Below are 121896 nucleotides of genomic sequence, written 5' to 3'. Positions count from 1 at the left end.
ATGCAGACATCACTTATTTTTATTTAATCACAATGCAATAAAAGCTATATTTGAAAAAAGAAGAAAAAAAACCTACAAGAAACGATCCAAATCGGGGCATCTAAATGGAGCCCGTCGTTTCTCAGATTCCAGGAAACATATGTGGTTTCTTCTATTCTCTGAGTTTCACTTTCGTTTCTCTGGGCTATAAAGCCGCTCTGTGTGTTTACCCAGCCTCACTGGCGGAGGATCGCAGCTGCAGCAGGCTGGTCGGACATGCAGACATCCCGGCTCACGGCTTCTGCTCCAGGATTATAACTTTGCGGGATTCCGTTTTGCGCGCATTGCGACAGTCTGGGATTATAAACAGAGCCGGATCCTGGAGTCAGAACAAAACGGTGAGCATTTTCACTCCAGGACTAGAACGTACGGACTGTGTTATGGAATTATGTTCGGGGTTTAATTTTTAAATTTCATCTACTGTTTATGGAAACGTGTGTGTTCTGCAGACCATGTTTCTCTGGGTGATATTTTTATTTACCTGGCCTGTCAGGCAGTCCAACTGTGAAGCTGATCACCTTTCACTAGACTAACCAATCTAATTTAATCTAATCTGACTAACCAGAAGACAATCACTGGACACTTTACTAATCTGATGTGTTTTATTATCACCAGTCAGTTTGTCCAAGTTTAATAATGTTGACCACCCGAGAGGTTATTTCCCTCATTCAGTAGTTATACAAACCACAAACCAATAAATAAACATCATTTTATTGTCTTTATGACAAAACAGGGATTATAGCAAAGCTGTTTTCATATATTGTTTTTAAGTTGAAAAGTTAAAAATCACCTTTTGGCTGAAACATATGTGACTGACATTAAAGAATGAAAAATAAAATCCCCAGACTGCGTCAGTTTCATCAGCTGTTAATCATTTTCTATTCCTGGAATTCACTGAAACTTTCAGCTCAGTGTTAGATCAGTCACCGTGAACGAAAAGGGAAGAGCAATCATATCCAGGAAAGACAGTCATTTAAAAGAAGCTCATCAGTCGCAAAATATTCTTCTTCTTGTTTTTAATCAGCAGATCTTCTTTCCTCTAGAAAGATAAACTTTGTTTTGTCATGTTGGTTAAGGTTAAATAGGAGTCAGTGTGAATCGACAGGAAGTGATCACTGAAAATGCATGATGTGTGTGTGTGTGTGTGTGACAGTGAGCATAAGTGTCAGAGTAATCTGACTGCTGGTAGCTGACACCGGCACTGACAGTATACAAGTCCAACAATCAAACAATATACACACACACACACACACACACACACACACACACACACACACACACACACACACACACACACACACAGTTTGTCTGAGGTGCTTCATGCTGTTAATCCAGCTTCGTGGTAATAATCTGTTTCTCTCTGTCTGCTTCCAGGATGTCAGTGTGGTGGTCAGAGATGGGAGAGGGCTTGGGGCCTCTCTCCACTGTAGGATGGTAGCCGACAGCACAGTGGACGGCCATGACAAGACCTTGTCAAGCTCATCTTCTTTATCATCCTCATCATCATCGTCGTCATCCTCATCCTCATCATCCTCATCTTCATTCTCCTCGTCCTTGTCCTCCGCCTCGTCCTCCTCTTCCTCCGCGTCGTCCCTGTCTCTCCACTCGGACTCTGGACTGCATCAGGCCAGCACCGATCAGAACCTGAGATCCGTCCCGTCCGTCTACCTGACTCACTTCCCGACCTTCTCCAGCAAGGAGGACTGCAAGATCATCACCGACACCGCCGCCAAGCTCGAGCGCAGCGGCTTCTACTGGGGCCCTCTGGGAGTGGAGGACGCGCACCGCATGCTGCGGGAGGCGCCGCTGGGAAGCTTCCTCATCCGCGACAGCCGGCAGAAGGACGTCTTCTTCACGCTGTCCTACCACGCCAAGAGCGGGCCGGTCAGCGTGCGCATCGACTACAAGCAGCAGAAGTTCTCGCTGGCGGGCAACAAGCGCTCCTTTCCGACGCTCTTCACCCTCTTGGAGTACTATGTCAACTCTCCCAGGAAGAGCCTGAGCGTCCCGTGCAGGAAATGGAAGCCGACGCTGCAGGAGCTGTGCAGGAAGCGCATTCTGGAGCAGTGCGGCGGAGAGAGCCGGATCCCGGACCTACCGCTCACACATGTGGTCCAAGACTTTCTGTTGGAATTCCCCTTCAGACTTTGAGCTGCTTGGCATGCGAACTCTTGTCTTTGTTCATTTTAATTTCAAGAATGCAGTTTTTACCAAGTAACCCTGAAACCGAGGGTCTTTCCGAGCCTGCTCGCCACGCAGCGGAGACAAAGACGGAATCACAGCGAGCGTCCAGTGAGACGGAGGTCCCACTTCACATGACAGCGTCCTTTACCTCGAGAGCTCCGGCTTCCACTCGCACAGGGATGGAGCATTCGGTCCAAAGGAAGAAAAAGACATTGAAATATGCTGCATTAAGAGAGAACTATGGACTCAGTAGATTTAAAACAGGACAGAAAGAGATAGCTGTTATTATTACACAGAAATGGAAAAGTCAAAGATCGTCAAGAGAACAGACTTCTAGATTTATATCTGTGTGGCGGAAGGTCAGATTAAAATACCCACAAGCAGTGGCACCAGATGTAAGATGGGAGTTTGTAGAAGATGTTTAATACTCTAATGTTGTTTAGTGTTTACACTGCACTAGAATTAGACAGATCTGAAGGATCAAACATCAGCTGATGCTCCGTGGTTATCTCCACACTTTTCAGATCCATGAATGTACGACAAACTAAGTACAAAAGGTCAAACGGGTTCTAGAACTGCGGATCTGATGTACTGTATCTGCTGGTGTTTACCCTTTCTCGACTGTATCGATCATTTGTCATATTTAAATCAGTTTGTCCTGTTCTGGAAAACAGTTATCTATGTTTTTTATCTATTTTTTTTTTTATTTTATTTTTGGTAATAATATATTTGCAATAAAACGTATTTAAATGTACTCATTTTGTGTGCGATGGCTTTTGAGTGTTTGAATGATGGGTGTGGAGGTAAAGTGACGGGCGGCTCCACACGCCCACTTTTACATCCACACACAGTCTGCTTTGTCACTGCGCAGAGAGCAGACAGTACATGTGGGGGAAAGTGTACAGTAGTGTCACCAAAGCGATTCATCTCTGTAACGCAGAGTGACGAGTGGGCGGAGCTGCTTTGGTAGTAAATGGACTTTCACGCTTAGACACACACTTACCAGAAACAGGAGCAGAGGTGACATGTAGTCTGTGTGTGTGTGGTGGATTGAGTGCAAATGAAAATTTCCTCAAGAGGAAGTGGGAAATTTAGGGGGTTAGTGGTTTGACAATGTTAGATGATAGTCATAATTAAAGGTGTAGTTCACACTCATTATTAGTTATCAGCAATAAATAGAATACTTATAGAAAATCGGAAGGAAAAAAAAAACCCATACAGAAACCAGTCAATAAAAGATCAAGTAATGACTTGTGAATTCCATGAGCCATGAGTAAATCCCATCAAATATAGTATTTTAATGAAATGGGCGTTACCGCAGACTCGTAGGAGTGTGTGTTTAACAAAGGTATTCACTGTGTTTGCTTTAGTGATCCTGTGTGTCTGATCGGAGCTCTTCTGGGGTTAAATCAGTCAAACCTAAAGGAGTATTACTGAGGACACCAACACGCCTACACCAAGCATTCATCAACATATGCACCTACACGTTTGTTTTTGCAAGCATAGCCTTACTAACCGTGAGAGGCTTGATGTGCAGCGAGAACCATAAAAAGTGGGCGGAGCCTCCACCTCTTCTTTGGTGGTGTTCAGAAAGGCATCAGAAGCAGGAGACGGGTTTTTTCTTTTTTTTCTTTCAAACCAACCAAAGCTTGCTGGCAGTCATTCTGCACTTTGAAAACATATTCAACTTAGAAAACATTGATTAGAAATGGGAAATTCAAGTTGAACGACTGCGTCCAAAAACAATGTAAACACGCTTGGGCAAATGAAACAAATCAGTCATGATTTAATGATTTGTTTTCCTGCTTAAAGGAAGAGTGTAAAGGAACAGAAACTTAGGTAATTAACTGGTGTGAAATCCCCGATGCCTGCAGTTTTTCATTAGTGATGGGGTGTGCAACAACAACAACTCCCATGATGCCTCCCATCATCAAATCATTGTCACACTCTGAAAGTGTCAGGAAAAAATGGGGAAAAAAATGCTTGTTTAATAACATGAACTATGGCAATACTGTTTCCTGATCGAGGCCGGTAAATCTTAACCATTTGGTCCAGCAAATTAAAAGATAACCAAACTGAATTACCGCCCACATTAGCATTATCACAAATAAAACAAAGACTGGCGTCACTATTACCACACAGAATGTTGCACAATTTCATTTTAATCTATTTACAGCCAAGAAGATTAGCGGTGTGACTCTCATTGGCTCATCCGGCATCAAACCACAATCAAACCTTTCAGTTTCATGACATTTGCGAGGGTAACTCTTACACTGTGTCATGTAGATTAAGCTCTACATTGATGTCACATCCTTTTATCACCGCCCATCACTTCCTTTTACCAAAGCAAACGCAAGGCTGGCTCATCTGTTAGGGAGTTTTTTTTTTTTTTTTTTTTTGGTTTCTGGAGTCTAGACAAACACACACACACACACACACAAATGCAGAAGGTTAAGTCATACTGAATATCATAGTTTGACAGCCCAAAGAAATAAATATACTGTATTTCAAAGTGAAGATAAGGATGAGCAGAGGTCAAAGGGGAACATGAGTCAGCACTATGACGGCGATATCTCAACTCATCAGTTCACACTTTGTCAAGACTTATCTCGAGCATGATGTGTGTGTCTGGCTGTGTGTTTTCATGGGGGCTTGATAATCGGTGAATCATACGTAGAAGTTTCATTCACAGTTTTGGGGCCTTCAGGACATTCCCAACTATTTTAAGAAGTGAAAGATGAAGTGAGGTAATTTGAGCTGATTTCACTGGAATCCTCCTCTCTGGAGTTTTTTGTCCTTTAGACGAAAGTCAACTGAAAACTTCCAGCGAAGGTGGCCACAGTGATCCTGAAAGTGAGTTTTAGTGTTGGTGAAAGAGATCCCGGCAACATGTTAATGCTTGACTTCTCCATTTATGTGCGGGTGTTAGGTCTTAAACGATTGGACAGTTTTTTTTTTTTTTTATCATTATTATTATTATCAATAAACAAGCCTTTCCTGTTATCGCAAACCAGTTCTCGCTGAGGAGTTAAGAAGAAAGGCAATTCCCCGAAGTCCCATTAGTCATCCATTTCCTCCATTTCCTTCAACTCCACTTGCTGTCACATCTTAGATTGGACAGCAATGCAACACGCTTCCCGGACATTTCAGGGAAAGATCAGTCATCCGCCACAAACCATGATCTTTGACACTCTTTGGCCAAAAAGTGCAGAAAGTTACAAGTTCAATGACTTTCTGGTGGTTCAACAGAAGAAACTGACCTGAAACAGTGAAAGCATTTGACTGTTGCAGCAGAAAGCACCTCGTTCATCTTCGTCTCTGTGAATTGCACAACCTGGAGATGCAGCTGTTTTTCAACAGCCCAAAGCACAATATAAAAAATCATCAGGTGCCCGCAATGCAACAGCATTTTTAGCGCCAAAGGCTTGCTTTGGATGAAGTTGACGTTTTGGGATAAAGAACAGTTTTTTCTTCATCTCTGTGATGTTTATGTGCTGTGGTTTGGTCCAATGTCTTTCTTTCTTTCTGTCTATGTTCCATCTCCTGTGTTTGAGATTCTGATTCTGCGTCTCGTTTTCGGTTACTGGACTTCCCCTGATGCCTTTCACCTGTGCCTGAGTGTGTGATTTTCTTCACCTGCTGTCTTTGCTATAGTAATACTCAGTGCCGTCCATGTTTCCTGTGGATAATGCTCCCTTGGCCCTCTATGTTTTTTTTTTTTTTTTTCTGGGGACTTTCCAGTGGAACTTTGTTTTTTTTCACCTGTGATCTTTGTGGACTTTGGTTTTCATCTGGATTTTTTTTTTTTTTTGGGAAATAAAGACGAGTTTTTGTTCTGCCAACGGCTGTGTCTGGAATACTGAGTCAAACCTAACAAGCTGTTACCTTTGATGTAGCAGCATTTTCAGATGTTGCAGCCCACTGTCCTCTTGAGGCCAGATCAGTCTTTTCTTTTACTTCAGGTACACACTAGGATGCACTGGATCCGCATCTTCAATGCAAAAAAAAAAGATTTGGAAAGAATAAGTGTGAAGAAGCACTAGTTACATCTATATGGAGTCCAATTTTAGATTTTTTGAAAAGCTTCACTGCATCCTTAAACATGTATTTGAAGCTGTAAATGACATTAATTCACTGTATGTTAAAAGGAACACATTATTTCTCTCATTATAAACAAATCATTAAGATCGATTACACATGAAATAGTTAAATTTTGAAACTCCTAAGAAAATTAATCTCTGAATTTGTGTATTCATGTTGTTTGCCTGAAGTGAGTAAATGGTAAATGACATCAGTATCTTTCTCTTTGCTGTAAATACACGTATTTCCTTGAGCGTGTGTTTGGAATTCCCAGAGAAACTTAAAAAATCCTTTTCATTTACTCAAACATGCCTTTTATTTTCAATATATCCAAAGTGCCTCCTTTTGCCCCGATAGAAAACTCAGTTCTATAGCATGTTCAGTCGACTGTGGAGACTTTTCTCCAGATTGGACATGAAATATAGAAAGGTAAAAAAAAAAAAAGATAATGAGGAAGAAAGTAAACATGGGATTCAGTTAAACGTATGTGAAGTGAGAGAAACAAACATTCACAACTTTTTAAGTGTCTGCAAAACTACTCACTGAGTTTTTTTATGCCTTTATGGCTCCAGTGCTCCATTCAGTTGAATGTTATCAGTGTTTGATGGCACCAGTGTAGCTCAATAATTAACACACATCATGATGCTTTTATCTTTCACTACAAAAGAAGCAAAAGTGAAACGTCTCCGCTGTGGTTTTAAGAAGTCAGGTGCTTTTAACAGCGTGATAGAACTTCCTGGAACTTGCCTGGTTAATGATAAGAGTGTGTTTAATGAGTTCAGTTAAGTATTCCACGCGGGTTAAACAGATTAATGGCTATAAGCGGTTCCCGTAATATGTCATATCAGCGATGGATAATCTAATATGTAAAATGTTATTTAGCGCTGTAAAATGACTTTATATAAATGCAAGGCAGACAGGTGGACTTTGCCAGCATAGAAAAGAAAAAAATCTTCAAAGGTGTCAAACCATCAGTGTTGCGACTGTGGTCGAGTGCAAAGAAAGCATGCGCGCGTACACACACAGACACACACTTATCACTGCAGTACCTGGAACTGAGCGTCTCACGTTTACGCACACACAACCAGACTTCCCTGAAGAGAGGAACCGTGCACAGACCACGAAGTGCCTGAGGCCTCCTGCAGGCAGCCGCAGAGGCATGACTGAAAGGTGGAAAGTGCAAACGCCACACCGTGAGCCCAGCCCTCCGACAGCGTCTCACACACTATTTACTACAAGAGGCGCTGCAAACAAAGCACGGACATGTTTTTTTTTAAAGATCATCTTGCAGATGGGATGTTGGTACTTCTTAGTTGTGGAATTTTGCCGTAAAGCTGAGCGACCCTTTTAAGAACACTGCTTTAGGTTTTGGCTTGAATCTCTTTAAATCACTGAGCGTCTCTCTTTGGTTTCGCTCTCCACGCATGTCTTGTTGCATGTGAACTGTGGTCTCTCTTCTTTCTCCAGTCACCTGTAGACCTTGTGGTTTTTCTCGCTCGCGAGCTGAGAGGCCCGTCATCTGCTCCAATCGTAACACTCCGATCTCTTCAGCAAAACACATCGAGTACGCGCTGCCGCAGCTGTATAGTAGAATAATTTATTGCAGTTCTTTATTTTCTCCTCTGTTTCAGGTCATTAATAATAATTACAGGTTTCAAAAGCATTTACATAGCAATACAAACACACTACAATCAAAGACTTAATAGTGGAGGCTTCTTCAAGCCTCTTCAGCATGTCAGTGATCATCACTATCATTCTGCTGCTATTTACAAAAGCACGACGGAAATATTAAAGAGACAGACTCAAAACTAACGGTATTGCTCTGAATTTCTCACTTATAAACTCTTTCAAGCCTGTACAGTGTTTTTAAAAAATAAGAGTGATTGAGCGTTAAGACTTGAGCTGTGTGAAGATGGCACGGCGGGGAGAAACTACGTGAAGGAGGGGTTTCAAAAGAGACGAGGGGAGAGCGGGAAAATCTGCTCCAGAGAAACCAGCAGTGCTTTGTTGAACCTGTTAAAACTGAATGGGATCAAAGGCTGCCGAGAGGGGAGTTTCCTGTTTACATTCGTCCCTCGCCCTCATTGGTTAGCTCTTAGGATTATTGCAGTATAAAGCTTCGTTATCTGATAAATTTATCTGAGGAGAGGCGTGGCTCTTGGCAGCGACCTCGGAGCAGCATATTGTCACTGAAAAAAAAAAAAAAATTCTGAGGACTTTTCACGTCACCTTTCTTGTGTGTTTTAACCACAACAGCTGGTCTACACGCCGGTGACGTCTGAACACTTTCACTGTTCTCTGGAAGGCTTTTTTTTGTTTTTTTTTTTAATTCCCTAACCTTTTCTATCCTGGGGAGTTCGGAATGTATGGTTCACAAGCAGTTTAATGGAAAAAAAAAATCAAAAAGAAACCTCACTTCAGAGCATTTATCTACCTAAACTTAAAAAAACCTCACACACAGAGAATAAAAGGGACGTCGGTGTGTCAGGTGCCACCAGCAGATACATTCAGCCCAGGTGTTGGTTGTGGTGAAGTGCAGGTGTTGGAATTTCGTACCGCGAAATGGTCAAATCTTTCTGAATGCACAGCCTGTAACATATACGGCATATAACTCTAATAACCCGTCGGACTTCATTCGCAAAAAAATATCTTCTTATCTTTCTAATGTTATCAAAAATACTTAGCCTTTCAGTAGCATGTGTGGTTACAGGCTGGGCTGGCTTCTAAGATGCACCAATTCTCATTGCATAAAGTGACTATGCCTTTTAAAACCGTCCTGTTATTTATTTTATTATTTATTCATTCTGCTGACTGCAGCTTTACTTCTAATAACGAGCCTTTTGTCCTCCTGTGGGGTTTTCGACTGATCAATTTGAATGGGATGGTTGGTTGGGACGTTGGTTTCTCGAAAATGCAACACCTAAACAGTTTTTGAAGATGCGCTGTCATGTTGCATCCTGGGATGAACTGATCCAAATGTTTGATTAAAGCGCCCAGCATGGGGAATAAAATTTAAAAAAATATTTTTTTTTAAAGCCAAACGCTGCACCCTGCTTTTTGATGCTTTCACGTGTTTCTCAGACGCATGTAAGTAAAAAAGAAAAAAAAAAAACCAACTAGGTGGAGACTTTATAGAGGAGAGAGCAAGAATGGAAAGAGGATTTAGGGGCACTCACACTTTGCTCATGGCAGTTTAAAAGAGGCAGTAACTGCTGACGCACCCGACATGCAGCGGTGAAAAAGGCAAGTGAATCTTGACAGTGTGTGCGCGGTATGTTAACCACGTGTGATTAGCATAGCAGCGACCACCACCGCGAAACGTCAGTGGAAACCTGTTCAGTGAGCGTAAGACACAAAAACTAGATCTTCGGAAAACGGATGAGCAGCTCACAGCAGTAGTATGAGTCGCGTGTATCTTTGTATTTGAGCTGACACACAATCAATCAGGATGAGTAAAAAACTTTGCTGGTTGCGCGTCTTGACGCATGCGTGCCAAAAAGCACGCCGCCCCCCCCCGAGCACAGAGAGAGCCAAATGTGCTTTGAGCCTCCCTCGAGTCCGGCCAGCGTCTGCTCCAGGACGTTTCCCTCCCTCCACCAGTAGAAAGAGTCTTTTGTCGTGTGCAAACAGGAACGCTGAGACGCCTCCAGAAGCCTCTTCCACTGTTCACGCCGCACATTCCTGAAAGGCCGGAACGTGGGGATGTTCTGCCACACTGTGTACGTGTGAGATCAGTGCATGAAGGTGAACGTGTTCGTGCTTCCTAATCCAGCTCTGGTGAGTCTGGGGATTCAGTGTGTCTCTCGACGTCGGCGGCGGCCGTGTCGCCTCCGTCAGGCGTCTCCTGGCCTGCCTGCTCACCCTCCGCCGCGTCGCCGTCCGGCTCGTCCGCAGCCTCGTCGGTGGGCGTGACCAGCTCCGTCGTCTCGGTGGTTTCCTCTTTGACCGTCGGATCCGTCTCCGTCTCCGTCTCATCCAGCGGCGAGTCGGCTTCTTCCTCTTCTCTCTGAGCCTCCTCCTCCTCCTCCTCCTCCTCCTCGATGATGGAGGCGTCCGGCCTCTGGAGAGAGGGGGCTACGCCGACGTGGCCGGTGCAGGGGTGGAGGTGCGGCGAGTCGGCGGGCGGCAGCAGCGTGAGCGACTCCACGCTCAGGGCGTCTGCGCTGCTGTCTGTCAGCAGGGAGATGGTGGGCTGGGAGGCCGGCGTGAGGCTGGGGGCCAGCGCCGGGGCCGACACTGGGGTTGAAGGAGTAGAGGAGACGACGGTTACTCCCGCACCTCCTCCTTCGCTCTCCCCGCCCGAAGACGAAGGCGGAGTGTGCTCCAAGAAGGTGCCGTCATCTATGGAGGGCAGGAGAGAGAATGAGAAAGGCCCAGCTCAAAATACACGCTTCCTGTTTCCTTCTGAAAACACTAAAACCCCCAAAATATTACACTTTGATAAGTAACTGCATGCATAAATGGATAAATAAATCAAAATAAATTGAATCAATAAAAATTGAGTGGCTTCATGTAAATTTGCATTTCTTCTTATTTAGGAAACATGTGCATCTTTTAATTTATGAATGACATTAGATTGTAGGAGCAAACTGTGTGTGGTTAGCTGCAGTGACAAATCCATTAAATTGAGTCAGAAATTGTGAAATATGTGTCATTCTGATTCATTTTATACTTTAACTCTAAGACTAGACAAAATTCTGTTAGAGGTGAAAAGTCCAAAAGTCTGCTGTCGGGCGGAAAGTCCTATTTAAGGGAAATTCTGTGCAACTTCAGTGTTTATATGATTCATTTCACACAAATCTTCAACTCCTTGTAGCTCACAGAGCAATGAATGAACCCAGACACCCGACAAACACACCCTTTAGGTAAAGACTAAAGACTTTCAACCCTTTGACCACAATAATATCAAACACTGCTGATCATCAATATTACAGTAATCTAAAAATACAAAACATAGTTTTACTGATTCTGAATGGAGAGGTTGAGCTGGGAACGGGTTAGAGCTGCAGAGAGGAGCTACAGGATGGAAAGACAGCGCTACAGAGACGATAATGCTACTGACAGTCATACTAAAGCCTGGTTTCACTGTGAAACTCAGTACAGTATTATAAAGTACATCGGTACTATAATGTAAACTACTATGTGTGCATACTTACATTGGATGAGAAACAAATTTCAGGAAAGAATAAAAAGATATGATGAAAGTGTGTCAACTCAGACTGAGAGGGAAACTCACCAAAGCTGGGCAAAAATCAAGTTTTTTTGCAATGAATCGCCTGAAGCAACTTAACTAATTCAAAATCATCCTTCTTCATTGCTTATAAACTCTGAACGACTCAACATTCAGATCTTCGTCTAATCTCAGTGTAATTCACGAACGCTGCTTGGAATGACACTTTTTAAAACCCTTCTCCAGAGTTCACACATCAAAGATCATCAACAGCACCAAGGGACAGCGTGTGCTGGGTACAACATGTTTACACCACACATATAGCCCTATATGGCACTGTAGCACACCACACTCCGCTGCAGTGGTTTCTGTGGGTTTAGGATATCTGCACCTATATCACAGCTGCACTGCTCTTCAGCATGTAAACAAAGTGCAGAGTTTCTTCACATTTCAGCTCTGTGAAAATGTGTACATATATTATGATAAAATGTGATGTGATTGTAATAGAAACAAACTATAAAAATAAGAGCGATGGCAAAGTGAGTGGAATTACAGCGCATTTGTTTTTCTTCCCTGTGGATCCAAACAGCTGTTAACACGACAACCTCATTGTGAGTTTCTGCTGAAATTCTACAGTAATGATGAGTGAGCTGTGGGAGGTTACACGGTCGGTGTCAGCATATTTCTGCGTGTGTGTGTGTGTGTGTGTGTGTGTGTGTGTGTGTGTGTGTGTGTGTGTGTTACCCGTAGGGCTCTGAGCGGATATGGTGCTCGCAGTAACAGAGTCGCATCGTCCCGTGCTCCCGCTCCCGCTGGACGGCGGCGAGGGCGAGGAGAGGGGGGAGGGGCTGTGCTGCGACACACAGTGAGCCACCGCGAAACCTGGAGATGGAGAAACAGGGCGACACACACACACACACACACACACACACACACACACACACACACACACGTAGGACGTGTTAACACAGCCAGTTGGACTTCGCTCCAGCTGACAGCTTCGGTTTCCCTGAAGTTTCTTTCATGTAACTGAAACTGGAAGTTGGGGGATGAGGGGGATGAGCACGGCTTTCTTCTCGTGAGTCTTCTAGGTACGGCCTGCTGGGGGTTTTCTTTCAATTTCACCCCAGCAGGTGTGCATTTCTGTCTCGTCACCCTTAAATGCCACTCAAAACAAAACACTCTATTTTTACACGCCGTCACAAAGTTTCTAGGGAAACTGAATTTTACTGTAGCCGCTTCCTGTTTTAAAGACTCTCGGCCACTCTTCCAAGAAATGTTCACAACAGGGTTGAAGTCATGAGCAGGTAGAACTGATGAGTTTCTGCACGTCACCTGGTACTTTGTCCACCGAGGCGAAGACCGATCTGTTGGCCGTGGGGTCGTTGGGCGCCCGCCTCGACTGCTCGTAAAAGCGGAACGGCAGGCCGCTGGGCGAAGCGTTGGCCGTCTGGCCGAAACCCAACACCTCCGTCGCGCTGGGCTGCACAGGCAGGTCCAGCAAAGCTGCACAGGGAGTGTGTGGAGCAGGGAGACGGAGCTCGCGTTACAGTGGACGATCATTCGGCTGGACAGCCGTCCAACATCACAGCCAGAATGTACCCAGTAAGCATCTCTATTTGTGAAGTTTTTTCTGTCTCACAGTCCTAAAATAGTGTTTGAGGTTAAATGCAGTCTCTAAATCGCCATAAGGAGAGGATGTGAGTGTGTGTGGTTGTCCGTTTCTGTTTGACTTCATTAGATAAAGCCGTACATAAAAGTGTGACGATGTGACTAACAAAAGAAAGTCAGATAGTTTCGTGTTTACATTGGGTTAATATTTATATAAATTGTGTAAAGTGTAAAAAAAGAAAGCGGTCATCAGAAGGGGGAATCACGAGTGAGTGGAGGGTAAGTCCAGCCTGAAAGAACATCTTAAGATCTTAAGTTAAAAAAGGAGAAAAAAAAAGAGCTTTTCATGATCATGAAACCTAAGTCAAGTGTAAAAAAAAAACAAAACAAAACAAAACAAAAAAAACAACAACAAAAGCCCCAAATCTGAAATGAAACTGACCAAAGTTAGTATTTAGTTCAAGGGAAAGACCAAAACTTCCAGATTCAGTATTTCCTGATCGTTCGGTCAGGGCCTGTTCACACACCGGCAATCCTCTGCATTTTCATGCGGCGTGCCTGGATGCGACCTTTGGCCAGCCTCTGCTTGGCGATGATGCAGCGGATGTGGTCGGCAAAGATGAAGTTGGCCTGCAGGATGGGCAGGGGCTTGGCGTGCGGGTTGGAGCTGGGCTTGTGGATCACGATGTTCAGCGCTCGGCTGTCGTCCTCAACGCCAGACACCTGCATGTCCTGAAAGGTGGAGACGGGGGGGGGGGGGGGGGGGGGGGGGGGGGGGGCGTGTTAGGAGATGATCATGACATTTCCAAAGTAGCTTAGGGAGGGAAGTCTCTTATAGGCTATGACTTTACGTGCCGAGTCTTGTTTCATACCACAGAGACACAGTAAAGCAAGATCAGTAGAATTCTCCTCAAGCTGCCGCAGAAATTTTGAAAAACAGGAAGAAGAAACGGCGGTGGGAGATGACCGTTCACATGCTAACTGAGAAAAAAAGACTCTCAGCCCGAAGGCGCTCGAGCAGCACTTCTCTCTTACTTGCAGGAGGCCGGCGAACTTGACGACGCCCCATCCGAGACGCTTCGTTTCCGGTTCAACCAGGCTCATCTGGTACACGTCGACGGCCAGAAAGCGCTGGGCTTGGCCGCCGTCCTTGCTGACCACCATGCAGGCGATTAGGTCGCTGTTATCTGAGCAAAAACCGCAGAGTCAGATTGCATTGGTTCACCGACTGGTCAAGCATTCAACACTTCAACAATTAAAATGAAAACAATGTTTCAGAATAAAATGATACAGCAGTCGGTTTGCTTCTTTTCTTTTTTTTTGCCGGACATTTCCACAGTATCTGATGAGGTCTTCAATTCAACAATGAAACTCAGAGGGCTTGGTTGACACAACAGGCCACAGTGCACGCACAGAAACCAGCGATTACGGTACACTACAACATACATGATGACTAATACAAAACCCAACGAGACGAGGACGCGGCAGCTTCTACAATTTACTTCTGTTTTACTTTGCATGTGAAATTCAGACCGTGCAATGTGTCACCTTCCTCTGAAAACTCTGGGATGAGTTAAAGGAACTGTCAATAGGAAGAGAATAATGGAGAAGTACCCCAGCTTTCAACACCAATTACAATAAATTTCCCTTTTATTTTTTTTTACTGTTTAGTTTCATTCAACTAGGATGAGAGCAAGTTCCAGAGCAGACGTCTACGTCACGCAGCAGTCCGTTGAAACGCACAGACTGAGATGCATTTAGAAGGAAAGTGGAGGTGTCGGGTTCCCACGTGTCTGGTAGGATTCAAAGAAAAAAGATAAGCATCTCCACTTCAGCGCGCCACACATTTACTGCAGAGCAAACACAGCGTGGAACTGATAATGACCTGACTTGACAGCACTTTTATTTACTAAAAACCCACCCCGGACTAAATATAACAAAGGAACTGCTAACTTCAGGCTGACGTACAAACCCAGGCCGCTTGTCAAATGCCATCTTCATGACATCTACGTCATGTGGTTTCTGCTCTGGAGAGAGACGACCGACTCATTTTCCACATGTTATCAAATTAGCAACTAATTCAATCTACAAATATTAGAGCACATTTTGGTTTTTCTGATTATATTTATATACATTTGTTCTAAATAAAGATCAATAGGTGTTGCCAGGAACTTAGCTGTGCCTACTCAAACAGTCAGCAGTAAAAAGCACCGACACCTGAGAGGCAGCCCCCCTCTCTTCTATCTAGAAATAAGATAAATGAATCAGCCCAGACCATAATCGACTGGGGGTTTGGAAATGACAGCCATCATTGCTTTGTCAAAGCTGAAACCAATTCTGGTTCTTTGAAGTTTCAGCCTTTGTAGAAACTTTCAGTCGAGACAGATTTCCTTTCTTGGGTTTTGGGTTCATGTGGAAATATCCATTTCTGAGTTCTATCAGTTTGTAGATTACATCCTTCACCCAGAGCTACGTCTTAAAAAAAAAAAAAAAAACACTGCTGTTTTTGCCTTGAATGGTAAGACTACTCGGGTAACACACATTCTGTTCTCCAAAGTAACAAAACAAGGTAAAACTTGAGCTGTTCGATGAAGAAAGAAAAGGAAAAAACAAGAACACCCAGCAAAGGGATCCAGCTATCAGGTGTTACAAATTGACCTAGTTTAAGGAAAAGTACAAAATGCACTGAGGCAGACAACAGAAGAATGGCTTCCAGAACGCAAGGAGGCAAATAAATAAAAGCAGAAACATGCACCTCTCGTATATGAAGCAAGACAGTGCTAATTCCTACCTTCAAATGGAGACTTGGATAATGTTTGGCATTATCTTTTCATTTGGCACAAACCACTCCAAGTCATTTCAAAGATGATTAGAATCGCTCTTAAAGGTCGATATTTTTATATTTATCAGCCAACATTTGAAACCGCTCAACAGTTTCATATCATGATTGCGACTTGAAAGAGAAGCTGCAGGGAAAACGTTGGATTTTCAATGGTCCTATTCATTTGTCACATGTTTGTCTTAAGAAAACACTTAAAAAGAGAAACTGGGTCATTAATTGGTAGCTCCCGACTGTTTCACGCAAATAAAGTCAATATGACGACTCTAGTTGAGCAACAAATGCCACCACCATCATGACACGTCTCCTGAAAGCACTGGGAAACACAGCAGGGTCAGCAGGTCGGTACAAAAGTTTGCATCATTAATCAATTGAGTCATTTTGTTTCCGAAAAGAACAGCTGACTCCACACAAATAAGATAACTTCTCACAGCAATACAAAGAACTGTCAAAAATGAATGAACTACCCCAGAGGGTCAAATTCCTCTTGTTGTATATTCAGTTTTAGAAAAGAATTTATCCTGATCACTATATAAAATGATCAAATACAGTAAAAACTATGCATGTAGGCATGATGATTAACTTTTATGCATTTTAGATAAAGCAAATACAAGCTATGATCGAAAACAGAAGCAGCAGGTGTGCACTGTTGGATTGGACTGCAGAGCAGTCTGTGGAAGCCGTACTGCCATTCTTCCAACAACATTCTTTCCAGTACAAGTTGGCCGGGGTTTTTCCCTTTAGATACACACAATCGCTCAACTTCTGCCTTTAGAAACTGGTGCAAAACTTCTCAGTTTTCAGTGAGTCCCTGAAAAATAAAAAAAATAAACAAAAGCTGCCACAGAGCAATGGGATCCTGTATACAGCCATGCAGCCCCCTAACAGGCCCTCGCCATCTGGAACTCATCTCATGTGGTTTAACCAATAGTAAAACATCAATCAAGCTTCTTTGTAAGTTGCTCTGCAAACTTTATTCTGAGAGATTTTATTTTATTTATTTTTTTTTTGGAGGTAGATGGTTTTCTACCTAGACACAGGCCAACAATGACTTTCTGGAATAACATCCACACTGAGTAGGACTGAATCATTTTCTCAAGACTATATAAGGAAAATAAGTATCTAGCAAGTGACCAATTATTTCACTTGACCGTTTTTTCCCATATTTCCCCCACGCTCTTCCTTTTTTTTTTTTTTTTAATCATCTTCACGAAGCAACGCGATCCAGTTTCATATTCAGGGAAGTCCGAACTGAAAATGCTGCAACGTTTTTTATGCAAATAACTTGAATAGCTGAGTACCAGTTTCTTTACTTTCGTTTCGTTGCTATTCGGTGCACCTGGTTCCACTTTGAAAGGAAGACATATCTTTTCCTTCTGTCACAGCTGTTTTCTGGTGTCTTTTAATGGAACAGATGTGGTCAAATCCTTTGTGGTCAGCATAAATACACTCGACTTTTAGTAAACTATAAAGTGGAGTGTGGTGAAAATGAGACAGCACAGCCTTTTCGTCAAGCCACCAAAACTCTCATGCAAGATGTCACCGTTTGTGCGCAGAGCATGCACGGTGTGTGATGTGTCATCCCGCATGGTCACAACTGCTCAGCTGTATTTCTGATTCATAGAAAATCTCACCACACGTGACTTTCCACAACAGCGTGTACGGAGCTGGGCACAGTGGGAAGACTGTTAGAAGTGTGTGAGAAGTTGTCCGCGTACGTTTTCTTCGGCGTCCGCTACGATCATCTCACTGTGCATGTCTGCAACGTGCTTGCATGTTCGGCGCCGTGTTATGAGTCATATCACTGTGACTGAGAGAAGCTCTTTTTTGCAGAACTTTAGGTGTGTTTCCTTTGGTTTTGTCCCGTGTCTTGTAAGTAGTGAATTATCTGCTGTCCCGTCAGTGGCTTTCTATGGTTTTTGCTGTAACTCCAATAATTAAGCTTGTAAGTGGTTCAAGTGGTTGGAGTGTTTACCCCCTAATAGGGAATATGAGCTGCATTCAGGCCGTCGTGAGACAGGTTGGTTTCACCCCACTGCTGGTGCGTTGTTGCAACAGATCTGTGCGTCTTACTGAGGTCCAGAACGTCGTCTGTCTTAATGAGGTCTTCGGGTCTGGTCAGAGGGAGCTGAGTCTCTGGTTCTCCCTGAAGCTGGAGCGATAAGGACCGCAGCATGAAGAACACTCGAATAGCCTGAGGGAAGAACAGCAGGTCAGACACAAACAGCGAACAACGTCAAAGCATGACGTCCGACCGCACGACGGGGCTAAAGCAAGAAAGAATAACCCTGTAGCAAAGCCACAGGCAAGCGTTTAGCTTCAAGCTAGAATCAGGCGGACAACTCTTGTTTGCAAACTTGCGATTCATGGCAAAGAATGCAACCAAAAGCATGGAGATCGGTGCAGCTGTGAAGGGTGTTGCAGCGTGATCGTACTGGGAAGGGCGGATGTTCTTCTGAGAATAAGATTTTTTTTTCTTAAAAAAAAAAAAGATAGAAAAAAAAAAAGCAACGGTCCACTGATAAAAGCTCTGAAACATGGCGTATGAAAGACGTGCATCAACACATTGAGAAATACAATTTCACAATGATTTGTTTAAATTTAATCACACTGCATGATTAATTAATGCAAACTTGCTAAACAGTCTCACACAACATCAGCAACGGAGCACACGACAAGGCAACTTCTGCATGCACCGCATTTCACACATTAAATCATTACCATGAGTCACACGGTTTATTTATATTCATCCGATACTGTCTGATGTTTTATCGCCATATCATGTGAAATCTACATTTGATCGGAAGACTGGGATGTCTTCTTACAATCCAGTAGGACTCAGTTAACACTAACAGTTGCCTGGGGAGGATGTGAATCATGCGCCTGTATCTCTCTGTGTCATTTCACTGGAAACTCGCAGCATGTGGTACGGTAAAGCTGTGTGTGGACTGAGAACGGGCGAGTGGACGCACCCTGCGCGTCTTCTCCACGTCTCCACACGGCAGCCTCTTGACAAAGTCGATGCCGGTCAGAGGGGGTCCCGGTGGGTGGCAGCAGTATGGAGGCGTCCATCATTAGATATTCCACATTCAGGGGTTTATTCTGCGCAACAGAAATACATGGATGAGTGCTGAAAAGCCACAAAGCTGAGGAACTCCTGTAAACATGAGCAGCAACAGCAAAATGGCTTTGATTAAACAAAAAAAAAAAAAAAAAAAGAAAGAAAGTTATTTAGTTACCAACCGTCATACTCCTGTATTCGTCTTCAAACATGTCCAGAAAGATTTCCTCCCCCTGTGGTTGAAGTAACATCATGTCAAATCAACATGATCAACTGATTCCAACAAATGTGAGGGTCTGATATCTTTCTGTTTGATTCACTTTAAGCTGCATATTTATGGTGAGACAGCTAGGTGAGACATATCATCCAGAAATATGTGAAGCATGTGAGACACGCTGGCTAAAAAATGAGTCACGCAGAGAATTTTGCACATGAAACACGTGAAAAAGGAGTTTTTATAATAATCCGCTAAACACTCGTCTCAAGAAAGTACAGAGTCTATTGGTGTTGTTGGTCAGTGGATACTGATGCTGCATGTACGACACAGGGCGCTGCCACATAACCACTGAGGCCTGTTTCAGATGCAACATCCCATTTAAAAGGAAGGTTTTAGTGTTTGAACTGGATTTCTTACAAAAATGACATTTAGGCATTAACACTTTATGTACCATTTTAGATTTTGTGAAATATTATCTTCTTGACCACTTTATCCTGCCTGGGGGCTCTGCAGCTGATCCCACTTTTAAAACCATGGCGTGGGATACAAAATAATATAAAATTAACACCTATCTCAATCAGCACATCCGTGTTTCTGTATTTTAACATTTCCTTCCTGTTCTCATCACTGTCAGTGGAGCACAAATCAGATAAGATGGTCTCGCTCCTCATCCCAGAAAGGGTTAAAGTCCACATTCGCAGATTCAAACATCAACAGTCAATCATCCAAAGACTGGATGACAAAACAGCTCCTAAAAATTCAGGTGCTACACTCCAAATAATTCATAGGATGTAGAGTAAATGCTTAACATCAGAGTGATTAAACAATTGTGTAACTTGAATTAGAGTCATGTGTTTTTTCTTTCGTTGCTAGACCGAGTTTAGATGTAAAGACGGTGAATTTATCTTATCTTCAGTGGTAAAGATAGCAGAGTAAATGCACAAGCGAAAGGAAAACACACCTGTGCCTGATCCCTCAAATGACAATGGAGTACAACTCAAAATGAAACCAAAAGCTTTGACTTGTGCTAATTCTGGAGAGTTCCCAGAGTCAGTTAGAATCCAGAAATCCACTTTCTGTTTTGCCGATGGCACCTTCACAGAAAAGGCCTCAGTTATTGTCAAGCCTTGCTGCATGACTGAAGTTCACCAAAAGGCTTGACCCAACTGCACCTTTTTCTTCTTCAGGTTTTTAAATGATCCCTAAAGAACTCCAGTTCACCCCTCCCATGTGTTCATTGTCTGCATGCTAGTAAGTTTTCAGTCACTGCTGCAGCAAATCTTTCTCTCTTTTTTGACCTTGTGTGCTTAAATGCTTGTATTTATGCGTCGTTGCGGGTCTGCAGTGTGTGCATTTAAAAACACTGTAGGGTGAATTTTTGTATTACTCGAATTGTCGTACACTTACTTTGTAGAATCTCCGTAGTAAATGCAGACTTTCCTCTCTGGCACCCTGCAATCACAACCGGGACACCGAGACTCAGCTGACACGCACCAAAAGAAAATCCTTTAACTTTTAATTTTAAGACGAAAAACTGGAAGTGCATTTACTGAATTCAATTTCTGAAAAGCAACAGGATGAGTCAACCTTGTAGTTAATTTAAAACTTCAATAAAGTCTGAAGTGACTATTTTATGGTCACGCACCTTTATGTATTGTGTTTATAAGATAACCGTTAGTGAGGGATCATTCATCGCAAACACTGACTGTGAAATGAAAGCAACCTTACGGATTGTTTGAGGTTGCAATTGCAAGACGTGAAGTGCTGTTGTGACACACACACGCACGCCAAAGAAAAAGAGTCTAAGTTTCAATACATGTCAGAATTCCAAAGGATGACAACATTTGCACAAATGCTTTCTGACGCATGGTGAGGATTCATAGGAAGAGCAGGTGTCGAGGTGAAACACCACGAGGAAAAATAGCAAAATAACTTCCCAAAACTTCAACAAAAAAAAAAAAAAAAACTTAAGTGCAAAGAGACAGAGAGAAGAGCCAGTAGAGGACAGAAGGAAAGAGCGCAGAGGGTGTGGACTGTGGAGATCTGTCAAAACATATTGGATCATCACTATAATTAGTTCCAAGGTAATCTGGACCAGTGGATTCCCAGTAAGAGATTAAGTTACAGGGAAACGTACCTCCAGGCATGCGAGATGAACATCTTTGATAATGCAGTGGCTCCCTGACAGCACCGACTGCTTCAGCAAGAGGCAGCTCAGCTCAAGGGTGGCAAGACGCACTTTCCCATCTACACACAAGCAGCAACAACACGTGACTTTATCATAAAGGATGATAAATTCAGGTAGAGACAGAATGTCAGGGAACATGAAACAATGCTTCATCTGTTATCTGAATGTCCTTTCAAGCATTTCCAATATGTGGAAAGCTAATAATGTATTTATTATGATGTGGTCCAATACATGGTGCTTTTTATTGTCACATTAAAACAAAGAAATCATCCAAGCAAAGTACGGATATATATAATTGTGTGTTGTGTTACCTGGTTGCGCGGCCTGGTTCATAACCCGGATTAGTCTTTCTACGAGCACCAGGCTGTAGGAGCTCCTCTCTTGGTCTGGAACTGGCAGCTGCAGGCGCTCCAGAAGATCACAGTTTATGCCTGCAAATAAATGCGCCGATTCAAAAAAAACAATGTGAAATACTGAACAGAAATTCAAATAAATATATTCCGTTCACGCAGCATGATGCAAACGATATTTATTGAGGAGACATAAACGTGATGACCACGCTCAGAGATATTTGATCAGACGCTGGATGAAGAAATTTATGAATTAAAAAGCTGTTATTGGAATGAAAACCATTAGTACTGTAAAGTCATCTACACCAAATGTCAAAGTCTGCTGACTGTTGCGGCTCCAGACGTGTTTATTCTTTTGGGTTCTTACCAGATTTAGTCCACATATTGCTATGATAAGATATTAAGAAGAGATTGCTTTTCATAGACAGGAAGCTGCATGCAGAGGCGGGGTGTGATGGGTGGTACAGACGCCAAGGCCTTTCCTGGCTCCTCTGGCCTTGCTGTGTCTATGCGGCGTCTCAGAGGAGATATAAGGTCATCAGACTGGAGACACTCGATTCCCCGTGTTGCTGGATGTGTGCTTTGCCTTTTCATTGTGTTGACAGAACCAAGGCCTTCCCTTCACCACACACGGTGTGCTTTGACATTTTTCTCCTTCGTAATCGTCAGATTTCAATGTTTCCTAAACAACTGCGATGTTGTTATTACCAAAATTTTGTGACGCTCCCTGGCAAACCTCCTGTCCTATCACGTAAAGGAAGCTGAAAAGTACTACTTTACTTTTGTGCAGGTGAACCATCCATTATTGGCTAATTCTGACCATTTCTCCACTGGGAGGCGAGAATGAATGAGTTTGACTTGTTTCTGATTTTGTGTGAGAAACTTATTTTGTAAACAGTAAATAAAGACCAAGGCCCACCTTTACTGTGTGAGACGGCATAGAGCAGACAGAGGACGAACAGGGCGTGGTAGTCGTCGTCGGCGCAGTCCAGGGCGCTGTACACCATGTCTAAAAAGGGTCTGCGGCAGGAAAACAGCACATATCACCACTCCAGTCAACTTCCAGTACACTTAAATGCTCCTTTGTGCTCGGCGAGCTTCTACCTGCTCCTCTGTGTGTGTGTGCGAGTGGCTGCAGCGGTCTTCTCCTCGTCCGTGATGTTCTGCTCGGTCAACTCAGACACTTTGCACTTCTCCATCACCACCATCTCTATTTCTGTGCAAAAGAAAACAGCGAGAGGAAGACACACTTTGTATTGGCATAGACGTCAGGAAGTGTGAACACCTAAGCCCAAGAAAAACCACACCGTTATTCACATCCCACCATAAACACACATCACAGCGATTACCAGAAATCCTTCTGGTAACTACGAGTTCCTTCCTATTATTCATTCAAAGTGATAGAAAGGAGTCTGGAAGACAATATCAGTTGTTCTTTTAAAATACCGAGGGCACAGGAGGTAAATGTGCTGAGAGCAAAGTATCAAACTTTGTGAAACACTGTACCAACTACACTGTGCCGCCTAACCGATACTTTATTAAAGTATTCAAACGCCAAATTATGTTGCGATGTGTGCAACCCTCCACCAAAAAGTCTACAAACAGCCTCAAAGTTTAGAAAAGGATCGTTTCATATGAAATGGTTTACATTGTAAAACGTGTATTACTACCAAAACACACATGCACACACAGAGCAGGAGTGAGAGACAGGCGGAGAGGTGAGGAGCACAGGATGGATGGTGCGTCACTGTGGAAATGGACAGTCGGCTGCAAATGGGATTGTGTTGTAGGTGCGATAGGTGGTAGCCATGGTAACCGTGGGGAAATCAAAAAAAGGTGCCAAACATGGAGAACAGCGGAAAGAGGGAGGCCTCATTGAGAAAACCAGAAAAAAGGTTTTTGGATTTTAGAAATTGGGGTGAACAGTACGACGTCATTCTCCTCTGAAACTAAAGTGAAGTCAAGTACTTAACCTCCATTTTTATCTGCAAAACGTTGTTCTGCAATGCTAAGATCAGTCTGAACTTCACGTAATGTTCTTCTCCCTTTCTATTTTTTTTTTTTTTTTTGTAGCTGGCACAGCGAGCAGAGTGTGTTACACTGTGACTGTTATGAAATTCCTCACGCTGGCAAAAAAAATTATTTCAGGCTTTTTGTGGTTGCACAACTGTGAAAACACACTTCTATGAAGCTCACTCATTTTCCAACATAGAATTTGGAGAAAAAAAAAAAAAAAGATCAAAGATGTCAATGACGTTTGCTTATTTTTGCACATAACACTACTGCAATAATGTGCAGATTTAACTTAATAAAAACATCATGAGTTCTCTCTCTTTTCTGTTCAGACATGAGGGCCGCGGCTGTGATGGCTACAGGAGAACCAAATCTTAGTGATGAGAGTGAAAAAAAACACAAACACAGTCCTGTTGTGTCCAATGAGACACACACTCACCTTCCGCCGTCTCCCCACTCGCTCTGCTTCCCTTAGAACTCCCACCTCCTCCTCCTCCACCTATTCCCTCTGTACCTTTTCCCTTCTCCCTCTCTCGACATCCCTCCCTCTCTCCTCTGCTGCCGTCCTCATCCCAGCCCTCCTCAAGTCCTCCTCCTCCGCCGCCGCCGCCGCCGCCGCTCGCCGTCCCGGCTCTTTCCTCGTCCTCCTCCTCGCCCAGGTTCTTGTAGTTCGGCCTCTTCTGCGTCCTCTTGCGGCCGCGGTGGCGGGACAGCTCCAGGGAGCGCTCCAGAGACTCGGGGGGCTTGACGAAGCGACGCACGCCTCCTGCACTGGCCTGGTCACAAAACGACAGAGTGAGATCTGTGTGAGCGCGGACAAAAGCCATAAGAGTTTTTTTTAAATCCTTTCTTGTGACAATACAATCGTGAATATATTAGTTATTGTTTGCATTAACTAAATGTCAAAATTAAGCAGTCAAGTATTGCAGGAAGTATGAAAAGTGCTGTAAATAAAGATTGATTTGATAAAAAAAACATTATGTGCACCCGCACCCCCTCAAAGAGAAGAAAACTGGACACACATGAAGTCAAACATACAGGTGTGTTTTATCTTCTCATACAGAACCAAGTCTTACAGTAAATGCTTCATGACTTATCTTGTTGTCACATCTCGTAAAAAAAAAAAAAAAGAAAAAGCAGCACACACCACTTCCTCCTTGATAAACTTTATCAGTGCAGGAAAAGAAATGACACGCACACACACATGCCACTTCCGTGTGGCTATACTGGAAGTAGCAGAAAGCCTTCAAGCTTACACTGCAAAGAACACACACATAACCTCACAGTGAACAGCTGTTCAATATGGTTTGGTTAAACTGAGTAATCCTGACAGTCCTGCTAATCCTGGGAGTTCTATTAAACGGCTTATTCATTGCTACTCATGAAGTAGTATCAACATGACTGTGATATTAATGCAATCCAGACCTGTGAATGTGTCTGGATGAGCTGTATACGGTCTGGAAAATACCAGAAACAAATGTGTACAAAGCATAGAGTCAGTAAACAGAGTTAAGAAATCTGAGTTGTAGTAAATAAAGAGATGCATAAACACTCGAGTTGGCCCGTCAGTGAGAGAAGTGAACTGGATTCCAGGACAAGCTGGCACGAGTGGCTTCATTTCTTCTCAAGGTTCACCTTTATTATAAAAGACAACCTGGCACTGCCATTTGAAACCAGGCTACCCAGTTTCACGTAACTCATTTTACTGACACAACCAACCCGACCAAACGCACGTGAAGTCGACACACACATACACCTGATGCGGCCCATCGACCGCATTCAAATCTGCAGTCGGAGCAGAGCAGCCCCATTTGTAGTTTCTCAGCATCTGCGCCTTCCTGGAAGGAAGTGTATGAATCACAAAGGTTATATGCATTAGCTCGGTGTTGTGTTTTCGGTTTTTTTTTTTGTTTACAGGTGAACTTAGAGTAAGTATGTATATCATGTATGTAAGCATTCACACGGTTTGTTATAGAGGACTGTGTGTCTGACAGTGTGTGTATGTAGCCAGGGCTAAAAACCACAAACTGGTGTGTGTGCGTATGTGCGTGTGTGTGTGTGTGTGTGTGTGTGTGTGTGTGTGTGTGCGTCTCACTTGCGAGCTGACTATGTTCTGGTAAACCGCTCGCAGCCTCAGCCAGTGCTGAGAAATAGATGGAGGTCAGGGGGAGCATGCACGGCAGCGCACATGAAGCAATTATAGCTGGGGACCGTCAACTGTCATAATGCTTCCCTCAGCCTCGTTCAGGAATTCGAACCGATACCGAAACCTGGTTGAAACCTTCACACTACAAATACCGTGGGTCCTTTCATCACTTCCAATAAGATATGCCAGACTCCATTAATATAATTTGACGTCAGGTTGTGGACCCCGCAAAGGCAGTAAAACAAGGACATCCGCACGTAAATATGCTTATCAGATGTAGATACACTCATAGAAGACACACCGCAGCTTTTCAAAGAAGGGCACCATCTGCAGAGAAGAGATATATATTTAGAGGATTTTAACGAACACTGAAACAGCTGCATAAACGTGTCAACAGATAAAAACTGACAACACGTATCTAACTGGTGCACTTGCAAGTAAAGCCGTCGACAGAGGCGAGGAGGAGAGAAAAACATTTCTTCCAGGAAAGAGATCTGTGTTAGGTGAACCAGCTCTGTCACCGTTCCATCATGTGACCTAATTTCCTGCCACATCACAGACAAACAGGAAGTACCCTCTGACCACCTGCGCAGAGACCGAGCCCACACCTCATCGGTCTGCTTTTTCATCTGCCATCAATCGAGCGGTAACGGGACCGATCTGACGTGGTGGCCGTTCAGATCTCTTCCTGTCCGTCGGACGGCTCAAAAACTGTGTTCGGCAAGCATACGAACTCATGCAGCAGGTAGTTATCAAGTACACAACGGACCACATGTGACTGCAAATTAAATTCAATGATTAAATGTTGAGTAATCGGTATTTTATTGGCATCATCACTTTTTTTGACAAGCAAATTTACGGTATATATTTTCAGCTTGAATGCTGCTGCACTTTCAAGAAAAAAAAGAGCTATTTTGAGCAAAACACCCGACAAACAGGCTTAAGAGATTTAAAAAAATTAGAAAATTGAACCATTTAAATTCAAAATACAATAAAAACACGCCGTTCTTAATGAATGAAAGCGCAAACAGCTGCAGGGCTCATGTCTGGATCTGGCTCTTGCGGTAGACCGAGACTATAGAGACATCACACCTCATGTCACATTCAGTGAAAAAGTAGGCCGTTTCTTACAACATGCGCAAGTCTGGCGAACGCGCGCACGCGCACACACACACAGCATAGAGAATAACCACATGAGTTCTCAGAAACGCTCACTACCGCAGCACACCCACCTGGCTTTACAAACAGATGGTCGAAAAATACAGAAGCCGGGGCGGGGCCACGGGGGAAGAGAAAGTGATGAAGGTAAAAGATAAAGAAGAAAGGAAAGAGGGCTTAGGAAATGAGAGGTTAGGGGAATCAGATGGGGGAAACATGGGGGGGCGAGGAAGGGAGAGACAGAAAGTGGTGAAAGAGGAGTGGGAAACGACGTGAAAATACAGGGAAATGAAAAAGGGACGCTTACAATAAAACTAAAACGCAAGAGAGGAGGAGAGAGGGAGAAACAGGAATAAGGAAGATAATGTTTTAAAAAAAAATGGAGCAAAAAAAAAAAAACTATGTTGAGTAATTTGAATACTGGTACCTTGATGTGGGTGAATCATGGAGAAAACCATGACCCTGTGATCTCACTACCACCTACACGCACTTCTGGAACTGTGTGTGTGTGTGTGTGTGTGTGTGTGTGTGCGGTTTTCTGCGTGGGAGTGCATCATTTCTTGTTTATGTGCCATGTGTGTTTCTGAGTATGTGTCTAGATTTTTTTTTTTTCTCATTGCGTTTTATCACAGCAAGAAGTACCAAAAATTTCAGCAACCCTAGAATTTCATGTAAATTTGTGCCGCCTGTGCATTAATTACCGTGTTCTTGAGGGTGTTGTGCACGTCTGTCGGTGGGGTGAAGACAGACAGGTCTCCATTGAAGATAACATCAGCCAGGGCGTTGACCAGGGGCTGATAGTGGATGATCAGAAACACCTGAAAAAGCAACATTTGGCCATTAAGTGAAAATCAATGACTCTAAGTTGTCTTTGAGATTATAATAAGAGAAAATAGATAATAAGAGATTAACTAAATATTTTCAGTCTCAAGCCAGAATAACAGTACATTTGTCAGATTAAAATGTTGACCTGAATGGCAAATAAAACATTTTTGAGGCTCAAAGTCTAAAATAACTACCACACTGATGGTGGTCCATGAAAAGCTGCGCGCTGTAGGGAGCTGCTCTCTTTCTTTCATTGTCTGGCTGCCGGCTCGTAAACCACATCATTTGATTAATTTGGTCGTTACCAGCCTTCCGTGGAAATTTGTGATGCCCTGTTTATTTGAATAAGGTGTGCAGAAGCTGGGAAATATCCAGGACATGTGGGGCAATCACTCTCCAGGACAATGTCCTGGACTAGTTCCATCGAAAAAAATGACGGCGCTTTACTGACGGGTACGGCGCTTACTTGAGACAGCAGGTAGAGAGAGACCTGAGGGTTGATCTTGCGCTCTTCAGACTATAATAAAACAGTAAAAGAGAAAATATAACACCAATAAAAGGCATTATTACATTACACCGAAAAGAAAAGGCACAAAACAAGAACACAAAGAGCTAAATAATTTCATCAACACTTTCAATGAAGAGGATCTTAAGGCCATTTATTGACTATCTTTTTGTTTAAGGGAAGAAAACATGTCAGATGTAGGTTTTTAATGTTTTTTAGTTTCAGGATATAACAGATACACAGACAGAAAGGCATGGTCCTAAATATGAGGTTTTGTGTGCAGCACTGCAAAGGCTTCAAAATGAAGAATTAACTAATAAATGAGTTTTGAAATTTAAAAAAAAATTCCCAGATTGAGTAACTTAGAAAGGACGGGTTTCATTATGAAGCATCAGTGGTGAACAGGAAGTATCAAGTAACCACAAGTCATTAACTGAGACCACTAGGCCTGTGGAAGGTAAAAAAAAAAATGATGAGAAGAATGCTGAAACTTGCTATAACTGTCATCTGTTTTGCATTGATTGGCAGTGCTGGGTGTCATCTCAGCAGCAGTCTGTCTTTCACAGTTGTGTCACTTCATGGTGGGAAGTTGCAGTTGTCCGGATTGTAAATGGTGTGCATGTTCCCATCATGCTCGCTGCCTTGCTCACCACACAGCAAGCCCTTCAGTTTTCAGTGCCATTGCTTCTTAAAGAACGCCACCTTGTGGGGCAAACTTGTAAGATGAAATCCTTTAGATTTCATCTGAAGTGTTAGAAGCATACCACAAAACTGTATTCAAGATGACATTAGAATTGTTGTTCTGTCTCATTCTGATTATTTCAAGTTCTACCAATTTTAGAAGATTACATATTGCAACTCTTCTCTGTGGGGCATTCAGTTAAAGCGCGGAGAAATAAAGTAAGCATGCTTTCAAAAGATGTATGACTAATTTTAATTTATTAATCTCATTGATTGCTACTTCATCTTTTCAGGAAATAAAATGCACATGCAGTACTCCTTGTTTATTCTGATAAATTAATTTTTTTTATATATCGTATTCAATTTGCACAGCCAACTGCAAGATGCCCATCCTCTTGCTGTTGAAAAATTAGTAAATAATCATCTAATCTAAAATAGCTGTAGACAACATACCGTTTCGGGACTAACCAAAGAGTAGACATAGAGGGGCAGGAAGAGGCGGTTGAGGAGGTGGTCGGTTAAAACGTCATTGAGGAATTCACAGTTGATGATGAGGATGTCGTTGAGATAGTGGAGATGGTCGAGGTGCTCTGCCACCAGGTCGCTCAACTTTCCTCTGTTCTTATGCCTGCGAGGAAGAAGAAAGGCGATCTCTTATTCTGACTGCTCACGAAATAATACAGTAACACACCAAATCACCACAGACATGAAGGAATAAAGGTGTTATAATGCACTGTACACAAAGTAACAGGATAACTGTTAGAAATCATAGACGAGACCGCCCCCTAGAGGCTGCAGTGAGACGCTCAATGAAGACAGAGAGACACTCACTCCTCATCCGTCTGCACACATTTGTCCAATTCAATGACGTGGCTGCCGATGAACCACACCAGGTTGCTGAAGTACGGCACGGCCGTCTTATCCCGGATGTAGTGCAGCATGTGCTGGTTGTCCACTGGGGAGAGGAGAGTCGAGAAGGAGGGGGCATTACCAAGGCAAGCCAGAGGTGACAGATGTGCAGGCACGCACACACACACACACACACACACACACACACACACACACACACTCACTTTTACCCATATGGACACACACTTTGTGAACCCAGTGAGTTACCAGAATGTGACAGGTATATATGGCTGCAGAAACATTCAAATCAAGTAGAAAATAAATAAAAAAACAGCAAACCCAGTCTCTTTTTAACTCAGATTTGCTGAGGTATAATTGCTTTTCTGGATATATTCCAAAGGCACCACGACTTTGTTAAAGTAGTAATGAACGCTTGTTATCATTAACGAGTGAATACAAATCAAGTGAAAAGGTCGAATGAGTCAGAAATGTTTGGCGCCACCAGTCCTGTGCAGCCTGCTTTTATTTCCAGCCAGAGGAAAGCAGCTCCAGTCAGGCTGCTACTCCCAAAACACCCAAATCTCTGAGTGAGCAGTGTGTTGATGAAGATACATCAATAAGTGCATGTGCTTAAAAGAAAAAAAAAAAAAAAAAACAGGATCTCTGATGTTGTTTCATTCATTTAAGCCAATCCATTTAGATTCAATATTATGGAATCAATAAACTATTATGGAAAGCTTTAAAGTCTAAAAATAGCTTGTCAAGCTGGTTGCACAGTGATATAAAAACCGATTTAACCACTGGATTTTATATTCTTTAAAACAAACACTTCAACAGCTAAAGACACTGCAGTGCAGAAAAAATTCAACATCTACTTCACAGTTTGTCTTAATTTACCATTTCCAGGAAAATCAGCATATAGTAAATAAAGAAAACTATCGAAGAATTCATTTAAAAAAAACGCTATTGTATTGAAATTGCACTGTCATCGCAAAATGTCCTTGTGTCGTAGTCCGCATGCAAACAAACCGCAGACCACAATTTAATGCTGCCAAATGACACAGGTCAAAACTCAGATGGGTAAATCGCGAGCAGCCAGATCAAATCACTAAATTGCACAATGGGAGACGGAGAGCGTGACGAACTATCAAACCCATCAGAAACATGACAACCAACATGTGGGGCTCAGCTGGAATTAAGTCTGCAAATAAATTACCCCGAGAAATCAAATCAGAACAAGCATGCAGGGTTTTTTTCTCTGCATGTGGTCGAGTGGATGATCCAGAATGATTTACAGGTATGTAAATTACAAAGACGCTCATCTACATACATTGATAACAAATACACCATCGGGAACAAGGAGGGCTGGGCAACAACATGTGAATGACTTTTGGAATTTTCATTTCAAATTTCAGGGTTCAAAAGTCAAAAGAATGCGATTTCACTCTGATAAATCCGTCTTATTAATCGCAGCATCTTGTCATGAGTCTGCTAAATGAACGACTGGCAATGACAAAACAACACCATGTTGCTAGAAGACCCAGCCCCGAGAAAAAAGACTGAATGAATGGAACCAACTTACATGAGACTGGAGTTAGGCAGATGGGGCGCGTAGAGGGGGGGCGGAGGGAGAGGGGGAGAGAGACAAGGAGAGGAAGAGGAGGAGCAGTGGTTGTTGAAGAGGAGGGAGAGGGAGGAGGGGGGGGAAACAGACACAGGGTTAATGTGAGTAAAGGGGGCGGCTGTGGAGGGGTGGAGGCTGAGAAGGACCCCGCAGGTATCGCCGTAAACAAACTGCAAACAATGGCACACTTGGAAAAAGGAGTTTCCACGTTAGGAAGACATGTCAAGCTTCAAACGGGATTTTCTAGCATAAACAACATGTAACTTGATGCAGTGATGGAATATCATTAGATTTTGTGCAAAAAGAAATCCTTTTCCAGGTTGTCACTCGTTGCAGTGAGAGCTGAAAGGAATCAGCAGGAAGCATCAAACAGGGGATGGAAGAAAGCTTTAGAAGGATCCTCATATGACTGAAATTAACAAATTTATTACAATTAACAAAAGCCGCATTAAGAGTCTAAACACCAACTTTGTACATGAAGTAGGAGTGCATAACAAATAGTTTGTACATGGTGCCATATTAATTCTTAAATTCAATCAACAGCATTAAATTGATGCTTCCCCTTGTACTGATTCCTTACTATCGCATACTCCCTTTTTGCAGATCAGTAATGACACATTTTCCCACAGCGCAGGGTTATTTCATTTGTGATTTCACTTGTAAAATCAGCTGTCGGTTAACTCTCAGGAGTTAAAGAGTCGGTATGTCATGAGCGACGCAGGAAAGCCAAGATGGACGGTACAGAGCGTTCCATGCAGGATGAGGCCGACACATACGAGGCCAGGGAAGAAGCCTGAGGTGGCGCGTCGCAGCCACTTCCTGTCTAAGTGTTGTTACAACATTCAATGAGATGCTTCCCCTGGAATGACGAACCATGAGGGAGAACGGAGAGACGGCAGAAGGAGGAAGCAGAATAAAGCATGATGTACAGAGGAAACGGCTGAAGATGTGTTGTTGTTTTGCATTTTCAAAATCAGGGCAGACCTGCAGCTCCGCACGGGAAAGGTGCTGTGAAAAAGATCCTGGATCCTTCTGGTGAAGTTCAACAATCTCTTTCCATGCTAGGCTGCCTTAAGAATTGTTTCTTAACTGAACATCTGAGCAAAGGAGGCGATGCTAAAGCTCAAAGTAAACTTACCTGAAATGATATTCACACACAACGTTAAAACTGACGGTACTTCATCTAATAGTCTTCCTCTGATTTCTATTATTCTATTTCAACATTTCCCAGCATACACCATGCTACTTTGTTTTGTCATTTGGAATCTAAATCTACAGTGACTTTGAAAAAATCTCATACAAAAGTGTGGAGAGACAATAAGTCAATAAAATATTTATATCTAAATAGCTTTATAAAGCTAGTCTCATGAAAGTGCTACTGAAGTCTGAAAAAAAAAGAGAGGACATTATAGGATAAGACATTCTGAAAGATTCTTCAGATTATTAATAAAACAGCTGTGTGTTTTGTCTAATAAGCTCCGATGTTCTTACATCTGCTTTCAGATTTTCCTCATTTTCCTCAGCTGTCAGGTAATCCGTAAACAGATTTTATCGTTTTGCTGCATCAATCTATAAATAATACCTCAAAGGTGATACTGGCACAACATACATTAAGAAAAGCTTATTGAATGATGATAGGCTACTGATAGAAGTATTAAAAGTCAGAAATTCAGCGGATTAAAACACGGATTGTTTCAGTGTTACCTGTTAGTCATGCCCATGCACCAGAAGCAGCAGCGAGAAGAGAAGAAGAGCACAAAGAGAGGAGGTCGGCAGTCCCAGCACCCGCAAGCTCTCGTGTGTGTGTGTGTGTGTGTGTTAGCACCCGTGTGCGCGTGTGACGTTAGCGTGGACCGGTGCATGTTCCCGGCACTCACCTTTGTAGACGTTGAGTGTGATGGTGCGGACTGCGATGCGGACCATGCTTTCAGGGTGGTTGAAAAACTTAATGGCCTCGGTGTACAGGGCAAAGTCATTAGTGTGCTGTGTGTGGGAGACAGAGAGGGGGCGCCGGTGAGCAAAGGCAATGCTTCGCACCGCCACGCTCAAGACCACAGAGAGAGAAATCAAGCAGCTTGTACAGACAGGAGGCTGAGCGGCTTTGTGTGTTCATAAGAAAATACATATTAAAACTGATTTTAATGTTGGTCTTCTGGTCATCTCTCTCTGTACCAGTGCCTGCACCTCCATTCCAATCATTTCTCAATCACTGTGACTTCTAGGGAATAACTAGGTTGGAGGAATGAAGTAATTACCCAGAAGTCACACCAAATGATAAATCCGACCCTGACAACAAATCCAAACCAAGAGCTTGAGCTCTGTTTTCAAAACGAGCATTGTGTCGACCTGAAAAAGACATGAAATGAATAACTGAACTAATGAAGAAGCTCATTCTCAACACAATAAATAAAACACTGTGCAAAAAGATGAAGAGACTGCTGCATTTCACATCTGAATGATCCTAAGGATGTAGACAATAAACCCTAGTTTCACCAACTAAATATGTAAATACTTAAATATGATATAGGCTTTCAGATCAACACAATGGGTCTGGTTTTGGCTTCAGGGTAAATGCTACCATCGACAGTACACCAATAACTTTCCCCAGTGCACACAGGCCAATGAAAAGTCTACAGATCTACAGCTGAAACGTCAGGTTAACAACGGCACAAGCTATTGAGGGAGTTGGGCTTCTTAGGCATTGACATATATACTCATATACACACACGGATCACAAACATAAATTTAAAAAAAAAAATACACTCATGTACAAATGAAAGTCCTGTGGTGTCAGTGATACTCAGATTAAAGAGAGCTATTGGCCCTTATTTGAAATATATTGCACAAAAAAAGTGAACATCAGAAGAATCGACTCGTCGACAAAGGGAGCTGACAATTTGCCGCAGGAAACAAAACAAGAAATGTGAAAAATGACAATTTTACACTCCCTAGTTCCCAGTAGCTGGCTGTAGAAATATTTGTTATTGATGCCAACACAGGATTAGTTGAGAGAAACTGCAAATTACATTGCAATTGTGTCTTTTTGTGATCTATACCCTCGCTCCATTCATTCTCAGTTTCTCTCTCACTATCATCCACTCCCACACAGAAGTGCTGCCGCTGAATAAAGAATCCTCCTCCTCCTCCTCCTCTTCCACCCGTCATCCCTCTGTAGCCTCACCTCATTGTAGAAGAAGTGCACGGTGTGGTTGTTGAGTTTCAGCGACAGCGTCTTGAGGAAGGAGATGTAGTAAGCCATGATCTCCTCGTCCGAGAAATCAAACTTATGGACAATGATGGAGTTGACGTGGTTGTTTGACAGGAGATAATCTGCGATTAAAGAAGATGAACTTAATCGACAATGAGGGACATGAGCAGCTTTGTTATCTGCAGACAATCTTGTAATTAATTAGAAAAGTGTTTATAGACAGAAACACACAAATTCACTGCACTGTCATGCTTAATAAACAGTGAAGATGGTCTTTCACAGCCATGGCTGCATTCAGTACATACAGGAACAATGAATTGATCAGCCTGTGATAAAAGTGGTTGTTTTCTTTAATTTCAACAAACCTGAACCTAAACAATACGCTACCATTTCTAAGATTTCAGCTCACTGAGCAATGGAAGCACATTTTATAAGAAGGCTTCAGTCTCCTAGCAACAACACAAAATTAACTGCAGCAGCCTGCTGTATATTTGAAATTTTCATCACGAATGGGAGTGTGAAATACAATTCAATAGCTAAACAAGGCTTCATTTTGGTGATATTCAGCACAACAAGTCTGTCATAAATGCTCTACTTCCATACCATTTACCATTTATACATCAATGAAAAAAACAAACAAAAACAAACAATCCCATTTTACATTAAAATATGACATATTTCCACACCATGCAATCAAATAAATCAAAACCCAGAAAAAAAAAAGAATGAAATAGTGATTACAAGTTCAAAGTAAAAGTTCTACTTTTCCCAGAGAGACTCTCACTGAAAATACTCACACAGGGACGTCTCGTGGCTGATGTTTTCAAACAGTATGTTGAGGGTCTGGAGGAGCTGGACACACACATATCGCCCAGACTTTTGACGCAAGATGTTCAAGAAGAAGGCAAACATGTTCTTCTCCAGGAAGAAGCTGATCACGCAGAAAAAGACAAAAAAAAAAAAAAAAAGAAAAATCAAATTATGACCATAAGTTACTACAGAAAGAAGACTGATTTTAATGGCTTGCAAACAAGACGCATGTAAACAGTACGAACATGTCATTGATTTAAGTTCGACTGTGAACCAAGTTGAGACGTTGTTCCCTATGGAACGAGCAGGACTGCTTATTATGGTTTTAAAATAATTTTCCAGAGTCTGAATTACACAGTCACTCACATTCACACAATTATTCACACATTACCGCCGATAGTGACAGCTTCCATGTAAGGTGCTCGCAACTTAAACACATCGATAGGGAAAGAAGGAGGATCGACCTTGAGAGCCTCTCTGCGCTGGTGCGGACCTGTTAAAATGCAATTAATTGAGACTTACTCAAACACAGAGCTGTCATTCTGGTCTCCCCAGATGAGGATCTCTGTAATGGATCGGATGGTCTCCACCAGGAGGTTTCTGTTGTGGTCCGTCACGGTGGTGTTTTTGGTCAGAACATGGTACATATATCTAACAGACAGACAAGCACGGAAAATTAATGGATGGCAGAGGTAAAATGAAGTTATTAAAGCATCATAGCAGTGGTTTTCAAACTTCAAACTTCCACCAAGAAAACATCCCCCCCCAGCAATGCGCTCCTTCAATACTGTGCTCCCTTTGGTCCTTCGCCCCAGTTTGAAAGCGTTCTCCATGGAAAGCTTTGAGTGAAAATGAGCTGATTAAAATACTTTGGGTGACATTTTTTAAAGCTTTGGCTAAAGAACTTGCACAAAATCTCTAACTTGTCAGGTGATGATGCCACTGTCAAGACTGTCAAGTGACACGACTGAGGAGCTGTTGCTCCATTTTTAACTGAGCTGCTGCAGCAAGCTGCTTGAGAATGGCTGCCATTACTGCATGGAGACAGTTGAATTCACCAAAACAAGGCTGCAGCGTGATTCCTCCAATCCTGCAGCTTATTTGGCTTGAGGTATTAGGTATCAGTGTATGTAGGGATGCATTCTTTTGCACATTTCACAGGCTCTTGGTGAGTGCTCAGCTTGTAATACACCACCACAGTAATCTCAGGAGTACACTGAGTTTAACACACATCACAGTTCTGACAGGAAATCCTGTTGCTGAACCTTGCATGCCAGCTATTTATAAATTTTGGACAAGACTTGCGATGTGAAAAACATGATAAAGTGAACTAGTACATAGATCATGTTGGCATTCAGTCTAAATCACAAAAGTTCGCTATGTTAATTCACACTTCACAAAGAAAAGCACAGCCCATCTGTTTCAACTGTGATCATCAGGTGGACTATGCAGATTCTTAAAAGCAACAAAATCAAGATTCAGTTTAAATTCCTTTTTCTATTCACTGTGCAATAACTTGCTGTTGAACAACTGTTTTCCAAATTATATAGACACATTCTCTCCTTCCCCTTATCCTCCCCCATCCTTCACTGGACAGTGTAACATAATCTTTCCATGAGACTGTGCCTTTCTCTTTTAGTTTGACTATGTATAATTTCTCTTTCTGTATTTATTCTTTTTTTTTTTAATGCTGTCACTTTGGCAATTTATTGCTTGCAAAAGAGATTATTAAACCATCAGCATGTTTGACAGGTCAGTTCACAATAAATACAAGCTTGCAATTCAGGATGTCTTCATGTTTGATTTTAGAATGCATTTATTCATTTGATTGTTCTTTCGTACCCAGTTCAGTTGCTTTTTATGTTGCATTTTGTTGTAAGCCTGCTTTCAGCTACAAACTATTAATGAAGTATTAATGATTTTATACTTAGTATCGTTTCTTTGACAAACTTGGAAAAATTATATCATTGAGTTAAGAGGGTGATACAACTAATCAACTAAATCGATTGAGTTATGTTGGTAAGATCATTGAGGATTTGCTAAAATGTTTCCACTGCAAGTCTACGAGGTAACCTGCAGGTCGCATGCCCACTTTAATAACAATCACATTGAGTTTTCTCTAATTTTAACTGGCTGGAGTCCTTCTCATGCAGTTGTAGATTCGGACCTTGTGTTTGGAATACCTTTCACTGAGCTTAGTAAGGTTCAAAGTGCTTCACACAAAACCTACAAGCCAACAATGTGACAGAACAAGCTCACAGGTTGATCTTGATTTGATATCAGTTCCCACTCAAAACCTCCTGTGCAGACCCCTAAACTGTTTGATGCTCAGGTTGTTAGATGCTGAAAATGTTTACATAATGTTCTTTTTTCTGAAACCATGACATATCAAGCCTTTTCTGGGATGCCATTATAAGCTAAACCCCAGCTCAACTAGTAAAGTTAAAGCGATAGTCATGCATCCTAAAACTTCACAAACAGTCTGCACACCTAGATCACTGCACTAAGCTAACTTAAGGTCCTTATAAACTGGACTAATGGTAACGCTGTCAGTCGTTTCCATTCCCGGTGGTAAATGTGGCTAACATTAGCCTATCTAGAGCTAACTACTCACTTCAAATGGTCCAGCGAATGGATGTTTTTCGATTTTCCTTGTCCTCCAACCCAGCTCCGTGACCGGCCGAACATGGTTGCGATTTTAAAGTGGGCCGCTGATTCGCCAGGTGTGCTATTCTTCTCAGGTTAGCGACCGCATCTCTCCTCAACACCCACTTTCCCGTAGCAGCTTAGCAAACAGAGGGTGATATGCGGCGATCGCAGCACTGGAGGGGTCATTGCGTAACCATTTTAGAACATTCCAAGTGCCTGGGAGTTGTAGTTTCTTCTTCGGAGCAGTACCGTTACGTCGTGAAAAAGAACTAGCGTAGAAGTACTACAGCACGTTAGCAGTGACGTAGAAAAGCAGCGACTCGGTCTCCCCCAGGCAGGCCGCTGGATGATTGACAGCCCGATAAGCCAATCACAGTGGAGCCTGTCAATCACTGGGCCAATCAGGGGTCGAGGCTTCTTGACGTGTGATCTGGACTGTTTTGATGCAGTGGCAGAAATGTTAGAAGATACGTTTAGCCATAAAAACCAACGCAGGTGACGTTTTTTTTATATGTTGGTGTTTTTTGCTGGGACGGATCTGTGTGCCGGGGAATCGACATCGCTTTGTTTGTGGAGGAGTTTGTTCACGAGGCCCCCGCATGCTACTGTTTTAGCCACCACCATCTGGCATGGCGTGAATTCCGCAAACCCGAGGAGCCAATGTCAAGAATCCGTCGAGCGAGCTGACATGATATTTTAATACTGTCTCCCGGTTATTATTAGCTATGAACGCAACGCTGCCGAGTTTAGTGGCTTTGGTGTGTTTTTTCTCCGGTCCGTTCAGATAAACTTCCAGGGAGTCCACTGCTGCAGGTCGGGACGAGTGGAAATGGACGCTCCTGTCCCATCACCCCAGACAGAGTGGTCGCAGTAACCCCCATCCACAGCCAGACCCCCCAAACCGTGGCGTTCTTTGTCTTCTATGACACACCCAATTTATGCCCAACTAGATTCGGTGGAATCGCTCCTGGACGAACTTCCATATATGTTTTATCTGGGCCTGTTCTTTGTGAACGTCCTGATCCTCTACTATGCGTTTCTGATGGAGTACATAGTCCTGAATGTGGGGATAGTGTTTCTGCCTGAGGACATGGACCAGGCGCTGGTGGATCTCGGGGTGCTGTCCGACCCGGCCTCGGTTCCTTATGACACAGACACGGAGCTGGACGTGTTTGAGGGATATCTGGAGTGAAAGAATCACTTTGAAGACTCCTCTGTCAACGATGGAGCAAAGAATTCACTCTAAATGGATATTAGCGCAGCCCCTCTCTCACAGAGACTTGACAATCAAAAGGTAAGCAGTAAACACGTGAAAGTACGTTTTGAAGACTTTCTTTTTTTGTTGGGAAGTGTTGATAATGTGCTGTGCAACTTGTGTGTCTTTGCCCCTAGGCTGTCTCGACTCAAAGAGAGGTAGCTGGAGGATAATCTTCAGCACCACTGGCCATTCAAACAATGGCTCCTCCATGGGAAGAGAATTTGCACTATTTAAGCTGTGACTCTGCTGGCAGTTTCCTGTGATGGACAATGGAAGATAAAAACTAAGCACAATGTGCTGCAGGTGCAGAGAGACAGCTGCTCTCTTCAAATGAAAAATGAATGTCATCAGAGCTGTGGACCATGCTTCACCCCCCCCCCCCCCCCCCCCCCCCCCCCCCCTTGTGTTTCAGTGTTTGTCTTGAGATAGAAACAAGCCAGGATTTGAAATCGAACCGTTACAGATGTTGCATGATTTGGATACTTTCATGAGGAAATGACTTGATATTTGCCACTTCAGTTTAAGTTATGACATCCTTGGAGTGAGACTTCTCAAAGGACTGGGATGCAGAAAAAAAAAAGTCTACTGTAGGCATGTTGCATAGCTAATTCAACTATTTTAACATTTCGTTTTAATTTGTGAAAAGAGGATTCATCGCTGCTTTGGCGTGATTCAAAGAAGAGTGTCTTCCGGGGTAATCCATACTGTAAAAATGTTCAGGGATGCATTACTCTCTCAGGAGCTCGGTTAGAAACTGGGTGCACTTGCAAAATGTAACATTGAGACTGGACACAGGCTGTGATGCTGTCAGATGTAGAAGAACCCTGAGTTTTTCACTTCATAGATCAGGAACACACCAGAGAATGGTTTTCACATTCTTCATTGTCACAGCAAAAAAAAAAAAAGTATTGAGTCATCTAGTAAACTTTGGTTCTTTGATCCTGATTGTTCATCTAGCCTGTCAGTAATTTCGGTTTATGTACATTTTTATCGTGTAAAACAAAACAACATGTTAGTTACAGCCAAATGTCTCAAGGTTCAGAAGTAGTGCCCTGTATTTTAACGTTTTCAACATCATCCTCTATTTGTTGCACGCTTTTTATGATTGCAAGAGACTCAATGCATGACAATAGTTGTTTTTTAAAAGGGTTTTTAGTTATAAAAAGTCAGTTTTATTGTATTTTGTTTTGTTTTCCATTGATATTAATTTAGAATTCCTCTCATGAAGTTCTGAACAGCAATAACTAACTGGATAATAAAAGCTGTGAGGTTATTTAGGTTTTACAAATCGGATCATTCACATGTTAAGAAACCTTCCTTTTATCATTATTTTTTTTAATTCATGATTTTGGAGCCTGGAAAGAAAAAAAAAGTATTTTTCAATGATATGTGTGCATTTGTCAAACTGAGCAAACTGTGCATTAATGCAAACACAGATATTGTGACTGTCAACCAAAAATAACTGAAGCAACAAAAAGTTAGCATTTTATACTCCAACTCAGTTTTATTGCCTGACTGATGGAGCGTTACATTCTACAGGAGCCTTTCACCCACATGTTTCTGCTGTACGGAACTGACTATTTACACTGCATCTAGTTAGCTTTAATGATACACTGAATATTATTATGCTGTAATATTATACTCAGTGACATTATATAGTCAACTCAAAAGAAAAGTCTTGATGAAATCTAAGAAAAAGAATGTAAGTAAATAAATCCCACCTTGTAGCAAATCCCCCTTTTTCAAGAGATTTTATTTGAGTTCAATTAGGAGTGATGGTTGGTAGCTGATGCCAAATTAATTCTTATGTCTTTTTTCTATGAAGGTTGTCACTGAGCAATATTACATAACTTGAATTTGTAAAAACCAGTACTTCATTTAATATATGTAGGAAAACCATTGAAGTGACAGGTTCTTAAAGCTCAGGCTCTTACTTTTCATCAGATCTGTCAAAAGATACTGTTTGTCATACAAAAGACGGTCTTCCTCCAGATGAAATGTAAAAACATATTTGATACACTACTGTGACCGAGCCTGATCCTCACAATGGAAATGAGCAGTGTTCTCAAAATACCCAGCGCTTGTCATTCCTCCTCACCTGCCTCTCTGCGGACACACACATATTCTAATAAGCTACGGAGCGCAATAAAGTTTATTTTCCAATGTGTATGTAATAAACTTCAAGTGAACACCATGTTTAAGCCTCAAACCTGAGCATTTCTTTTCTACACATGATATTGATGTTGTTGATTTCTGACTATTGAGCATACTTATTATTAATCCTCGATGGGGAAATCCCTTTACTGAATTGGCCCAATCGCTGTAATGTGTCAATATAACCACAAGAGTGAGACAGCACACCACAGAGTAGCAGCACCGTGGTGGAAGGCTTCTGATCGCACCACTGCATAATAACTGAGGTGAGTCTTTACTTCTGCTAAAAGCTGGAGGAAGTTGCCACCAGATGGACACAATTGTCTTTTTTTTTTTTTCAATCAAAGTCTGCAAAGCGTGTCTCCACACTGTGACTGACAGTAAACATTCCAAGAACTGAGGCAGTGGACCCACTAACATCTCTCCCTTGAGTGATGAGCACCTGTACCTTTTGGAACAAAACGAAACACTCGAGAGAGAAAAAACACACTAGTATATTATTTTACCCCTCAGCCAGACAATGTGACTCGTGCACCGCCGTCGCCATTTTCACTTTCGCTCACATTCTTTCTCTCGGCTGTGTGTGATACTGTTCCTTCAGCCTCTGTGGTTGTTTCTATTTTGCTATCCTTGGCTCCACAACAGTGTGATAAGGAGGCAGCTCCTGCATGAGCTTTGTAAAATATGACCGCATTGCAAAAGCAGGATTTCTTTCTCTCTTTAGTCCTTAACATTCACCCAAAGTTTTTACAAACCTGCCAATAAACTCAAGCAATGTCTCACTCTCTCCTTGCACAGTTCACAAACTTGGAGAACTCACACTTTTCAAACATACTGGTGAAGTTCACGTGAAGGCACACGCCTCACGTGAACTTCAACATTTTCTAGCCAACAGTTCACTGGTGTATCCTCAGGCCACAGCCACAGCCATTTATTCGGACTAATTTCCCACTCAGTGCCATTTGTATACGCTCAGGTTAAGCTGTAGGAGAAAGAGCCTTTTCCATTTCTTCCCTAACTTCACCTGGAGTTTGATTATCTCTTATTCGTTTACCAGGCCTCTATTTTGGACGGATTCTTTCCCATGTTGACCGAGTAGATTAGCAAAAACATCAATAAAACAGTGATTTAAAAAAAAAGTGTCTCAGAGTTTCTGGCTCCTCTTAACAGAAGTCCAAGCAGTGTGACCTTCTGGCAGGTTCTCACTTACTCTGAAGTCAAATTATTCATATCATAGAGCTAGTAATAAATATATGTGATATCTGTAAGGATACATGAAGTGATTACTACTTCTACTACTCTATATTCTTCACTCGTCCCTGAATGGGACATAAGGAAGTTTCTCCATTGTGTTCTGTTCTTAGCAGCATGCAGTTTTGTCTGTTCCACCTCTCGTGTCACAGTCCTGCTCAGTGAGGTGATATTTTTCTGATTGTGGCCCTTTTGGAGAAAAATGTTTGGACACAATTACACCAAAAATCAGTATTTGATGAGACAAGACTAAAAATATTACATGTGTTCGCTCAATAACTCCCCCGCTTTTTATGGGATGGACAACTGAAGGAAATGTTGCTCTCTCCAGTCAGAACATACAGCAGCTGAGACATATCCAGGTCGCAAAGGAGATTTTTCATATTTCAAATATGAAATAGTTTTATGTATTCTACATGTTCATGCTTTGTATTATTTGTTAAAATGACATATTTTCCAATGAATTCCATTAAAAAAAATTCCTTCCTCCATGTGCCCGTAGAGGGTACCAACATTCAAACAATTCAGAATTAAAATATTAATGCTTTTATTTCTGACATCTCTCTCTCTCTCTCTCTGCTTGCTGTAAGGCTGACATGATATGCATGATAATATTAATCCACAGATACACAGAGGCAGAAGAAAGGTCAGCGTGCATAAAAATTAAGAACAGAAACCTGTGAGGAGGGAAGTGAAAAGATATCTGCTGTACGTAACCGCATGATTCGCAAAAACAAAGCAGAAAACAACATGTAGGCTCAGGTCACATGAGACATTTTATTTATATCAAAGTGCAAAAGTGATAGAAAATTTATAGTCAAACAATACAAAAACAGCTTGTTCCAGCAGATATTTCAGACATTGATGTCACAAAGAAATATTTATTCAATTGTCAGAGACCCAAAACAAAAACATCAAACATAAAAAAGTGAATAGTGCAAATGTAGGTTTTGAATTATGAACACAAACACACACAGGTTGTCTGGTGCAGCATTGCTTCTTCCTTCGTTGCAGTCTCATATTTTTGACAAACTGATCAATACAGCAGAGGATACATTGCCATAGTACATTATTTCTGTCATTCTTGTTACTGTTACTACTTTGAGGAAAAAAAAAAAAAAAACTAAACTAAATGTAATGCATGATGTTGACAAGTGCATCATTGAATGAAGAAAAAACAAAGATCCACACTTTTAATGTCAGGGCTGTTATCTGTAAAGTACAAGTCAAGAGGGTTCAGAGACACATGAACAAAAGAAAACACTTCCTCCTGCAGACATATTCAAACGATCTTGATTCTTATTCTAATGACAGAGGATGCGGCTGTCCTGCTGCTGAAGTCTGTCAAAAACTCCATATGGAATACACTGATTCCACATCCTGTCAGAACAGACACAGCACAGTTCAATAATAATAATAATAATAATAAAGAGATCAAGATGAAGACATGCTGGGGTAGCATAATAACTCACCTCAAAGTCTTGATTTTAGTGCAGTTCCTCAGACTAGCTGCCAAGCTCTGCGCTCCAACGTCTGTTACCTTGTTGTATTTCACACTGTGAAACAGAAATGAGACGGAGCAAAACTTAAAATTTGTGCATGTCACTGTCAAACTTCATATTCAGAGTAAACAGAGAGCATCAAATCAACAAATCAATCAGCATCGACTATCTTAACTCCATTCATTCCTCTGCTCTGTTTTCTGTGTCGCTGTGAGAAAATTGGCTCCTGTACAATGGTTCAATCAAAAATATGAAACATATTCTTTTTAATTGGATTTTTCACAAATCAGTGTTTGACTTGTTATGATATGGCACATGTTATTTCCTGTTTTTTATGGTGCCATCGTGTTGTTGTGTGATTTGCACACTTGGTGGCAGTAGTCGGGCAGAGGTTGGAGGAGATGAGGGCACAGGTAGACGGAGAGCAGACAGCTCTCACCAGACCAACAAACCAAACAGGAACAAACCAGCATAAAAAAACTAGTACAAATTTACAACTTTCTATTAAAAACTTGCCTTGTTCATCACTAGATTTTCATCAAATGAAACACACTCTCTATGTAGGTCACATAGCTCTTCTTTGCTGTTTACTCTTATGGCGGGGTTCAGATGATTGAAGTCCAAAGAAACCAAGCATGTAGACAATATAAATTTAGGATTTACGCACTAGATTGGAGTGAGGGACAAGAATAACTGAGGCATTCTCAGTGCACATCCAGCTCCTGTTCACCCTGGCATTTCTTACAAGTTCAAGTTCAAATCACTTGGTTTTTTTTTAATCTAATTTCTGCTGCCGATCTCTCCTCTGACCCAACAGATTTAAGTCAAGTGGTTATCTTATCCCATGCAGCAATTTTCCTTTTGTTGATTTCCCAACAATCAATGTACCAAACCATATTTCTGGTTTGGTTCAATCTCGCTGACAAGTTCCTCGATTTCAGTTTCGGATAAGTTCCTCATTTTTTTTTTGCCCTCTCTGACTTGATGATGTAAAGTGAGATTTTTTTTTTCTAAGAAGCGAGCTGTTGCCATATATGGTTAATTGGAGGCATTTCTCCAGACCAATGTTTCTGACAGTACAAGAACAAGTGGGATTTATCAATACCGATGACTTAGTGGCGTACACATGAACCAAGTTCAAAAGTTTGATAAATACAGATTTTTTTTTTGTATTTACGCACATTCTGAATTTTGTTCGTAAGACAGAATGTAGAACATCATCTATGCACTGATGAAAAATGAGAATCACACTGCTTCCACCAAAACTTTTGTCGAATTGGCAGACTTCTTTGCATCTATTCTATACTTTGACCCTATGATTCAGGTGTTTTAGGCAGAGTCTCCACTAAGTGCTGGACGCTGGTGGCGATAGAAGCCCATTGACAACAGTGAATAAAAGCTGTTAGCAGTATTGCCAAAGATTTGGCAAATTCTTCATAGGGACATACTCAGCTCTGCTCCTCATCCCATGAAACGATCCTGCCAAATGCAGCACGATCGCACACACACACGCATGCAAAGACATAAACATTTTGAAGAAGTGAATTAGAACGTGCAGAAAAGTAGCCTTACTCAAGGTCAGTCAGGGACTTCATGTGTGGGAGGGCAGCTGCTAAACTCTCGGCCCCTTCGTCAGAAATCACATTGCTGTACAAACTGGAAAAAAACAAAACAAAAAAAAAAAACAAAAAGAGAAGTGAAATTAAGTGGGTTTAACTGGAAGTACCATTTATAGGCATGTAGGCACATTCATGCATGTATCCAGATTACAAACCTTAAACACTGGAGTTTGGGCAGATCGATCAGTGCAGTCACGAGGTTTTTAACTCCCTGGTCTCCGACGCAATTCTGTGACAAACTGTAGGTGAGGAAGACAAAATTCAGTTACTGTGTCAAACTGCTCTCCTGGAGATTCATGGCCAGGTCCAGCAGAAAGCCAGATAACGAGCCACATTATAATCAGCTGTGTTGACGCGGGGAGAAAACATGCAGAGCTGCGGCCCTACACGAATGCAGTTTGACACCTGTGCCTCAGACCCACAAATGCTATGAGCCGAGAAGTTTATTCCTTCCTGGAATCCTCAAAACTCAACCGGCAGGCACTTTTGACATACTCACTTGAGTATCTGAAGGGAGCGGAGTGAGACCAATGCATGTTTCAACCCTTCTGTTCCTTTGTCCCCTATCTTGCAGTTCTCTAAACTGAAAAAAGAGAGAAAGAGAATATGTCAAGGAGCATAACTGGTTATTTTTATAATGAAGTTTACATTCAAAGGAAGATATAAATACAAGTATATACACTTACTCCAAGTGTTGCAGATTCTGAAGACCAGGCAGGAGTTCCCATAGCGTCAGAAGAGCCATGGGGCATTTCTCAGGACCGAGCCTGGTAGGAAGGAAAATGCTCTTGTCACATTTTATACTATTGCTACTGATAAATTGACTGGAACATCATGTGTCAGACCAACTCACGCAAGCTCCAGCTTTTGCAGCTGTTTGACAGCTGGTACTCCTTCTGCCAGGATTGACAGTGACTGGTTGGAACTGCAGGTAAGTGAGACACAGTTGAAGAACCAGACAGAGAGAGAGGTTTGGTGAAGGAGCGCTTCATCTACCTCTTAATGCTGACTGACTTACCTGTCTGATAGTCTCTTCTTTTGATGTATATCCACGAGGCTTGCCAGATTTTCAATGTGGCACACCTGCGTGGCCTTCAGTGGGTGGATCTCAAACTTGGACACGGCCCCCTGTAGGAGCTCCATTTCACCATTTTGCTCCAGCAGCCTCCAGAGAGTGATAACGTCAGCAATGCATGCCCTGGAGGAAGCAACATTTACAAGACAGTGTCTCATATGATTGCATTTCAACGAGTAACCATATATTAAAGATGTTTTTCCTCTTATTCCTTGTGCAAAATTAAAAATGAAAAAAACATATAGAAATGAGTAACTTATTGCTATTTAACTTTCTTCAAAGTCCAGAGAGTGCTAAGACGCTGATACCCCTTTCCCACTGGCCGCTAATAATCAAGGTCAAGGTCAAGGTCAAGATTTATTTCTATAGCACATTTAAAATACAGTAAACACTGCCCAAAGTGCTGCACATGTTAATAACACCATAAAAAACAGTAGAAAAATACAAAAATTTAAAAACAAAAAAACCCCAAAAATTATCGGCTCCTCATGGCAGTGGCAAAGGGTTTAATCGGCATTTCGACCCGGGTCGACTGACCCTGCAACCGACCCGGGTTTTAATCGGCTCGCCTCTGATCAGCTTCAGTGGGAAAAGGCAGACCCAGGTCGACGCGGTAATTTACGTGATGACGTCGACACAGCGTGCCTACGTTAGCACGCTTCTTGTCACTTGCCGTTTGTTAGAGGGTTGACCAGTGTTTAAAAACCATGGGTTGACTCACTAGTTTCAATGGGAAAGGGGTATGAGAGTAACTCATGCTGATATGGATACATCCAGTTGAATGTTTTCATTCAAGCTTTATGATTGTACTATTGATATTTAAAAAGAAATATCCCAACTCTACTCTTTAAATACTCCGAAACCAACTGAAGGTTAATTCGAGAGGTATATTTTACATGTAATAGGATGCAACAATTTGTAAATGTTACATTTTCTTTCCAACAACATATCACATGTTGGAAAAAAAAAGGCTTCTCAAAACGACACATAATTGAGGAAATAACTGTGCAAACAAAAACTTTGTCTTGTAAGTTCCTTCGAATCAGAATAGCATGTCAGCCTGCCACTATGAAACCCGTAGACTGGTACAACTTGTTCCTCATTTTGATACTTGCAATAGACTGCAGAACTGACATATTCACCATCATTTGAGGGAATCTGCTGACTTTTGGGCTCTACATTAAAAAAATGACAACTCAAAAAACAAACATGAGTGTTCACCGATCACACAAGAAAATAACATTTTTTTTCATACAAACATCCAGATATAATTCTGACTGGACATAAAAGCAATACATGATGTAAAGAGTATACTCCTTTCTTAACAATCCTGAAGTTTATGTGAATTGTGTTTATTTTTTAACATGTTAAACAATGAGACAATGAGCAACTCAAGAAACCTTTGGAGATATGCGTGATGTCTCTTACTTGTATGTCTTGATGTTGCACAGGCTCACTAGAGTTCGGAGTCCACGGATCTGAATCCACGAGGCCTCGAGATCCAAAGAGAAGCTTCTGTTTTCACTTGCAGCCCGTTCAAGAGCTTTCTGCAGGGTAAACACATCTGGCGGTCCAAGCAAAACTCCATGAAATGTCAGGAATTCTGGAAGATTTGCTGCCAGGTGAGTTAGTAACCGTGCACCTTCAGTGTCCCTGCTACTCTCCTCATGGATAAAACTCGCCTCATAAATACAGTGGCAAGCCTCAAGGACCTGTGCAGGACTTAGGCTACTATAAGAAAGACCTTCCAGATGTTTAGTCACTAAGGCCTGCTTGCTGGCCACTCGAGTCCCAATGGACGTCTCTGAAAGTGAATGGAGCCTCTGACGTTGAGCCGTGCTTTGGAAGACTAGCCCCACTGCAAATCGCTGAGTCAGCTCAAACTCTTCACTCTGCAGTCGTCTGCGGCCCCTTGCAGCTGACTGGAATGGGAGGGTCTGGGAAAAGCTGCGGTCGGATACGGTCCTAAAGAAGTAAAAAGTGTCAAAGGTTAAGAAAGTTACAGTGAACGTGAAGGACAAACACAAGTTGGAGTTGGAAAGGAATGTACTCCTTCATTATGAACTTTTTTTTTAAGTGCATTAATTCTTTATGCTAGTCAACAGTGGAATTTTACCTTGATAAACAAAGATGGACTGCTGCCATGTAACTCTGGAGAAAAGGGTTAGTCCAAAACAGAATGTGGCCATCATGGTCATTCATGCTTTCATCCCCTTCTTGTTTCACTTCATCTTTTCCTCCTTGTATATCATCTCTTGATATGCACGACCTTGCCCTGTTTTGCTGAGAGAGAAGGAGTTTTGTCCTGAGGCCAAAAGACTTTACTTTATCAGATATGGACAGTCCTGTGGGAAGCAGGGAGGTGTTGGCTTTGATCCCCTCCCAAGCCAAAAGGCTGAGCTGGAATAGCAGCTCTTTTTCCTCATCTTCATTTTCTTTCACTTTAGCATTCTCCATGCTTTCGTCCACTGCGTCTGCATGTTTCATACGTTTTTTTGCCCTGTTTGCTCTACGGGAGCAAGACAAAGGAGCCGTGTGTGTTCTGGACGAGGTAACATTATTTCCATCAAGCCTTGTCTCCTCAGAATGAGTTGAAACTTTTGTCTGCATTTCATTTGCACATTTGACAGAACTTTGAGTGCTTCTACGGTCTGTCTCGAGTTTCAGACAAAGCACTTGATGACACAGCCCAGTTAAAGTTCTTGGTAGAACCTCCAAAGATTTTGACTCCTCCAAGACCAAGCACACCATTTGACACAGTCCCGGGTTCCAGCAGAGGAGATGCAGGTAGGTGCTGCTTCTTAAGGAGTGTAGCGCAGAAGTTCTCAGTGCAGGATCGGTGAAGTATTTTGAAAAATACGTTTCTACATTTGTCGAGGTGAAGCCACACACCTCCACAAGGCTGTCTGCACGCCGGAGCAGCTGGCTGGCAGTGCCTCTTGGCCGGCTGGAGAGTAGAAGAGTGCAACCTGGAAGTAAGATTCTCTGAAGGATAGCAGAGTAAAGCTGCCGAACAGTGAAGGCCTGCGCCTTACTGTCTTTCTGCAATGATGCGATCAAGTCTTTTTCCTGAGGCTGGAGTAGGCTTTCATAGTCCCGCAGCTCATCGAATCCATCAAAAATGATGAGCACTCGTTGAGGGGCTGCAAGAATCTGAGTGTATATTGCCTCGGGGTCTAGGCAGGAAGGAGCAAAGGTGGAGAGGCTGAGCAGGAGGGTCTGAAGGCTGCAGATTGGCTCTGTGGCATTGAGTGCTTTGCCATCTAATAAGAAGACAAAGTCAAACTGGGGAATGCAGTCCCTGGACCAATCAAGACACAGCTTCTTTATCAGGGTGGTTTTACCCATTCCGGTATTGCCAACCAGTAAAATGTAGTGTTTGAATTTGCCTTCATGTGAGCCTCCAAAGACCTGAGCAGAAAAAGAAATCTATATTAGAACCACTGGATTGTAGCAAACAATAAAGTGGATGTTCATAGAGTAGATCATTACTAAACGTACTGTGAGGTTAAAGTAGCTTTCTTACCTGACTCAGTTCAAGCGAGTTCTTTTGCTTATCTGTATCAGCTGCGATGACCAGTTCCTTTATTGGGCATTTATTTGAGTTTTTCCCCGACTGAGGAAACTGTTTCTGGCTCACTTGCATGTCCACATAATGGTTGAGGTCCATCTCCACCTTCTCACCAACATGAGCTTTCGCTTCATGAATGTAGTCCTTTACAACCTCTGACAAAGCAAAGAAATTCAATTCTAGAATGCTTCTCTGCTAAGTAGAAATTATACAGTTTTTAGCCTATATGACGGCTCCTAAGGCACGGGGTAACTCACGTGGGATTTCGAAGACTGTGGAAGACTGAGAGGGAGGTGTTTCCTTTGAAGGGGAAGTCACTAAAAAGGGACAAAAATATGACATTTGAAACTGGTAACAGCTCTGTGAGATAAATTATCCTCAGTTAAAAATTATTAACATGAATAGTGATGCTTACTGCGACTGGGGTGAACAGGTGAGACACTGGGGTGGGACATAGCTTTGCTAGTAGAGTCTGACAGAGATCCTGGTGGGGATGAACTCATCTGGACAGGTGCTGTGGCACCACCCACTGCCAGGACAAGACAAGAAACATTAACACATATTCCCATGCAGACCCCTTGATCAAAGAACAGTTATTTCAATGAAACTCAAAAGAAACTTAAATTGTATCAATGTAAAAAGCAAAGGGCTACAGTGGTGTCATGTTTATATACTCTGAAAGATATGGGCAAATAGGTGTGGTACATATTTGGCAATATTGGCACTGTTTATAGGAGGGTGTGCCGGATGTGGTCCACTGAGTTTGTTTTATGTTCATGTAACATGAAGATAGCCTGGTTAAACTTCTCTAATCAAAGCTATCTCAGGTACGCCTGTGAGTTCTAATGTGAACGATAAACATATGTCAAGTATTTTCTTTAAAACACTTTCCTACTGACAATTCAAACATTACTGCCATAATAATATTTCTCTTTAGTCTCAGAGTTTAAAGCAATGCATTTCAATCAATATACACACCCACGTCACAGGTTACAACAAATCAGATTTGAATTTGGTATTAATTACAAGAAAGGGCTCTTGCTTATTGTAGAGAAACTGTGTTTCTCCCAGTCAACCAACCAAACAACCAGTCAACCAACCAGCCAGCTATGTCCTTTGTTCTCTCTGGCTCTCATTCAACATGTGGCCCTGTGCTCTAGCTGGCAGAGTAGCATTCACCAAATTAACATTATTGAGACATTTTAGAGAAATTGTACTTGTGATAATAAACTGAATGCGGCAAACCTTTAAGTTTTGATTGAGTACAACACTTTAGAAAAGCAACTCCAATGGGCCTAATGTGAGGCATTTCCTTTTTTTGTGACTGGGATATATTAAAATGATCCCATTACTAATAAAGATTCACAAAAAAAAAAAAAAAAAAAGTGGTCAAGTTGAATAACTTAAAAAATGTGAAACTCTAGATATTTTAAGACACTGTCCACCATTTAGACTGTGGTTCCTGGGTTGAGCCCATACTCAGCAGTCAGTGTTATTACAAGAGTAGAGAAGAGTAGAGTAGAGCGTAGTTTCAGATTGTTAAGAAAAAGATTATCTGACAAGAATGTGTTGTTGAAAAAACAATGTTTAGAAAAGACATATATAATATTTAAAATTTCACAAAGTCACATTGATTCTTTGTGTCAGAATATTCACACCACGATTAAATGAAGTTACAGAGCAAACACTCTCTGCTTTAGCAAGGCTGAATGCAAATGCTCTGTATTCACTTTGAATGTTTATCATGGGTTGAATATGGCACATGACGTGATGATATGGCTTGATTATGCAAACATCTGGTGCCATCACAACGCCACTTGCGCTGAGGAGACCAGCACTGGGCTGAACTCAGTATTATTTGGAAAGTGGATTTTTGCTCACCTGGAGAAAGAGGTGACACATATTGTTTCGGAGGTGTTGAGGGAGCAGGGACTGCAATGAAAGAAACATTATGCAAAGTGGATGAATAACATGAACACAGGGACAAATTAGAATAACAATGAGCTTAAACTGCTGAGTCCAGCACAGAACTGTTAACATGTTAACAATCTGTATGTTGTGACTCACCAAATATAAAGGCAGGAGCTGCAGTAGTGTTGGGGAGTGATAGCCTAATAAACTTGGGTGGAGAGGTTTGGAAAATTCCATATTCTGGACTTTTTGGGAGGGGAATAAGCTGAATGGGGATGGGAGCAGCCGATGGGGATGTATAGACATGAAGGGGTTTGGGCGGCGTGATGGATGGAGTCGCTACTGGAAGTGAATCTCTGTCAGTTCCTGAAAAATAAGACAGCTGATGATTTCCCACAGTCCACTGCAATCTGAAGTATGATTTTATATACAATAGGCGTACTGAATGGCCTGAACATGAAATTACCATCCATACATGACATGACGGCTGCATTGACTCCAATTCAGGTACAATAAATTTGAAAATGAGGTCTAGCCACATAAACGGCTCAGTGTGAATTTCAGTAAAAATATCATTTCCATTAAAATCCACCAAGATGAGATCAAACAAGATGTTGATCGAGAAATAATCAGCATTCCCAAGAACACTGTGAGTTACTGTGATATAAAACATGAACCCTCACCTTCAGCAACGAGCTCAGCCTGTGGCCTTTTAGTTCTTGATCGACCTGGACAAAAAATGAAAAACCAACATTTCAGCTTAAGCTGTCATGTGAACTTAAATTGAAACAGCTAAGAAACCTCTGTTTCAGAGAATGTGATATCGAAATACATTATTTTTATAAGCAACAGGCATTTTAACTCATATAAGTGTATACTGTGTTTTGTGGATCCTCCTGCTTAAAAAGAATCATTTCCTGTGGGAATATAAAGGGTTTTCTCAGTAATTTATTTGGATAATAACAGATTTTATTTGGCTGAGGGTAACTACCGATATGAACAATTAATTGATTTGACTAATGATTCATTCCAAATCCCCTTTGTGATCCAACTTTCTCAATCTATTAAAATACTATTGTAAATTCTATCCACAACCTAAAAATCATTTAAAGAGACGCTATTTACCTAATTCTTAACCACAGTAATGCGATTCACAAAATCCAAGTAAAGCTGAAAAATATTCAAAATACTGAGAAACAAACCAGACTGTTGATCTGCTTAAAACACTAGTGCGGTTCTATTGTTGCTGATATACTGTTAATCAGAAAAAACCCCCCAACAAATTATGAGAAGTGAAAAGAGATTAATGACCAATGAGGTAGCGTGAGAATGTGAAAGGGTATCAGTCACACACACTGTCACATACATGAGGCAGCTTTGTCAAAACAAGAAATAAACACTCGTGAGAAGTCTGGCTTGCTCACCTGTTGCTCTGTGGCTGTTTGTGCTTTTGTTTTCATCACTCTTTGCTCTTTTGTTTTCACCACTGAACATTTCTGCATCAGAAGCTGAAAAGAAAAGAAGTAATGACACGTAAACTTATTGCAAAATCAAATCGAAATGACCAAATTTGCACGTTTGTGTACCTCTCCGTCTTTTTCTCCTGTCTTTTGTTTTGCTGTTTATTTCAATATTGTTTCTCGGCTGGGGATTTGGTAAAGGGTCGGGAGTCTCTGTTGTTGTGGAATACAAGAGGAAGAAGAAGTAAACACATCAGTGAAGCACCTACTGTAACCAGACACTGATGTTTGTTCACATTTCAATCCTGAACTAGAAACAAAGAAATGCAGTGATTCTAATCAATCAAGTCTCATTTGAAGTAAAACACTTGAACACAATTTTTTTTGGAACAGTACAATTACTCCTTCTACTCTGAGTGCCAGTCGAACTTCTTTAAGCCCCTTTTCCTGTAAGAAAAATTCATTTCTTCGAAAGTCAAAAAGCTCTTGAAAGGCTCGATTAGTAAACTACACTCAGTATCTGTTCATAAAAGTCCATGTCATTAAAGGAAGGAAAAAAAAAAATAAAAGGAAAGAAAGATGTCACATATCAAATATGTCCTCACCGCAAAAGCTGGATTCCGTTTCATTGAACCATGGATCACCATCGAGGAGCATATTAGTGTCGAGGTTCTCAACTGCATCAAGATAGCCAGAAAACCACTGATTAATGGAGATGTGTGAGTTTATGTCTTAAAAATGATAAGTTCAATGCATGTTATTGATAATATAAAATGGTGTAAATATGCAGAGATTTAATGACCACTTACCTAAATATTCATAATTCACAGAGTCCAATAGATTTTCTAAAACACACACAAGCAAAAAAAAAAAAAAATTATACAACAACACTTTTACAGCAGTTTGTTCCTGTGAATAAACTTATATCTGTGTTTCTGTGTGGCTGGTGTCCTAGTATCTCAGCATGTCTCCTTCATTCTTCTTTAGACTCTGTTTATTTTGGCTTATAATGAAAGGCCCAATAAGTATGTGTGTACTGAAAAAAACTCTTCACTGCACTTCATTGTCAAAAGCTATGACGTCTACCAATCTGCTAAAACAAAAAAACTACTAGACTGTAGGTCTGTGTTTGCAGTCGAATATTCCTCAGACTGAAATTGTGAACATCTCATCAACACTTTCAAATATCTTTGAATGATTCCCAGTGATTGGAGCAATTACAGTGTAGAAAAAAAGAGGACATTTGTAAATGGAAAACAGTTCTGTGCTTCAAATTTATGAAAGTCACTTTATTTCCTGCTTTGATCCGTCCATTAGGGTATTTTCTAGGTTGACACATTTGGATGAAACAGCACTGAAGTTGTATATTTTCTGTGACACAAACTCATCTCAAGCGTTCATAGAAATGAGCAATTATTTTGAATTAATTCTACCTCTGGGGTGTCAAACTCAATTTACTGCCACAAACAGCCCAATTTCATCCAAAGTGGCCCAGGTCAATAAATAATATATAGGAATTAATAGAGCTATAAATCTCTGTCTTTGTTTTCATGCAACAAAGTAATATATCATCATGAAGTTTAAGCTGAATGAACTATCCTTTAACAACACATAAACCTGAAATTTAAATAAAAGAACTGCAATTTCAGTGCCATTCTGCCTCAGGTCACCATGTGCTTTACAACTCATAGATCACAGTGAATTCTTAAAATAACATTTTTTATTTTGAAAGGCATAGCACCTCGAACTGGAACTCAAAACATAGTAGGCCAGTGATATAAAGATTTTAATACCTTTAAATTCGAGAAGTGATCTTTAATGGAGATGGATTTCTATCTGTGTAGTAATTCTGAATCCCATGGCCACATTATCCAAACTAAAGTGGACAGAAAATTAGTTATACCTGAAGGGTCTAATAAATATTTTGCACTTAAAGTCATTATTCCTCATAGCTGACAAATTTCATTTCTTGGGCTGGATTGGACTCTCAGACGGCCTGATTCTGACCTGCCAGCCGTATGTTTGACACCTGTGTCCTACCAAAGATGGAACAGTACCTACCGGGTAGATAAAAGTCAGACTCCAGATCCATTTCCTGCATCATGGCATCTACAAACATACACACACAAAGAGAGAACTATGAAACAAAGCAGTTCACTCCTGGTTAATGTGGTTCAGTGTCACTTTGCCACAGCTACCACCAATGTGGTCACATTACATTATTTCAACTCAGAATACAGCAATGACAAACAATATCCTGTCTGTTTAAGGTCCTGAATGTGACTACAATAAAGGAAATAGCAATATAGTGCAAGAAAATATTGACAGCATGAAATACTAAGTTTCAATGTCTTGAGCATTTTGCTTTGTCACTGAGTCTACAGCTTTGTTTTGACATGCATACATAAGGAAGATATTTTCTGTATTTCCATTTGAAAAGCATTTGTTCAAGTTTACATGCTACTCAGACCACAAAATACTTAAAGTAATGAGTTATGCCAGCGATATCCCACTCGGCATCATTCCCTTTCGGTTTTCTTTTAAATTGATCAATGATTGACCGATGATGTACTGGTTTATGAAATATTTATAATGGACTGATTCATCAGTAGATTTTGTCAGCACAGTTTGACTGGAAGGAAAAACAATTACGCATCTGGACAAAAACCTTGAAAAACTCTCCGTACAGCGCCTGCCACAAGTGAGCCTGGGCCCAGAGAGCAGAACTCCGACACAACCATGATGGCACCTCAAACCAGCGCCATCCTCACCGCCATAGACGAAAAACAAGATGGATGAATAACTTAGAAGCCTTGATTTGGTTTTTCATTCCCTCCTTTTGTAATAAAAGTGGGCGGGACTAGGAGATCAATACATATGTAAGTGCGTATCTGTTGTATTTTTTTTTAAATTTACTTATTTCTTTTTTTTTTTATCTTAAATTCAACATTGACAGCAGAATGTCATGGCATTGCACAGATAAGAAGCCCCATAACCTTTTATGATACCTACTAAAAATCTCCTGTACCAGTGGTGTGACCTCCATGGTGAGTTGGAACGTTCGAGGTAATTCCCACAACATCAAGCGAAGCGAGCCAAAACCTTGTCCCATTTGAAATCACCATCTGCTGACGTACATTTTCTCCATGAAACTCAGATTAGAGCCCCGGAGCGTAATCGACGACGCTGTGATTGGACTGTTCAGATATTTCAATCCACGTTTTCAAGCTCAGCACGTAGTGTAGCAATCGAGATATCTTATTTGAACATTTCTCAACCATTAATGATGAAAACGGTGGATTCATCATAGTAAATGGACTACACTTGTATAGCGCTTTTTACCCTGCTTGACAGAGCCCAAAGCGCTTCACACTGCAATATCACATCAACCCTTTCACACCATACTGGGTGGTGGTGAGCTACTATTGTAGCCACAGCTGTCCTGGGGCAGACTGACGGAAGCGAGGCTGCCAATCTGCGCCATCGGCCCCTCCGACCACCACCAACCATTCACTCTCACAACTTTCATACTAGGCAAGGTGGGTGAAGTGTCTTGCCCAAGGACACAACGCCAGTTTTACGCCTGCGGGAGCGGGGATCGAACCGCCAACCTTCAGGTTATGAGACGACCCGCTCTACCAACTGAGCTACTGTCGCCATTTATTTCAAAGCGTGTAACTCTGATAAATGTCTCGGTAGCCAAACACTGATGAATCAGTTTTCTCTTTTGATTTCTCAACCAAAATCTCTGAATATTTTTTAACACCCGACGTGTCTGAATCCACGCTGTGAGAATGTTTTGAAGGAGTAATTACAGGTCACATTATTTCACGAGACAAATATGAGGAAAATACAAAAGAAATGACGCAAAGTCATCGCAGCTTGAACTGCTATAGAAAAATATAAAAGATGTTAAAATATTGCAGAAACTCATTAAGCTCAAATCTGAAGACAATACATTTCTTTCTAAAGAAATCAGTGATCAAATCTTACAACTTATGCAGCACGACTTTCAACTCGGAGTAACATTACTGGCACACAAGCTAAGAGGTCAGCAGGTGAATAAATAAGATCTAACAATGGTATCTTGCTCACAAACCCAAAAATGATTCATAACTGCCTGAAGGAATATTATGAGGAATTTTGTAAGTCCAAAACTAAGGGTGGTGCTGAGAAATGGCGAGAGAAATTAAATGTTCAACAACGTCACAATAATTCTCAAAAAGTGCTGAACTGTAATTTAGAGAAGTAACAGATTCCATCAAGTCCATGCACAGTGGTGCAAAATGCAGGCCTGACGGGCTTTGCATTGAATTGACTTTTGATGAATAACAAACACAATTCCGACTCAGAAACTCAGCCCAGGCCAAAACACTTCCCCCGTCATTATCCAATGCAAACATGACACTTCTGCTGAAGCAGGGCAGAGATGAAACAGATCCTTCATCATTTAGACCTATATCTGACTTTAAAATCTTCACAAAAATTTCAGCTACCCACCTTAATATTCGCATTAGCATGATTATTCAGGACCAGACTGGCTTCAGCCCTGCCAGATTCTCTTCTTTTAATGTCAGAAAAGTGATGGGACTTAATTCTATGTCTTGATGCTGATAAAGCATTTGATCAGGCTGAGTGGGAGTGTCTCTTTAAAGTGGTAGAGAAATTTGGTCAATAGGCAATATTTTTATTTCCTGGATACGGTTAATACAAACCATTCCAATGGCGTCCATCATCACAACTCAGAATAGATCTCTCCCTTTTCTCCTTCAAAGAGGAACAAGAAAGGGAGGGATCTACTTGGGGACTCCTCTTTGCCCTTGAACCACTTGCAGTTAGTAATGAGTCACGTAGCCTAATTAAACCAATAAGTTTGGGTTGAGCTGGTCACAAAATGTGGCTTTATGATGATGACATTACTGTTACGATATCTGACCAAGCTCAAGCTCCAACCTCTGCTGATAGAAAGTGAAGATAATGCAAAAAGTGCAGAAAAGTTTCCAGGGAAATTCCAGGAGGGGGCGATGATGGTGGTTTCAAAAAGAGCCCGGGTCTCATTGGAACCCATTCAAAAATGCAGATTTTCACAGTGCTGGTCTCCGTCACTAGTTTCTGCACAGCTGTGGTTCAGTGGGCAGCGCAGTCGTCTCAGAATCGGGAGGTGTTTAGTTCAATTCCTGTCTCCCCCTGTCTGCATGTCAAAGTGTCCTTGGGCAAGACACAGCCATAAGACCTCAGAACCTCATAATTCCTCTGTCCTCTTGTCTTACCAAAATATTAATTAAAAAATGTATTGACTTGAATCCACTAACAGCACCCAAACTATAGATCTAGATATGATCGTAGACGGACATGATGTTGTCTGGCCAGGAGTTACACTGTATTTCAGAAGGGGGTCGGGTGGGGGATCCACTTCAGTGTAAGATAGGTTACCCTCCTTATTCACACTTTTTAAAAATATTGTAACATTTCTGCTGTCATGTTAATGTTGTTTAATGTTGGATGACGTGCTGTAGATTGATTCCGTCATGGCTACCTTAAGGCACCTTTAGAGGAAGTTGGGAGCGATCAGGAAGTGACCAGTCAGCTTGAATGAATGTGCGTTCGGAGAAAAGAAGGAGCAGTCCTGTTGATTTATGCCTATTGTATTCTTTTTTTGTAGTGTTGGCGTGGTTGTTGCCCACAGTAACAGACAAAATAGCAACATTACAGACAAGAAACTCACCTTTCTTTCAAACACCCTGATGGATGTTACAATACTTTCAACATTTGTGGGGTTTTTACCTTTCAGAAAAGCAACATATGAAATACAGATAAGATAAAACAAGTTACTGGCTGTAGTTACAGTCTTGATATCACAGATAATTTAGTGTGGAAAATGCAAAGACATAATAAGAAAACTGACTTTGTAATTTCACCATTCATTTGGGGGGAACGAAATATACAGAATAGCCAAAAAAAAAAAACACCTGCAGAAATTCAGGGAAATTGATGGTTTGGGGTTACTGTGTTCTCAGCATGATTACTGGGCAGCAACATGAGTGGCTCTACTTATGGGCATCATGTGTCCCAAAGTACAGGGGTCTGTTTCACAAAGCAGGTTCAAGGAAGTAACTAAAATGGTTTCCACAGATAAAATGACAAAGTGCTGTACAAGATAAAAAGATAAACATTTTTCATGTCATAGATTTCTCTGGTGGGATGTCCAGCAAAAAGCTTCTCTTAACAAAATTGTCTTCAAATTCTTTCTGAATGACTCCACAGACTTGGAGCGACAAGGGAAAGTGGGCAATTGGTTCCAGAGTCTGGAACCGATGGCCAGAAAGGATCGGTCGCCCCGGGTTTTAAACCGTGTCTTTACGACCTTCAGAAGTTTCTGGCCTGAAGTCGGAAGGGTTCTGTGTGAGGAGGAGAGACACAACAGGTCCGTAATGTACTGGAGGGCCTCGCCGTCCAAATCAATCCAGGAAGCCAACAGAGGCTGGACAGAACGGGGGTAATGTGGGATGTTGTGTTCATAGCTGTTGTCTGTCAGCAGTTTTGAAATGTTTGGAGTTTGTTAAGAATAGTTAAGTTGAAACAACGAGAAAGAGAATTACAATCATCAATTCAAAAATAAATAAAAGCATGAATAATTAGCTCAAGGTCAGATTTTGACAACATTTTTCTGAGCTTAGTGATATTTCTCAAGCGATAAAAACAGTTTTCAACTAAAGTGTGCTTCCAAAGACATGGCCTGATCAAACAAAACCTCTGATGAAAGAGGAACCCAGAGCAGGAAGGTGGGTTCTAATCTGGGGGATCTTACTGTAAGGGGCAACAGGGTTTCTGTTTTGCTTGAATGTGAAAGAGTCAGTGCTTGATGTATGACACACATTCCAGAAACACAGAAAAATGTTCTTACTCAAAACAATTTTTCTAAATGACAGACGGCAGAAAAACGCTCCGCTGAACTCTCCAGCTAAATGAATGAATAAGGAAATGAAATACTTTGTGCAGCTGAAAGTGGGCGGAGTCGAAAAGAGACTCGGTTATGGGGGGAAAAACCTGCTCTGGACCAGGTTAGTTACTGCAGTAACTGACTGAGAGGTGAGCTTACCTCTCTCTGTGAAACAGGTCAGAGTTACTCCTTATTCGGGTTGAGTTGCCTCCCTTCTTGAAGCTGAAATCTCTGAGTTTCCCTCATTTCAGGGTTAAAAGACGCAGAGTTTTCACTAAACCTGCTGCGTGAAACGGACCCCAGGTGAACTGGAACCACCATCCTGGTTAAATATTGATGATAATTTGTGTACCAGCGCTTCACTGCTTGTCATTCTTTTCTCCACATCTGGACTCACTAAACTGTACTCCTCTCCATAACCACACATTCCCACTCTCTATGCAGGATGTGGCCTTTAAAGAGTCAGTCAGACCGGAATCATCCCCATGTTGTGGGCATTCTTACAGAGCTGCAGGATTTTAGAACTGATGAGATTAAACATTCTTCTGAGGAGGAAATGAATGAACAGATATGGGAAAAGATTTGGGGCAAAGCTCTCGCTGGTATCAGTTCCTGTTCAGTCAGTCCAAAGCTGCAACCGATTCAACACACGGTGATTCAGACGACACTATTCCTGTCCACTATTAATGTTTCCTAATTTATCTCTATTGTGTATGAGGGGTGGGAATGCCGAGGACAGTCTTACTCACTTCCTATGGGATTGCCCGAATCTTCAAATAATATTTGGTCTACAATTTTTCAGTGGTACTCCACTGTACTTAATCATATTGATCCTGATCCACAAACAGTTGTATTTGGATTTTCTTCAGACATGAAAAAGATGTATTGTCCAATGTGTCTTACTGGTTTTGGTGGGAGGGAGGAAGCAAATGGGTGATATTGTTCCTGTTACTGTTTTTTTTTTTAATGAATGTACTCTGCAAATATGAAAAAAGTTATAAATATATTTGGGGAAAATGTATTGATTTATCATTTCTGTCGGTCAGATATAGCCTTTTATAAAATGCACCAACAATCATGCATCATGTTTCATAAACTCAACAAGAATACCGGCCAAATTAGCAGTTAATCAGTGAACAGTTGTTCAGTGCACAGAGATACAGCATCTGTGTTCCTGCTGTATCAGGCAGCAAAAAGAAATTGACACAATTCAGAACAGTTGGGAGATATTCAGCATCCAAGGAGAAAACACAAAATCATGTTGTGATGATGCACCAATTCAACTTTCACCAGGGGAGCGCCGCCAAACACAGTAAATTTAATCACCCTTATTTATCTAAAGCACGACCAATTACAAACGAGCTGCATGTTTTTATTGCCTAACCTTTGATGTCTGAGATTTCGTCATATTCCTGGAGGTCGAACATGCCACTTTTTAGTGTTTTCAGGTAACAGCACCAGATGGGGAACGGTAGCATGTCTTTTCCCTGTGAGAGAATTCAAAGCCTGATCATCTAAAAGGCTGTGTGTGTAAAAAAGGGAGGCAAACTTGGTCTAGTGAACACATGTGGAAGCTGATTTGCTAACAGTATTAGAGCTGATCTACATGCAAAGTAACATTTGTGTGATTGGCACAAATACCCTTGATTCTGTGTGCTGAGCCGTCTCATCAAACTTGATATGTTCACTATTTGCCATACTATGTTTAGAAAATGTTTTGAATGAATATACATTTTACTTTAAGAGAAGTAGCTGTGCGAGCTGCGTCTGCGCACAATGTGTGTAAATCACATGTTAAGACTGTTTCCTGTTAGATTAAGCTGTGTTTAAAGTGGAAGTTAGAGATGCAGGCCCTGGTCTTATATTAGGTATGTGACAACTTCACACTTTTCATAATACAGAGCATGAAAAACAGTCAGTTTTGAGGAAGTTGGCAGATTGAAAAAAAAAAACAAAAAAAACCCCACCCTGCTGTGCCAAAAAAATAATTTAATAAGTGAGCAAACGGGTTCTTGCGCAATCACACTCATCCATGCCCTTTGAGGAAGATTCCTCCAAATCCAAATTTCACACTCACACACTCAGCGATCCTGCAGTATTACATCAACGTGTCCTTCCTGTTGCGTATGGATGTGATCGGGAAAGCCTCCCGATCACTGCTGCCATGGAAACATCCTTTGTGGGATCAAGAAGACGATTAGACATTTCCATCAGAAATTACTTCTGTATATACTGGTCAAATTTGAGATCTGTAGCAGCTTCCCCTTTTGAGATTTTAATCCTTTTTAAATGCACAGTTGACGCTAAATGGTGGACTTCCTGTTTGTGTGACGGTCCAGGTGTCACTGAATGGGTGATGGATGTACAAGATCAAAAAAACAAAAAAAAGCTCTATGAAAAGCCATTATCTCCCAAAGTGTTATTAATAAATGCATTTGACCTCCACCAAGGTTCAGGCTGATTGGATCAAAATCCCATGGGATAATTACCATAGGTAAAACCCATATTGCCTTAAAAAAATATTTACTTTTACCAATAGGAGGCATGACCAATATCAGAATTTGTTGCCATGCTCAGAACACACACTGCTCAATGAGTGAATAATCAATGCCTTTAGACGACATTCACCAGTTTTCAGGTTGATAGTGTGAAATCCCAAGGCCACAGTTAGAAAAACTGACATTTGTGTCCTTATTTTGGAAAATTCCATTCAAAATAGTGGCTTTCCTGTCAATCTGCCAAAAAAAAAGTCCAAGTTGATCACCTTGGCATGCTCTAGATGTCAACCAAATTTCATTGTCCACGATAAAACCAAGAATTTTTAAAAATTTGTAGGTGGCGCTGTGGAGCCATTTTGCCCCGCCCACCAAATATCTGCCCACCTGGACACATGTTTCTGAGAAATTTGGCTAGTTTTCATCCATGTTAACATTCCTGAAAAGTGTAAGGAAATTTCAAAAAACAAAACAAAAAAAAAAAAAAAAACTATTATTGTCCTTACAGATACAATAGGGTCTTTCGTGTGTGACCACCCTCATGCTCTACGGTAAAGATAAAATTTAAAAAAAAAAAAACATTCCGTAAAAACAACCATCTTTGTAAACATATAACAGAAAGGAAAGAAAAACAAGCTGCTGAGCTCTGGTCACAAAGACGCAAGACGCATCTGCTGCGAGACTCCTCCTCCTCCTAACGCTGAGTTATTATTAGAAATCATACAAATTCACTTTTTTTCCTGATACTTTTGCACCAGCTATGGGTGCAAAAACTTTCTGATTTCACTTCGCATTCAGTATTTTTACCCCTGACGTGTTTCCCACATTGTTTCACTTTATACTCGTGCGTAATGGTCCACTGCTTCATTATGGCTGAAGATTCACTGAGCAAGGTAAGAAAATATCACAGATAAACATATGAACGTACGTAGCAAACAACGTATTATTAATCATAGGTATCTAAATAACGAAAATAGCAGAAAAACACGTGCGGCAGGGGGATTTTAGTAGTTTTTTTTTTTTAATGTCTGCTGACTTCATGGTCACAAAAATCACAGCTTTTGATGCTGGACATGATTAATCAAATACAAATGAAACTCCATTAAAATTAGCATTAATAATAACAGCGGAAATAGTGAACGATGAAACAAAGAACAAGGGATGGAAGTCAGATTTGTCGCGCGCCCCTCCAACCCATTACTGCGCACTTAGGATAAAGAGGCTGCCTCATCCTCACCCTCACAGGATAGTGGAGTTTCTTTTTACCTGTCAGGTCTCCTTGAATGGTGCTCAAGAGATTCTCCATCGCGCACAGTCCAGTGTCGATAACTTTTCATGAACAGCTCCACATGTGCGCCACAACATTAACTACTACATCAACCACAACGCGCGCGCTCTAATTAACGCACTCGTTTTTGCTTTCACTTTCTCAGCGCGCGCCCACCAACCTGGCCGCGAGTGCCAGATGGGCGAGTGCGAACTGTTTCCAACCAGCAGTTTCTACTTTGAGCTACTTTTCTGCTTTAATGTTGTTGATTTCTCCAAAGATATTTGATTGATTTATTTGATTGACTTTTGCATCATTGCTTGTTCAAAGTCATCATGCATTGGGGTTTTATACATGCATGTTATTTCCTCTTGATCCTTTTGTGTGTGTGTGTTTTGCATGTATCTTTGCACGCATGGATATGTCGGTCTTTTTAAAAAAGAAGACCTGGCTTCTGATCTCCCGTCCTTTACGCATCATATATCTTTTTTTTATTGATGATTGTCTGCAGCCTTATCTTGCATTTATGTAAGAACACGTCTGAGTTTTGATTGGAAATTCTGGTTATAAAGTTTCATTTTAAGAGTACTGGTAATCCTTCAGGTCAGCCTTAACATAATCTTATGTAACTTTCATTGTTTCATTGTGTTTATATAAATAAGACTGAATGGAACAGAAATGAAAAAGTTTCCTTCACTGTTCACTCATACACAGTGCTCACAGTCTTCGCCAAGAAAAAGAGCTTGAAGCACATTTCATTTCACATGCCTCAGTCTCTGCAAGGGCTGCCTGCGTATCAATAGATCCACTTCAAATTCTTTATTGCTGTCTATAAAACTTTGAATGGCCGAGATATATCTCAGATTACTCAAATATTAAACATTTATTCTCCTTTTTTATGCCTTTCCGATTTTCTTTGTTTGAAGTATTTCTTTTCATTCATTGTAAATGGTCTTGTGTCTGAAAGGTTCTGTAAAAACACTGCGTTGCCTCGAGTGTGAACATATAAATCATTATTTTCATCGTTTACAACACAGGGGTCTGTTTTTTGTCTCTATGAGGAAGTTGCAACCCAACAGTGTGACCTACACAACTGTGCAAACATAATTAAAGACTAAAACCCTCCACACACGATCAGAACCACTAAATATGTTATATCCTGTTTTGGGCTCTGAAGGTAAAACGGAAACATAGACTGTATGAACAGAGCAGATATGCCTCAGATATTCTTTTTTTTTTCCTCATTAAATACAGAACTGTCAACTCTGTTCTGCAGTATATATGTATTTTACAGCAAAACAATTGATTGTGCTGTGATTTTGAAGTTTTATCTAATATATGAAACAAATTAAATGTAAAACCGGTGAACCAAGATTAGGTTTTTATGATGGTGAATCGACGGCACAACCGCTGGCAGCGACAGTATACCTGTGAAACTTGAGCTACACCCCTGTGTTGGGGTTTTATTAGCTTACGTAAGAGTCACAGGCTGAAACTATACGAGGTGCAACATGTTTGCCAGAACATGGCGTTATCTGCTCTCTGGCTGTTTGGTGCCTGGTGCATTTTTTTCCTGATAGACTTTATCTGAGGATCGGCCGCACATGCGTACTAATGTCTGAGGGAGTCAATGGCGGCCTACGTGATGTGCGAGTATTCGAGTCATTTTGAAACGGGAGCTCTTTGAAAGTTAGAAACAGTTAGCACGAGGGCCAACAGCGTTTCTGCGGCTTCCTCCAGCCAGCTAATACGACGGAATGCCTGAAATGAGTCCTGTACCTGGAGCTTTCTGAGTTTGCATGTTCGCCTAGTGCTGTATGAGTCACTAAAAATACACGCGACATGAGACTTTCGCTTGCAGACGATGAACAGTGGAAAGCACCTGACAATCCCTGGGGGGGGGGGGGGGGGGGGGGGGGGGCAAAAACAAAAAACTAAGACTCGTTCTTTCAATGATGCCAGTACAAACATGTCATGTCACCTGGATCTTTAAATGTAATGTGCAGATAAGGAGTCTTAAAAGTCAAAGGGAAGAAAGAAAAGACTGAAAATCATTCAAAATGAAACTTACCCCAGTATAAATCCACATTGTTTTCAGCATGTGTTGCACTGTTAGTGCTGCTCACACCTGAACTATACCCAGTCCAAGAATCATTTTCCATCGGGTGTGTGGGAACATCCGCCCCACCACAGAAATGGGAAAAGTCAACTGATGCATCCTGCGCAGCAGTTTGTCGGCCATCTAGTCTGCATAAAGAAAGTGACTGAGTTACAGTGTTTTCCATCAGTCCAGAAATGCACGCTGCATCTGTACTCGAACAAATCCTTTCAATCCTTGAGTCTTTGGCCCAATCCCATCGCCAGATTTCCTCCATGTAGTCCTCCAGCTCATCTCTGATGTTGCCTGTGTCTGCTGCAGCAGTTTGGACAGTGGCGGCATCAGCCGCCGCTCCGGGGATGCTGAGATGTTCGGCGCTCAATCCAGCCGTGGAAACTCTGTCACCTGAGGCCAAAGAGAGGTCTGCGTCTCCTCCTGTGCTCAGATATAAGCTCGCCTCTAAAGTCTCGACAAAGTCTGTAGAGTTGACGTGAAAGCCATCGCAGTCACCGAGAGCCCTGCATGCAACCGCGAGCTCGGTGTTCTCTTCCATCTTCAAAACAGAACATTGACCTAATCACGCTAAATCGCTTCCACTTGTCAACTGCCTGTGGTTTTAACCGGCTGCAACATCATTTGTCGGCCGTCCCGGAGCGTCCACAGACGGACAGCAGCCCTCTGAGCTGCCTCCTCAACCTGCTTTAGCCACTCCTCTTGAGCCAGAAAATTCCCCATTTTCACTGTTTCACTATCACTTCCAGGCTTCTGCTTTGATTCTCCAAGTTTCAGTGAAGAAGTTGTAATGCTTCTGATGCAGTTGGCATAGTAAGAGCTTGTGATTCAGGTCGTGTTTCCTCTGTCCAATGCTGAGTTTGTATATTTCTGTGACTTGCCGAAAAAAAGTGAAAACGATTTGCTTCCCTGACATTTTGGCAGTGGATTGATGCGGCGCAGACTCTGACCTCAGCAGGTTGCAGACGTTCAACGATAAGTTTAATCATTGATCCTTTGGCTGCCTGAGCTGTCCCCGGTCGATGTAGGAGCAACAGTTTGATAAAGCTTCTCAGATGCTGGTTTTCACCTCATTTCTCTCCCTGAAACCTGACATCCATGCGATCGCTGTGAGTTGAGGCAGATGCTGTAACCATGGAGATGAGGCTCTCTCTCTCTCTGAACAGGTGAGGCTCGGATGAGCTCAGTGTCAATCCACCATATCCTCAACCTCCTCAAGTCGATCGTACTTAAAATAAAACTCAACATGATTAAGATCCATACAGTGAGTTTTTGTCTAAAGATGAGCAGAGAGATAAAGATTTACTGGAAACTCCCGAGTGGAACTGGTTTGGTGAAAAAAGACATGTTTGGGTGCCATGCCTGAGCGATGAGAGCTTGCCAGTTGCCAGGCCTGGCAAACAAACACGCCTCGTTTCACCAAACCAGTTCCACTCGGGAGTTTCAGTAAATCTTCGTCTCTCCACTTTGGTTAAAGCTGTAATTGTTCAGGCATGCACCTGCCGCACCTCCGTCTGACAATGAAGGCAATGTTCACATTTAACCTTGAAAAACCAGACAGAAACTTCACAGCAACAAACACTCATGAGAGATTTTTGCCGTGAAAGCATCAAGTATCAAAACTTTTACATAACAGCGAGAAGTCACAGCTCTGGGGGAGTTTGGGAGGGAAATGAGATCCGACACTCCACACTGAAAACAACTGCTGTCCAGGTAGAACAAAAACAAGCTCAACCCAATCGTGAAAGGCTTGCCAAGTGAAAATATTTAAGGTATGAGGAAGAAAAAAGTGAACTTGATTAGATTAACATTGAAAACAACATCATGGACCCACTTAGTGATTTGGTCATTTATTCCTTTAATTACTATAAGCATGAGCATTAAACAAAAAAAATGGTCAAAAATACATCTTTTCATAGAAACTCCGAACATTCACACTTTGCCATTTATGGTATAATTACAGAAAATTTAGAGAACAGAGTGCATGTGTGTAACATGAAGGTGATTCAGACCTATAATAGATGGAATAAAACCAGTTGCTCTAGAATTCAGTCAGAATAGAAAGTGAAAGCTTCGTGGCAAAAGCAAACCCAACTGAAATTTCAAAGTGTGCGGTCATCAACCCTTAAGAATTTCAGGTGGATTCCAAAAACAATTTTGGTCTTAAAGAAGACCCCATCCTCACCGCGCCCCGCCCCCACAAACTGACTAAACAACATGTCTGATCATGTTCTGTCAGTGTTATTCAATAATCCCAAACCCAGCAGCGAAATGATGCGTGGTTCTATTGTCCCTGTAAACACAGCTGCTTGGTCATCTTTTGTTTTGCTCATCAGGACACAAAGCTTCATTTTCCACGCCGCAGCCACATGTTGGATTCAGCAACAGAGACACACTATGGTTAAAATCATGCTGTTTGTAAATACCCACGGCTTCGATGTGTCTCTGTATAAAATGTTTAGTATATTTTGTGACTGTTGTATTTAGATTCTGTCAAAAATCCATCCAAGTGCTGAGTTTGATAAGACTGAAGGATCAAATTCTCCTGATGGTTTCCTCCGTGTGCTTCTTATTCAGTAGTTTTCAGTAGATCTGCCTCAGTGTGCCGGCCTCGTATGGATGAAAGCCTTTCCCTGGGTTCAGGTGGTGCTTCGCTCCTCCATCATGCTGTTTGAACAGAAGTCCCGGATACCTGAGTGATGAGAGACGAGCGGATCGGGAGGCACGTCAAACACAGGAACACTAATTAATCAACCGCACTTTTATTGTTGGGTCTCTCTCTGTTCTTTCATGTTAGGACTCTCCTGTGAAAGCTGTCAAACGGATCATCTGATTATATGACATTAATCGCACAGATGCTGCAATTACACTTTGTAGCATTTTCACTTCTTCCTCTTAAGCTGGCTGCTTCCTGTTGGTCAAGTTTCCACTTCTTGTTTCATTACATTTAATTCAAAATTAGGACCTGGAATAAACTGTCTATTCATCAAAAACCGTAAGACGCTTCTCTGGAAAAAGGAATCTGTCTGAGTTGGTGCTGAACTCTTACGTCAAAGGAAGACTGAGCCTACAGGAGAGTGTGAGAGGCGGCCTGTGGACATTAACAAAGACATAAATTGTGTGTCGGATCTTGTTTGGTTCAGTTACTAAACCAGGTCATGGATACAAGTCCTGACATCCTCCTGTCTATGTGTGTGAATCGGTGAATTGGACTGATTGTGTGACCAACGCTAGAACAATAAAAAGCACTTCAGGTCAAGTCCATTTGCGATTTATCTTTCCGATAAACGAACTCACTTTGCACTATTCTCTGGTAGGCTTGAGCAGCAGGAGAGTCGGGCACTTCAGCGAGGAAGGACCGGCCCTCATCGCAGCTCCGCGCGATCCTCGGGTCGAGGGGGACCTTTCCTAAAAGGGGTAGATTTAGATCTGCGCACATCTGCTCAGCACCCCCGCTGGTGGGAGGGAAGATCTGCGAGGTATTCTGTAGGAGAAAGGACAAAACATATAAAAATATAAACTACCAAGAGAGATACACAATAAGTTTTCATACACTGTCTTCATAAACATGCAGTGAACTGCACCTGATCAAGGATTTACACTTCAAGTCAAACATCTCACGACTTCTTCTAAATAAATGAAGAACATGATGGAACAGGTTTGTTCCTCATAATTTTTCTACCATATACTGTTCCCCTTTTTTGTTTCATATGTATTGTTAATCAAACCTTTCCTGAGATATGCCTTAAAACTGTCTAATTTCTGCGAATGCAGTGAATGAGCTCGTCTGTGCAGAAATGATTCGTGCGGTGAGATCATGTTCACGCTGATGAATTTGTTTTCATTGTGCGTTGCCTCCTCCGTCAGTCACCTTGCATTTGGGACAGACAAATCCGCTCATGTTCTCCACCACTCCTATTATTGGCAGCTTCACCTTCCGACAAAACCTGATCTCCTTCCGCACATCCTGCAACGACACCTCCTAAAGAGCAACACACAAACAAAGCAAACCGAAAGCGAAAGGCAGGAGTCAAAGCCTGGCATGAAGATGAAAACAACATAATCGCAGCAACCGCCATTTGTAAACACACTGAAGTATTTTTCTGTGGAGGAAGAATACCCAACCCTGTAAGTTTGGGTAATTCCAGCCTGGCATGCGGCTGGTCTGTTTGGGTGAGGGCTGAACAAACAAGGAAGTGATTCTGTTAAGTATCAAACCACAGCCTAACTAGAGAATCAAGCTGTTGTTTTTCCACTCTTCAGGCTAACTAACTGCGCTTGGATCAGAGATCAAAAAGCCAAGGCAGCTTAATGATTAATAAAAAGAAAGAAGAATCTTGGAGATTTATTGCTAACAGAAAAACATTTGACATATTATCATCATCCTTCCATCCAGCACTTTTCTTGTTGACAAATTATTTTTAAAATAAAGACCTCTATCACAGTTGGCTACTAACCACTATTAAACTAAAATGCACCCTTGCAGGTTTGATGTTTGGTTCAGTTATGGCCAAGATAACCTGACTGAATTTGGTCTGAGAAGCCGATTACCGTGGACAAATGCAAAAGAATATGTGCAGACAGACCCTTGACTTAAATAAAAGTAACTAATCAATAAAAGAATTGTACAGATCAGAGGTGGGGAATTCCAGTCCTGGATGGAGGGATGAAAGTCTTGCATGTTTTGTCATCACTAAGCTCTGATATTAGTTACTTATTACAATAGGGTGTGTTGCCACTGGGAGGCTTTGAAAACAGGCAATACTGCTGACTTCCTACTATCCACTGCTTTCAAAATTAAGTGTGGTTCAGAATGTTTTAAAAAGAAAAGTTAATATTTTTTTGTCTGTATTTTATGGGTGGAGTTGTCTTCAATCTGATTATGATCAAACAGCATCCTCTGGCGGTTGCCCTAAAGCACACGCCTCTTTATTGATGCACTCAGCTCCAGCAGCTGAAGTGAAGCAATGACAATCCTAACCAAGGAAAAAAAAAAAACAACTCAAGAATGAAAACTAGGCATGTTTTGCCACATGATGTAAATCCTAGTCAGCCTCAAAAACAAGAGAGCTAGGAAAAGTATGGAAATAAAAATGAAAAATCACAGCCCAAAATACAACATCGCCCATCTACATCTTGCTATATTTGTATACGTTGCCAGTTCACATGAAAGCCAAGGCTTAATCACAGACTGTAAGTGTTTGAGAGAATCTGTGCACCTGTGGTGTGGTGATAATGACGGCTCCATCAACATGGGTGGAGCTCAAGTACTGGACGACTGACAGATGTTCATCGGAGGTGCCCGGCGGCGTGTCCACGATGAGGAAATCCAGCTCGCCCCAGTCAACATCCCGCAGAAACTGCTTGATCATTCCTGATTGGACACATATACAGTAAAAGTTAGAGATTAAAAAGAAAAAACCATCACACACACTGAGGCCTGCTCTAACACATATAACACACCATTTTTTTTCGGTCCTCTCCAGATCACCGCATCGTCAGGACTGCTGAGTAGAAAGCCAATAGACATGACTGCCAGGTTGTCGTCAACATACTGAAAGACATACAAATACAAATGTTCAACTATAATTTTTTAAATACTGTTTGAAAAATATTAATTGGCACCTCTTCGACCGACTCACCACTGGAGACCAGCCTGAGCCACTCTGGTGAACCTATGTGTGACAAAAGATGCAAACATTCCCCAAGCTCACTAAGATGCATATAAAACAGTTCTGTGCAGGAGTTTCAGGGTGAACTAACAGAAGACAAAAATTCTGGATTTGGTGTGACCCGCCAGCAGGTGAGCAAAGCAAAGATCTTCTGTGGATGGAGTTTGGCTCATATCTTAAAACCGTCATTAAATGCAGCACGTACACATTGTCCTTCATTTACAAATGTGAAACCACAGTTCATTGAATTTGAATCATTAAAGTACCTGCTCTCCCTCTAAACCCATTATTCGAGGAATTGATGGGCCACAGATGTCTACATCCAGCAGGGCTACCTGGAGGTAGAAAAAAGAAATAAGAATTAAAGCATTCAGTGACAACTTCAAACTTCAAACTTTACAGTGGGGTAAAGAGTGCCCAGCTTTGTCATTCATCTAATGAACACTGTTTTGTGTGTGTGTGTGTGTGTGTGTGTGTGTGTGTGTGTGTGTGTGTGTGTGTGTGTGTGTGTATACGAACTGTGCTGAAAGGTTGACCAGACCTGAGGCCTGGTAACCTTAGCTCCGTTAGGCTGTGCCTGCACTGACCTCTAGTGGTAAAAAGCAGCATCACACAACACAGAGGACAGTTTTGGTAATCTGTTTTTGTTTCAGAAAACAGAAGTAAACTCATTTTAATTTTCAAAAGTGTGAATCAAGTAACATTTCTTCTTCCTTTTTTTTTTTTTTTTTTTTTTAACTGAACCTTCAGCTCGGAGGTCACTAATTAGCCTGGAAAATTCAAATGAAAGCAAGGCGATTACCTCCTTGGTGCTGTCACTCGCCAGAGCGTGGGCCAGGTGAGCGCTAAAGGTGCTTTTGCCCACGCCTCCTTTCCCAGACAGCACAAGGATCTTGTGTTGGACTGTCGAAAGCTTCGCTCCGATTTCTGCGATTGCTGTGATGAGATGGAAGAGGAGATGAAGCAGTGAGATGCTGTGAGGCTCAAAATAACATAACACAAAACCTTCACTGTAATATTACGGGTGAGACACGAATCTAAGAATGATGTTAAACTGGCAACAGTGATGTGCCTTAAAAGACAGCTGAGATTTTACACAGAAATAATGAAAAGCTTCAAGACTTGAACACCTGTGAGACAGACTTTTTGAAATCTCACAAGTTTCAAATGTGTTGACCAGTCCTGTCATCACGCATGAGCTGCATAAGGAAATCAGAAGTGACCTTACCTGGGTCGGGTGCACTTGCAGCTCCAGAGGCACACAGTTTCTGGTTGGGACAACCCTGACATGACGCAGATTTTCCTGCTTGCTCACTCTGTGTACCTGGACAGTCTAAAAGTATAAAACAGAGTTAATCTATGAAGATAATGTGAAGATCATAAGATCATTTGGGCAGTATTAAGGTCATCAGTCCCATGTTCTGACTGACCATAAATCCAGGTCACCAAATCATGATCCCACATGCTCTTCAAACTCGCTGTGTTTATTTTCAGATATAGATTTACATCTTATAGTATTAAATGCACTGTATACACCTGGTTTGAAGTATTTTCACCTTCAAGACAGCCTTCATTCTTTGTAATATAGTCTAAAACTTGAATGCACCACGCAAACATACAGCTACACCTGGGAGGGTGAACTGGGACTGGTCCTTCTTGCAAGGTGCACAATTCCCCCACATTATGCTTTGGCCATTTTCCTTGCTCTTACTAGCATCACCTCCCTCTGCACCTGGATGTGTCTCTGATGTGTGTTGGGGTGAGATCCACTGTATGTCTGATGGACACTTGCAGGACAACGTTCAGGTATGTGTCTGATCCTGGTGCAATAATAATGATAGCAATATTGATTGTTGATGTTACATTTCTGCAGTCTTCCACTCCTTTGTTGGACTTTTTTTTCTATCGGCTTGGCCTCCAAGCTTTTAGTTTGGCCACTATCTAATCTATTTAGGTCCCACGTCCCCGGTGCACTCATTCCTCTTGTTCAGTAAATAGAGGTTAGTGGATATGTCTGCAGGTTTGTTTTACGTCACACAATTGTAGGTTTTAATTAATTACACGAATTTCGAAAAGCGTGGTATGACAGGAGGGGACATTTGAGTGAATTGCGGGAAAGCGCCAGCGATCAGTAGCCATGACTTTGCAGTTTTTTAAAGAAATATTGTGGCATTTATTCACACAGATACGATGTACACTTGAGTACGTTGTGGCATTATGTTTTGCTCAGGCTGTTTACGTGGCGTCATTTACCAAACAATAGCATCAGGAGTCAAAATAAAAACTTTAACAAGGTTATATTTGGAGTTTTGTGTTCACTGTTATGCTCATGACATTCACTGACAACAACACCAAAAGTAGAAAAGCGACTTTATAACGTGATGACAAAATACCAGTTTTTGTAATTCTATGTCGATTTGATTAAAGGCCAAATGTAGCTGTAGTGTCTAATATAACTGTGACTTTTGTTAGAATAAGTTAGTTTTTTTTACTCACGCTCTGGCGCATCTTCAGGGATGTCCGCCATCGTTGAATTGCTGTGTTCCCGCATAAGTCTTCCCCTCTAAAGGTTCCGGATACGCCAAGTATGAATCTTCTGGGTGCTCCTGGTGCTGAGTATTGAAATACTTTGTAGCAGTTTGTTTATGTGAATGTGTTGATCATAGGAATTGTATTTTAATCATTTTATCCAAGAAATTTGACCTTATGAGTTATGTAAATCAGAACGTGAAACATATCTATTTGTATTATTACACAAGTGTCCTCTCCTTATGCAAACCCTTAATAGCACAAGTTTACTTTTAATAACATTCAGTCATGATTCATTTCTGTTACACCTCTTCTTTGCAATTTTCTCATTTCTGGAGTTACTGTCCTCAGTTGTTCCTTTATGAGCAGGATTGTTCAAGAGCTGCTATAATAAGGATTTACAAAGGACAGTTTACTGCATGATAACTCATGTTCTTCATATTTACACTTCTTTTATACTGTAGTAAAGCTCGGCTTGAAATTTGATAGAGTAGTTATGAGATAAGAATGATAGAAACACCGCTGCGGATTATGTTCACTTATACTCTTCTGGGACACAGGCCAGAACAGAAGACCAGCTGTCCCACTTGGTTGTCCACATATATTACTCATGGTTACTGATTTCAGTTCAGAAGTTGATTTGAGTGTTGAATATTTTTTTTAACATTTCCTCAAACTATTGCAATGTGACAAATACAATTTGAGCATGGGAAAATTTCAAACTGAGAATCATTTTTTGCATTTGTTGAAATGATATTGGTGTTTTCAACATGAAAACCTTCATTTTGCTAACATGTTTTATGCTGCACCACCGGGCTGATGGCAAAACTTTGGGTGTGAGAATATAAGGGCTGCAGGTAGGACTCTTTATTACACAATGGTTTTCTGTGCAGTGCATTTTATTTTGCAGTCTTCAATATGTAACAAAGCAAACAAAAAAAAGAAAAAAAGAAGAAAGGATTTGTGAGTTTAAAGTGCCAGTTGTAAAGCAAGGCAAGGCAAATCTTTTTTTATATAGAACCATGCAGACATTTCATTATTGTAGTCTGACTGTAGTGCAACAAAATGAAAATGAAATACAGGAATACTGACTTTTAAACTTTCTTCTTTAGGATCAAAATCAATTGCCTCAATCTTTTTGTAAATAGACCTGACACATCGACTCAGTAGTTTTATCTACACTGAAAGTAAAATGAGCTGGTTGTTCCCTCACCCTGATGTATCAAGTTTTATGTCATCTGCATAATTATGATAAGAGGCAGAGTGATATATGAACCATAATTGTTTTGGAATTCAAATCAAATGCAAAATATTTAAATGTACAAAAAAATATTGAAAAAAAAGTAATTAAAAGAAAATCAGTTTGTGGTTAGTAAGTTCAGTTACAGTATGTTTTATTTTGTATTTATCTTTCTTTAGGGGAGGGGGTATTTTTTTTTATATAGAAAAATAAAAATCTATGAGCAACAACTTTAAATGATACAATTTGTTTTCACTTCTTTTACTATGAATTGCACATTATACCATGCTTTTCTCTATTGTCGTTGATACTAGCAGTGAAGTTCACAATTGCTTTTTGTTCGGACATTTAAATTTCTCCAGCTAGTGGCTTACCAGAGCTGCAGCAGCAAGTGATTGGTGGACATAGTATCTCTTGTCTTTGTATAAAATCAGATAATGAAAGAGATGTGTTGCTTGCTAAACTATGTGCATGTGAGTCTCCATTTGACTGTGCACATTGTGCTTGAGAAACAATGGCCCGATAGCATGAACCTGGTGCCATATGGTAAGCGTCATTCAAAGTATTTGCATAGGTAAATATATTTGCCAGTGTGTGTCTCAGTGTGCATGAGTGTACTTTCTCCTCCTGCGAGACTGTGCAACTTGATATTTTTTTCTTTTTGTTGACTCATTCACCACTAACTGTCAAACTTATTCACACACACCATTGATAAGTTTCTTTGTAAAAGTGTAACTACTGTCAAATCTTTGCAGTTGTGGATTGTCGCTGTATTTGTCATAGCTGGAGTCACAATATGCTCTACTGTGCACAGGGAAAAACATGTATGTCGTCTCAGCAGAAAGAAAACATTCACTGGCACACAGATTCTCAAAATACAGTGTGTTTCTGTAAGTGTCTGTTGAGAACAAAAACAAAGTACAGCTGGAGAGTGCGCTTGAAAATACTTCCTTTTTCCATTTGGCCGTTCTGCCCCTGCCACCACACACACCCTTCAATGAGTGCACTAAAAACACAGAAGTGTTCTTTGAATGAGGAGAGGAAACACAAATGTTGTGAAATACACAATATACAGCTAGATCTCTTAAATTAAAAGCAATAAACCACAGGCAACCAACTGGACACAATTATCAACAACGTCATATCGCCTACTGTATATGATGAACATTTAAAATATAAAAAAACAAATGTGTGTGTGTGAGCACACGTGTACCATTTACACACATCCGTGCGGTTGCAGTACCACATGTTGAATTAAAGCAGGTTTTGTCTGTTCAGCATGACCACACTCATTCCTCCAACACACACACATACACACACACACACACACACACACACACACACACACACACACACACAATACACACACTCAGGTCAGATTGTGGACAGAGTTGTTCAGCACAAAAGTTAAGCCATCACGCTGGGAACAATGCCACACACACGCGCACACACAACCACACACTCAGCCTTGTTCCATGAGGATTAGTAGCGTGTCAGCGTGTGTGTTCAGTGAATGTGTGGCTTGGCAGAGATGTCATACGAGTGAAGAGGAAAAAGGAAGTCAGCCGTTCGTGGACAGAGATAGATAGATGGGTGTGGCCTGGACAAGCTCAGTATGAAGAAGTTCAAAACAAAGTGCAGATATCTTTCTTTCTTTTATGGTTATTTATTCAAATGATGAATGGCCTTTAGGTGGGACATTGTAACTGAATAAATAAGGACTGAATTTATGGTTCTGTTTGTTCGTTCATCCCCTTTCAGCCCATTGACTTGAGCCGCCAGACACAGTGACAACATATATATGTTGCATTTGGAAATCACAAAAATGTTTAATTTTGATTAGTTTCCCCTCTGTAGTGATCTTATTAGAATGAATGTGTGTTTAAATCCAGCTGCGTTGCTCTGCTGCCACAGCTCTTTATCTTCATCCATCTTCACTGCAGTAAAGTCAGCTTCTTTTTCCCGTCGGTCCCTCTCTGCTCAGCTGTCACCCATGCTTAGTTTTTAAAACAAAAACTGAGTGGATGTATTCTGACCTCGAATTCAAGTTCAAACAAGATTAATTCTACTTTTACACTCAAGCCAAGTTTTTCTTCACATCAAGCCAGAATTTTTTGGATAAATCCCACATTTTTTTTTTAATCCAAGATAAGGGATATCCATCACAGGCAATGCTGTTAAGGGATGCTAGGATTCACAAATAATCTGATGTCCTTCAAACTTCAGCAAAGTCCAAAATCGGTTTTAAAGTTGTCTTTGCTTGAAGTTCCTAGGATATAAAGTCCAGTCCACAACCAACGGAAATGCAAAGTAGCACACACCCACAGTAATTAGTCATGAGTTATGCAAAGCAACAGCACATAATCATAATGGACACATTGTTCACAAACAGGTGCTTAGAATCTTGTTCCCACATTGGTGTGAATGCTGCTTGAATAACATCATATAATACATTGAGTCACTTAAAGACGAGCTGGTCGGTACCACTCTAGGCCAGTCTTTTCTGTCCAGCAACAAGAAAGCATGCCTTCAATACTTCCAAAACCAGAAATGTATGTGCTGTTCCTCAATTTTTTTTTTGGCACTGTGAAAATATGCTACAATGATGAGGGTCAACCGCGTTGTTATTTTTCTGTCGAGAGCAGTACATTCCTTCAGTCTTCACTGGTGTGCACTTCCATCCGTGCATGGATTAAACAAACAAGGCGGTGCTGGAAGGTGGATTTTATTGCAGAGGAACAGAGACAGACGCTCATCTTTATGATGTGCCAAGATAGTTCACTTCTGATAAGCATATAGCCCTGAAAGTTGCGTGAGTCTCCTCAGTTTTAATTGTTTCAATTCAGCCCACCTGTATACACTGTGTTTCTGATGGGGCTGTATATGAGCAAAAGCAACCAGTGTGCACACATGCATGTGAATGTATGCAGTTGTAATAGAGAAGGAATTTATCGGTGCTGTTACTCTGGTCAGGCTGAATCCAAAAGAATCCCAGACATAAACTTAATGTACTCTTCCCCCAGCCTCCCCCAGCCTTCGTCCCACAAGTGGCAACCTGAACCGCTGACCACAAGCCAACACCCCCTCACCCAAATTCAAAGGACCCATTAACCCCAACACCCCAACCCCCTTTGACCTAAACAGTTCAGTTTAGAGTGCTGCCGTGACGCCTGTGAAACGATCCCTTCCCGTATTACAAGCAATGAAATGATATCAAGAGACCTGGGAGAAGAACTTATTGTTATTAAATAATTTCTATCACAGGTTGTAGGAGATATAGTTGGAGTTTTTTGGTGTGAAGAGTCCATTTGTACGTGACTTTTTCACCTGCCCATACATTCACACTTTTAACGTCTGTCACTCTGGTGCAGGCATGAAAACATGCACGGCAAAAACACTCCAGACTTTCGGCTGCGTCAAGCCTTTTCCCCACAGGATAGGGTGCTCGAGCACACTCACTCGCATGAAGTTGGGAGCCATGAGAGAGGTCATGTGTTGACTTATGGGAGACTGCGTCCCGGCTCACTCTCGGCTGTCCTGACACACTGCTCAAACAGAATAACCCCAGGATAACCAGTGTTATCACTCTGTCTGCAAAGGCTGTGTGGGCATGTATGTGGGAGAGCGAGAGACAGAGAATCCAACAATTGTGGACTTTGAAATGAGGAAATTCGTTGTTCCAAGGAAGCTAAGTCAGTTATGCATGCGTGTGTCCTTGCGAGCTGTAGTGTTTATGGGAAGGAAGGAAGATTTGTAGCGCTAACAGACTATTTCTGTCCTCACTGCAGGCTTGGTCACTTTCCACTGCATTCATATTACACACTTTTCCAGACAGAGGACAGGCGTCAAAATTTATCCCAAATTATATGAAATCATTTATGATAGATACATTATCAACTCAGTATGTGTGTGTGTGTTCGTTTTGAGTGTGCGTTAGTCAAAATACTGATAAACCAAGGTCGCTATGTAAATTGCAGATCCCTAATGTCCATCTGCTTATCATACTGTACATTGTTCCAATGCGCTGTTCCTTCCTGTCTTTGTTTATGTGGGTATTTACGAAGAACGAACGCCAATATTGAAGGGTGCCTGACAAAAATGTATCTTTTATCTGTCGCACTTTGTATGTGTGTGTGTTGCTTTCTGTTCATTTCAGTTCTTCACATGTTCTGGATGCTGTGCATCTCCCTGCGTTCAGGTGCTTATGCAAATGAATGAAAATCTCAGGCATGCAAATGAGATGAAAAGTAGCTGGTATCTGTGTTCAGCTGACTGAATGATCTTTTGAATCTGCTGCATCGATCTGTGTGCGAGCCAAGCAGATCGTGTAAGGGTTAATGTATTTTCTTTGTCTTGATTGACATACGACTAGAACTGAGGTGTCATGGGTGCAGATAGTTTAAACTCGCCCTCGTTCATATTCAGGACAAACTCAGGGTTATCGGAGGACGAATTTTCAAAGTTGTTTAAAAAAAAAAAAACTCTTCCCAATCTGGAAATAACTTCTAAAATTTGTCTATTTGCCAGCATCGTAATGAAAGGTGCTTTATCCCAGAGGAGAGGAAGGGAGGGAGAGGAGAGGTGAAGAAAACACTTTGACCGCCAGCATTGTTCTACAATCACATCTTTCTGCCTTGGTTTCTTTCTGTGTGTGTAATCTTCAGCGTATTTTTTCCTACCCACTAATATTGCTTCTTTCTGCCCTATCTTCTATCTCCTGGCTTTATGTAGTTTTTTCCTGTGCTGCTCAGTCTGAATCCTGCTGATTGCCTACAGTAGCAAGATACAGGGTATGCACGGGAAACACACACACACACACACACACACACACACACACACACACACACACACACACACACACACACACACACACACACGCACACAAGCACACAAACACACACACTGTGAGAAACAGGAACATAAGAGGTGGGGGTGCTTCCTGTCTGGCTGGAGATCGTGTGTGTGTGTGTGTGTGTGTGTGTGTGTGTGTGTGTGTGTGTGTTCTTGTATTTCTATCCTTGTCGGGGCCAAATGTCCCCACAAGGATAGCAAAACGTGGAACGACGTGCCTTGTGGGGACCTTTTTCTGGTCCTAAGTAGGAGAAACAGTGTTTTCTTGACCATGTTGTTGTTACTGAAAAAAGTAAAAGTGCAAAAACCTTTCTTTAGGGTCAGGCTTTGTTGTGGTGTGGGTTAGGGTTAGGGTAAGGGTCAGGGTTAGGGGCTAGACATGAATGGGAGTCAATGGACGGTCCCCACGAGGATAGAAATACGAGACTGTGCGTTTGTGTGTGTGTGTGTGTGTGTGTGTGTGTGTGTGTGTGTGTGTGTGTGTGTGTGTGTGTGTGTGTGTGTGTGTGTGTGTGTGTGTGTGTGTGTGTGTTTGTGTGTGTGTGTGTTGTATTTGGCATGTGTCCAGGTGGTAGAACTGGTGGAAAAAAGAGAAGGAGATGGTGGTGGTGGATGGGGGGTGGAGGGGGGTGTTTTTGTGTCAATGATTGCACAGGAGGGGCGACTGTAGATGAAAGAAGTGAACAAACAGTCCACAGCAGCAGCTGAACTTTCAAGAACATGCATTTTTTTAAGGGGAAAAAAAAAACATAATCAAATGTGCACTCTATACTTGTTTATAACCGACATGTTGAAATCCACTTGATTTATTTAGTTCAGAATTTGTACGCCTTTTCCAAAAGCTGCTCCTCACTCCCATCACCGAGGGAGGAATGGTATGGACATACAGTGATGGTGATGGAAAACGTCTGTTCTTATCAATGTGGAAATCATCAGAGCTAAGCTAATAAATAACTTGTCTGCCGTCATTTTTGTTTAAAAAAAGGATCATTTTACATTTATCTCAGATTGACCGAATTTAATTTTTTGTCTACTGGTTATTTGGCTGATGTGAGAGAAAAGACACAAATTGCTCCACAGGTGAGAGTTTTTGTCTTTTCAACAACCCTCTGTGACAGTTGCTTTGCATCTTTTGCTGACTGTAGTTTTCTAAATTTCCACTGATAATGTTTGAAGTCAAGCGCGGATGTCGGTAACAGCAAGTCTCCCACCTCCACCCATATTTTGCAATACTAGATGACTGTTCATCTGTGCTGGATTGGTCAGAATACTTTTGAATAGTACGTACTATTTAGTGTGCTAAATCTCTTCCAAGTGCATAAACATACACTTTTATTGTTGCTACAATTCTAAAAAGTGAAACTGAAACACAGAAAACCAAGAGGATTATTCTTCTGTGTTCAGCAGTGTTTGGGATGTTCTCACCTCATTGTTTCCATCTTTAGGTCTGCAACAATGGACGGTAACCGATAAGTGTCTCCAGTGACGTAAAGTGTATAATGTGTGTGTGTTTGCATGAGTAGGTTTCTAATGTTTGCAGAATGTGAGGTGGACACCTAACACCTGGCAAAGTGGCGAAACCAGTTCCCACCTTCAGTGTGTGGCTGTTTGTGTGTGAGAGCGCTGGCAGTGGGGTTAGTGGCCCGAGGGAACGGGGAAGATGGGATGGTTTTGTTGTTTCAACAGGCGCTGGCTTTGGATGGCACCTGTGTGCGCCGTGCCTGCGTGTGTGTGTGTGTGTGTGTGTGGATGTGTGTGTTTGTGTTCAAAGTTGCGATGTTGAAAGAAACAACATCTCCACTGGCTTTCACAGGTGGCAGACAAAAAAAAAAAAAAAAAAAAGAGACACAAAATAGGATGAATACAATAAATAGGGTTCAACTTGAAATCCTTTTCCTGAAGTTAAACTTGTGGTAGCTTGGTGCCCTGCTTCTTTCTGTCTTGAGGATCTCTCAGAGGAACTTTCCTATCTGCTCATATAAAAGCATGATCACATTCAGAATATAACAGTTTCTTTATCAACTTTAACGGCCGTAGAAATGAAGTGTTTCCTCGAATTTTCACATTCATTTTCAGATCCCGTGATGTGGCTGCCAAGAAAATGCAAGAGGGCTGCACAACAGGCTCCGACAATCCCCTCTTCACTGCCTCGTGCATGTCCTTACCGACTGTCTCCATATGACCACGCTGAGGAATTCCAGCTCATCACAATGGCAGCGTGGGCCCAGGCGGTCCCAGGGAACCAATACTCTGACGTCCCACAGACACTGTGGAAACTGAGCTCATCAGGTGTTTACAAACGCCATGTCTGGATGGAGGAGTTGCTTTTCAGTGTTCACTGATGGGTGTGGCATTTTCAAATCAAAAGCTTTTCTACTCCTACATTGATACAAACGATCATGCAAAGTTCTCATTTTTAAAAACATGAATGATTTACCACTCTTACATGTTAGTTCTCATCATTCTATATTGGGCTGGTTGATCCTACTGAGATTTGCAGCGTAACCCAAAATAATTATGGTTAAAACTTTCGGCACAATATTGAGTTGAATACAGTAATCTTTTCATGTTCTCACTCTGGACACTCTGGATGGTTTCTCAAACAGTCCAGATCCATCTCTTTCAGGCCTTTCTCTCTGTGTTCGCCCTGTGATGGACCGACAGCCTGTCCAGGATGCATCCTTCCTTCACCCACAGCCAGATCAGATGGGATCAGATCCAGCCCCCTTGTGAGCCAGAACTGGATAAAGTGATACAGAAGGTGGATGGATGGTGGCCCACAACACCGCCATTCAATAAAATTACCTTACAAATGCAAAACAAGTAAATCTAACAGAGAAAAATGACTAAAACTTGATGATTTGTGAAAGAACAGCAAATTTTACCTATGTGGGTTGAGGAATAAGAGAAAACTGTCCAAAACCTGCCCGTCATTTTAAAGTACTTACACTCTGGTCAGTATTTACCCCATTCCTCAAGGCCTGCTCTTCTGGGCTTTTCATCCCTCTTTATCTTTTTCATTTCCTTTTGTCTCCCTCTCTGTCTGACCTCTTGTTCTCCCTCACTTCCATCACTTCCACAATCTGCCTGCCATGTGAGCAAACTTCCCCACAGACTTCCAAAGATGACCAGTTTTATTTTTCCCTCCAACCACTAAGTTCTGTTAATTTAGACTCTCTCTCTCTCTCTCTCTCTCTCTCTCTCTCTCTCTCTCTCTCTCTCTCTCTCTCTCTCTCTCTCTCTCTCTCTCTCTCTCTCTCTCTTAAAATATGGAAAACTTGCAGAGTCCTGCACTTTGATCCCCATAGTTTGGATCCCACTGAGCAACACACACACACACACACACACACACACACACTCACACACACACACACACACACACACACACACACACACACACACACACACACACACACACACACACACAGACACACACACACAGGCCACACCCAGCCCCAGGTCTCAGCCCTCCCACACGCGCTCACGGAGAACTTCTGACTTGAGTTTTTTTGGGACTACCAGCGGGATCTCCAGCTGTCTCTTTCTCACGTTTGGAGCCTAGTTTTCTTTAACTTTTTACCAAATTTCCATCCACATTTTCTGTCGAACCGCACTCACATCTGTTTAATCCCGCAGTCCAAACTCGGTAAGTGATCTTTTTTTTTTTTTTTTTGCTGTTTGCACATTTTATTTCTACTTTGCATAGTTTTTAAATACTGCACTGAACTTCCTTTGCCTGGCTCCTCTCCAATGTCAATAAACATACCCACTTTATGTGGTTTAAATATGATTTTTGAGACTTTACATCTCTCTGTGTGGTGAAAAAAAAAACTAAGTTTTCATCTAAAAAGTGAAATGAAAGATGCACTGCCTGCCTGTCTGTGATCCATCATGTTAGAGAAGCTTTCATTCTGCTGCTGCTGTGTTTCCTCTTCTGGACATTTTCGCACAGCTCCAAGCTGAGGAGCTGGAAGTGAAAGGGGCGTTGTCAGTCACCAGTTCGTGCGTGTGAAGCAGTCAAATGTCTTTTGTCCGTCAGTCCAAAGTGCAGAGAATGAAAGCAGTGAAAGGTCGTGAATGTGGCATGAAGACAGATAATCAGGTTATTTATACGGGCCTCCGGGAAATGTGCGCCTCGGCTCATTTGAAAGTGTGTTATTCTGCGTTAGGCAGGTAGTTTTAACCCAAATAATAACTTTTCATGTCTTGTTTTCAGTGGGCTTCATTTTACATCATTTTTTTCGGTGCTGTTGTATTTTTTTTTCTACTTTTTTCCTCAAAATTTTGCATTTCAATGAGCTAAGAATCATACCGTCCACATCTTTTTTTTCTTTTCCTTTTCTTTTGTTTTTACAGGCCATAACTTCTTGTACTTGTCATTATTAGGTACTGTTAGACTGGATTGCGCCCTCTTGTGGTTAGATAACAGTGTTTTAATCCAGACTTAAAATAAAAGTGATAGGTCAGCTCTGGATCCAGCCCACTTTGCGTGCTTCCCTCTCTATGGATTTTCCACTCATACTTAGTTTTCCTTACAGTACAAACCAGTAAATCACATCAATTCAAACTTTCTTTATATAACACTTTTTATCTTCACAGATTAAAAATTAAAACAGGGTGAAAGCCTCTCATCCTCCCGCAGCATGCCAATGCATATACACATACAAGCATGTATGTGTTGTTCTTGTTCATCTGTTCAGTTCAGTCCAATATTTTTATGAAAAGTAGCTATCATATTATTTTAGGAACAATCCTTTTGTGATCTCAACTGTTTTTTTTTGTGTACCTACAGTATCTATCTGAATGTAAAGTAAACACGTGAGCAGTAGTGTACTGTTTTGGTTCCATGGTGTCAGTGCAGACAGCATTATTCATGCACTGTCTTTATACCCATAGTAATGTTGTATCTAAACAATTCCAAAACTTAAAGTTGGATTGGTAGAAAGATTTTGGGTCATATCGGTACAATGGCCCGAAGATATTAATGCCTTAAGGTCATAGATAAGATTCACCAGGGCGTCGCACAGCTTCTGATTACTATTTAAAACACAGCAATTGACGAACTGCCAGACTTTGAAAGCTGAAGCTGTCATGGAAAATGGGCAGAATATGGTCTTTTGACTGTACAACCAAATAAATCAGATAAATCCAGTCAATCTTGTAGGAGCTTGAATTGCTTGTTGTGTGAATAATCTTCAGTTCAATAATCAGTGACCATCAAATATTTTTAAAGTTGAAGTTTAATCACCCCTGTAAAGTATTTGCAGTCTTGCATTGTGACACCCCCGCATACTGCTTGTGCTAATTGAAAAGAGTGCACCATGGTAGTGTTTGCAGCAGGAGGAGAGGTGTGTGATATGTGATAGGAGGGGGGGCTAGACAGTGGGGTTGCTGTTTTAAGGGCGTGCTGACAGATAAAAATAATACTAAAACAAGTGTGAAGTGACGGTGAGATGAAGAGAAAATAGCAGACCAGTGAGGCGTTAATAAATGAACGAACGAGAACGGAGATGTGATTGGACGGCTCTTTTTCACCTCTCTATCAGGTGTTGCCAACCTCTTTTGCACCATGTGGAAGTCATTACTCAGCACTGTCATATTAGGAATGTGAGAGAAGCCAGACCTAAAAACCTTGTTCGTGTCCAACATGAAAGAATCCCTGTGTCTGAAGGAAGTCTTTAAACCCAGCAGGGGAAGAACAGCTGCTTGTGAGCAAGTTAAATTGCTTGTTGGTCATTTGCCATCCTTTCGGGTTAATTGTGTTAAAAAAATATTTGTGGAATCCTGTGATTCTCATTAAAATAAGCATATTTGAACCAGAAGTGCAGTCTGTGTCATTCTAATGTTGATTTCTCTCCCGATATCTGGAAAATTACTATCTTGAACAAAAAACACAAAACAAGTACTACAATAGGAAAACATTAAAAAGATAAGAAGAGCAGGTCAGATGTAAAATTGAATATCCAGCATGTTCCAAGGGAGTTTTAAATATTTATCTGAAGGTTTTCTCCTCCTGAGGTCAGTCAGTATGTTTTATCGCGGACTCACATGAGTCACAGTTTGTTGGATTATCACTTTCTAAAGTTTTACACAAACAGTACTGATAACCAGCTGCACGGGTTCATGTTTTCTGGATTGTGTGTTCTTCTGAAGCCCAAACATGACAGAATTCAACATGATAATATTTGGCAAGACTGCGGCTCAGTTAACACGGTTTGGCTTCCAAGGTTTTTGATTTGACCCACAGTTGTCCTGCCCAAAGAGTGAGTTGTGTTTTCTTCTTCTACTCTTTGCCACCCCGGGCCTCTGATGATTACAGGTGCAAAGCGTGTTCTGGTTTCAGTTTACACTCCATTCATGGCTGGCTCAGGTTTCAAGAGGTAAACAGTCCTCATGTAAGGGGGAAGAAAGTGGAATTTGTTGGTTGAAATCCATTTTAAAAACACGTTTTATGTATTTGCAATGATGTACAAAGTTCTTCGTTGTTGTGTCTTGGTTCTTGATGTATGAATATGATTAACCTGAGTTCAAATCCTAGTTGTGGTAGAAAAAGCATAAATACCAGCAGTCTGCAGCACAAGCTAGGTCATAAACTTAATTTCGTGTATTGAAATAGCTCTTTGAATCGAGACAGACTCAGCGTATGATCATTATCATGTGTCCCATCGTCTGGACAAACTGTATCCTTTGTCCAGCTATTAGTCAAGTTGTGTGTGTTGCTAAGTAACCTCATCCAGCTTTCCTTTAGTGGCGTCCAGACGGCCAGTCATGCACATTAGAAGTTTCTTGCAAACCCTTAATGTAGAAGTGTTAAGGATCATGGCTGTCACACTGGGTTATGTTTACGTTTCTATGGAAGCTCCACCGCCTGCAATGTGACTGCTTTTATGTTGTGAAACCAAACTGCATGTGTGTGTACATTTTTGCATGTGCATACCTGCAAGGGTTTTTTTTTTTTTTTTTTTTTTTTTGTATGCTCTTCCCAAACATTGTTTGTTTGGTCCCTGGCTCTGCTCCAGGAAAGATGCGCCTTTTGTGTTGTTAAAATAAGCTGTAGCCTGAATATGGGTAATGTGTAAATACACACTTTGTTCCTTTTACCACACATTAAAGTAATGTGCGCATACCTGAAGGCAAAGACTGAGCATGGTGCTTTTTTCAGCAGACACACAAATTGAGCCTAAATCTGAGGTGCAGTTTCTCACTGAGTTTTTTTTTTAAGCAGCACCACAAGAGGTTTTACAGTTCAAGGAAGTTTTTTTTAATGCATTTTTTTAAACACTGCATCAACACAAGATACACTACAAGAATGGAAAAAAAAAAGAGGTTTGGACACTTCAGTCGTAAAATTGTACGTTTTATCCTTGCTCCCCTTCAAATGGTTCATTCTCAACACAAACAGTGCCTCATTCCAACGGGGGGAAGGAAGAAACCCCAGCTGCCCATCGCAGAGGATAGACAGTAATCTGTTTGGTTAGATTTGCTTAAAGTCGTTAACATTTCAAACTATCAGTAATAAAAATGAATCAAAGTCTCAGGGCCATAAAAACGTAACATTAGATTAGGCCAGCGCTGTGAATTTGTTTGATACAAGCACAAAGAAGCATTCAAACATCCCTTGGTAGTGAATGTGGAATAGCTGGGTCAGGGGCCGGAGGGCTCTACTGGAAGCCTTCCTGCCATTTTTCCCCCCTTTTTTCAGTCTCATTTTTCCATGAACAAAGACAGAGAGCGGAGGAACGACTCGGAGAGGTACAGAGGAAGAGAGACAGGGGCGAGTGAGCTTCGGAGGCTCAGTTGTGGCTTTGTGTTTTATGAAAAAAAAAAAAAAAAAAAAGAAACATTAAAAGTCAGCATTTTCCACCAGGCAAGGGAATCAGTCTACATGCACACACACACATACACACACACACACACACACACACACACACACACACACACACACACCAGCACTCGGCCACCGAGTCCCCCAGTCTCCTATTATAAGGCTGAATGGAGAGGAGGAATGGCTGTATTTCTGCCTGTTTATCTGTGTGTGTGTGTGTGTGTGTGTTTCTGTTTCATTGTATTTAGTCAGACTCAGCAATTAGCCAGAGTTTGTCAAACCTGATCGTTGAGATCATTGCTGATGAAACTTTATACTTTCTTTATCCTTTTTGAGCCTTTTCACATCCATTTAAGTGTTGAGGGAAAAAAAACGCAAGCCCACTTTAAAAGCATCACAGTCAGAGTCACAGTGTGCAAAGACTCACTTTGACTTACTGGTGTGAGTTTTGCTGATTGACACCCTACAGCTGAGGGACATACTTCTTTGTTTGTGTGTGTATGTGTGTCTACGCTAACAGACGAGGCATGACGATCTGTGAAATCTTCATGTCACGCATACCAGCGTAGCAGGACTAATATACACAACATGCATGTGGACGTGCGCAGCTGTTGCCTGGTGTCTCTGTCAGAGCTTTCGCACGTTCCCATTAGCGCTGAGTGTGTGTCTGGGTGTCTGTGTCTGTCTGCTGAAGGTGTGTGTATTAGCTTCCAGAGCGGTTTGTTCTTCATTAAATTAAGTACACACTATTTTGAAAGGATTATCTTTCTAATCTTTCAAAAGCTCAGTAGAAGCAAAGTAGTGGCAGGTTTTTCATCAGTTCTTTTAACTTCAGAATTATTTTTGGCATAATTGAACTTTTTATTATCTTTACACAATCAGCATAAAGGAATTTCTGTTGATAATTATAAAACTAATATGGCGTCATCACTGAGGAATTGTGTTTTTCCTGTCCACATGGTTTAAAGTAAGCCTGCAAGGCCTTCATTCCTTTAAGTTACATGGCAGACTGTATGTTTTTGTGGTTTTAAATGTGTGCATGTGTGCGTACGCATGTCTGTGTGTTTATGCTCATGTTTTTGTTTTTCCTCCTCCCTCTCTCGCTCCTCCTTCCTTTCCTTCTCCCGCCCCTCAGTGAGAGAAGATGACTTCAGACAGAAGAAGAGCCAGTGTGTGTGTGTGTGTGTGTGTGTGTGTGTGTGTGTGTGTGGTGTGTGTGTGTGTGTGTGTGTGTGTGTGTGTGTGTGTGTGTGTGTGTGTGTGTGTGTGTGTGTGTGTGTGTGTGTGTGTGTGTGTGTGTGTGTTTGTTTCTCAAGGAGATTATTTACTGCTCCAAAAAATATTCCTGCAGGTCAGATTAGACTCCGTTGCCAGAGAGATGCCTTTCTGTGGATTCGCTGAATGAAAACGTTGATTCATTTTGGCCTCGCAGTCCTCATACCATCCCCTCCTCTGTCCTCACAGACACTCTGAACAGAAGAAATGCTCTCTTAACATCAAAACCCAAGTCTGATTCTCATGGATATGTTTTATATAAAGTGTGCAAATTGATTCCGTTGGCCTCTCGGAGTGGAAACATCCTGCTTTCGTAAATCTCTCAAATCCACCAATGGCGACGCACATCCTTTGCGAAACAAATCAATATGCGTAAGCCTGTGGATAATCAATTCACCAATAACGGTTATTCATTTCTGTTTGAAGTTTGCTTTAATGGTCACTCATAGATGGAAAATGATTCAGAGCTTTTGGTGTTAGGAGGAGCTGCTGTTTACGTTGCAATCTATACATAGCTACCTTCTGCAGTTTTCGGAACTCTCCTTTGCTACTCGCCCCATGCCCCCCTCCAGTCCCCCTCCCCTCCCCCACCACAGACAGGGCGGACCAGTCCTCTGGAACACCCCACAGCCAAATGCTTGCACACAAAAATGGCCCCCCGCTTCCTGTTGGCAGCGAGTGACTGTTTTTACAGTGACTCCATTTTGGCGGCGAAGACTAATTCCTCTGCTGTCTGCCCCTGTGTGTGTGTGTGTGTGTGTGTGTGTGTGTGTGTGTGGGGGGGGGGGGGGGGGGGGGGGGGGGGGGGGGGGGTCACATACACGTGGTTTAAAATCTGTTTGTGTGTCTGCCTCCTCAGCATCTGATGTGTAAGTGGGGGCGCCGTTCCAGAAATCAGAGTCATGTGTGTTTTCCACTCCTTTTACAGTTTTATTAGCCTTTACTGGGTAGCTGAGCTGCAGTTTGATGCGTAACAATGCACGCACACACACATCACACACTAATCCCACTGGTTTCAGTGTTATTGCACAGTGAAACCGACAGTAAAGCTATCCTACAGAATTCTGTTTGCAGAGAGAAAAGCAGTAGTTTGTGCCTCATATCACAGTAACCGTTTGCTGTAGAGTAACTGAACAATGCTGACAGAGCGGTTTTTAGAGCTGAGAGCTACTCATCTCTTTATTGCTTTTTTAAATCGCTGTGTAAATGAAATCCCCTCTCTAAAGCGTTTTGATAATGGAAAAACGAACCAAAATTCGGAGGCTCTCTTGCATAACAGGTGGAAAATAGCTGCTTGTGTTGGAAAGCTACACAGTCAAAACCAGTGTCAGAGTAAACAGTGAGATCTCAAACAGAGGCTCACACCATCACACACATAATGAACGTCAACAGTGTTTTCCAGAGTGAGACACCTCTTGATATTATGCTACTGCAGAGTTGTTGCAGATGTTTGGTTTATTTATAAGATGTAGAAGTAGATGGTGACATCTTGATATGAACTATATCCCTGTAATAAATCTCTTCAGCGTCTTGGTGCGGGATGATAATATGCTATAATCTTGTTCAGAGGAATGTGGAATGGAGACAGGAGAGATCACAGTCACCCAGGAAAATGTAAACCCTAAACTCCTCTCATATAGAGAGGAATCAGAGCCTGGATTAAAGCCTTCTGTGTCTGGAATAAACACACTGCCACATGTTGTAAATGTGTGTTTACGAGCCGTGCGTACAATCTCAGTCTCAATCGCCAAGGTACACATCCACATATCGTGGCATAGATATAGCCACTTTAGGCATATTTTCTGTAATTGTTGTGGCCAAAATGCATTTTTGTTTCAAAGTACTGCATTCTGATAATTGACTCCAGATGCATGTAACATGTTTTTACTTTTCTCTGTTGCTTTACAGTTTTCTGTGTTATTTATGTGGGCTGAGAAAACAGCAGTTAGTTTACAGACTGAACGGAATTATACTTGATAATATATTTCAACTCTGTGTTGATAGAGGTTTAGGCTAGTGTCATTATCATTAATCATGAGTTTTGAACTTGTGGACAGTGTCAGATGATGGAAAAAAAGCTGAATCTTTCATGTGGTTGTGTGTTGTTTATGCAGCTACACTCTGTGTTCCTCCCAACAGATTCTTTTCATGTGAGAGACTTTGATCCACTCCTGAACAGCAGCCTGCAAACCCACCTGTCCGACGAACAGTCCGTCTGCATATTGACAATCGGAGCGGAGGAGAGACCCACAGTGACCGAAGAGACCTAACCAGACCGGGGGGCAGCCATGTTGATCGTCCTAGCCTTCATTATCCTTTTCCATCTGGCTGGAGCCATCGTGCTGTTTGTTGCCACCATTCACAATGTAAGTCCACACTGAAAAGGTTTTGTTTGACAGAGATGGTACTGTTTTTTTTTTTTGTTTTTTTAACCATGTGTTGCTGCTTGGTGCAGGCATGGTGGGTGGTGTCGCCAGCTGGACGTGACGTAATCTACACCGATTTGTGGTACTCCTGCAACTCCACCTGCTACCCGGTGGAAAACAGTCACACTACTGAAGCAGGTACGCCTGCGTTCAGCTGCATGTCACCCCCCCCGTGTGTGTACATTTGTGGTAACGCCTCTCTGTATTCTCTCCCCTCAGCCTATCTGCAGGCAGTTCAGGCCTCCATGATCCTGGCAAGCATCTTATGCTGCGTCAGCTTCTTCGTCTTCATCCTCCAGCTCTTCAGGATCAAACAGGGAGAGAGATTCATTTTCACAGCCATCATCCAGCTTTTGGCCTGTGGGTGAAATATATGCATTTTATTTTTGAGAGGAAAACGTATTTAGGGTATTAAGATGTATCTTGTTTACTATGATTGCAGTTCTAGCATTTTAAACCCATGTATGCAGGATTGTGCAAATCAAACCAATCAGCTTCCTCTCTTCCTCTTTCTGGTCGCAGCTCTCTGTGTGATGATCGCTGTGTCCATCTACACGGCGGAGAAAAAGAGCTTTCACGTCGCCAGTCTCCGGGATGGTTCCTACGGCGCCTCGTATATCCTGGCGTGGATCAGCTTCCCCATGACTCTAATCAGCGGCCTCATGTACCTGGTGCTCAGGAAACGTAAATAGACACAGTAGGCTGATTTAGAGGCTTTTCAAATGTTTCACTTGGAACTGTGACATGTATGCATTCAAACAATATTTCTCAATGAATGTTCTTTTCTAACTCTTAGATTTTTTTTTTTTTTTTGCTTTACAATTTCATATTTCAAGGTCACATTTTCAGCCAGTTTACATTGAAAAACATTCAGCGACACATTTTTTTGTCCCTTGCACACAAAAAAAAAACAAAAAAAAACACATTGCTATATGCTTTTCCTCTTTTTGACATCTCCTGGTACATTTGTTTTGCAGAATTATAGTCTTTAGAATGGCAAGGCATTGTAAGTGTTATCAGGGCTTTTTTTCTGCTGCTGTGCATGATGGCCACTGAAACATGCTTCTTCAGTCACATTTGCCCTGCGGTGAAAAGCATAGTATTACATTTGACAGCTTGGTACATTTGCAAGATCAATTAATTCATACAAACCTGAGGTCAAATCGACTCGGTGCAAATGCACGTTAAATATGCCTCACTGCTTTGACTCACATTGATGCCTTGGTCGGTCAATAAAAAAGGCTTTTTGCTGATTTAATAGAAAACATGGCTCCACTGTCACTGTCCTTTCTGCACAAACACAAGACATAAGTTCAGTTCCAAGACACTGAACTTTTCTTCTCGTCTTGTGTTTTTGTCTTCTGCTTCTGATCGACTCCAAACCGGAGCTTTTTATGAGAATATTAAGATCTGAAGGATAAAAATTAAAGAGAAGTGCCTTTAACTAGAACGTCGGCCCTGGACTTCCTGACGGTTCCACACGTCTTGTCAAGCTTTAGTAAACAGAATTTATTTTGTACATATTTGCTGTGTATGTATAGTTCAGGTTGGACACAAGTCAGAAAATCATATAAAAAAAAAAAGCAATGAGTTCAAAGTTAACCCTAGCATAGAGGATGTGTAGTGAAGTTTTAGTTTCAATATAATAAGTAGGATTTTAACGCTTTTGTTTGTATTCTTTTGTTACTGACTTGTGTTTTCTTGGTGGAAAAGGAACCAATGATGTGCTGTGATATATGGGATTAAAAATAACAAAATAGAGACATGTAAACTTGAATTAAGAATAGACAGATCATTGTGAAGTATCTTTTTTTTCTGTTCACAGCTTCACTGCATTAAGACAAAAGCTATTTATTGTGTAAAACCACTGTTTTGTTCATTGCTTAGCATCTTGTCATTGAAAATTCATTGAGGAACTGCGTCTGGCCATGACCTGGTTATTGTTTGGTACATCACTGAACACAACGTCTGTCATTTACCGTCAATAGATATGGGACTGTATTATTCCTGCTGCCATATTCAACACAGTTGATGATGTTTAGTGGATGAACCTCGATAGAAACAGACCAGCAAGGTATTAATTTTTCAGCTCTGTGGACCGAAAACCAAAACCGAAGTAGCTGCCTGGTTTATTGATGAGATTAATTCACTCCTTTGGATCTCACACTGTAATTTGTGATGGAAATGTTGGCTGTAGTTCGAATAACAGAGTGCGGTGACCAGCGTCGATGAACAAGTAAAAAAAATAATGGAGTCCATTTTGCTTGTCGATCTGAAATGGATACTTGAAAAAACAACTGAGGCCATGATTGTGATGTTTGTTCTTCAGTCAAGTTTGTAAAGTACTTCACTAATTCATGTGTGAAAGAAAGTGATTTTCTTTATCTGTTTTGCAAATTCAAAAACTCATTCTCAGTTCAGGTGTATGAAAGAGGACCATGTGACATTTCAAATCAGTTTGTTGTGTTTTATCTGAATTTTGGTGTAATCCACGGGGTCTGAGCATGTGGGAAGGTGGGATTAATAAACAATCCAAAACAGAGCTCTTTTCATGCGCGTTAAATTCTGATATGTTTTGATCTGGATCTATACTTTGTAACTGAGCCCGAGGCTCTCTGGTGCTTCACGGTTGGGGCCTACTCCACATTTTGAGAGCCACTGATATGATGTAGTCAACATGAACAGAGCCATACAGATAGTGGAAACACGGCAACATCCGGACAAACCAACATGAGCAACTGAAGCCAGAACTGTATTAATGTGGATTTGTCTTGTTGAAATATTTCTAAAACCTATTGAGGTATTTGCTCCTCGTTAAGTGTCTCATGTTGCTTTGTGAGTCTTTGAGGCCTTAATTAAAGAGCAATTTGTTTTTCTGCATGTTTTTCTTTTAATTTATCTTTAATTTTGATCAATTTTGCATATATTGTTTCTGCCTCTCATGAGATCATCTGCTTTCATTGTGTTGGTGTAGGTAAATCACAAGATATTTATTCTGACCTCTGTTGATATGAATGGCAGCTTCAGCAATACTTTCTAACGCCTGTCTGTTTTCATGAATTAAACATGTCAGCTGACTGAAATGTCGTCTGCTATTGACACCCAGTGGACTGATGGAAAATTACACCATAGGTGCCAGGTCCTCAAACTCCTGCATAAAGTGTTTCTGCTCACTGAATTCTGAGTAACTATGTAACAGATGAAGGAAGAAAGACTCACACCACCTGGAAAGCCTAGAATTGCTGTTTTTTTCATTCTTGCTCATCACATGTCAGATGAAAATCTAAATAAAAGTGTTGAAGAATAAATATTGCATCAGTTCTCAGTTATTTAACATTACGTCCTGTCTTGTTATGCACCTGTAAAGCAATCCTCTCATCCACCCATTTAACATAATTTATCTGCAGAAAAGCCAAAGGAGATAAAGAAACTCATATGCGAGAGGAGCAAATACCTTAATTTATAATTATAATTTTATTTATAATTTCAAACAGTGCCACAAACTCAAATTTCACACAAATTGGAAAACTTTAAGCTTTTTATTTTGATTCTTCCTAGTTTCACGTTAAAACAACGAAAACAAACAAAAGCATATTTCATGAGGTGAGTTTCTTGAAATAAAAACAGGGTGCGTGGTTTATAAGGAACAACAGTAGAAACTGAAAAGTGTAGAAAACAGTGTTCAAAACAAAGTTTGTACAAACTGGAACAATTGAAAACAAACTAGACCCCGCCCATTTCTCCAATTAGCCAACCGGTACAAAGCTCACCTGTCAGGACTGATGTGCACTCCAGTGATTTCCTGAAACAGATTATAGCTCTAATGTGAAATTACCATCATTTAGCCAAACACAGCAGTGATAACAATCTATGCGAACAAGTGAATTTCCATTTCATGAGCTGTCACTGCTCATAAGGTCCGTGGAGTCGCGTGGAGGACGTTTGTCGGACCTGAAGAATCACCTGCTTCGGCCAAACAGGAGTCTCCCACTATCAGGTAACGCCTCGCAATAAAATGGACATATATCAGACACAGTTACACATAAAGACACACACAGACATAACTCTGTCTGGGAGTAACACAGTAGTATCACCTGCAACACTTATTTATTTTATTTTTTTTTTCAGACAAACAAAAGACTCATTAACAACAATCATGGCCACCAGGGCCTCATTACACAGTGAAACAGTGAGTGTGTTTACATGCAGTCAATAACCCTTTCTTAACCAGAATATTAGCAATAACCCGGTTGCGCACAGCCATGTAAACACGTGCAAAAACCTGAATATGCTCATATTCCGGTTTTTAAAAACCTGAATATTACCCCTGGGTTACTCCTTTTCTAACCTGAATTTCTGGTCATATAAACGCGCATACTGAGTCAGTATTAAGCAGTCATAATGAAATAATAATGTCGGTTCACTAAATGTCTCATTCAGCTTCTCTTGCACTTCATGAAATCATTTCCATGATTCAGTATGCAACATTTGGACCCTCCTTATACGAGTGTTTGTAAATTGTGTAACCTAAGATAATGAAGGTCTACTCATCCTGAGAAAGCTTCATGTGATGAACACGCATCAATTACAGTGGCTGCCTTGGTGAGAGCATCTTGGAGTCTTGCTCAAAGGTATGGGCAGTCAGGGACTGGAATCAAACTGAAAGCCGAGGTATTGGAAGATAACCTAGTTTCCCACCTGAGTGACAGCATGGTGTCTGTGGAGACAAAACAGCCAGAATGTCATATACCCTTTAGTTATTTACCAACATTTACTTGAAACTACTCCATCTATTTAGTACTCATTTTATTCATCAAGTTTTGTTAATATTAAGAGGATATGTGGATACAGCGTCTTAGATTTCAGATGCTTGACCTGAATTATTCGTCTGAATACAGATGAATGCACAAACCGCAAACATTTCAACCATTTCAGTTCAGCGAAGGCCCGATATTGCACTCGTGCAGTTGGTCAGGCTCATCCTGATATTATGCTGTGTATGAGTGGGAGTGTAATTGTAAAGGGAGTCATTAGACCCACATTGGATGCCTACTTCCAGCATCAGCAATACTTGTGTATGTGTGTGTGTGTATATATATATATATATGTGTGTGTTTCTCCCCTAAACCGCTGGGATCCAGAGGGGAAGCATGGTGGAGAGATGAGCCTCCGAAGACCACTTAAAAACACACATCCATCACAGCATGCACATGCAGACACTCACAGTGGCCTCATTAAGGTTGACAGCAGAGAAGTGAGAGCTTATGAAAAGAGAGCGCGGAAAAGGGGAAACAAAGTCATATAGAGTAGGCAGATGGGGGACGAGGAGAGTGATTAGGCAGCAAAATCCTACTTCAAAGTGAAGCGCTGGCAGAACGGTGGCCTGCTTCTTCAGCCCCATTGCACCTGCAAAGTGAGTGATGTGTTTTGGACATTACACCGCTCATAAAGCCTTGCTTGAAAGCAGAGTGACATACTGTCCTAATTAGATTTAATTACATATTGGAAGTTTTAATGTTTGAGTGTGATTAACATAACACTGCATTCTGCATCCTCCTGCAAAATACACTCACTACAAGATGTTGTGCACACCTATTCACCCAGGGAGCTCAGCTTTCTGCTGTCACTTCTGGAGTTTCCTTTGTGAAGCATGTTTGGATGAATCAGGCTTTCTTCTACCGGCAGCTGTGCATGCTCAGATTTTGGTGTTTGTTACACTGCACCAACACAAAGCTTGCTTGTAAAAGACTGGTTTGAGTATGAGTTTATTTGGGTCATAATAAAAATGTTTCACACTTTTCGATTAATTCCTTCGGTTCCTGTTCTCACCTGGATAAAGTTGCCGATGAAGTTTTTCCTCCTGTGACAGATGTCTGAGCCGTGTCCGCTGCCTGATTGAGCCGAGCGACAGTTTCCTCCACGATGCTCCGCAGCCCCGTGAGAAGCAAGTCATGGTCCAGAAACGGAGCTCTCCCCTGTGCGCTGCTCAGCCCTGGCAGGCTCCAGTCTTACGTCAGATACACCCCTCGATGACTTCAACCTGGAGAAATACGAGCATCAGCAAAAGGTATTTTCAGACTTGTCCCAGCTGTGATGACCGTTTGAAAAGCAAGGTAATGAAAGGTGTGGTGCCTCAGCTCACATTGTCATTCATTTTATGCAGTTAAAACCTCCTCATCAGTGATGTTTTACATACATAAATATACGACTATGCCTGAAATGAAAAATGAAAAAATTATGAAGCTTCAGTGTGTTGATGATAACTTGCATTTCATTAATGGCTTTGGAAAAAAATGTTTGCTTACTATCAGAAAACCTTTCCTCTGCTGTCTGTCTTCAGTTGACCTCTACTCTGATGTTTCTGCTTCTGTTCAGTATCAGCCGTGCATGTCCTGGTTTCTTTTAAGATTGCAGACCCCCCCCCCCCTGCAGTTTACTCAAATTATGCATTAACGATGATAAATGCTTTGCTTCTGCTTTGATTCGCCTGCCTTCTTCTCCGTCCTTGTCTTTGGTGCTACATGCCAACAGGTCTGAAGGGAGCGCATGATAAATGGCCAATCAAATAAGGTCCAGGTAATGTTAGCAAATCAAAATTGGTGCTGATAAGGGCATCCTCCCTTCTTCCAAAAGGCCAATTGTTTGGTTTCTGCTGGCTGTCATTCTGTGAAGTGACAGGAGAGGGATGTTTGTGTTGGGCATCGGCTCTGAGCTCTGACCACTTAGGCTACGTTCACACTGCAGGCTGAAGTGACCCAAATCCGATTTTTTTGCCCCTATGCGACCTGTATCGGATCTTTTCCTGACAGTCTGAACGACACAGATCCGATTTTTTCAAATGCGACCCAGGCCACTTGGATATGTGGTCCTAAATCCGATACGTATCGGATCTTTTGCCATGCGACTTCAGTCTGAACGGCCAGGTCGCATTTATCCGACCTGCACGTCACGATGTGGGGCGCTGAAGACATGTGTCTTACCGTGAGTGTTAAAAAAAGGCGCTCGCAGACGCACATTAAGGGAGTTCTTGTCATCCGAAAAATATTATTGAACTCCGTATCATTAAAGCCTCTCATCACTGTCCCCCCACTCCTGACTGCGTTTCTCTGTTGCTGCCGCTGCCCCACAAAACGCCATGGCCAAAAACTTGGCTCTCTTCCTTCTCATTCGCTAAATTGTGCAGCGCCAGGACAACGGGGAGGAAAAATAATAATAATATCCACATGCGCGCTCTCCCTCGCTCCCTCTCTCTCTCTCTCTCTCTCTCTCTCTCCCTCTCTCGCTCCCTGTCTCTCTCTCTCTCTCTCTCTCTCTCTCTCTCTCTCACACACACACACACACAGAGAAGGAGCTCGGCGCGGCTGATTAGAAGCGCAGCACTGAAATGATTGCTCACTATTCAATTGTAAGAATACGTGTTTGATCAGTTCTTAAATAAATCATCGACGCTTGAAAAGCTGCAGATTCTGTATGTTGTTTCTGGGTTCCGCAAACACTGAAGCGCGCTGCTGCGTGACGTCGTTCTGTCCTCTTCTGCGCATGCGGGACACTTTTGGGTGGTATTCCGTTCAGACGGGAGATCACATACAAGTCGCATTTTATTGTAAATGTGAACGAACTCGCAAAAAAATCGGATTTCACAAAAACATCCGAATTGAGCATTAAGCCCTGCAGTGTGAACGTAGCCTTAGCCTCAGGGGGCTGGGTCTGAGCTTTAATCACCTCACAGACCAGGGGAGGAAACCTGCTGACTGAAACCCAGCAAGTCACGCTGCAACCTGGAATATCTCAAGCAGGCCCCTTACAGGCTAGCTCACAAACTCTGTTTTAACTGTATTTGGAGTACTTATTCAAGAGTAGATTAGTCTTTTGAAGGATCTGTTATTTTTCCTTTCCTGCTGCTTTTTAACATGATGGACTCAGACTGGCTTCTGCTAAGACAATATGAGTATAATTATTTGAATTAATTGATTCTTCAATTCACCATTATACATGACAGTATGTTGGCAAGTATTTTAAAGAGATTTGGGTTAACCTTTGGGAGCCACTGAGGGATTCTGTCCATGATATTGTGCTAAGAGGGGCAAAGTGGGTGAATTCTTACAATTTCATGCTTCTTTTATTAAACTCTCAGTCAGTTCCTTCTCATGTCCTTCTACATCTATGAATCTTTTCTCATTCTTGTTGTCTTATTGGCAGGGACATCGGTAGAAACACACCTTGAATGTGTTGAATGTGGTTTTACATTGGTTCAGTGGAGTGTTTATATGTCAGTTATTCTTTTTTTCTTTCTGTTGACATGGTGTACCTGCTGCCTCATTTTCATTTTCTAAAGGAAAGCACTGACAACCTGTAATGGTGTGAAAACAAGGACATAAGGAAAATACCTCTTCCCAGCTTCCCACTGCACTGTTTTAAAACTGCAGTCCACTCGAACACTGAGGAGGAGGACTGCTTTCTGACAGCTCCATCAACTGACAGTTTAGCAGCCTGGTACCTGAACAAAAGAATAATTGGTTCAACAGTTTAATATTTCTTAGGCTGACTAGTGAGGAAGCTGATTGGCAACTTTCAATTCCAATATCAACATTTCCTCTTCGTAAAACAAAGATCGATAAGTTGAATTGTGTTTTAGGATAGATTAAAAGATCCTGAAGCTGATTTGTATGATGAGTTTGTTGATACGTGAAACTTAATCAGTCCGAGTCAAAGTAGCGGATCGGTCACCAGCGGCCATTAACGGCAGCTTAGTTGCTCACAGGTGGATCGGGCTGCTCTCCTGTGTTTTAGCCATGAGCTGGAATCAGTTAAAGTGGAGCGAAAATGATCAAAGTCAAATGTTTGAATGTTGATGATTTGGCTGAGGTGAGGAAATGTGTGGTGGAGGGCTGCAGGGTTTGAGCTGTCGCTTTAAAACTTGGTTTGACAACATTAAAGCTGGATGTGCTGCCTCCTGTCAGTGCTCTGACACACATGGGGATTGTCCCGTCTGCTGCTTGTTTTGTCACTTTACGTTTTCTCCCCTCGGTTCTTTTCAGTTGTCAGCAGAGCAGAAGCCTTGTTAGCGTAACTCACTCTGAGGTGTGCTGACACACACCCCTGCAGTCTGGAATAAACATGCACATGTAGACCCAAACACAAAGGCTAAGATTTAAACAAATACCACGCTCATACATCGTCATTTTCACTTGAGGACTTTCACACATCCACATGCAGGCAGTGACAGTGACAAATAGTTTTAGAAATATGAAAAATGTTTGTAGCAAAGACTTGTCAAATGCTAGTTACTTAAACTTACCTTAATGGTGTGAACGCAGAGTGCTGTGACACATTTGCTGAGCTACCAGCATTGTGTGGGTCAATGTAATGACTGATTCACTCATTAAGTTCCGCTGAAGTTTCCAGGCAGACGTGCTGCGTGAATCAGCATTATTTAAGCCCACTTTATTTAACTGTTTGTGTTCCTGCAAGGTGTTGCACCGAACTCAGTTCCAGCAACAACGAAACATCTGACTTTAGCGAGCAGAATGTAGACAAAAGCATCAAGCAGCTTTTATAAAAGTCAACTAATCTTTATTTTGAAGCAGTGATAACATTACTGGCAATATGGAGACAGTCTGACATCGGCTAAAGCTAACAGCAGCAGCAACCATTGCAGGGAAATTCAAGTAATAAGTAGTGAAGTACATTTAACATAGTAGTAATGCCATATGTATCCATCCATCCAGGGCACACTCTGGGTAAATTGCCAGATATTACTGTCTGATAGAGAATAAATAGCACGGCACGCAGTTTCCAGAGTTGCGAGTTATTTTGCGTTTGTATGCCTCCAAAAATAAACTGTTTTGATGAATTGGGTTCGGGGCGTTGAAGTGCTTTTTCACATTTGGAGATTTTCAGACCAACTGTTTGTGTCTTTGTGCGAAGCTGAACCAGCTGCTGGCAGAAGATTTATACCACACAGATACAGCAGAGATAGATTAGGTGAAAATAAAAAAAAATATATATTTTTTTCCCATTCATGATGAAATATCATGTTTGTAATTCCAAACATCTAATACTTGGTGCTCTTTTTGCTAATCCCATAGGGAATCAATGTTTTTCTTGGTCATAGGGAGCCAAGTTCAAGTCCCCTTGATGTCCTCCCTGCTCTCGTTTGCAGTGTTGTCTTCCACTCTATTGAGCTCCGTAGGGTGGAAATGATTAATATCTCCCTAAACCATGGCTCCGTTCCCAGCTTCTTTTAAAACGCTGTTGTAGAGCCATTATTAATGAAACCCCATTTGGATCGATCACATCCAAACAGCTTCAGATCAATATCCAAATTACCTTGTGTGTCAGAGATTTTAGAAAAGACAATAGCTGAGCAACTTCACTATTTTTTTTGGAGACAACCATTGTGATGGATACTTTCCAGTTTGGTTTTTGCAAGTTACACAGAAACTGCTTCACAGACCGGGATCGCTGCTCTGCTTTTGATACTATTGATCACAGCATCATGATTAACAGGCATAAGGATTTCTGTACATTTTTTTTATGCATCCTATCTAACTGAGGGATTTATTATTGTTAATTTAAATGTGTTACTGTCTGATACAGAAATCCTACCTTGTGGGATACCCCAGGATCTGGTCTGGATCCGGTTCTCTTCATAGTCCCTCTTCGCCTTATTAGTGAAAGTTACAGTACAATTTACTATCAGTTGTACATTGGTGACATCCAGCTATCTTGTTCCTTCAAAAGTTCTGACTTTTAGAACTTGGCTCCATTCAAAAATTACCACACAGTCAGTCCCATGTATTCAGCTTGAAACTCATCCACTGATTATTTTTATACGTGTTGCCTGTTATTGTGAAGCACTTTTTATTTGTAAACAGTGATATAAAAATAAAATGTGCTGAATTGGTGACCTTAGAAGGACTTGTATGTATTAGTTGTTTTGTTGAGATAATTTTTGACTAGATGCGTGATATTGATCAGTGGGAATTGCTTATTGTGTGAAAAGGTTTACTGTCAGTGAAACTGGAGTTATTCAGTATTATAGGGCCAGTGTAAAACAGCTCTGAAGGTGTGTTTTCCATCTTTGATGAAAAGGTATGTTAGTGAACCACATTTGCTTTCAGGTGTTTACATTTTGGTCTTCTGCCCCTGCATTCTGATGGTGAAACACTAGAGGGGGATGCTTAGCAGGATATGGCCTCCAAGGCTGACAGTCTCTCTCTCTCTCTCTCTCTCTCTCTCTCTCTCTCTCTCTCTCTCTCTCTCCTGCTCATGTGAGAGACAGTTATAATGTAACCCTAATTATAACCAAACACATGTAATTATAATGTTCCTCTTTAAAAAAAAACAGTAAAAGAGTGAAAGACTTCTTTCAAAGCAGTCTTCCTCTGTTCATGCTGACTGATTTTCAAGTCCACTGTCAATTCATTTACGTTGATATTAACCATATTTAATAAAAACAGGGACCTTGTAAAAGGGTGAGTCCAAGGCGCACACTCACACACCTTCTTGCAGAAGACGGAAGCAATAAATGACACTAAACACCCTTTTAGAACAGACAAGATCAAATCCTTCACGCATGAGTCACCTTCTGTTTGAGATTATTTATGCATATTATTTATTCATATTCTCATCTTGACTTACCCATATGTTTTAAAGGTCAGAGCACACTAAATGTTTTAGAAGGATAAAAAGTTATAGGGATCACAGTAATCATGGTGGTTCTCTCGGGACTCCTCAGAGAACGGTGCTGTCCAATCATAACCTTATCAGCTGTAACATGGCACAGCGGTGCTATCAAGTTTCAGACTTTCCACGTGGTAAATATTAATGCATGCATATAAAGCAAATACACTGTCAGGAAAAATGTCGGAAATATTTTGGAGGGGAACTTTTGTGGATCGCATGCTGAGTTAATCAAGCTTAACACAAACGGTAAATACTGCAGTACCAGGATAGCCAATGAGAAACACTTAAAGTACTCTCAAGAGTATAAAATAAGATCCTGCAGCCTGTAGTTCATTGTTTCAAGCAGGATAGAAATAGGTTATGAGTCATTGGTGCTCCTGTACTGGGCCCTTGTTATTCTAGATCTTGACTCTAGACCTCTCACTGTGGTACCCACAGCGTAGCCCTGGAGATCCCCGGACCACACTGCCCTTCGTCCACACTAAGCCTACAACCCTGCAAGGGGTCTCTGTCCCTTCTGCTGCTTCCTGTTCTGCTGTGGCTGCTGCTTGTAGCCCAGATCCAGGGGTCAAACCGGGACCTGCGCCAAAGATTTAATCTCTGTTGGTCGTGGAGCAGCTTGGGTTTTATTGTCACGTATGTGCAAATTAAAGAAATAAGGAATAAAGCATAGTAATTACTATACATAATTACAAGCTCATAGAGTTGGTAGTCAGTGGTTTTGTTGTTAACAGAGCCGAACTGGATTTTCTGGATCATCAACGTTATGCAAAGTTCAACCAGCCATTTGTCAAAAATAGCTTGAAAGAGACACACAACACCGGTTCAGCCCACTTAGGATTTACATAGACATATTTTTATCTTTCTTTTGGAGTTTATAGAAATTACTGTGTGGCTGGCTGTGAGTGCTACTGCAGTTGTCCAATTAGTGTGGAGTCGGACATGTTTTCTAAGCAGTCTGATGGCCTGGAGAGCCGCTGGCAGCCAAATTAGGCACGCATCAATCTTTTATGGACGTTGCGAAGTTGTTATATCTTTCGTTCTAAAGCCAGTGGGGCTCTCCTTTGCAGTCTTTCTTCATCGTATGTTTGATGAACTGAAAATAGGTGAGGAAGATAGTCCTGGATGACGTTCTGACTGCGACACAGTCACAATAACTACAGTCAGCTTTGGAGTCACTCGTGCAAAGAGTTCCCATGCATGCATGCATTGGCTCTTCAGGTTGAAATAGTCCTGCATTGTTTTGTGAAATAATTCTGCAAACGCATCTTTTCTCAGGCACCAGGCTTTTAATCGTTCCCAAAATTAATACATAAACCTACAGTGAGGTTGTCTTCCTGCATAACGCATTTATGGGACAGCCTACCAGAGAACCTGAGGGCTGTTTTTAAAAGCAGACTCAAGACCTTCATTTTTAATAAGGCTTTTAACTAATGTCCCCTTTTTCCTGTTGTGGGATTTTTGAAATTTTATTTATTAATTAATTTATTTTGGATATGTATACATAACAGCAGTGGGTGGGTGTTTGGGTTTCACTATTTTTATTTAGTTTTTAATCTGTAAAGTGCTTTGTGCCATGTTTTTGCTCTAAAAGCGTTAAAGCAAATAACATTTGATTTGATATTAAACGTCATAAATCATTTAGCTGCTGAATAAGCCGTGTTCGACTAATGTTCTTATTTGTTTTATCATTAGTGCCGCACTGCCGTTCTGCCTTTGTAAAGTGTGTTGTTTTCATGACTGATGTGCTTTCTAAAGCGTGTGAAGGTGCAACTATGCGTGTGTCTGAATCAAGGAATGGTAATCTGAGGATGCATCTGGTATATTATTTTGCATATTTTAACAGTCCACCGGTGAACTAAATGTGCCCCTGGTAGTACAAAATCACATTTTACTGCTGCCGTTAATTCATTGCCACTGCATTAGGCCATAAAAAGGGCCATAATCATAATTAGAAGTAAAGGTGGACAAATCATGGATGGATAGATAGATAGATCGCACTTTATTAATCCCTAAAAGGAAGTTCAAATACACATAAACCCTAATCTGCTCTGTGCATCTCCTGGGGTGAGGAGAAGGTAAGGTTCTCAGCTGCATTGATGTTTCGCATTATGGTATTATTATTAGATATTATGGGCCAATGCTAATTTTCAGCGAGAGTGAAGATGATGTTTCTGTTCGAAATGAAAAAATAAAAAAGAATCAGGTGCTGTCACGTCTGTAGCTCACCCAGTCAGTCACATCTGGAACATCCAGCCAAATTCACAACTAATGTGGCAGAAATTGAACAGTGCAAGTTGCATTCAGAGCTGAAGTTGAATGTGTTATATAGAATTTTGCTTGTTAAAAATTTAGATAATAGTATACAATATTTGAGATCCTGGCTTGAGATTTCTTTTGGTTGATCTTCTATTTTTTTCCCTATAGGTTGATAGGTTCTCTCAGCATTTGGAGGTATGACAATAAACACATTTTCTTCATTGTCACACAGAACTAGAAGGACTTGATTCACAAACAGAACCGACATTAATCTGAATCATGAACACCAGTAAATCCAAATCAGCTTCTACTTGTTTTGTCTGTATGTTTTCTGCTCCTTCCGCTGTTTTTTTTTTTTCTTTCCCATTTTGTTTTGTGGCGCTTATTATTCTTAGAAAGTTTGTCTGTCATGTGACTTTCTCTTTAAATGGAGACCTTGGGATACCACTGGGAATCATTTGCTCTGTCCTTTTTGATACTTCCCTGCCGTCTCTGAATAGCGGTGGGCATCTGCAGCCGAAGATAGCTCCGGTAAGAATGTTAATGCAACATCCTTGTTTGACAACATCGAGCATTAATATTTCAGATGGGAAGCTTTCAAAAGTAAAATGTTAAATATGAAAGGCAAAGAGGAATGGACCTGGAGAAGAAAAGGTCAGGCTGGGATTTCTGACAGGTAACCAGGACAGAACCCGGTGATTGAGTTCAGCAGTCCTCATAATGTGTATTACAAACCATCATTAGTATTATTCCAGTTTCTGATGCATGGGAGGACAAAAACCCTTCATGTACCCACTGAACTATTCAAATGTAAAGAGAATGTTAGCTCACCTATATTGGAGCGGCGCGCACCACTCAATATTTTAGACATGTTTTTCTCTCTTTTGGATTTCAGCTCACAGGCAGTAAGTGTGTCTGCGCACGCGTGTGTGTGTGTGTGTGTTTGTGCACTGTAGTGCTGGAAGTAGGCCTGTAGAGTTTGATGTTTCTTTTCTTTGCTATCATAAATATTTGATTCAACTCACCATCCCCAGAAGGTTCTATCCAAATGAAAGCTAAAAGAGCATCGACAACAACCGCAACAGCAGCAGCCTCAGTGGGAAAATACAGCCAATCACCTTTTGCCTCGCAGAGGTGAGGTGTGCGCCGGGAAACGTCGATTACACAGGAGTTTTTTTTTTGTCAGGCCCAGTAAACAGGGAAATATGAAATGAATGAACAAATCACTGAAACACACCACGATCCAGAGAAGTGTTATCATGTGGATATATTCTGAGAAAATTGGGGGGGAAAGAAATGAGAGAAGCAGTGAAGCCTAAGCTGGATAATGACAAAAAAAGATGAAAGGTTGAAGAATGAAGGATGACACACATTAGGAAGCAGCGCTTTTTCTCCTTAAGCAGCGCGCGTGTGTGTTGGTGGACGTACGAGTGTGTGTGTGCAGTCATGGTTGAATGTGCATGTTAGGTTGCTTGTATTAATGGAGGGCTCCTGCTTGTTGTGGCGTGTGTTCCCAGTTTTATTGTTTTGGAAAAAGAAACTCAGACGGCCCTCTACCTTGCACGACTTTTATGAGAATAAAGGAGGAGGCAAGAGGGAAATAAAGGGAGAAGAAGACGAAGGAACGAGTGGACAGATCTCAGAAATGATTGTACGATTGAGGGATAAACAGCCATCTCATTTTTAGCCAGTAATGATAATGTCCCCCTGCTGAAATGACAACAGATCTCGATACTATCGGCTGCAGACAGCCAATTTGCTAAATGACCCTTTATACTATTAAGCGCAGCGAAAGACAATTTTCTGGAGAAGACACTTTGATACAGCCTCATTAACGACTGACCTTCAGAAGGTCTCCTATCCAGGTAAAACACAGATAAATGTCAACATACGTTACTTTGAGAGTAAGATCATTTCATGTACTCTTCTGCTCCACGATACACAGTGAATAAATTTAGGAGCTTTTAGGGGGACAACATCTTGGCGCTGCTCAAATCAGCACTTTCCAATTTTGGGGTGCTTGTAGTGTTAGTTTATAGCTGGGCTCAATTATATACGGTATTTCAAAATGTGTTTTCCCACTGAATTTTCAAATTTCTTTCATATCGTCCCTCAGATTTAATGTCCTTGTTTATAAAACTGCATGTAGCCGTCGTGAAGTCGGCCCACCTGAAAACCATTAACTAATAATCAACAGTGCACAGACAGTACATGGCACAAAGTTCATGGATGAAGTTCATCATTAAAGAACATTACTGGCTTCAGTTTAAACCTTTAGGCTCTCTGGCTTCATCACACTGCAGCCTCAGTAATTTGAGGAAACAGAGCTGAAGAGAACAATTCTAAGTAGATTTTGGTCATATCAGGTTGGCTCTTCATTAAATGTGTCAGACGTGTCAAGAAAGAGCAGCAGATTACAATTTATTGTTGTGTTTGTGAGACGACCTGGACTGATTATTTTTTAATGCAGTCACTTTGTTTTGAGCTGTATTCAGTAGTTGACAATCTAGCAGTTCATAGTCTTTTTTTCCAAGACCTTTTTATAGAGTCACTGCTAATTATAATTGAACTTAACACTTTTAAACATTTATTTGATGCACATTTGTTTTTTTCTCTCCAAGGATTAAACACAAAAACCAAAAAACAAACCGTAAACTTTGTCTTGCAGTCAAACCCTCAATTATCACCTTGTCAGAGTGAGAATCATATCACAGAGAAGCTGACACCATGAGAAAATTCTGTCTAACCTTCATTACAGAGCTGTTTGAACCATTGCAACAAACATCCAAATTTGCTTATTGCACATTTGGACCACATCAAACATGCATTTCCTTTGTGCTTTTGCCAGGTTGATATGAATCTGCTGACAGAGGAAGTGTGCGTCTCTCCTTATGTGTACTTTCTGTGGTGTCCTAGTTTATGCCAGGCAGCCTTCGAGGTCAAATAAGGAGCGAACTTTCCCCATCGTGTGAAGAAGAATCGTACCCACAGGCACACGAGCACGCGCCTACGCATGCGTCTACGCATGCATACACACACAAATACGAACACAGACATATACACAATTAATTTCTGTTCTAAATTCAGATTGGTCATGCTGTCAGGATATATTTTCATAGATGCAATTAAAGCAACGTCATCAGCCACATGATCAATGACATCCGCAAACCAGACTGCCAGCTTCCACCGTTCCTGCAGGGTTAGGACACACACACACACACACACATGCACACACTGCTTATCACACATCAAACAAAAAAAAAAAAAAGGTACACATTTACACATTTTCCAAGTCATGCGTCATGATGGCTTAATACACATGAGGTCTAAAACAGTGTCACTTGAAATAAAGTCGATGTAAAAATGCAGGCAGAGGACAAAGCAGTGCCACATACCATCACCACAGACAGGTCAGCATATGATGACACAGCCAGGATGGACACCACAGCTAGCAGGCATGTTTGCACGCACACACACACATATACACACACTCACACACTCACAAACAATTTATTGTGAGCGAACAGCAGACATCATGGGACTTGACGTGGGCCGGGGGTTTTCATCTGATTGGCTGTCAGATGCACTCTGGTTGTCGTGACAACGGCTGTCCCTGCAGGACACTAGCAGCCCGAGCTCGGCGTGGAACCGAGCTGTGACACTGATGAGGGAGTCAGAAACTTTTTAAGTCTTCTCGTGGATTCCCCCTTGATGAAATGTTTCTGTAGGTTTTTTTGTCATTAGGAACGTGGAGTTACGTGACGTGACCTTATCGGCTGTTGGTTCACGAACTAGGTGGAATTTCACTGTTGTGGATAAGTCATGTTTCTTTACTGTGAAGTGTGACAGACGATAGTCAGCAGCCTCTTGAAACAAACAAACAAAAAAAAAAACAGCTACAAATTCTTGATGAAACAGCAGTGTTTGGCACGCCTGCCTCCGAGTGACAAAACCTTGGTTTGATCGTTGGCTCTGGGCCAGATTAAAGTTTTCATGTTCTCCCTGTGCATGCATGGGTTTTCTCTGAACACACCAGCTTCTTCTCTTCTTCTTAGGTAGTTAACCTAAAATGCCCCTAAATGTTTCCTGAGGTCTGAAGGACTTTGAGCTGTCCATGCACAATTTATGAGTAGTTCTGCATTCTGTTTTTTGTTTGTGTTGTCTTTAAATGTAGTTTTCTCTTTGTTCTCCGACTTCTTACCACGATCCAAAGACATGCTTTTGAGTCAATCTGTTACTCAGAAGTACGTGTTCATGAGAAGAATGTGTGATTGTTTGTGTTTAGTGCGTGATGAACTGGCGGCCTTTTGAAGTTGTCTCTGGCATGTGTAGATGGATTGACAGTTTCCTTTTCCTCCATCCATCCATCCATCCATCCATCCATCCATCCAATCATGTATTCAGGACCATCAATTAACAAATCATAAAATAAATAAATTACAGATCATCCTTCTGTATTCAAGATGTTGACAGGTCACTCATCGGGATTATCTTTATTTTCCTGCTCAGGTAGGTTGATTTGAAAGCAGCAAATTGACCAAAATGTGCACATACAAGTTTATAAAAGTACATGCATCCCACGTCAAAAGAAATCAGTCTAACTAGACTCAAAAGCAAGGCTACATCCTGTCTTAACTTTTCCATATTCTGAAGTCATTTCACATCAAAGAGCAACATGACAGCAATTTCTGGTTCTTAACTGGTTATCTTGTCTTTTCCTCTCGATAGTAAAGCAAACGTCAGTGTCAGAACAGTATATAGGTCCCTGTCACAATCAATTACTGCATTACAGACAAATGTTCTCATGCTTTTCGGGAAAAAAATGAATAAATGAAAGTGCAGTAGCCACTAGTTGGTTTAATGATAACGCACTGCAGTGTAATGTATTGCAGTGTGTGTATGTCTGTGTGCGTTTCTTGATCTCATTCCTTTCCATTTTGCTCAAAATAGTCCCATTAAAAGGTGATTCTACTGCCTCACTGTGTGATTTTTCCAGCTTGGATAATGAAGCCACAGGAGACACAAATTCAGAGCAGTTAAATCATTCCTCTCTCACACACATATACACACACACACATGCACATATCGGAGACACAAAGTCTGCGATTGGAGTTAAATCACTTGACCTCTGACCTCTCCCTGGACCAATGAGAACATCCCTGTCACCCGGGTGCAGCCCCAACGACAGCCTATAAATAGCAGGCAATTTAGAACAAGAGAGAACGGGGCATCTCAGAGATTAATGACTTCTCTCTACATGCATTTTACTACTTTTTGTTCTATAAGGCTTATCTCTTCTCTTTCCCCTTACCATGCTCCACTTTGCTATCGCACTCTTTTTGTACTCTCCCAGCACTGGTACTACTCCTCGGTTCCATTGTTGTTGCCCGAGTTAACTGATGTTGTGTAACTCCGTCATAGTGAAGGCGTGTAGTGTGGCAGGAAATCTTTTAGTGATAAGCCAACACGTTCTCTCCCAAAACTCCCATCCAACTAGGTCATGGTTTCTGCATTTCATCAAGAGGCTTCTCGAATGAAAAGTGAATTGTGGGTCTCTTCTCGTGCTTTTTAGACTGAAGCACCTCAGGTTTGTGCAATGTGTTGACCAGTCAGGGTCAGTGTTCTACAACTCACAAAACAGACCTTGTTGAAGCACCACAGCCTCTTTGTCAGTCACCTCTCCGACTTTGTGGGCTAAAATAAGTGAGCTTGTGTTTTGTGTACTGAAGCTGGGAACTTGCTGCCATCTTCCGACGTTCTGCTTTTAAGATCACTGTCACCAGCCATGTGATGATCGGTAATCTCTTTTACCTGATCAATGCCTCACTTTCAACCTCTCACCCTGTGGTTCTCAATTTAAAATATACAGGCAGTGAAGACGTCTAAAGTAGTGCCATCGCTCTTCACGGTGCCCTCCGTGCCGGAGTATGAATGACGGATCGGATGGAAAATTCACAGAGGCTTGCCGCACAGCTTGAGAAGCTTTCACAGGGTGTCCCTGCTAACTGAGTCGATTGCCCTCTTGAAGCAGATCTAGGCTGCAAGCACACCTCTCAAGAATCTTCAAAGTGCTCGATACGGTCTGACAGTGCCCGTATGTGATCACTGGCAGACTTCTTTAGAGTGGACTCAGGCTGTTCAGGGAACTGGAGGTCCCTCAGTTGCTGGCATATCCTGTTTGGCATGAAATGTGAGAAATTTAGATCAGTAGATACATTTCATAAGTTTCATACATGCGACCTGCTGCATGTACATAAGATATCTGTTACTATAAATACTATGGTAGTGAGTGTCATCTGTTTATAAAGTGCAATATTGAAGTAGTTTGTAAGGACAAAAAAGCATTATTGTTTTGTCTCTGCTGGGTTATTTTTTCACCTAGAGATTTGCTCTGGAAAAGTAGGCTACTTTTCACACTTTTTTGAACAACTAACTGGTGTAAGCATGCTAGTTATCACATTCATTGCATTGTGGGCTTTTTGTCTTTGAATGAGCCCTTCTGATCTAGAACAGATCCTCTCACACATTTTGGATAAAACATCAAACCTGGAGCAATTGTCTGTTTCCACACACTGGTGACATGAAGCTAACACTGTAAACATGTGAAAAAAGTAAAACAATGTTTTAAAAACTGTGAACAAATGGAATGTGTTTGGAGGGGAAAGGTTCAACTCATGCATTGCTGTTCACCCCAAGCATATAGGAATTTCCTCAGCTAAATTAAGAGGTATCCACCCATTTATTTAATTTTGATATAATAATATGATAAAATAATGTACAGATGTTTTTCAGCTGTTCATTCATCCGTCAATCTTCTGTACCTGTTTCATCCTAATTCGGTTACACACACTCCACATTTGCTGCCTACTCACTCCTTAACAGTATAAGTAGAGACAGTCCCACAGGCTGAGCTTTTTCAATATGGTTTAATCTTCTGGGTATTTTCCATATGCTAGACTTTTCGCTTTTGATTCCTTCTTTTGGTCAGCTGTGCAAGAGCGGCGACTTGTGTATCCTGGCAATTCACCCAGCATAAGCGGAGTTCTACCCCTGCATGGATAAAGTAGTCAAGAAGGTGGATGGAGAGACGCAATTGTCTCGACTGGGCTGTGACAGAGGGGGAACTTGGGTGAAGTAATTATTTAGGTGTCTTGTGGTGTCTGGCACCCAGACATGATCAGTAGATCTGTTTCTTGTAAACTTTGAGGACAGGCCTCTGTGGATTGGACTTACAGGTGTTTTGCCAGAAAATCCCACAGATGCTCGATGTGATTTAGATCAGGGGAATTTGGAGAGCAATCAACACTTTGAACTCTTTGTTATGCTCCTGAAACCAGATTGGCTGAATAAAATAACTCAGCATTTCACCAGCTAACACCACCTATTAATGCAGCCCTGCTAAGAGACTCAAATCCTTTGTTTTCCTCTCAGGAATGACCTGAGGATTGAGGGATGGAGGGACGGATGTCATGGGTGATGCTCTTCTGTCACTTTCGGTTAGGGTGACACAACCTCGTATTGAGCGCTTGACTATGTGCACATACTTGTGCGTGTACAAATGCACATATGTGTACACATCTCCATTTGTGTGTGTGTTTGTGTGGGTGTGCGTACTCTTGCATTTCTCTGCATAGGTATGCATGCTCATGTGCACTCTGCTTGCCGCACCTGCCCCCTGGCCATGGCTTCATTAAACATTTAATTAATGCCAAACATGATTTGAATCATCAGATTAAATGTCCCCGTACAGATGCACACGTGCAGACAGAAATACACCCCGACACACAGAAACCGAGGCAGCACCTTCCCAACCGGGGCAATGAAATCAAACATATGCCATGTAGCTGACAGTATCATTCATGTCTGTGCAAAAAACTCAGCTGACAATTACAGATTATGATGGATGCAGCAGTCACATATTGCAGATTATTTTTAACCACGAGTTCGAAAGAGACTTAATTGTGTGCAGGATTTAGAGTGAATAAAGGAAATTAGTTTTTGAAACAGTGGGGTAATTCCTTGGCTGCATGCACCAATAAATGTATTATGCAGTAAGATTGTGGCTCTCATACCTGCCACATTCTGAATTTTTATTGGGCGTACCTATGCATCACTGCCTGGATTGCGCTGGTCTGATGAGCTTGAATCTCTTACAGTAATAGAGCCCCCGTTAGTCCTGATTGTTTTATGCCTTCATTTGCCACACACCCGATAAGGAATTTATCAGAAAATGATTCATGAATCAACAAAAGAGACATATAAGTGGCATCTATGCCCAAATTTGTGAATTTGATCTCAGCTCTGGCTGTCGCACCTTTAGCCCATGATTCGCTTCTTTATTTTCTTCAGGAAAAACTTTCATTGATGCTTTTCTCTCACTCCTCACGAGTTTCAGTGACACTTTTTTCAATGCCTTCTTTTATTTTCTACTGTAGATATTTTTCAATTTTTAGAGCAAGCTAGTGGCAGCTATGTTCCCCTCATGAGTGGGATATGAAACGTAAGAACCTACATTGCTGCACACTACCACTAGCAGGAATGTGGATCAGTGAAATAGGGTAAAACAAGGTCATTGTTTTTGATGCAGTCAAACAAAAATGGTTACAAATTTGATTTGAACGCTGGAAGCGGAGGCTTATTAGAGAGAATTAAGCTGACACTCACCCAGGTTTATGTTGCATACTAATGACACACTGCGTTGAGCTGTTTGTGCTTCCCCCTGTTGCTCCTGCATCTCTGCGTCAGGTGTCTATGAAGAGGTTAATTTTCCACTCCAGTAACAAGCTTAACTGATGATAGACCACTTCCCTGGGTTTTTTTTCCCCGCCCCCTCGGCCCCTTGTGCTCTCCAGCCTTTATTTAGTATTTAGCATCAGTGAAAAGTGCTGTGATTAAAGGGAAGTTCAGGTGGATTTGATTAAAGGGGACATGGAGTGGACCTGACTCAAGGGTTTATTTCATTTTATGTTTTTTACCCTACACTGATTAACTGGGATATTTCTTAACCCACTCCCAAGGCCATGGCAGAATACAGCGTCAGTGTTTGTTTTTTTTTTCTTTTTTTTTTTTCCAAACTTCATAACCCACTGAAGTGTGTTTTCTGAACCATGTAGGTTCAAAAAGTGTGCCTTAAATACGTTGGAAGGACAATCAATAGTAGAAAGATATGGCAGGGGTGCAACAGGGATAGACTGAGAGTCAAACTGAGGGAAAAAACACAAAAAGATGCTTAAGCGACATCTTATTAGTTCTCTCTCGTCACTCTTGTGAGTCCATTGTGAGCGGAGGCTGAAAGCTACCACCGAGACACACCCTGTGTGGGTGACTTAATGAAATATGAAAGATTTGGTTCAAATCCCATCTGTGTAACAAGCCCACATATTCATTTTTTACCTGATAGGCTGTCACATTATGGATTCTAAAGACACTCACTGTCATTTTAGTTTGACTTTAACTATGCCTCTAACCCTCTTCCTTCCTTCATGACACTGATATATATTTCAATATGGTTGGGATTACACGCCGCAACACAGAATTTGTCATGAATTTAAGATTTAAGTCAAGGGACTCACAAATTAGGAGGTTTAGTAATGGTCTTAACAGGATATTTACCTTATTTAGCTTGAGTCATGTGCATCCAGTGCACAACATGAGCTGTTCACATTGGCTCGACATGCAAATAATGAGATGTAGGCTCTTCTAATATGAACAAAATAGGAATAGAATTTTTTAATTATATTTTTTTTACAGTGAATGAATCAACAGTTGTGATATTTAGATGTGCAATCCCCATAAAATCAACTTCTTGAAATACCATTGGAAACATTTTTATCCAGTTGAGGGCATGGAACAATATTTACCTGACTCTAACCAGCTGTAGTGTTTATGTGCGCACGTGTAGATTTATGATGTCGGACGGAGCAATTTGAGTATTTCGAGACAATGTAGATATTTTAATGGAGGCCTTTTCTGGTGTTTTTCTTTATTGTTTATCTTGCTTTTGTATGGGATATTAAAAGTGCCTCCTGCCTCTGCCACAGCTGAACCAACATTTATTCTAACTTAGTTCAATAGTAGATTAAATCTTTAAATAGCAGAGGACTAAGAAAGTGTTTAGAAAGCCGTATGTATGTATGTATGGGTACAAATGGAATATACATTATATTGATGTTTGTATATTTCCATTGGGGTTTCATAATGTGTATTGAGTAGGAATTTCAGTGGGCATGAACCCAGGCTCAGTCACTGGAAATTACATTTTATAACAGAAGCACATAATGTGCATTTGTGGGACGAACTCCAGCTGAATGAAAAGAAAATTTATATATTTGCATCTGCAGTTGGACTACAGCTCCTCATCACCTGATTAGGACGTGTTTTCTTCTAGCTACACGAGTCACATTATTGAACTACATCCTCCAAATTGTACAGAAAAAAAAGAGTCATGCCCTGACTTGAGATTTCGAAGAAAATGAGTTACTCACACATACCGTGTGAGTCATCACTGCTGGATACAGATTTGTGTTAGAGCCCGCAGGGTGCGACAAGAGTCCACGAAAAAAACAAACAAATGATCGGAAGTGAACATTTGAAACCAAAATAAATCGTCGGTTTTCACCACCAGACACAGAACCCAAGACGACCAATTACAGGGAAAACACTTGAGAAAAGCAGAGAGGAGGAAAAATAAGAAAGTTGGAGAGATAGAGCGAGGCTAAATGTTGAATCTCTAATTGGTCTGAAGTGCAAAATTGTGTGTGCATGTGTGCGAGCCCGCTTGCATGTGCAACAGTAAAGCGAGTAATTAGGTCTGAGAGAGCCCCTCATTATAAAAGGCTCTTGCAGCTGTTGTTAATTAAACACAGCAGTCCTCCACAAAGTGTCATGTAACAGTAATGCCACCAATCACAGACTCTCCTTATTTGTCAAGTTCAGATGCAGTGCAGTGAAAAGGATAGCTGCACTCCTGTCAGGGACGGCTCCGCGCACCGCATCGCCGGAACCTTTTTCATCACGAAGGACTCGCTGTTAATGGCACAAAGCTTGGACACTTCTTTGGTACTAAATGTGGGGGAGTTTCAGCTCCTCTGGGACACAGTTCATCATTTAAACGGTGTGGGTGGTTTTGTAACCCATAATTTATAGGTGGGAAAATGGGTTTAAAGTGCTGATGGTTAAATCTCTTCAAACTTTGGTTAACTGAGAGAAAAAGAAGAAGTCCTCAGAGCACTTTCGCTGGTCTTATGAAAGTGATAGAGTCATCCATCCATCCATCCATCAGTTGTTTTTGTTATATTTGTATGTCATTTCAAAATGTTTTTATCAATTGGGCTTTTTTGTGAATGAATCCAAATAATTTACACTTTTATTTATATTCAAATTCTGTCCATTTCTATTTGCAGAGCTTGAATACACAGCAGATAGAAACGTAACATAATACAGTTCAGTCTGTTACTAAAACAAAAAGAATTCTTTCCAATAAAAAGTGGGGTAATATATCATTCCAGTGTCATCTTTGAGTTTGGTATCTGACAAGAACAGTATTAGGTGCTGTTTACATGCAACGCTTTCAAGTAAAAACGGAAAACTTTTGAGGTGTTTCGGGTTTTTGTTTACATGACAGCGGTGGTCCGAGCCACTGAAAACTCCTCAACTTTCAAGTGACAATTTAGCGCTGTTAGCGGTACTTGCAATGAATATGGCAGGGCACATTCTACACATCACTGAATATTTGTAACATATTTATGGTGGAAAATAAGTATTTTTAAAGTTGAAAAACTCCTAAATGCACCTTTAAGAGTGACCGAAAATTACTCCATAAATCAGCTGCTTCTTGGTGATGCCTCCTGATTTCACTACTATTTAATCGTATTTGTGTAAAGTCATGACTGTCATTTTATTTGATGCAGAAAGCATAAACAAAAAAAAGACAGCTTTTAGAGGTTATATGATCTTTTTTGCCCTGTTGTTGCTGTTTGTGATTCACATCACTTATTTTTATGACAAATGACAAGCTCCTGTGCTAAACCAGTCAAGGCAAAGTAATCGCAGCAGAAGTTCATAAATATATAGATTTTCCAAAAGCTTTCATCGTGTTACATTTATTTTTCAGCTGCTTTCATACAATACATTTGTTTTATCAAAAAAACTACACAGGATGACAAACTGAGTGTTTTATTTAATATTTCTGTGCATCTGCAGATAGCAAACTTTTTCACTTTGAATGAATGCACACATTGACTTTATCATTTTCTGTCCCTCTTTACTGGACATTAAATGATTAATTTATGTATAATGTATCAGTAATGTGGCTGCACTGTTCATTTTATTCCTGCTATGACGAGACAAACACTCTTGTGAATTGTACCCGGCAGGAGATGAGATCCTCTTCTCTAAACTGCTACAGTCCCTCTTACCATAAAAGCATAGTGCGCTTGGCCCAAATTCTCCCAAAAACAATCCAAAATTCAGTCTTTTCTCTGAAGTCAGAAGATGTCTTCAGGGCAGTGCTGATATGGTCTTTTGACTGCCGCCAATCTTGCATGAAAGATCCTCACAAACACTGACAAAACTAACTGGTGGATATTTTATAAACGCAGAGTGAGAGTCTGTAGTTTCATCGGTTTATTTAAAGCTCCAACCAAAATGTGACTGAATCCTCCGGAGAATAAGTAGAACCCTGTTTGAACCATGATTTAAAGCTATAGTGCGTAACTTTTAAATGTCTATGAACGTCTGTTTTAGCCAAGCCACTACCAGTGGAGATGATAAAATGCAGATTCAGCCGATTGGCTCCTCTAACATGTCGCGGGATTTTTCAATATATATATTTCTTGCTTTGCGTGTCGACCGGCGACATTCCCGCGCTGGCGAGCAGGAAATGACGCATTTTACGTCACAACAAGAAGGGAGGGGGAGGACGCGCAGAGCGTCTCATAGCAACAGGCTCAGCTCAGGCAGAATGAGGAAGCGGCATGGCGGATAATCCAAAGAAATGGCCGAGAAAGAGTCCTGGAGTGGATCCTACCACCAGAAAAAAAGCCTGGACGGTTGGGAGAAGGAAAGTGACCGACGGAGAAGGCAAACTTGTCAGGTACAAATTAGCAGGCACCTTGTCTCCCGTTTGTAATAAGCTATTTGCGTTTCTGTGGCAAAAAAAAAAAAACAAAAAAAAAAACAATAATTACCTCTTCGGAAGAGTCCGTGTTTTTTTCACCAGCTGTCCTTGTTCACACACAATAAAAACCGTTTCCAACAGTGATTGGCGCTGTGGAAACGCGAATCACTGTGGCAGATTGGGGGAGGGGGGGAGGAGGGGGAACACCGGGGTGTACGTCATGTGGAAGCGCCGGCTTTATTGTTGTAAGAACGCAGAATTCCGCTAGAGGGCGACCGAAGTTACGCACTATAGCTTTAACTACTCCACATCTCAAAGAAGTATTGAAATTTGACTTGATGCCTTGGACTTTAAACAGTTTTCTTCTATTAATCTATATTTTAGCTGCATATGTTTGTAACATTCATTCATTCATTCATGAATGAATGAATGAATGAATGAATGAATGTTTGTAACAGTATGGCTGTAAAGACTCCAGTCAGAATGACTGAACGATCATTTTGTCTTTGTCTTCTATTGTTAACTTTCCCGTAGATGGGCACCGCCTTCAGCTTTGCTTTTGTTTAACTGAAGGTAAATCTGGGACGTCCTAAAATCCTCAAACAATGTTTATATTGGATCGTTGTAACTTGGAGGAGGAGGCGATGTAAACTTTTCTTCGCTATGTTGTTACAGTTACTCATTAGAAATCTGGAAGCATAGAAATGCTAAACAGTCGTGGGCTTAATATGGCGCCCTGGGGAACCCTGCATGTAGATTTATGTAAGTTAGACATGACTGCCTGTTGACGTAATGAGTCCACGTCCAGTTTCAGGGAGTTTACAAAGATTGATAGTCAGTGGTGTTAAATACAACGTGATAAAGAGACGCATGTACGATAATGTTGACCTTAACAGGAACATTTTTAATGCTGTGGTGTGACTGGAAGAAATCAGTATTCCTGATGAATCGAGACCGTTCTTGTTGTGGTTTGGTGATAGCAGCTTAATGGGAGTCTTCAAACACCACTTTTGTAAAGTTCTTGAATTCTGAGACTTGAAAAGTCATTTTAGCAGAAGGCTCAAAACATTCCTGTTTCTCTGTGTGATTGCTATAAGGAAACACTCTGTTCTTTTTTTCAGTCTCTCATCCTGTTTTAAATTCTGTGCATCCAATATAATGAGCACAAACACACACAAGAATGCGTGTTGATGCAGTATTCACAGTGAGAGATGTACACACTCCATGTACCGCCATGGGAATCGTCAGCTGAGGTTTAACTGCGGACTTTTGGCATCGTTGGCGCCATATGTAGCCACACCTGAGAGTAGCAGAAGGACGAAAGGTATGCATGATTTACTTTATGCAACTTTAATGTAAAGTGGGGGAGCAACATGTAATCCTGCTGCTAAATAAAACATCGACACACGTGAGGCATTAGGTATTCATGTTAAACCATGGCTTTGTGTAAATACAGCTTCTCTATGCAATAAGTGGTTTTAAATGATTTGGTGTGTTTGCTTGAAGCAGGAAGAGAAGGGGAGAGAGGAGCATCTGTGATTACAGTACTTTAAATTTTTTACGCATTGAAAACACACACAGGGAAAAAAAAAAGAAAAAAAAAACATCATGCAGCCCCAACATATGTGCTGCCTTAACCTCCAGCAGTCCCTTGTGAACCCCTGGATGATACATGGTGAACTAGACCTTGTGTGTGTGTGTGTGTGTGTGTGTGTGTGTGTGTGTGTGTGTGTGTGTGTGTGTGTGTGTGTGTGTGTGTGTGTGTGTGTGTTGCCCCAAATACAGGCCACAGGGGTGTGGTTAATATAGGACGAGTAGAAGGTTGTGTCAACATTCTGTCTATTGATTTCTCCTCAGGCTCCCTCTCTAACCTTTTCACTTATAGCCTTTTTAGGCTTGTATCCTGTCCTCTTCTCTCCTCTCTCCTCCTGTCCTGTAAACAAAACGCACACAAAAATGCATTCAGCCTCCACTGTTTAAACACGGCTCCTGTTGTCAGGTTTCTTTAACGTGAATGAAGTAATTCGTTTGGCTTAAAGGCGATCTTTCAATTTATTTACTCTGTACTGTAGCTTTATTGAAAGTACCAGTCTTCTATCACTCCTCCAATAATAGTTTAATGGCCAAGATGATTACTGTAAAAGCTTTATTTTTTTCAGCTGCCTCACAAACCCTTAAAACAACGTCGCAACAA

General features: G+C 41.4%; 6 protein-coding genes across 12 annotated transcripts; 3 read left to right on the top strand and 3 right to left on the bottom strand.

Moving 5' to 3' along the window:
* The first annotated feature begins 229 nt into the window (after positions 1–229).
* Positions 230–2326, top strand: socs1a (suppressor of cytokine signaling 1a). Its single transcript, XM_030090630.1, has 2 exons — positions 230–377; positions 1414–2326. The coding sequence occupies exon 2, from the start codon at positions 1471–1473 to the stop codon at positions 2188–2190; it is 720 nt and encodes a 239-aa protein (XP_029946490.1). The 5' UTR covers positions 230–377; positions 1414–1470; the 3' UTR covers positions 2191–2326.
* A 5554-nt stretch (positions 2327–7880) lies between these two features.
* On the bottom strand, positions 7881–38381 carry clec16a (C-type lectin domain containing 16A). Its single transcript, XM_030088811.1, is given in 25 exon segments — positions 7881–10644; positions 12218–12355; positions 12809–12979; positions 13612–13816; positions 14120–14271; positions 17997–18117; positions 18896–18958; positions 18960–19025; positions 19167–19217; positions 20609–20653; positions 21339–21448; positions 21701–21820; positions 22659–22759; positions 22844–22955; positions 24192–24528; positions 27758–27874; positions 28348–28398; positions 29521–29695; positions 29899–30022; positions 31499–31504; positions 33418–33523; positions 34722–34870; positions 35546–35679; positions 36081–36209; positions 38173–38381. Coding segments are annotated over 25 exon segments (3435 nt in total). The 5' UTR covers positions 38247–38381; the 3' UTR covers positions 7881–10066.
* A 237-nt stretch (positions 38382–38618) lies between these two features.
* On the top strand, positions 38619–41661 carry dexi (Dexi homolog (mouse)). The gene is made up of 2 exons (XM_030088812.1): positions 38619–39501; positions 39600–41661. The coding sequence occupies exon 1, from the start codon at positions 39130–39132 to the stop codon at positions 39397–39399; it is 270 nt and encodes an 89-aa protein (XP_029944672.1). The 5' UTR covers positions 38619–39129; the 3' UTR covers positions 39400–39501; positions 39600–41661.
* A 1962-nt stretch (positions 41662–43623) lies between these two features.
* Positions 43624–67485, bottom strand: ciita (class II, major histocompatibility complex, transactivator). 6 transcript variants are annotated; one of them, XM_030088804.1, is made up of 23 exons: positions 66782–67485; positions 56070–56117; positions 55376–55379; positions 54818–54858; positions 54614–54685; positions 54135–54227; positions 53973–54056; positions 53232–53276; positions 52705–52914; positions 52519–52569; positions 51053–51166; positions 50895–50954; positions 50593–50792; positions 49183–50477; positions 48495–49031; positions 47010–47189; positions 46845–46916; positions 46678–46758; positions 46491–46574; positions 46147–46230; positions 45945–46028; positions 44343–44426; positions 43624–44250 (listed from the first exon to the last, which is right to left on the bottom strand). In XM_030088804.1, exons 1-23 carry the CDS (start codon positions 67359–67361, stop codon positions 44175–44177), a joined length of 4179 nt encoding a protein of 1392 aa, XP_029944664.1. In that variant the 5' UTR covers positions 67362–67485; the 3' UTR covers positions 43624–44174. The 6 variants fall into 6 exon arrangements, with proteins under 6 accessions (XP_029944664.1, XP_029944665.1, XP_029944669.1 ...); XM_030088805.1 differs by having other exon boundaries at positions 54135–54221; XM_030088809.1 differs by lacking the exon at positions 66782–67485 and adding an exon at positions 64710–64864.
* Positions 67486–68658: 1173 nt separating this feature from the next.
* On the bottom strand, positions 68659–75031 carry nubp1 (nucleotide binding protein 1 (MinD homolog, E. coli)). 2 transcript variants are annotated; one of them, XM_030090452.1, is made up of 10 exons: positions 74989–75031; positions 73721–73825; positions 73295–73428; positions 72759–72827; positions 72463–72495; positions 72284–72374; positions 72040–72194; positions 70692–70802; positions 70118–70304; positions 68659–69512 (listed from the first exon to the last, which is right to left on the bottom strand). In XM_030090452.1, the coding sequence occupies exons 1-10, from the start codon at positions 75017–75019 to the stop codon at positions 69460–69462; spliced, it is 969 nt and encodes a 322-aa protein (XP_029946312.1). In that variant the 5' UTR covers positions 75020–75031; the 3' UTR covers positions 68659–69459. The 2 variants fall into 2 exon arrangements, with proteins under 2 accessions (XP_029946312.1, XP_029946313.1); XM_030090453.1 differs by lacking the exon at positions 72463–72495.
* Positions 75032–84583: 9552 nt separating this feature from the next.
* Positions 84584–94351, top strand: emp2 (epithelial membrane protein 2). The gene is made up of 5 exons (XM_030090377.1): positions 84584–84758; positions 92352–92578; positions 92668–92776; positions 92858–92998; positions 93161–94351. The coding sequence occupies exons 2-5, from the start codon at positions 92501–92503 to the stop codon at positions 93328–93330; spliced, it is 498 nt and encodes a 165-aa protein (XP_029946237.1). The 5' UTR covers positions 84584–84758; positions 92352–92500; the 3' UTR covers positions 93331–94351.
* Positions 94352–121896: the final 27545 nt, after the last annotated feature.

Source organism: Salarias fasciatus, chromosome 4, assembly GCF_902148845.1.
Source record: "Salarias fasciatus chromosome 4, fSalaFa1.1, whole genome shotgun sequence".
Classification (NCBI taxonomy): Eukaryota; Metazoa; Chordata; class Actinopteri; order Blenniiformes; family Blenniidae; genus Salarias; species Salarias fasciatus.
The sequence above is the reverse complement of the archived record's forward strand: the minus strand, read 5'-3'. Positions and strand labels throughout refer to the sequence as shown.

Excerpts from the sequence above, each read along its gene's own strand:
- socs1a (XM_030090630.1), top strand. The coding sequence starts at position 1,471 with ATGGTAGCCGACAGCACAGTGGACGGCCATGACAAGACCTTGTCAAGC.
- dexi (XM_030088812.1), top strand. The coding sequence starts at position 39,130 with ATGACACACCCAATTTATGCCCAACTAGATTCGGTGGAATCGCTCCTG.
- ciita (XM_030088804.1), bottom strand. The coding sequence starts at position 67,361 with ATGGAAGAGAACACCGAGCTCGCGGTTGCATGCAGGGCTCTCGGTGAC. Across the intron at positions 46,917-47,009 it reads AAGAAGAGACTATCAGACAG|TTCCAACCAGTCACTGTCAA; the intron begins GTAAGTCAGTCA and ends ACTTACCTGCAG. Across the intron at positions 44,251-44,342 it reads ACTAAAATCAAGACTTTGAG|GATGTGGAATCAGTGTATTC; the intron begins GTGAGTTATTAT and ends CTGTTCTGACAG.
- nubp1 (XM_030090452.1), bottom strand. The coding sequence starts at position 75,019 with ATGGCGGACATCCCTGAAGATGCGCCAGAGC. Across the intron at positions 73,826-74,988 it reads CCCTGAAGATGCGCCAGAGC|ACTGTCCAGGTACACAGAGT; the intron begins GTGAGTAAAAAA and ends TTATACTTTTAG. Across the intron at positions 70,803-72,039 it reads TCATTATCACCACACCACAG|GAGGTGTCGTTGCAGGATGT; the intron begins GTGCACAGATTC and ends GTTGCTCTTTAG.
- emp2 (XM_030090377.1), top strand. The coding sequence starts at position 92,501 with ATGTTGATCGTCCTAGCCTTCATTATCCTTTTCCATCTGGCTGGAGCC. Across the intron at positions 92,579-92,667 it reads TTGTTGCCACCATTCACAAT|GCATGGTGGGTGGTGTCGCC; the intron begins GTAAGTCCACAC and ends TGCTTGGTGCAG. Across the intron at positions 92,999-93,160 it reads CATCATCCAGCTTTTGGCCT|CTCTCTGTGTGATGATCGCT; the intron begins GTGGGTGAAATA and ends TTCTGGTCGCAG.